Source organism: Python bivittatus, unplaced genomic scaffold (assembly GCF_059951505.1).
Source record: "Python bivittatus isolate LINGU-HERP-01145 unplaced genomic scaffold, Pbiv_v1 ctg000330_np1212, whole genome shotgun sequence".
Lineage (NCBI taxonomy): Eukaryota > Metazoa > Chordata > Lepidosauria > Squamata > Pythonidae > Python > Python bivittatus.
Window position 1 is genome coordinate 21,578,067 of NW_028277058.1, and position 136,412 is coordinate 21,714,478.

Genomic DNA, 136,412 nt, shown 5'->3' on the forward strand with positions numbered 1-136,412 from the left:
GTAGATTTGGAATGAAAGTTTCCGTTTGTGAAGTCCCTGATCCTGAATTTTGCATAATCCGGGATAGCATTTTTACATTTTCACACTTTTCTTATACATACATACTTATACATTCATATGTATGACTATTAAAGGATAAATCTATTTTTGACTAAACAGCTTTGGTTGCTAATTCAGGCAATTTTGTCCAGATTTTAATACACAGTTTAAGCCTAACTATTTTTGAAAATCATTTTTCTAAATGATAAATGTCTGAATATATTCTCCACTTAATATTCTTAGCAAGGGTTTCTTGCTCATTTAACTAATAATGTTTATCTTTGCTGAATAGTAGTATAACTGTTTAATAGTAATCAACCTAAATTGCATTTATATTAGACTAAACTTTTAAAAAACAGATAAAAATAAATATGAAATTTTAATTTCCTTCATTTGGTTCTGCCTAAGCTCCCTTTGGTGGCACATCTAGAACTGGAGTTTCCTAAGGTGGACTGATACATGCATATGAGAAAAATATAAGATTATACTATGTGATTATTCGACATTTTTAGTAATGTGGAATATGATAATTTCATGTATTTGTTTCTATTTGAAGACTATTGTATATATTATGAAATAAAATGCAAAGTTTACTTAAAGGTTTTTAATTAAGATATACTTAGGGAAAACCAAGTACGGAGTTCCTAGATTTCAAATGTTTAATGAGATGCACTCAGTTCTTTTATGGCATAACACTTTAGTTATAAAATATAGGAAGTTGATAAATGGGCTAAGTGATGGAGGAAATTAAATTCCTTGTCCTATAGGTACCAGTGGGGTTGTACTCATAAATAAGCTGTTGAATTTTGGTTCTCTGGTGATAAGCTTGAAAACACAAAATGTGATCCTCGTGACATTGTCAGTGTCTAGAAATCCCTTTTTCATAGTGACATTCTAATCCATATTCTGGCAGTAAAAAAGCTGGCATGCTTCTTCCAATATGGTTAAAGGTAGGAGGGTAGCTGTAGGGGCAAGAGGAGAAGGAAATATTAAATCATTCCCAACTACTTAGCAAATGCAATCTATCTCCAAGGGACTTTTTGGAGTACTTCTAGAGAGTGAAGAAATATGCCTGTGGTTTTAGTTGCTCACAAGATAAAGCAAACTCTTGCCTTAATATGAGAGAACTGATGAAATGGCAAGTTATTAACACATATATCAGAAGGTGAGATCTCTCCAATCCTTGGCTTTAATTTGGTTGGGTTACTTATCTTTTATCAGTTAATAACAAAATACCCCATACTGCAAATGGCAAGAATGCAGGACCCAGCATCACTAGGCTTTCATTTCCTGCTTACAGGAAATAATTTTTAGGTTATCTTGCCCTTTTTGTTCTGTCACAGAACTTTGGCTTTTGTATTATCATGTTAATACAACCATGGGGGGGGGGGGTTGTACTCCAGTCTATTGGCATGATTCCAAAATGAACAAAAGAAGAGGCTTACATGGAATAGTTCTCCCTCCCCCCCCTCTCTCTCTCTCTCTCTCTCTCACACACACACACACACACACACAGACACTACCTTTTAAGATTTTTTTAAATACTTGCAACATTGAATTTAGCTGGAAAGCATATTTAGGATATTATATATGCACATAGACTTCTGATTTTTCTGTTTTATTTATTTTACATGACAACTTCATTCAATGCTGAATATATCTTCATAAAAATAGTTGAACTGATTTAGTACTGAAACAAGCTGAACAATTGCAGCACATATCCCGGTGATATTACTTATTGAAAAAATCTGACATGCATAAAGCCTATCTAATTTAAGTCAGACAGAGATGGAGACAGAGATTTTTAAGGACCATTTACAGTAGATGCAACCACAGACAATGCACCTCTGTGCAACCAAATTTGCTTTGCAACAGATATGGGAGGGGGACTTTATAAAAACTTGAAGCATTGGGCATCATAGTACTTGTCATGTACGAAAGTGCTGTAGAATCCTAGAAACCTACATCTAAGTCTACTGAAATGAAGTGCCAGAGTTCTTTTGTTTATTGAAGCAAAGTTCATCTGTATGTGGCTAAAGAGTGCATCCTGGGCACTAAGCAGAATTGTCTTATTTGGATTCTTATTTCCTGGAATACACTTGTTTAACATATTGGATAATACAATTATAATTAATAAATATTCTGTACAGTCTCCACACTTTGGAACTTGCGCACTAAGTGAAATTTATTTTTATATATGGTACTTCATTGTATACCAATAAGTAATAGAAGGATGCCTTTGGTCTAATGTCAGGTGCTAACCTCAATCTTTCCCACAATCTTATTTCATTTATTTATTCAAAGTATGCACATGAAGAATGGTAAGAAAACGACTTTATAATCCTTTTAATCCTGTGATCACACTCAATGGATTAAAGATGATAGAGTGAAAGCTACTGAGAATATTAAGAACACTACTGGGAAAAGTATAAAATCCTCTTCATTCCTTTTTAAAATGTAATCTTTACTCAGTGACATGAAAAGTGCATTTCTTGTTAACTGAAACATAGAGCTGCCAAGCTTGCTCTGAGTATCAATGCCATGCAAATGTTCAAATGGCTCTCTGTAAAGAAACCACTAAACTAAAGTAGTCTGAAGACTACTGATAAAAGTATAGTACTTTTAAAAAATAGTACAAGTCAGAAGACGCAAACAGGAACTGCTGGTTAGTGTATGCGGTGGAAAGACAGAAGAAGAATCACGAAAGAAGTGTGTTTCTCTGCCACTTTCATGTGACAATCCACATCAGTCTTTCATCAGTTCTTCAGGAGGCGTATATAAACCTTTGCTGTGGGGAGGTGAGAGGCACTTGAATTGTTTCTTGTTCAGTACCAGACTGCTGGACAGCTCCCTGCAGACAGCATTGCCAGCCTGTTTCCTTCTGTTCTGAACAGAGAAAATACAGTACAATTGCCACCATGCAGCCAGCAATGATGATGTTCTCCAGCAAATACTGGGCACGACGGGGCCTTTCACTGGACTCAGCTGTGCCCCAAGAATACCCATCACCCAGGAATGTAACTGTAAGTATACAGAATTTAAAGATACCAAATCATCATTATCTTGTCAGATTGTTTCAGAAATTTTCAAGCATTTCCATATGACTGTTCTTTGGGGCCCTTTTACTGAACAAATTTGCTTGCTTGTTTGTTCAGAAAAAGGTTAGGCATCTCCCTTTCTCTCTGCAACACAGCTGTCTGAGTACAAATAGTTAAAGATTTTACAGAAGACATACATTTTTGAGATAAATCTTTAACTCATTTGACTGTATCCTTCACTTTTGTGATAGATGTCCTTAATGGTGGAATTTAACCCAGTGTTTGTGTTGAAAACTCACTTTCTCTGTTTTGCAGTATTTTAAAATGTATGTTTTCTAGCCTCTTACAGCAACTTAGAAATATAAATTCATTTGGATTTGTGAGATTTTCTTCCATGGAAAGCTAATTGAATTTAGATGTGGGATTTTTTAAAAACTATTGAATGCTTCGTTGAAATCATACAACATAATGGTTGGCTATCACTGCTGCTACCATTTAAAACCAAAGAAGAAGGATACAATACCTCAAACTATGTGAATATGCTGTATACTACTATTATTATAACAACGATTAATAATTAGATGTAAAGAAAGTTTATGATCTGGCCCTATATTGACAGGATAATCAAACTTTTCTTGAAAATTTAATTATACTACTTTGGGCTTATTTTTATACATAAAAAGTAGACATACAGGAAAAACAAAATCATCTACTTTACCATGATACACAGCTTTTGCTATAGTATGTTAAAATGCTTAACCTAAATAAAGGTTGAAATTCTACATGTTATACATTGTTTTCTCAAATAATTTAAGATTAAGAAAGCTGGTATTTGCTCTCTGACTTTTGAGATATTCATGTCTCAGTGTTATTTCTCTGTATGTGTTTATACCTATACGTATACCTATATCTATTTCATGGATGATGATGATGATGATGATTCCTGGAGCAGCTCCATCTGTGGCTGTTTTCAACTTAACAATGCACAACTATACTGAGATGCTCATTAAGTTTCCTCCCCAAACTGGCTGGATGTATTTTTTATAGAATGGGCTTCTGCATATAAGGCCTCATATTGTACACAACTGTAGGCGTCTTATCACATGCAATTCTTGATTACAAGTGGTTTGAGATATCGAACTTTTAGCTTTTCCCAGAAAATACTTCATTTTCATAAAAACTAAAAGTGCCACATAATTTTTCAGTTGGGTTAAGGCATGCAAGGTTTGAAAGGCTGTTATTGGGTATATTAAAACAATTCACCAAAATATATATTTATAGCATTTTAGTAGGTTTTTAAAATATCTTATCGCTTTATAATCACTCAGTTTCAGTAAGTTCTTTTTTAAAGCCAAGTGTGCTTTTGTACAATTACACAGTCTAGCACAAATTGGTCATTTAACAGCAGCTATTCTGTATAATAAACCTGTAAATTTGATTAGCAATACAGGTTCTTGTGAGCAAAAATCACACCTAAATAGCATGTTTTACTAGTTAAGATCTCTACTCCTAATTTCTATGCTGCCTTTCTTGATCTTCATGTTTTCAGGTGATGCAGTAACAAAAGAGATAATCACAATTCTAAATGTTGTTTGGAATGTGGTAGGAAAAAAAGCAGGAATTAATATTTAGGAATAACCAAAATATGAAAATTAATTTTTCATTTAACAAAACCTGCCCTCACTGAACTTGTCTGACCAACCAACTAACTGCAGGCAGGAAGTGAAGACTTGTTGACTAAAACTTACTATTGTCAGTCTTTTTAAATATAAGCATATTAATATATGATTTAAGTCACATTCCTTTTATTGAGCAGTATTTAATTATTAGATTTATATCCTGCCTTTCTTCCAAGAGCTCAAAGTGACATACATAGCACTTATTCCAATTTTTCCCTACAGCAACTCTGTGAGGTGGACTGGTCTGACAGAAAGTGAGTGGTGCAAGATCACCCACTGAGCTTCTAAATCTAAGAGTGGACTTGAACCTGGGTTTCCCTGGTGCCAGTGCAGTACCTTAATCAATACTTCACACTGTGCCTGTATGCTCTATTGAAAGATGGGCAACTGGACCACACACAGCCTTGGAGCTCTTCTATGTACCCCTTTTAGTATCCTTTGACTTCTACCACTGAAAAAGTTTGTCATAACTTCTCACCATTTTGAATCAGGAAACATCTTAACAGTGTAATGCAAGCCCTACCATAGGCTTAACAGAATTTTAGCAACATACCTCACAGCAAAGAAAACTTAGCCCCACCCACTTTGCATAAATATTCTATCCACTCTGGCACTTAAGCTAAAAAAAATATTATTTGTGGCCCTTGGCCACTTGAGGATTTCTAGGATTTTATCGTACCTTTAAGAAGAACAATGGGCGCTATTAAAAAACAAAAAAAGAGAAGGTGTCCAATACTTTCAGATGATATCAGTTACACAATTGCAGTAACATCTGTCATTTGGCTAAGTACAATAGTTTACAATTGTCTGCTCTTCATGTTAGTTTACTGCAGAACTAACTGTAATGTTCTGAAGATGACTGATATGCTGAATCAGTTTATTATTCAACAATATGCCTGATAATTTCTAGCACTCTAAATATATTATCTTGAACTGCAGTTAAGGAACAGCAACTATTTAAAAAAGTCAGGTGGAAGCTCCAGAAACTTCCACACCCTTCTCTTGTAGTTATGTGTGCTTCATGCTTGCATTTGCAAATGCAAAATGATATGCAAATCCATAGATACATTTCTGCATCTTTAACACATAGGCACACGGAAATACATGCACTTTTCCCCCTTCCTTTCCCCCTTCCTTTCTTAGCGATGTTGCACTCATAACTTTTCAAACCATAACAAACCATAATCAAAACTAAAAGCACAGACACTGAAATCCACAAATAAAAATGATGAAAAAATCAACAATTAAACTATTTTACAAGGTATGTTTTTAGGACTTTTTAAACAGTAAACAAAGAGCTTGGGCTCTGAACAAAACTCAGAATCTCCAAAGAGTTGTGGTAGCTACAGAGAAGTTCAGCCTTAAGCTGCCAAGACAGAAGCTTGCAGTAAATGAAGGTGGACCTCCTTACACACCTTCAGTGAGTGTGTGGTTGTATCCATGGGTGGAATCATCTAGAAACAGGCATTCTCACAAGCCCTGTAAGGTTTTAAAAATAATAACCACTTCTTCGAATTTCATTCAGGGAAAAAATGGCAGCCACTTTTAAGCTTTCAGCACAGAAATAATATGATTTCTTTGCTTATTTTAAATAATATATTTCTTTGATTATTTTGACTGCTGATTTATGCACAAACAGAAGTGCCACAGTCAAGGTACAACTGAGTCTCATCACTATATCACACAAGCATCCACCCCCTATTAATTTGTCTATTTATCTGGCATCAGCAGGAGAATATGATCATGAGAATAGTGTTGTGAGAAGAAGGTTGAATTTCCCCTCTCTGTGATCCTGTTCTAGCTGCTTTTTTTTTTTTAATATATTAAAGTTATAGAAATGGGATAAGAACTTTAAAGTTTGGGCAAATCTGACCCTTATTTGGGGGCTACTACTGCTGCTGGTTGTCTTTTGGAAAAGTATCAACAATGTAGATTGTTTTGCTCCTGAAACAAAATAGCATAGTAGTTAGTTTTTATTTAATTGTAGCAGAAATGGATAAACCTAGGGTAAATTGATGGAAGTTGGCCTGTTCAGGTAGAAATCCTTCAAATGACTTGAATGTCTGTCTTCCATTTGGAGGATTACATGCAAGCCATATGACAATTGGAAACATTTCTGTTTAGCTTAATGCATAATGCAGCATCTGTTTGGGAGGCACAATTGGACATAATTTCTCAACTTGTATACCTTTTATGTACATACAAAAATATGTATGGCTGTCATGACAACTTGCAAATCTTTTGCAGGTTATGTGTTCCAAACAAATATATTTTCTGGGATTATTTGTTATATTTTCAGTGAATAGATTTTTTTATTATGGTCAATGACCACAAAATCTCAGTAAAAGAGTCTTTGTTTGTATTGTTTTACTAATAATAAAAGAGATCTGTTTAATCTTTAAATAAACATTAAAATGGTAGTAAAATACTAAAACCAAGATAAAAGAGTTCATTTTGACAAATTCTACATGCAGTAAAACAGAATTTTGCAACACAGGGAGAGATTATATCATTCTGGTCAAATGACAGTAAATACCAAAGGTAAAATTAATCTGTGCAGCCTGTAACAATTGCAATCTATTCAAGGTAATTGTCAGAGCTTATGTGTCCCTAAGAACCCTACAATTTCTCTATCCTTCATGCTAACCATACTTGAGCAACAATAAGTAACGGCTTTCAGCAGGTTTTTAAAAATCCTTCATATATTAGCTGTCTTATATGATTAAGGGAATTCATTGATGTTAATGGAAATAGCCCTAATGAGTATCCTCAAGTTAAAGGATACTAAATTCTTATCAACCAGGACTGAAGAGTCCTAATTCAGACATATTGCCTCTTCACGTTGTTGATGCAGATTGAAAAATGTGGAGATTTATGGCTTGCCTCTTGTAAATTCACTGAGAAGTGATAAGAAAAGAAACAGAGATATGAATGAGAAAGGAGATTATATTGAAGAAACCAAGAGCGGAATGGTAGAAGGGAAGGTAAAGGAGAAGACTGACATGCACTTTACAAAGCAGCAAATCCAGCTTCACTACTCAGCATTCTCTTGACAAGGAGCCTCATAATTACAGCCCCCTAACAAGGTTATCTGTATAATCATGCTTTTTAGTGGAAAGATAGATCTACAGATTTTTAAATTGAAAGTAACTCTAATCCTTGGAAAAGATATTCAAATGACGTGTCTGTACCTACAAAGATCATAATTGTGCAGGCCATGGTATTCCTTGTGACACTGTATGAAAACTGGACTTTAAAGAAGCAGGATAGGAAGAGTATTGATGCCTATGAACTTTGGTGTTGGAGAAGACTCCTGAGAATACCATGGACAGCCAAGAAAACAAACCAAAGGATCATTGAACAAATCAACCCAGAGTTCTCACTCAAGGCACAAATGACTAGGCTCAGATTATCCTACTTTGGACACATTATGCGAGGACCCAGCTCTCTGGGAAAGGTGGAAGGAAAGGAAAGAAGAGGATGACTAGCAGTGAGATGGATGGACTCAGTTACAGTAGTGATGAGCGCACATTGAGAGACTTGAAAGAACGAGTTAGGGATAGATCATCATGGTCACTAGGAGCTGAAAACAACTTGATGGCACATAATCAATCAACTCTAATCCACTTAGTTTTTAATCTATCCCATTTCAAATGAATGTATATCCATGGTTCAAAGTCAAGCTTCCCAGGAAAAAGGCAGACACGGTATGGCCTTGAGAGTTCTCAAAATACTTTAGAAGCTTTTGTACCCTTATAGAAGAAGCGTGCAAGCTTTGTTTAGCCAAGGGCCATACTTAGAATTCTAAGTATTAGAATACTTAGAATGGAAGGAGCATTCTCCAAAGTGAAAGGAGGCAGAATAAAAACTTTGATTTAAAGTAAATTACATTTAAATTACACTAATTAAGTTAATGTTTACTTTCCATGTATTTAATTTAAAAATTATATCATTCTGTCCCAGTAGAAAAATCAATTTGTGGTAAATGTTGAGGAGTTCTGGGGGCTTCATCCAATGCTTTGTGGGTGGTACAAGTTTTGGATAACCAAGTTATATATCCTAAATTAACTGTGGGATTGGAAGTAAATAGCACTGCTTTTTGTTAAATTTGCTTTTTTTTTTGTTGGGACAGTCCCAAAAAAGATTGAAATCTTTCTATGTTGGAATTATCCAGAGGCTATTAGATCTTTGCAGTCACAAATAATGACTGATATGAGGGACTGAAACAGGATAAGAGTTACCATTGGTCCACAATACAAGATCCAGCTAGTAGATGTATAATACTAATGTTCTGTAAGTTTCGCTGATTCTTCATTTGGTTCCAGATTAAAATAAGTATTCTTGTCTGTATTTTTAATAGCTTTGTATGCAATGGTTCTGTTATGCAGAAAAGAATAGCTGCTGCCATGTTTATTCACTGAAATCTAACATCATAACATTGTTAGCTTCTGTGGTTCTAGTCTGTACATTTAATTTCCTGTAGAGTGCCTACTGATTAGGTAATTCTAAATATAATAAACACTATCTACTCTTATTATGATCACTTTTGTCAGAAGTGAGGTTAATTTCATCTTCCTTCTTCTCCATCTAATAATTGATATTCTTTGGGTGAATTATAATCTTACGTAAGATCATTATAAATAGAAGAACTATAAAACAAGAGAAACAGTAAACATTTTCATAAAATCTTATGAAATGTATAAAAACATCACACTAGTACAGTATGGATATTTTAAATAACAAACAAATTCTAAAAGCACAATCCTTTTTAATTATTTTTTTTTTTTCAGAATGGGATATTTTGGCCATTTCAGTAAGCGCCACGTTACCAACCTCGTTTCAATTCTTTTTTTTTCCCCAGCTAATAAAGGTTGAATAAGCTCTTAAGATCCCATTTTGTTTATCCTTTATTTATATCTGAGTATTCGAAGTTCCTGCTATAGGTGGAACTAACCCATTCAGCCATGTGATTAAATTACTTAAAGAAAGTTAATTTTCTTTTAATTAGAGTAGGTCAGTACATACGGGCATTCAATGTTGATGACAATTATAGTCAACAATTTTTCATCATTTTGACATAGGTGATGTGTTGATTTTTCTGAGGAATTACGTTTCTATGGGAAATTTCACTTTGAAGAGTTATTCTTCCAAGTTCTCTTCCTATATAGAAAGATGCTTCAAACTAGTAACAGATTCTGCACTAAGCCTGCAAGTATGAACTGATACTTGCATACAAAAATATGTACCAAGGTTAATGATGGATAAAGACATGGATGAGACAAAATTGAACATGTTCATGCTTGCAAAGGAAAATAAAAGTAAAACTGAATGTCTACTAACAATTTTGGTTTTTAACTACTCACAATTCCATCTTCTCATAATTACAGCCCCCTAACAAGGTTATCTGTATAATCATGCTTTTTAGTGGAAAGATAGATCTACAGATTTTTAAATTGAAAGTAACTCTAATCCTTGGAAAAGATATTCAAATGATGTGTCTGTACCTACAAAGATCATAATTGTGCAGGCCATGGTATTCCTTGTGACACTGTATGAAAATCAGACTTTGAAGAAGCAGGATAGGAAGAGTATTGATGCCTTTGAACTTTGGTGCTGGAGAAGACTCCTGAGAATACCATGGACAGCCAAGAAAACAAACGAAAGGATCATTGACACTTCACATAGATAGCAGGGTGGCTCCATACACAAACTTCTCATTGTATAATCATTCATTAATCTTAAAGAATAATTCCCACTTCTAGGAAGCAAATTTCTTCCCACATTGAAGAAATCACCATAACTAAGGACAATATTTTAAAAACAGTCCTTCCATTTATCAAAGCTTATGAGGCTTTCTTTGTTGTTTCTAGCAACCAATAAATGGTTTAAATTGTTGCTCAGCAGAACTAAAAATTTCAGCCTCCACCCAACCCCATTGTAAACCCACTGGAATGAGAAATTCAGTTGCAAGCAAAAATGAATAAATGTTTCCAAGACAATAAAGAGAAAGTCCAAGTTATATTTTCTTTCAACTGCTTCTTTTATAATTTGAACATTATACATGGCTCTTTGACTCTTTCCCTGGTATACAAAGGTACCTGTGATGAAAAATAGGAATGTGATATTTTGCATGTGATTCATGTTTGAATTATAATGTAGACCTCAGAATGCATAATTGTTTCCCCAAAACTCAGGAAGTTTTATTTTCAATCAGCACTGGAACATTAGTTTTATAAATATATAAAAACCAAAATTGTAACAGCTTTCATTCCATAATGCTGTTTTGTAGATTTCTTTTAGAATAATCTTTCATGTATGTTAGCAACCTGTAATTGTTAACAACCTGTAAAGGCCCTGAATGTGCCTTTTAAGAAAGAAAGAGAGAGAGAAAGAGGAGGGGGAAAAAAAACCCAAAACAAAACTTCAATTTTTATAAGGCTATATACATACTAAAATCAAATAAAAGGAAAGGTTAATTATTGTTGCGGAGTACATGGAAATCCTTGTGATCTGTATTTTCTTTCAGCTAAACAGAACAAATTCTGGTAGAAGTGATGATAAAAAAGCTAAGAATGACTCAACATCAGAAGGTGGCAAGACTGCTGTGGTGTTTTCTTTAAAAAATGAAGTTGGTGGCTTGGTAAAAGCTCTCAGACTTTTCCAGGTAAAACATTCTTCTACTACTTCTTTTAATAATAATATATTGATTGGAAGACGTGCACAATGTTGTACAAAAAGTAATATGTGTGTGTTTCCATTAAATCACAAGACACTAGATTCACTTACCATACCAAACCATTGTTTAATGAGTAAACCAGCTGGGTTCACACATCATGCTTAACCATAACCATGATCTATCATCCAAAATGGCTTGGTTTGCACAACATGCACAAAGCCACACAAACCACATTACAGCTTAAAGTGAAGCTAATTGCTTTATGGTATGCTAACTGTTAATCAGAATCTTGCTTCTGACATGATAGAAGTAGTTGGTTAGTGTGAGGTGGCTAAGCCTGTTCTGTATAGGACTGCAGTCTCCTGAAAGAACATATGTCAATCTTAGTGATAGTAAGAATTATTATCTAAAAATAATTTGGAATTATTAGTATCCTTGGATACCCAGATTGGTAGCAATAACAGACCCACTTAGACCAACCAGTCCTTTCTTTCTCCATTCCTGCTTTAGTTATGCTTGATTAGACTACTGCAATTTGCTTTATATCACATGAATATAAATTTCAAATGCTGGAATATTTTAACTGAGATTCACAGATCAGATCTTACACTATTTCCCTTTATTGCCTCATGATTTGTTTCTACACTCATTTTAAAATACTGGCTTAATCATTTAAAACAATCATTAGCACCCTGAAGACTATACCAAATGCCATACCTAAATCTAAATTTGTCTGGAATAAGTTCAAGGAATTCACAATTGCAATTTAGGACTGCCAGTTCTGCTATTTGATTTGCAAAGGCTGTTTTAAAAAATTAGGCCTTGACCAAGTTATATATCTGGCCAATGTTATGCATTTGAGCTATTCAGCTGATATATTGTAATGTTTTCCTAGAGTAAAACACAGTATTTCAGTACTTGGATAATGGAAAATGGTAAGTCTTGTGTTGATAGGGATTTCTGTGTTTGCGTTGGAACTGTGTGGAATTGTTTATCATGCATTTGCCCTTCTGCTTTGGGAAGGTTATAGGCAACAGAACAGTACTAGTGAATTACCAAACTATTTCATTAATTTCATTTTCATTAAATTACCTTCTCATAAATTTGGTATTGAATTAGTAGCATCTCTAGTATATATGAATGACTGTTTTATAAGAAATTGCCATGGTAAATCAATTTTAAATTATTTTAATTATCCTAAGGTATTTATGGTTTTCGCCATGGAGGTTTAATGAAACAAAGGAATGGGCACAATCATAATTTTATAGTAGTTTATTAGTAGGCTAGCACACAAATAATTAATGCAGTTCAGGTTTCCTTTTAACACAAATGCCTGGATATCTATTCTAAACTACCACTTGTTAAGACCCAGGCACTGAATCACTGCTTTTCCAGTTGCCTTGGGCTAACTGTTTTTTCATCTGTTTTCAGGAGAAGCATGTGAGTATGGTTCATATTGAATCCAGAAAATCCAAGCGAAGGAGTTCAGAGGTAGAAATTTTTGTGGATTGTGACTGTACCAGGAAAGAATTCAATGAGCTCATTCAGCTATTAAAGTATGAAACAAACATTGTGACTCTGAATCCTCCAGAAAACATCTGGACTGATGAGGAAGGCAAGACTATTGTTTCTTTTCCCCATTTTATTATGAAATCAGTCAAATTGTATGAAGAAGCAGAGAGAAAGTCTGATTGCCTCCCATCCTTCTGTTTTCTCCAGAACTGGACTGTGTGCCTTGGTTTCCCCGGAAGATTGCTGAATTAGATAAATGTTCCCAGAGAGTTCTCATGTATGGCTCCGAACTGGATGCAGATCACCCTGTAAGTGTGTAGTAGGGAATATCCAGAGAGGTTGACCAAATAGCCTATTGATAATATAGCAAGTAATTTAAATGAATGGATATTTATTGATACCGATAACGAAAGGTATTGCTTATTGTTTACATTTATTACTTATTTTAATATCCTGCCTTTGCACCCAGATGATAATTTTACTGTAATGTTGTAAAATACAAAATCCCAATAAAATTATTTATACATTAAATTTTCTTAGGCTTTAGAGCAAAAACAAAAACAAAAGCAAAAAAACTTGTCATGAACAAGCCAGCATTCCAGAACAAAACCATGAAATGCAGAGTATAGCTAGCAGGGTTATTGTTCATAGCCTGGAATGTACTTCAGCCCATCTCTTGGGACCATTTGACAACCATAATTTTAATTTGCTTATTTCAAATATCTGGTCTGAAGGCAAGCAATGCTATGAAATCTGTTGTAAGATGTCATGTGTCACTCTTGGAGAGGGTGGGTTTCCTTGTAATGACAATTCAGTGCATGTGCCACTTTCATAGAAGCAGAGACCTGAAGCAAACCCTGAACAGGTAGCTGTCAAGATTAGCTCAGAGGTATCTGGTGGGGAGACTCTACTGCCACCAATGTTTAATTGATTGAACTATTCTTCAAAGAACCTAAGAAGCTGGTTTGTAAAAGGTCAGATATCGATTCACCTAGCACAGTTTTGCTTACATTGACCAGCAGTTGTCCTCCAGGATTTCAGATAAAATTCTTTCCTACTTTTATCTGGAGAAAATTTGGGATGAACCTGGAACCTTCTGTATAATTAAAGTAGAGTCCTTCTCCTGCTCTTTCTTGCAATGTTCAGTCATTACATTACATTACATTACATATCTTAAGCCCACCACTTTTTTTTTTTTTTTTGCTCCATTCTGTTTCTTGAGTTACAGATCCCACATTTTTATTGGTTTTCATATGTGTTTCTGTCTTGGCAGCTCCCTCACCTGTGGGTTTTCTGTGTTTGCTTTCAGCTTTGAAATGACAATGTTCATAAGTATTTAAAACTTGGATGATTTATTTAACCCTGCTTTGATGAAACTCTGCTTTCTGCTGGTTTGGTATAATTAATTATTTTTATTTGCTTTAGGGATTTAAAGACAATGTCTACCGACAGAGAAGAAAATATTTTGTAGATGTTGCCATGAGTTATAAATAGTGAGTACTCAATATTTTTTACACTTTCAATTCTAAAGTCTTTCTCCTCAGATACAAGAAGAATATGCAGTCTACTTTTTCTTGAATATAAAATTTGCAATAGGCAGATGGTGATCATTAAGCTGTGACTATTAACATTACCAAACTGGCATGGGAACATGAAAGTTGAGTTTATTTGGATTGAATTTTGGAACACATAAGTATTGATCCATCCAGCTTTGTTTTGCTTCCATAAATTGGCAGTCTTTTCTAGTGCAACCCGGATTGAAATTAGGACTTCTGAATGCAAACCATAAGTTCTGTCTCTGAGTTCTGGAACTATGGGGTTTTTTTTTTCCATTGTGCTTCTGGCTATGACAATATGCATTTACTGCAAGGCTGTAGAAACTTTGGACATCTGGGTTGGATTGAACTGAAATAGGTACTTGAATATCAGTAATACTAGACCAGTTGACTTGATCATTATATCTAAGGACTAAAAGAGATGTAGGTATCTGGAACAAATGCATGTTTCATCAAAATGATGATACAGGTAGTCCTTGTTTAGCAACTGCCTCATTCAGCAACCATTCGCAGTTACGATGGTGATGAAAAAGTAACTTTGTGACCAACGCTGCATTTACAACCTTCGCAGGTCTGCAAAGCAAAGGAAAGCTGAAATAAGATCAGAAGCACAGTCACTGTTTCACTTAGTAACCTGTTTGCTTAATGACCAAGTTGCCGGTCACTAAATGAGGACTACCTCTCCATGTGTTATGATGTCATAATGCAAGCTTTATCACAAGGAGCCAATTTTGTATTATGATATTGTGATGCATGCTCTGTCACTTTCCCCCTCTGTCCCCTCACAGATGCCTATAAAAGAGGACCCTGGTTCTTTGTTCAACAGAGGGTAAGGTGGCTTGGCATTCTCCAGGGAGAGTGTAGTTGCATGTGAAGGTTCTTGTCTGCTAGTCATCCCTTTTCTGCACAGAGCAGAACTGTAGCTATTAAGACAGGGTGGACTGTTTAGCCAATTAAATTTAGTCATGCAGCTGTCATGGCCACTGCCTTTTCTTTCTCACATCCCTTTTCCTTATATGAGTAGGCCATTCATTCATTCATTTATCTCAATTATATAGCTGCCCATCTCATGCATGTGACTCTTTTGCTTGGTGGAGAGGGACTTTCCCCCTCCCTTGGATGCTTGAGTCCCAGGACAGAAATATTGATAGTTCTGCCTTCCAGTGTGGATGTCCTGCAGATCTGCAGACTTCAACTATCAAAGTTCCCCAACTACTATGGCAACTGCTGAACATTCTGGAAGTTGAAGTATAGTCTTCTAGAGAGGTCCAGGTTGGGGAGAATGGCTATGTGTTTTAAGAAGACAGGGCTTTGTCAAGTGCTTCCTTACATTTATGGCCAAGTCAGGAAACCTGTGCCAAAGGCTTTTTCTTCATGCCATATGCTCTGCCATCAGATTGATGGGCTTCTAGGAAAGGATTTATGTAAGATGTGCTTGCTTGCTTATTCGTTTACACATATTTGCTACAATAATTTCCCCACTAGCAACTTACAGCATTTTCTAGAGTCATCCAACCATTCTTGTGCCAAAATAGCAGTAATGAAGACAGGCACTATATCACATCAATAATGGCTAGGCGATGGTATGAAAATACTATAAGTCATCTGTGAGGAAATGGTATGCAGTTACATACATTGCCCAGTAGCAATAAATGACTGGAAAAAAACAAAACAAAAACAAAATAGAATATTAAAATAGAATGATCATAAAACTGTAAATGGCAGCATAGAATTGCAGTTAAGAGAGAAAAATAAAACTCAGGAACACATAAACACTGGGAATGCTTCCAAAGGGTTTATCTAAGCTGTAGATACGTTGTGACTGGTTACACAGTTATCAGCACCTTCCACCCATTACACTGCTATGAGTGGAACAGACAGATTGGGAGCGCTGTTTCTAATGGGTATATTTTAATATGTGTCATGTGCAAATTAAGCTGTCAGGGATGGCTCTGAGGAAATGTAGGATGGAGACCAGGAATTGCCAAACTTCTGATTGTTTAGACACCCTCATATCTCACAACCCAAATGTTTGCCATTTTGTGCACACTTAAAAGTGTGTGTTGGATCTCTCTGCAATGATTTAGCACTGATCTTCCCATCAGCCCACCCGATTCTGATCTTCCTGTCACATACTGATGACACTGCACATGCATTGATCTTCATAGCGCCTTCCCTCCCTCCTTCCCATTACCCCACCCCTTGAACTTTCTACCACTTATCTGTCAACTTTTGCAGGGGTTTTTTTCCATCGCTCTCATCAGGCTGCCAACCCACCACCAATATCCCCAATCTGTTATGTTACGCTACATAGATTTATATGCTGCCACATCAAAAGACTTCAGGTGTTGTACAAAGTTAAAACAGCATATAAAATATGATATACAACCAAATACCCAAATACACTACATTGACCAAATAAATAAATAAATAAATAAATAAATAAATAAATAATCAGCCACCTCTGATCCAACACACACACACACACACATGTGCACACTTGTTTTGGAAGCCTGGTTTATGTTATCAGCTCTTTCCTGCCCCTGTTGCCAATACAGCCTGGTTTGGGATCCAAATGGGGAAATGCTAGCCTTCTATTTCAGTGAGGCATTCCCAATGATATGCCTAAGTTAGGTGAGCAGAACCACCTGAGGTATGAGTTGACATAGTGGTCTTACCCCAGTCTCCACTTTCAATATGTGCTGAGCTTCAGCTCCAGTTATTTTCAGGCATTGAAGTTCAGGCCAAATTTTAAAGAGCTCCAATAAGATTAAACTCAGTATAGGATTACATATTTGCAGTGTCATATATGTATATTTAATCCCAAGCCAATCAATCTGAGTTCAGTGGGGCTTCTCTCACAAAAGAATGTATGCAAGGATAGGCTTCCCAACTTACTTTGTCTGTAATAATATCAATTCCTTATCTTCTTTATTTACATATGGAGCTTTTTTTTCAAAAATATGTGTGGATATGTGTGTGTGTGTGTATGTGTATATACGTATATATGTGTGTGTGTGTGTGCGTGTGCATTCATTCATTCATTCATTCATACATTCTTTGCAGATCAACCCCACGGGTTGAATTCATTATTATCCTCAGGAGTTGGTAAATTTTCAGCACTATCTACAAATACCTGCTGTTTTGCAATTTTCTTGTCACATAAGTTTCCAAGTCAATTCCAATTGTGTTCTCATTTTACTTGTAACGGGCCAAACTTCACACTTCAAAGCAGGCATGCTTTAATTCAATGTACTCTTCAATTTGATGGTTCCTTTTTCAATTCTGAATCCTTTCTTTCCTTCTCTTCCAACCCCTTTGTGGATTCAGTCTACTCCTGAATATTGTAAGCAAAAAAATGGAAAGGGGGAAATATTTCTTTTTTTGTTGCAGAAGAGAAAACTTGAGAGGAAAAGAGCTCATAAAAGTCTTTATATTATGAATATATATTTAATGAGTAAAGAGTAGCAAAAGAAGAAGGAGGAAATTTGTATTCTGCCAACAGAGCAGTTCTTCCTCTATATAACTACCACTGCCTTATTAGCATTTAATAAGGATCTCCTAAATATAGTACTTTAGTGCACAAGCTCCTGGATTTGGTTTAGGTTAGAATTAACCAGTTTCTGACCAGCCTGACCTATTTTTTCCTGATTCCCTGCTGTGACAATTTTTCTACATTTACTGTAAGAAATTAGGAAATGTTTAAATGTGGGTGCAATTTGGCTTAATTAACACATGCTAATGAGCAATGACTCCCCCAGTCCCTGGATGGATGAAAAACATGTTAGTGGTAGTCATTATTTCCCATACTGTGTTTTTTTTAAAGCTAACTTTGACCCTTTCCACCAGAAAGGCATTAATTTTTCTGAGTGGTCACTCTTACAACATTGTGCATTGCTCTGATTTGGCTCTGTGTGTGTTTTTGCACTGTTCTATTGTCCCTGCATCTGTGATGTTGTGAAGCATTTGTTTTAATGAAGAATCTATAAATGCAGAGTTAGTTAGCTTTATAAGAGAACTAAAACAGAATGTGACTGAACATATATGGCAAGCTATTGCTGAATATAGTTGAATATGTCTCTTGGAACTAAAAATTGATTTTAATAAACTCAGAGGAATAGCATGATTCCATAAAAGGAGAAGCTAATGGGAAAAGAAGCTAAAGAAGGCAGGAGTTCATAATAACGGAAATATAATTACAAACAATTCCAAGGAGGAAGAAAAATTCAGGTAGCAGAAGAAGCCAATATGTCTGCACGAAACGTTTAGTGAAGATCTGAAACCCAAAGAGAACAGAAATGGTCAGAGGGACAAGTCACTAAAGAAGAGTACAAACAGGAATCAGGAAAGTGAGATCTCAGAATGAACTTAGATTGGCAAAGCATGTGAAGAAAAAGGGCTTCTTTAGGTATGTTCAAATAGCAAAAATGACAACAAAGACGAGCTACTCATCCCTTCTTTTGGCTTAGTATACTCCAGTGTTTCTCAACCTCAGCAACTTTAAGATGTGTGGACTTCCAACTGCCAGAATTCCCCAGCCAGCCATCTTAAAGTTGCTGAAGTTGAGAAACACTGGTATATCCCAACACAAGTTGTTCAACTGGCTAATTGGGGAGAGAAGGATGAAGGAGCAGATTAAAGCTTGAGATTGATAGAAAGATGGTCAAGGAATATCTGTTGAGTGCAGAGCCAGATGAATTGCATCTTAGGGTATTGAAGGAAGTTGCCTGGCTGAAATTTAATGTCTTCAATCTGAGAAATTGTGGAGAGCTGGCAAAGTACTAGATGATTGTCAAATGTTGTCCCTATCTTCTTTTTCTGCACTGGATCTTACTATATTTTTCTCTTATTCATGAGATAGCAAGCCTCTTTTCTAGAGAAAAATAATTGTAAAATTATTGCAAGGAACTAATTGCCACATGTCTTCTGGAAGAGTAGAAATTATTTGCTTAGCTTTTAAACTGTTATGTTTTTTATTATGCTGATTGTATATTAATAGTTTTCTGTAAGTTTTAACATGTGCATATATGGAGCTCCCTTTTTACTATGTTTACTATAATGTGTAAACTTTTATATATTATGTTGATTATATTTTAATACTTCCTTCTGCAACTTTAATAAGAGCTAGATAGCTAACTTTCCATACAGGATTTCCCCTGACATGACCAAAGATCCAAATTCAAACATAAAATGGGATCTCAGATACAAAATTCAAACACAAAATATGAAATATGACATTTCTCCCAAATTCCTCACAAAATATATACTGTATGGGGAAGAGAAAAAAAAAAGCTCAGCTTTTAACAATTCCTAGCTATTGGTAGAAATGACATCATATTTCCAGAATAATAAATCTTTTGATTTATTTAGCAGACAATGTTTATGAACATTATAACACTATACATACATTTTATATATTATGGCTCTCTTTCTGCTAATCATAATGGGGTAATTTTGGAGGTGACCTAGAGAAGATAGAAGTAGCATAATCACAATTAGAACAGCTTTTGGCATTAAACAATATAATATGTAGGGGTAGGAATGCTTTGCTATCTTAGTTTTGCCCCCAAGGCTGTCTGCCTGCCATTCAACATTCTGCCATGATTTGCTAGCAACATTCCCCCCACCCCCACCTCTCTCTAGCAAGGCTTTGCTAAGGACACTGTAGTCCTTATCAAAAGAAATATATGAAAGGCAGGGCGAGGTGGGGGAGAGAAATAAAAAGATGCTACTTGTATTTAATGAAAATTTCCAGAATTTTGTGGAACTGGAAGAAGTCAGTGAATAGGTATGTAAAAATGTAATATTAGATTTTGTTAGAGTTGACGAAAAGCATGGATTGGACTGACAAGTACTAACTCCTTTTGAAATAACTGGGGGATTGGTATGGATATTGACAGTTTAGAAAATGTAATTCGACAAGCTACTGTTTTCTCAATGTTTACTTCTTTTTGGTTTTTTGTTTTAGTGGCCAGCCAATTCCTAGAGTAGACTATACACCTGAAGAAATAAAAACTTGGGGCGTGGTGTTCAGAGAGCTTTCAAAACTGTATCCTACTCATGCTTGTCGAGAATATTTGAAAAATTTCCCATTGCTGACAAAATACTGTGGCTACAGAGATGATAATGTCCCACAGTTGGAGGATGTCGCTATGTTTCTCAAAGGTAAGCATCAAGCTTGACTCCCAACTAAGGAAAGTACTGTAAAATCATTTACACAAAGTGTGTTAAAATCTGATATTTTTCTCTCTCTTGATGAGTCTGTTTGGTAACTTTGTCTTAGAATACTTCCATTGCACCCCTGCAATGTTTCTACCCATCCAAATCCCTTACAAATAGTTTGAAACAAACTTTTTATTAGCTTCCTCTTTGCTGGTCAAAACATTCTAAGTATTGTCCTATCTATGTTTATGAATCTAGTGAGGACAGAGAATACCATGAACCAATCTGTCTTCCTACTTTGTCCCTCAGGTGTCCAATAGGAGAATGCGAAAACATTATCTAATCAGATCCTTCCTGCCCTCTGAGGGAGCTCCATTTGTGGAACTACAAAATAAAAAGAGATAAAATAAATGGCTAATATCCTAGCCTCTGTATTTGTATTTGTGTATATTTATCAGATGACTTGTATAAACACACTCATATATACAATGGAGATTGTTATGAGTGGAAAATACATGGGAAAGGTTATAAAAAATGTGAACACATTTCTTGAACCCTTTCTGCAAATGTCCCACTCATTGTGAGACCAGTTCACCTTTGTATTTGAAATCCCCTACAACTTGTGAAGCTGAAATGAGACCCATACCAGAAATGTTGTGAGCAGGAGTTTTAACCAATAACCATGGTTATTGGTTAACCACGGTGGTGGTTAACCATGGTGACATGTTGCTGAATTTGAGGAGTGGTGGAGGAAAAGAAGATAAGTTCTAAGCCAAGTATAAACAAAGAAAAAGGCACCAGGGATGGGACACTGAACTGCAGTGGGCTGGAGAAGAGAAGCTTAATTGAGCTGCTGTGCAGTGGTGGACTCGCACCTGGGATTTGGGAGGCACAGTAAAGCAGTTATTCCCTCCCATAGGAAAATGAAGCACCCGTATGAGTTGCACAAGCATTCATGCACTATAAAAATGTATTGCTTTGTATTGCAAAGCTGGAAAAAACTTAACAGTTCCCCAAAGCAGATGATGATGTGGGAACAGTCAGGTCCAACATGGAAGGGGCTCAAACAAAAGTGCTCTGAATATGATTAAATCAGTCATCCACCCATGGATGGGGATTTCAGCTTTGGCCTTTCTATCCATTACCTAATGCTCTAATCCAGGATGGGCAACCTGGTGTACTCTGAATATTTTGGATTTTGTCCTGAATCAGTCTCACTGTGTATGGCCAACACAGGATGATGGAACCTATGGTCCAGAATGTCTAGAGAGTACTAGGTTCTACTTTTCCCCCTAATCACTGCATTCATCTGGTGATCAAATATCTCTATTTTGCATGATTTTTCAAAGACATAATTTAGACATTTTAATATTTTCCTTATCTCTCTGCATCCTCCTTTCCTTTTATGTTGCCTTTTAGATTGTAATATGGAGGGGAGGGACCATATGGCTATTCTGGAAGCATTTTTTGACTGATGCTTCATGTGCTGAAATCAGCAGGAGTTGTTGAAGCTCAGATGAAAACTAGCTTTAGACAAAGCAGACAAGCTTTCGACCTTCCCCTTATAGTTCTGATCAGTCTGACATTTAGTGAATGCTTTTTGCCCCATACATTCGATAACTTTGTTTTCCTTTCTAGAGAGAATAAAGTTATCTGTGGTATTTCTGATGACATATTAAATTTAATGGTGAGGTTAGGTAGGAAATGAACTCCCTGTTGACATTAAAAATGGAGGAAAACTACAGTAAAGTATACTAATAATTAAAAAAATCAGAACAATACTATTTCAATTGAAAATATATAGTGCTTAGTCTGAAAATCTAACTCTGCCTTCTTCCATTATTATACCTCTATGGCTGCCAGCATTTAACATTAACTGGCTTGCTGTCCTTTCAGTCTTGTGCGTCATACCTTTCAATGGTGCCTCTTGTCTGATTCTCTCTGTCCCTGAGAGATTCCTTTTTTTCCATTTGCTCAAAGCTGTAAAAATGTTGGAAGGCTCCAAAATATTCACTCTGCCAAAGACATCAGTAAAAAAAATGCAGGGGAGGTGGGGTGGGGAAACTAAAGCTTGGTGTCCTTTTTTAAAAGAATTAACCAATGAAATAGTAAAATACCTGAAAAGAACCAGCTTCAAAGTCACAGGAAGTTTAGAGTGACCCAAGAAAGAGAGTTGTCATAAAGACAATGGCAGTTAAAAGGGGGGAAATGAGACTCTATATTTGATGCATTTGTACAGAAAAAGGTTACTTAGAACTTTCTGATAAGAGGAATACAACTAACAGGACCACTTTTAGGCTTTTAGTGTAAGATGGCAGCCACTTCAGATGGTACATCTAGGAGACAGTAGCAATGTCTTGTAATAGACAAATAGGTGCCATATGGTTTTTCTTCACCCACCAGGCTTTCCAGCTGCCTTCAGAGATGGTGGAAATTTACTGGCAATTTTCTTCTGAAAAAACATTCAACCTTCAGCCCAGTCAGCTCTTCTTCATGGAATAGGAAGAAATCAAATTGTTCTTTGGGTTCAGGCAGCAAAACATCTTAGCCATTTCAGACAGCTATACCTTTAACTTAAATATAGTTTTTGGATTGTTAACCACAGTTATAAAAGATTGTACATACCCCATTATATCTTCAGTAAAGATTTTTAAAAATAATTTCAAAGAAAAATCTAGTAGTGGCTACTCCACATCTAGAAGATTCTTCATATATCTGTATTTTACACGCAGGTAGTGTGTGTATTTGCTGGAAACAGTAGAAAAAAAATAGAACAATAGAAATTGTGGATGATTTCATAGGATGTGCAGAGGATCGCTCTTTCCTGAAGTAATAATGATACGATTACCTACTTCTGGGATTAGGTGTTAAAATCTGCCTGATCAAAGGATTTAACTCCAGCCCCTTAAAAATGTGTTCAGAACAGATTTCGTAAGGCAAACAGCATCTCCCGGGATTCTCGCTAACACAGCCATTGTTGAGAATTCTGTGAGTTAGTCTACATATCTAGTGATTGCTCATGCTGGATACATTTTGCTTAGAATGAACAGCCCTAGATGAAGATTTGTAGAATTATATAATTATGGAGTTAGAATGGGCCATTTAGTCAATTAAACTGATTCCCCTGCTCAGCACAGGAATTCAATTTAAGACATTTACAAAAGATGGTTTCCAGTCTCTACTTGGACGTATCCAGTGAAGGGGAGCCCGATTCTTGGTAATTGATTCTATTGTTAAATTCTCTTATTGTTGGGAAATTTTTCTAACATTCAGTGAGAATCTGCCTTCCTTTAACTGAAATCCATTATTCTATGTCCTGCACAAATAATAGAGAACAGGTGTTGACCTTCTGTATGACAATCTTACAAATTGCTATCATATCCCATTAAGTTTTCTCTTCTCAAGGCTAAATACTTCCAATTCCTTTAATCTTTCATCTTAGTTCATAGCTCCTGATCATCTCCATTGCCATTCTGTTCCAACTCATCTTAAAATGTAGATTCTAAAACCAGACATAATTCTTAAGATGTGGTCTGAGCAATACAGATTAAGGTGGAATAATGATTTCCCATGATTTGGAAACAGTATTTCTGCTGATACAGCTTAAAACTGAATTTGACTTTTTGGCAGCCCTATCACACTGCTGAATCATATTCATTTTGTAATTAACTAGTATTCCAAGATACTTTTCACAAGTATTATTACCATCCTCTACCTGCGCATTGGATTTCTGTTTTCTAAGTGAAAACCTGTCATTTCTGCCTTTTAAATTTCATTCTGTTGCTTTGAAACCATTTTAATCCCCTATCAAGATAATCTCCTAGGGTATTAACTATCCAATCAAATTTTGACATCTGCACATTTGATAAGCATTGCTAATGCTTGCTGATTACCATATCATGGGGTGCTTTTTAAAATGCTTTGCAGAAATCATTCTCATAATCAATTAAATAAGTTAGTCAAAAGAATGAGATAAGGTTATGGCAAGGTTTATTCTTGACAAACCTGTACTGACGTCTGCTAATTGTTTTCAAGGTGTTTATAAATTTTCTTTAAGGTACTTACAGATTGATCTCTTTATGAACTGCCCTAGAATTTTCTCAGTATTGATGTCAGGCTGATTGGTCTGTAGTGTGCTGGATCTTTTCTTTTCCTTCTTTTGAAGATAGGGGACAGCATTTATTCTTTTACACAGAGCATCCACAGCAACCTGAAGTTTTATCTAAATGATGAAATGTGCATCATGATAACATTCTGTGAGATCTCTCCATTTATGTTGTTGTTGTTGTTGTTGTTTAGTCGTTAAGTCGTGTCCGACTCTTCGTGACCCCATGAACCATATTGCGCCAGGCCTTCCTGTCCTTCACTGCCTCCCTGAGTTTGCTCAGTTTCATGCTCATTGCTTCAGTGATGCTATCTAACCATCTCATCCTCTGCCGTCCTCTTCTCCTTTTGCCTTCAATCTTTCCCAGCATCAGGGTCTTCTCCAAAGAGATCTCTCTTTGCATTAGGTGGCCAAAATATCTGAGCTTGAGCTTCATTATCGATCCTTCCAATGAGCAATCAGGGTTGATTTCCTTTAAGATTGACTGGTTTGACCTCCTAGCAGTCCAGGGGACTCTCAAGAGTCTTCTCCAGCACCACAGTTCAAAGGCATCAATTCTTCGGCGCTCAGCCTTTTTATGGTCCAGCTCTCACAGCCATACATTACTACTGGAAAAACCATAGCTTTGACTATGCGGATCTTTGTCGGCAAGGTGACATCTCTGCTTTTTAATATGCTATCTAGGCTTGCCATAGCTTTCCTCCCAAGGAGCAAGCGTCTTTTAATTTCATGGCTGCAGTCTCCATCTGCGGTGATCTTGGAGCCCAAATAAATGAAGTCTGTTACTGCTTCCATTTCTACCCCTTCTATTTGCCAGGAATTGATGGGTCCAGATGCCATGATCTTAGTTTTTTTAATGTTGAGTTTCAAGCCAGCTTTTGCACTCTCCTCTTTCACCCTCATCAAGAGGCTCTTTAGTTCTTCTTCACTTTCTGCCATTAGGGTGGTATCGTCCGCATATCTGAGGTTGTTGATGATTCTCCCTGCAATCTTAATTCCGGCTTGTGATTCTTCCAGCCTGGCATTTCTCATGATGTACTCTGCATATAGGTTAAATAAGCAGGGTGACAGTATACAGCCTTGTCGTACACCTTTTCCTATTCTGAACCAATCGGTTGTTCCATGACCGGTTCTAACTGTTGCTTCTTGGCCCGCATACAGATTTCTCAGGAGACAGGTAAGGTGGTCTGGTATTCCCATCTCTTTAAGAATTTGCCACAGTTTGTTGTGATCCACACAATCAAAGGCTTTTGCATAGTCAATGAAGCAGAAGTAGATATTTTTCTGGAACTCTCGTGCTTTCTCCATGATCCAGCGAATGTTGGCGATTTGATCTCTAGTTCCTCTGCCTCTTCGAAACCCAGCTTGTACATCCGGTAGTTCTCGGTTCATGTATTGCTGAAGCCTAGCTTGTAGGATTTTGAGCATAACCTTGCTAGCATGTGAAATGAGTGCAATTGTGCGATAGTTTGAGCATTCTTTGGCGTTGCCCTTCTTTGGAATTGGAACGTAAACTGACCTTTTCCAATCCCGTGGCCACTGTTGCGTTTTCCAAACTTGCTGGCATATTGAGTGCAGCACTTTAACACCATCATCTTTTAGTATTTTAAATAACTCAGCTGGAATACTGTCATCTCCACTAGCTTTGTTGTTAGCAATGCTTCCTAAGGCCCACTTGACTTCACTCTCTAGGATGTCTGGCTCAAGGTCAGTGATCACACCAGTGTGGACATCAGGGACATTAAGATCTTTCTTGTATAGTTCTTCTGTGTATTCTTGCCACCTCTTCTTAATCTCTTCTGCTTCTGTTAGGTCCCTGCCTTTTTTGTCCTTTATCATGCCCATCTTTGCACTAAACGTTCCTTTCATATCTCCAATTTTCTTGTAGAGATCTCTAGTCTTCCCCATTCTATTGTTTTCCTCAATTTCTTTGCATTGTTCATTTAAGAAGGCCTTCTTATCTCTCCTGGCTATTCTCTGGAAATCTGCATTCAGTTGCTTATATCTTTCCCTTTCACCCTTGCTTTTCGCATTCCTTCTTTCCACAGCTATTTGTAAAGCCTCATCAGACAGCCATTTTGCTTTCTTGCATTTCTTTTTCTTTGGGATGGTTTTAGTTGCTGCCTCCTGTACAATGTTACGGACCTCCGTCCATAGTTCTTCAGGCACTCTGTCTACCAAATCTAATCCTCTAAATCTATTCATCACCTTCCCTGTGTACTCACAAGGAATATGATCTAAGTCATACCTGAGTGGTCTAGTGGTTTTCCCTACATTCTTCAATTTAAGCCTAAATTTTGCAGTAAGAAGCTCATGATCTGAGCCACAGTCAGCTCCTGGTCTTGTTTTTGTTGTCTGTATAGAGCTTCTCCATCTTTGGCTGCAAAGTATATAATCAATCTGGTTTCGGTATTGACCATCTGGTGATGTCCATGTGTAGAGTCGTCTCTTGTGTTGTTGGAAAAGAGTGTTTGCTATGAGTAGCTTGTTCTCTTGACAGAACTCTATTAGCCTTTGCCCTGCTTCATTTTGTACTCCAAGGCCAAATTTGCCTGTTATTCCGATTACTCCTTGACTTCCTACTTTAGCATTCCAATCCCCTATGATGAAAAGGACATCTTTTTTTGGTGCCAGTTCTAGAAGGTGTTGTAGGTCTTCATAGAAGTGGTCAACTTCAGCTTCTTCAGCATCAGTGGTTGGGGCATAGACTTGGATGACTGTGATATTGAATGGTTTGCCTTGGATACGCACTGAGATCATTCTGTCATTTTTGAAGTTGTACCCCATTACTGCATTTCCCACTCTCTTATTCACTATGAGTGCAACTCCATTTCTTCTAAGGGTTTCTTGCCCACAGTAGTAGATATAATGGTCACCCGAATTAAATTCACCCATTCCCGTCCATTTCAGTTCGCTGATTCCCAAGATGTCGACGTTCAATCTTGTCATCTCATGTTTGACCACATCCAGCTTGCCTTGGTTCATAGATCTTACATTCCAGGTACCTATACAATATTGTTCTTTACAGCATCGGACCTTCTTTTCGCTTCCAGATACATCCACAGCTGAACGTCCTTTCGGCTTTGGCCCAGCCGCTTCACTCTTTCTGGAGCTACTTGGAAATGCCCTCCGCTCTTCCCCAGTAGCATATTGGACACCTTCCGACCTGAGGGGCTCATCTTCCGGCATCATATCTTTTAGCCTTTTAACATTGTCCATGGGGTTTTCTTGGCAAGGATACTGGAGTGGGTTGCCATTTCCTTCTCCAGTGGACCACATTTTGTCAGAACTCTCTGTCATGACCTGTCCGTCTTGGGTGGCCCTGCACGGTATAGCTCATGGCTTCACTGAGTTACGCAAGCCCCTTCGCCACGACAAGGCAGTGATCCATGAAGGGGTCCATTTATGTACTTGTATGCAATGTCATGATGCAAGTACAAAAGGATCAGAATTTGCACTACAACACTAAAACATATATTTCATCATTTCATGGCACTTTATATATTTATCTTTTCTCCAGAATTTCTCAGTGATTATACACAAGGGTTTAGACAGGCTTTCAGCAAGTTCTTATGATGCAATTCATCTGGACTTGGTTATCTAAGCCCATTCAATGTAAAGTGGTATTAACTGGCTGTTTCTATTGGTCTCAAGCTCCAGCCCTGCTCATTCATTGCTCTTCACAATTTTTTGGTGTGACTTAGTTTTTTTTTTTGTTGGAGAAGTTAGAACTAAAATTGGAATTAAATGGTTTTGCTATTTCCTTCTTACTTGTTTTTAGACCAGTTTGCCATCATATTGAGCAGCTGGCATACTAATTCCTTTTTGTTTTGAACATAGCTAAAGGAAGCGTGTTGCTGTTGTTCTTAATATCCTTCACTAATCTCAGTTATTCTAAGCTTTCATTTTCCTGATTCTAACTGTACAGTTTTTGCCTATCATCTGTCCTTACTCTTCCTTTGTAACTTGGCTTTATTTCTATTTTCAGGATTTCCACTTTTTTGTTTCCAGATCTTCATCAACTTTTTTGTATAGCTGTATTGGCTTCTGCTATCTTCCATTTTTTTCCTAACTGGAATTATTTGCAATTATGCTTCTAATATTTCCTCTCTTATGAGTTCCATCTTGAACTTCTTTCCTCATTAGTTTCTCCTCCCATGGACTCCTACTTATCACTCCTCTGAGTTTATTAAATCCTCATGTTTGAGGCCCAAGTTTTAATTAACTCAGTTTCAGTCTCCCTATCAGTCAAAGCATAGCTCATCCTCTTATGCCTTCCTTTACTCTCCACCTGATAAGGACACAGCTGGCAGCAAGGCAACACAGGAATGTCTTAAAAGATCTATGCTTATAAAATTTGCTTCCCAATAGATGTTGGTATAATCAAAGTTTCCCAAACTTCATGTGTCTTTGAAAAATTTGTAGATTCCCTTTGGAAGGCATTATCCACATCCTCTCCTTAGTTGGGTGGGCAATAATAGACATCAGCAACATGTTTACTTTTATTTCTTCATCCACTTATCAAAATTCATTTATCTGGATTTCTGAGCAGAGATTGATATGTTTAACATACTCTCTTTCGATTTCTTGTGTTCCTTTGGAACAAATGGTGTCCTTCAGTTGCTATGTTCATATCCTGGGAGTCATCCCCCCATGTCTCTGTTAGTGTGTTTTTTCCCTTCTGTACCAAGAGTCATTTTGTTTCTTTACTCTACTCTGGCATAGTGACCCTCATGGTTTCTCTAGCTACTGAATGAGCTTCCTGAGTTAAATGAGCTCTGTTTTGTAAACGCTGTCATCTTATTCTTTACTGCTCAAAGGTAAATCCCATCTCTCTATCAGACAGCAGCCTATGTAGTATATCATGACGCTAATAATGAACAATTCTTTAAAAAGAAATCTGGCAAGAATTACTTGTATCAATCAATTGAAATATGCAAACATACATAATGAAATAATGTTGATTTGTCTTCCACTTCAGAAAGGTCTGGTTTCACAGTCAGACCTGTGGCTGGATATTTGTCACCTCGTGATTTCTTAGCTGGCCTGGCCTACCGGGTTTTCCACTGTACCCAGTACATCCGCCATGGTTCGGATCCTCTTTATACTCCTGAACCGTGAGTATCATTTGTTGTTATAAGCTATTACTCCACTTAGGGCTTACCTTTCCTCTTACAAGCCTGAGGTGGCACAGATGGCCACAACATTTTCTATACCATTTATTTAACCTTCATAATAGTTTGGCAAAAATAGATTCAATGGAGAAAGAGTGACCGGCCTAATGTTTTAGCAGGGGTTTCATTCTGGGTCTTTTCAGTCCTACTTCAGTATTCTCACTTCGTTTTTCCAGAGTCACTGAGAGTCATAACAACAACAACAATTTCCAAACCTAGCATTGTTTTGCATGTATGCTTGGACTACAGTTCAATTAAACACAGTTGCTACAAATAATGCAAGTTGTAGACCAACATATTTGGGGAATGATACTTTGGGAATGCTGCGCTAACCATTATCTGCTAAAACTACCCTAGTGCTTTTTCCAAGGATAAAATGGATAAGCATGCTAAACAACCATGTATATCATTCCTGAACGCTTAGAACAAAGGAGTGGGGGGAGAAAATGGCAAGATTAAAAAATAAACACAACTATCTTTAGTTTACTTATCTAAAGATAAGGTACAGGAACTTGCAATTTAATTTACATTTAATCTGGTTCTATTCTTTAGATTATTCAATGACTCTGGCTAAGGCTAAGAACATGCTAAGAACATGCTAAAATCCCTATGTCTCTGCACTATACCTTCTTTATTTGTCTAAGGTCCTACAGTTGCTCCCTACTCCCTGCCCAATGGTTTGTATGGGAGTGTCCTTAAGAGCCCAACATGACAGCCTGGATTTCCTGTCTCATAACTGGCCTCCAAAAATTTGAATAAGCACTAAGTGGCAGCGTTGGAGTCTTCTTTATTTCTCTGCTGCTAACTAGAGGCCATATCGATTTTTTCAGCAATAGATTTAGTTCAGCCTTTAGCATTTAAGATTACTGTGTTCCATACACAAGTTCTGATTTGCATATACACATTTGATAGTTTTCCACAGCAGTATCTACCTGGAAATTGGTGGTATATCTAGGACTGAAATGCAGAGCCAAAGTTCTGGATTCCACAGCCAAATGAATTTTAAAAGAGTGACAGCTGGGGATAGTGACAAAAGAAGACCTTGATGTAAATATACATTAAATAAGGTACACCAAGCCTAATACTTTCAGCATAGTATTTCTTCCACAGGCCTGCACTGGCATTTGAGCCAAGTGAATATCTGATTATAGGTCCTCTTTCTTTTCTTTTCTTTTTTAACTTTTTCAAATAAAACTATACTAATTCTCAAACAGATCTTATAGTTCAGGATTACAGAGACAATTTTTCCTTTTATCCCTATAGTCATGACAGTGTCATGATTTATGTGCATTTAAAATATGAAACTCCATCTACTCAAAGAATCTTTCTTCATCTCTCAGGTGACTAAAATGAAATAGCTGCAATGCTGCTGGGGATTAGTAATCAGATTGTTTCTGCTTACTAAGGAGTCAATTGCATTAATTCATTTCTGACCAATCTGGAAACAAGTTGGATCATCAGCAATGATGGATCCGGCCACATCCAGAAATAAGTTGCATCATTAGGAATGATGGATGGGATTCAGAAATAGCAGGACCAAAATGCATTTATCAGAGCAAGCAAATAAAGCTCTCACTAGGGAACATAATAATTAAACAATAACTAGTGAAACCTGTGAAAAAAATGTTGAACTCAATAGTTGTCATTCAGGACGCTGTACTCCATTTAACTCCCCTGTAACCCAGATTTTTGGACTTCTTGCCTATAGCCATTTATCTTGGCTTTTTTGCTGAGGTTTCACATGACATTTCATTTTCGGTAGCAGGGCTTCTATTTCACTTTTTGCTTGGCAATGCTAGAACCGAACCCACTGCAAAGCCCCTGAGGGTCATGGGTTCTGCTGCTCAGGTCAGAACTCTGCTCCTGGAAAGAAAAAATATCAGGATATCAAGTCCTGAAATCAATGAAGGCAATTCCATTTCTATTCAAGAATGTTCATTCACCCATGTCCTTTAGGATGGGTGTGGTCCCAATATGTTGAACATACTAACTGGGAATCCTAATTGTAAGCCACCTAGAGTCATGCATTTAAGATGGGCAGCTATATAAATAGAAATCAATCAATCAATCAATCAATCAATCAATCAATCAATCAATCCACTTGGAGGGGAAGGCTGATTTAGAGGAAGACTTAATAGAGAAAAGAAAGAAACATTGTAAAGCTGAACTAGATACAGGTACTCAATTCTTGAAATTATGTTCATCTAGTAACAAGACAAGCCTATTCCCAAAAGTGGAGGCTTTTATAAAAAGCACAAGGTGGCAGTTCAGAACCAGAAATGAATGCTGAGTCTTTAAGATCTCAGCTTTATTCATAATCCCCCTGACATTGGTTCTATATTGTAAAAGAAAAGAAAAAGAAAAAAGGAAATAAACCATTTGGGGAAACTTGTGTCTTAACTCCTCTGTTTTCTTATTTACACACAGCTACTTAACTGTCCTAATCCTTACATACACATCTGTGATCTGTGAACAAAAATGGATAGGTTGGTATGAATAGCTCATTGTCTTGATTGGGGGGGGGGCATCAGAAATATAATGGGGAACTGAATATAATAGTAAAAAAAAAAAAATTACAATGGAATCTGATGTAGAAATGAATACATCCACACCGACATTCCCATACATAAACACACATTTATAAAACACAAGTACTATTTTTGCTTGAGCAAAGAAACAGTGGGAAGGTTTTTAAAAGCTATGAAGAGTAAGAGAGATTTTAAAAAATTAAATAGAAGCATTTCTTTCCTTGAAAATTGGTTGGCATTTTATGTGTTTTAGACTCATATTTTTATTGTCAAAGATAAAACAGTATAAGGTTGGGTGAGAAGCAAAAATAAATAAACAAATGAATAAAAATTGCTGTTTTACTATTGCAAATCAAAGATCATTGAAAGCAATCTTTATGATAGTCCTCTTTCATTTTTAAAAAAGAACATCTGAACATACTATTTGGGGATTATTGCAGTACTCTATGTGAGTTTATATCACAATACTTTCAGACATATACTAACATTGTATTTTTATTCTTTGGCAGGGATACATGCCATGAACTTCTGGGACACGTGCCTCTGCTTGCTGACCCCAAATTTGCCCAGTTTTCTCAAGAGATCGGTTTGGCCTCTCTGGGAGCATCTGATGAAGATGTCCAAAAACTTGCTACTGTAAGTCACTAACTTTTAAAGTGTGAGATTTATTCCCTGTTTGTTAAGAATTTGCCAGTTCTTCTAAATTTACTAAATGTAAGGGTGGAGGCAAGCTAGCCATTTCCCTCATCCCTAAATAATGGTTCACACTTTGCATTAAATGGGCTGTATGACCTAATTCAGGCACCGTACTTTGCTTTAAGTATCATCTGATGAATAAATACTGAACATGTCTATTTGTTTATGAATTCAGCTAATGTTACTTTATTTAACAAACCATGGTCAGGCAGGCTATTGCTTAGTACGGTGCCTGAATTAGGTCATACAGCCCATTCTTACAACCCAACCGGTTTCTTTGATTTAAGTATCATCTGATGAATAAATACTGAACATGTCTATTTGTTTATGAATTCAGCTAATGTTACTTTATTTAACAAACTATGGTCAGGCAGGCTATTGCTTAGTATGGTGCCTGAATTAGGTCATACAGCCCATTCCTCCCTGACAATATGATAGTATGTCCATGCTACCTTTAATGTATGGTCAGAACCAACCTTCCTTCCTTCCTTCCTTCCTTCCTTCCTTCCTTCCTTCCTTCCTTCCTTCCTTCCTTCCTTCCTTCCTTCCTTCCTTCCTTAACATCTCCAAAATACCTTGAAACCATCCAGGAGTGCCTTTACTAATCTAGTGCTTTCCAGATGTGATGAGACTACTGGTCCCAGAATTCCTAGCCAGACATTGTCCATGATCCCTAAGAATACAGGGAATTATAGGAATTGTAGATGCAACATGTCTGGAACATGCCCAATTGATGGAAAACCATTTTTTGATGCAAATTTGAATGGATGAGATTCAGACTCATTGTATTTCTGCAGTTAAGCTTTTGCAAACCGTATTGTAAAGGAAATGCACATATTTTTACATTAGCCCAGAGGGAAAATGGAGATGAAAAATAAGGTATACAGTAAGAGAGTATTGATTTCTTAAAATATTGCAACGCTGTAGGCAACAGTACATATTCAGTGGACAGGGATGCAGTACAGTTCTGCCTGATGTACAGAAAGTAAGAAAGGACTTACGGGAGTGGGAAAACTTTGTATCCAGATTCTATATGTGCATCCAAGCTTCCTTGAATACAAAGAAAATCTGGATCTGGAGTAGGTATATGAGAAACAGCTTTCACAGTTTTTTTCTCCTGAAAGTTATATAAAGAAAAAACCTTAGTATTGCCTTAGTTTTTTGCACTGAAAATAATGTTCCCTAATTTAGGGAAAGCCTGGCTCCTTCAATATAGAATTTAAGTTTATGGTTATGCATTAGCCGACTGAAGTTATGGAGCTTTGGCTAATTCCCCAGATTTTATCATTCTGGGAAAATTAGTATCAAAAGCCATTATATGTATGTTTGGACCTATTATTAGTGTAACTGGCAATGTCACTGTTTGCTTCATCCTTATTATCTATTTTTTCAGTATGGATAAAACAAATCTATTATTTCAAAAATGATCTTATATATCAGTCTTCACTAATTACTTCTTTTAAAGTACTATTTAAAAATCTGTCCAATTAAAGAAATTGCTGTCAGGTACGAATTAACCTTATTTTTTTCCCCAGGTTTTTTTCCCTTCTATTCTGAAATTGTTTTCAGTCTCAGGCACTTACGTATTAAAAACATAATTCTTTCTTTTATTGCTATTTCTTGTGCTATTTTAAGCTAGGCCTGAAGAATGGAAACTAAACAATTGAGCTGTATATACAAGACTTCAGGAATGAACCCAGGAGTTAGTCAGAAAAGTCAAGATGGTGGCCATGACTGTGGAATCAAACCTCATCCCTTTTTTACATGCCTCCTGTGCTGTGTGTAAAAAGGGAAGGGACTTTGATTGTGCCAAAGTAGGGAAGGTCAGAACAAAGAATGTAGGATGAGGTCATAAGGTATACTACATTTCTGAGCGTGGAGAAAGGATGTGCCTCTGTTGAAGTGCACAGGTCATATATGTGCTATTAGTTTATACACTAGATCTACTCAGGAATATTGTAATAAAGCTGTCAGTGGAGTCTATGTTTTAATCTTTAATCCAGTAAACCAGAGGCATCCACAGGATCTGATGCTTTCATCAAATGGGTACAAAGGGAGCAGAGCTTGCATCGTGACAGCTCTTTTTGTCATTTGCCCACCCTTGTCCCCATCCTGTAGATGCTACTGCTAGAAAGGAATGCAGTGTTGCTTTTAAGCGAATAGCGGAATAGAGCAATGTTTGATAAATTATATATTCTTCAGCAGTAGGTCAGGGCATGATGAGAGAGGTTTTACAAAAGGGGCATCCTCTTTTCATCTGTGAAATGCTAGGAAGAACGGTTCTTAAAAGTTTAAAGAATTATTATCACAGGGTTACACAAACAAATATCAACGTTGGGATTTTTTGAAAGATAATCATTTGCAAGCCAAATGTAATTACCATAACTGATAATTGTTGAACAATTAAAATTGGAAAGCCTATCAGTTACTGTCCTGAAGTAATGATAATATTGTCTTCAATATAGCTCATTGTCCTAGCATCAATATCATTGGCTTGGAGATAACTTCAGCATTTAAGTTGAGAAGAATACATGTGCAGGGAAGCCCAGTATCATTTAGAGAGTCAGTGTGGAAATTCTGGAATTGAGACCCAAGGATATAGTGTGTTCCTGATGCTATACATGTTTTAATTTATATTCTCAAGGTTATAGATAGCTGAGAGAAGAAAGCAATACCTCACCCCCTACAACATTTCAGAGAAAACAAATGGCTACAGATGCACAGCAAAGTTAACCAGAATAATAAACAGATACTTAGCATTTATATAGTGCTTTAAAGTGCATAAAATGTTTTGCAGATGTGATCATTAATTTTTACATTAGACAATATAAGCATGCCAATTCTTAACATAGGCTGAGAAAATATTGATTTGTTTAAAGCAAGCAAATGTGCCTATGATGGATGAAGGGTTTAAATGACAATCTTTGTTAGCCTGTTCAGTTGACACCTTGATAGGTGGACCACCAAACAGCCCTTCCATCTTCACATTCATGCTGGTGACTTCAGTGAACAGGTAGTCATCTATGACACAGAGTGATTGTCTGCAGCAAAAAGCTTTCACATATATGCAAAGGCTGCTATGCAATCTGAAATCCTGCAATATCAAGGTTCCAGCTCCTATGTAAAGGGTTCCTGAAGGATTGTTACTAAAGACAATCACACCGTATCACAGATTTTTAAAAAATTATTTTACAAATTTTATATCCACCCCAATTATAGACTCTGGGTAGCTCATACTCATCAAACATAAAACAAAGCATAAAGGCATAAAATTCAGACAGAAAGCCAGAACAGAAAAAATGCAGTAACTAGATGTCGTACATAGGAGCCAACACAACCAGTGCTCTGTACTCCAAAGACCTGCTGCAAGAGGATAGTTTTCATTTTTCCTAAATGGTAACAAGGAAAGGACTCTTTTAACCTTGGAAAAGGAACAAATATTCCAATATGTCACAGAGCTAATATGGCCACTAAAAAGCTTGCTTCTGTTCTCTACGCTGCTAACTCCCTTGAGAGAGGGAATCGGAAGCATGCCTTCCTGTATAGACTGCACAGGGTAGGCAGACTCTATTTGGAATATATGGTCCTGCAGATAATTAGCCATAAAGGGCTTAATAGGTCACAACCAAATTCTATCTGGACATCTACTGGCAACCTACGTGGCTGTTACAATATTGATGTTATTCTGCTAAACCAGCCCTGACCTGTCATCAGGCAGCCAACTACCTTTTGAAGCAACTGCAGTTTCTGAATAGTCTTCAGAAGCAACCCTAAGTAAAGCACATTACAGTTATCCAAAGGCAAGGTGATGAGGGCATGAATTACTGATTCTAAAGCAACTTGTTCTAAGAATAGTCACATTTGATGCATCAGCTGACATTGGGCAAATGTTCTCCTGGCCCTCACTTCCACCTGCTGATCAAGGAGTCCAGAATAACCCCCATATGGCCTCCGACTGCTCTTTCTAAAGAGTGCAACCCCAGTCAGGAGCCAAAACAAATTTGGATTCATGTGTTTTCTTGATATTCCATCTTCCATCTTCCTGGGATTTAATATTAATCTGTTTGATCCCATTCATCACCCACAGTCTACGGACTCTGGTTAGGACCTCTGCCATATCTCCTCTTGGGATAAAGGTGTAAAAATGGGTATAGTGCATACCACCTCTGTCAAGGTGGTGAATCATTCCCTTCCATCAAATAAGCATTTATCACTCTTCAAGTTCAGCCCTCTGTTCCCTCCCTGGCAATTTAAACAAGCCATGAGGGGCAGGGATCTAGCCTGCAGATGGCTGAATTCATACTACAGAGAAACCTATCCACTTTTTCAGATTCCACGGGTTCAAAAGAATCCTAGATATCTCTACAACTCACTCAGTCATCTCATTCCATTTTGCCACTGGACAGCAGGGTGTGAAGAACATCAGCAGCATGCAAAACTTTTATTCATATCCAGTCACCTGAGAGCAGGACATCTAGTCACTATTAAGGTCTCTCAGAAGATTATTACCACTCATTCATCACCCCTTCCCCTTTTTGGGGAGTGGCATCTGCTGCAGCACCCAAAACCTAATCAGGCAAATTTCCAACAAGCAATCCATTCATCCTAGCCTGATCAAGTTTCAGAAATACATGCCAGATCCACCCTCTCCTCCATGATTTCATTGTTAAGGGGGATGGTCTTACAACAACTTAGGAGCAGCAGCAATTTGTCATCCAGGACCTTGAAATGAGATACTTGGGCTAGAAGTGGGAACAGGAACTAAGTTGCTGATCCCTCTTCCCAGGAAATGGCCAGCCTAACAACTCATGTTGTATTTCTCTTTGTTAGACACTATGGAAATTCTCCCTTACCTTACTAGTCTCTCTTCCCCTCCCAACCTGAGCCTTCTGGAGCACCTTTGGCCACTGGACTCGAACAGTCACCTCACTTTAAAACCCTGATCTTCCATTTCCCTTTCCCACCAAGTTCTGCTAGCTTAGCTGATTGAGGGCAATAACCCTATAGACATTAACCCCATACGCTCACTCCTGGAAAAAGTAGTCTTTAGTCATTCCCCATCCATGCAAGGAATAAAGACCTTATTGTCCAACCATGGTGTGTTATGCTGTGGGTCTAGTGGATGGACAACCAGTCCTACTTCTATGCCTGTAATGCAGTTTAGTGAGGGGAAGTGCTTCTCATCACTCCTCACATGTTGAGATCTATGCTTAAAGTTATTGCCTGAACAGGCTATTGAAAACTTTGATTTAAATTATTTCTTATGCACTTGAAAGTGCACAGAGGATCACTAAGATTATTCATAGTTATCTGGAAGCAAGGTCCTTTAAACTCAATGGACCACAGTTCTAAATAAACATGTGAGGCCTGCAGCATATTTCATCTGATGAACAAGTTGACTCACAGTCATAGCTAAAGAAAAATGTAATGAATGTCTGTTTTCACATGTAGAAGAAAAAGGCAGTATAGAGACATTTGAAACCACAGATTGCGTCACATTTGCTAGATATATTATTGCCATGTGAAATACCAAGGATTGTCATCATGTGCTGGGTTAAGTCAAAATTTTATCTTGTGTCCTTTTATTTCTGGGACCAGCATTTTCTACTTTTCCTCTTAGCTTAACAGAGGATGGAGAGGATGTCCCTCCTTCTGCTGAATGTACATAATGCTACAAAAATATCAGAAAATATATTCCCTCTATGGCAAGTATTTATTACTGCTTTATTACTGCAATTTAATTTCATGCCTTCTATCTGAGCGCTTTTAAGACGGCCAACAGTATTGCCAGAATAGTTAGTTATAAATAAAATCAATGAACAGTAACATAGAGCTGAAAATAAAACACAATCAGTTGACAAATATGTGGAGAAGGGAAAGCTAAAGCTGTATAGTGGCTTTAAGGGTTTTAAACACTTGTGGGGAATTGTGGAGAAATTCCTTTGTGACTTTATAGATTAATTCTGTGTGAAGATCTTGTAATTTTGCTTCACCATTGGTACTTCAGATGGCTATGAAAATAACCGTGCAGCTGTTCGTTTGCTTAAACAGTTTGCACATACGCAAGGGTATCTTGCATTTCTGACTGCTTGTGATCAAAGCTTTTGTTTTGTTTTGTTTTGTTTTTTGCTGCAGCTGTAGACTTAGTTAAAAAAAATAGTTTCATTGCTGAGGGCCAAAAGCACAAGATACTCACGCGGCTGCAAACTCTGTTCAGCCAAGCTGGCCCTACTGTTAGGCAGAGTGAAGTTGCTCTCTAGACAGCTGATTTTGTGTCTCATGATTGGGCAGCAAATTGTCCTTTATATCTATATTTTTATACTCAATCAATTGTGCAGTCAAGGCTGGACATCAGAACTGAAGCCCCAGATGATGCAGCCCAGATGGCACCTTAATGACCTTGTGGTGGTGGGGACCAGATGATGGTACGGCGTTAGCCAGGGCTGATTCTGGTTGGTCTAGTATCCTTTCTCTCTTCTCATTTAAAAACTATTTGATAGTCAGCGTAAGGCTAGTCTGGCATGCTCAGAGTTATAAATGTTGTTTTGTTTTGAAAAATGCATTATCTACTTTTAGCAAATTGGTGCTCATTTCCAATGTGTTTGTCTATTTTAATTGGTTGGATTGTAGTAATGCAGAAGCAGTTGTAAAGCATGGGAGATGGGAAATATTAGTCAAGGACATCTCTTCAGGGCACTCAGTCCATGGCTTAAGGCAGAGGTTTGCAGCCTAGAGTCCCAAAGTCATATGGGACTCCCCAAAAGAGTGTAGCTCTCAAAGACCTTCAGAATTTATTACAAAATTGTAAATTTAAATCTCTCAAAAGAGGGAAATGGTCAGATGAATGACTGTATATTAACCATAATTCTAATTAAGTTTTGTTTTTCATTCTGTCCTCATCCTTTGTTGTTTGGGGCATGTCCCGCAGCATGCCATTCAAAGGCCAAAGGCAGAACTTGGCAGAGAAAAACTTGAACACCTCTGGCCTAAAATTACTTAACTATACGATTGTTCCTGGGCTAAAGACTCATGGGATTTTCTGCCTCAGATGCTGAAATAACCTAGTCAACCTTGCATATTCAGTATCAAGACCAGAAGCTGAAGTGAGTTCAGGGATTTTTGTCTCAGGAAAACAGGAAGCCTAAAGATTCCTTTCTTGTTTCCTCTTTCAAATTAAATATTCTATATTAATAAAATCAAGTACTATTAACACTCTGGGTTGTAATCTTATACAGGCATCCCTTGGTGTAAATTTCACTGAACACAGTAGGATTTACTTTTGAGAAAACACATGTAGCAAAGCTCTATTTGGGCATCTGTCTTAAGAACCCTTGTGATGAGATAGGACCCCACAATGAAGGCACTGATTTGCAGTTATAAATTAGAGAATGACCTTGTGCATCATCTTTAACCTTTTATACTGCAGGAGCCAATGTGACATAATTCTAATCAAGACCCATATTGAAATAATGCCCAATGGGTTAATGGAACGCTTACAAAGTATCAGTGGATCAGCTCTGAATTTCCATCAGCTCTGTGTTAGAAGTTTTAAATGCCAGGCAAGACTTTATAAACCTTCAGTTGGCCTAAATTAATAAGGATTTTGAAAAGTAGTATGTATGGGTAATAGTCAACAGAACTGTTTTTTTTTTGTAATGTAATGAAAATGGTATTCAGATCTGAAAAAAATGTGCAGAAATGCAGATAAAATGATTTGATTTTACAGCTGTTAAAATCTTTGGAGTATATTCCTTGTCTTTATCTAGATATATCATATTCATCCCCAACTGAACAAACAGGGTGCTGTTTTCATTAATTTTCAAACCAGGGAGATATGTAGAGAAAAAACCACCCAACTGCAGAAATTTAGAAATGTATAATGTGCACATTCTGGGTGTTTTTTGGTGATATTTTTAAAAGGCTTTTATAATGAGCATTAACCAGCATGTCAACTTTCAGGCGCAAAAATGTAATCGATTTTGATAGTCAGGCTAATAAGAGAATAATGTGAGCCTGACAAAGCATTTGAATGCTCATTATATCTGCTATGTTCTGGGAAAAACATCATCATCATTAAGAAATTGCAGAATCTGCAATCAAAGTCTTCAGTTCATGTTCAATCACTCATACTGAGAATGTGTGATCTTCCAGAGTGAGAAAAAGAAAGGGGAAAAGAATACTCTTAGAAATAGCTTGGCAAGTCCTGTAATCTTCAAGACTAACAGATGTAATTAAGAAAGTAAGATCTGTCCCCAAGCATTTGCTTTAATGTGTGTGTATGTGTGTGTCTAATTTTCTTCCTTAATGGTATACACAGCGTATTGAAATTAGACTAAAAAATAAATATGTGTGGGTGAAATCCTGACTCTCTTAATACAGCAGGAATGAGATTCAGCTGTAAGCTGTTTTAAAAGACCTGTTGGGCTCTCAACTGATAAAAAAAGCTTTTCCTGAAAAAAGTGTTTTTAACCCACAATGCTGAACATTCCAGGCAGCCAACAAATAAAATGTTGAAGATTGCAAACTCTTTGAAATGCTGTTTACCACTAAAGGGTAGACTCCTTTAGAGTCAGTGCAGCATAGTGGTTAAGGATTTGGATTAGAAGCTGAGCATGCCCAGGTTCAAGTAAACCCTTAGCTATGGAAACGAATGGATGACTTTGGGCTGGACACTTCTCAGCCCAACCCACAGGGTTACTGTTGTAGAGAAAGGTTAGAAGAGTGACTATTATGTATACTGTTTTGACCTTCTGGAGGAATGGCAGTATATAAATCTAACCAATAAATAAATAAAATACAAACTGCTAGTAAATTATAGCATTGTCCCATTTCCAAAAGCTGCCATGGGAAGGTGAGTTTTATGGAATCTGACAAATGTTAGTAAGGTTGTGGATGTGGGCAAGTGAGTTGCTGATGGGTGTCTTCAATGATTTTGAATGATGCACTTATTTTTCATCACAGACCTAAGGGAAAAGAGGAGTGGGAGAAGAACATCAAAGTGTTCAAGGCTGCAAATTCATAAGTAGTCTCAAAAAATGTGTTTAAGTAAAAAAGTTAATGAAGCCTGGGAGATGAGTTTCAAAGTTCATATACAATGTCAGAATTATAGTCACTGGATAGCAAGACAAAGATGTCCAGGAGTTCAAAGCAAATTCATGGTTCCTGGACAGAGGTCACCTATGTTGTTTCCTTCAGTCCTAGCTGAGCCTGATAGGCTATCTATACTTTTACATATATGATAGTTGAGACCCTTCTGAATTTAGGCAGCTTGAATTAGTTTGCAGCTAATGCTAATGGATTACATGTAGTTAATGGTCCATGTACTTCAGTCTTGTCTTCCCTAGCTTTCTCCAATTTGGGCAGCCTCAAAAAACTTGATTGTTGAGATTGGTTGAGAATTTTTGGAGTTAAAGCTCACACATTTAGCATAAATTCCATAGAAAAAAATTCTGTAGCAATAGTCAAGTCTTTTCATGCCCTATTTAGAGTTACCAGGGGTTGGAGCTAATGCCTTTCATATGCAAAGCACACACTCTTCACTGATGTACAACTCGTTCCATAATGAATAAATGTGAGAGACTGAAAGCTTATAAAATCAGAACACATAGGGCCAAAGAAATAATTTTGCCTCTTGTGTATATTTCTCTTTTTCTCTTGAGCAATGTGACTAAAAGCATTTAGATCTTTTATCCATGTGCATCAGAGTAATTTCTCTTCCCAAAGAAAATAGACTTCTCTTAGAGTTCATATTATTATGTATTAAAGAAGACTCTTTTAATCACTGCCTTCTGTGCATGGCCAGATAAAATTTGACTAGCAATCTGATCTTTTATCTCTTTGCTTTGATGCTGGATATCTGGATAGCTGAACAAGCGAATGAAAATTGGGCTAAAATGCTTAAATGTCTAGGTTAGGCTTAATAAATTACTTGATGATACTGTTTGGGAGAACTGTCATTACAGAATTAAAAGGTATCTAAGATAATCATAGCATTTTTTCTAATATGCATGTGATACGATCTCTTTCCCAGAACATCTGGGAATTATGTCATTGTTTTTCATTTAAATTTAGCAGCCTTATAATGTTAATCAACATACATATCAATGAATCTGGAACATAGTTCTGTATTATTTATTCTTACATTTCCATAATGGTATTCATATATTTTTAGAAGTGAAAAAGAAAATCTGCATTATTAGCTTCCTTACTAAAATATTCTATCTGCACATAGCAAAGGATGCCTAATAAAATCATTAACAAGCTGCTGGGCTGAAACATTTGCATGGTTTGCACAGTACAGTGCAGTGCTTAGAAATGATCTAGAATGGGAATGAACAGACTTCTAGTATATTTTTTAGAAACTCAGAACTTTGGAGCTAAGTGTTTACTTAGAGATTTCAGTCAGATGTAACGTGAAACAGAAATTGCCAACATTTTTATGATCTCTCTTGGAAATGACATAGGTGCCTCCCAATTATTTTTTAAAGAATATCCAAAATCCTGAGAAACCAGTCTTGCAAGATTTTAGCAATTTCCTGTGTAAGATTTTGCATGAAAATGCTAACATCTCATATAAGAGCAAGCACATTAAGACATTAGTACTCTTGAAATTGTTAGGGTTTTTCAGCTAAGACAATTTAGGAATTTTCTGGAATACTAGAATCTGCTAGAAAATTCAGAGCTACCTTTTGTCAACTCCTTTTGACCGCCAGAGCAAATATCTCTATATGAGCCTATAGCGTGAGAGAATAGAGCCTTAAATCATCTTTCCCAGAAGTCCTCTGGTTTTATACACCTTGGTTCTGCTCTCCTGCCTTAGGATAGTGACTTGTTGATTCATGTGGCTGTCTGCCTATCCTCCAGAGGTGCCTCATCTGGCATCCTCACCTAAGTCTGGTGCATGAGAGAGAAAGGGCTCTCATCCCCCCCCCCCATGTTGTCTTAACGGAGGTAAAAAGGAAAAATAAAATGGAAAATGATAGTTTATATAATGTAACTTCCTGACCACTTATCTTAAGAGCCATATGGCTAGAGATTTCAGCCTTTCCTCCCTGCCCATCCCTCTTTTTGCAGATAAATCAATCTCACAAGAGGCAACCAAAAGAAAACTTAATAATAATAAAAAAAGAAACTATAAAATAGTAAAAGGTACATGAAATCCAATTTACAAGAAATAATACAGCGGTTTTTGACAGATTCACGATGGTTATGGTCCACCATAATCAGTGAGCAGGGGCAGAAGTTTTTGTCACAAAAATTTAATACAGATAAAACAAATCTTACAGAAAACAGTCTGAAATTACACAGAATGTCATACTTATGCAGATAAACATGAACAAGAGACAATAAGACTTAATTAACATACACAGAATAAAATAATCAAAGCTCTAATGTCTGGCTAAAAGTTTACTAATTTCTGCAGAAATTAAAAAAAAAACCCTATTAAAGCAGGTGTTCCTGCTTTCTTTTCCTGAGGCTGCAGGGAGATGTTACATCCCACTACTTTCCCACCTGTATCCAGCATGTTCAGCCTCTAATTTTAAAATAATACATTTTTTTCCCCTTCCAGAACAGAAAGGAGTTGGATGGGATCTCTGTGTGTTTATGTGCCAAAACCCAGGTCTTATCTGTGTGAATGTGTATTCAGACTCAGATGCTGGCTAGCTGGAAATGTGTGCTAGCTGGGAAGTTGGCTCACAACATTCTCATATCAGATCTTCTTACAACCATGCTGGGACCTTAATGTGTCACTGGAACACAGTTATGAGAGAATGCCATGTCCTATCTACTTAGATGGGAAAAAACAGAACATCTTCAGAGAAAGAATGGAATTGAAAAACAAAATTCCTCTCTTGGAATTTCCCCATGACTAACTGTAACATCTAAAGCTCAGGTAAATAGCTGATTCCCTACCACTCCATTTCTCTATCATCTTAATTGAATTTTTCTCATTATGATATAAGATCAATTCTTGTCCAGCTGGGGATTTACTTCTTTGTTTTCAAAAGTTTAAAGTATCTTTCATTAACCTGCCAATCTAATGCATGGAAACAGCACTTATGTGAAGCTTCAATATAGAGACTTGCACTGACTGTAAAGAAAAAATTGATCCAACTAATAATATCGTCTTAACATGTTTAGTATCTCAGGGAACTTCTATGACTTCTTTTTTACATATTTAAGGAAGTTGTGGAATCTTCAGAAATGGCTAGCACAAAACCTCTGGCTAGAAATAGGTTTGGATAGAAAGTTTTGCATAGAAAGACTTCTTATCTTGCAACTTGCTTTTATTTTATGCTTTGTATCCTTAGCTCCTTAATGATAAATTTACAGACTTTTGACTGTTAAAGCAATTTGTATTTATAGCACTTTTTTCATGCATGCAAAACAACAATAATGACACTCCAGCAGATGCTGAGAGCTATTATGCAGGTTCAGATGAGCAAGCTCTTGTCTTGATAATAGAAGCTTCCAGGTTTTATAGAGTAGGTTATGACATAATCTTAACCACCCCCCACCCCAAGTTGATGGCTAGAATATGTAATAGGTGTTGATGCACCAGCTGTGGTTTCTGTTATTTGAGAAGATTATACACATGGGCAGGCTGAAAATAGGCTATAGCCAGAAGAAAAGTAAAAAGGAGACTGCATTGAAAGCACTTGGAGCTACACATGTGGCTTTTGTTATCTGTAATCTCACATATATGCAGATGATAGAGACCAAATTTCATATTTACATAACATTTTTTGTGCAGCCAGCTTTGACCTTGTTCCTTTATTATTTTATGCATGTGCAAAACACTGGATGGGCTTTTGCATACTGTATGTGTAAAGGTTAGGACTAGGTCATTTGTGTGAAGCATTTACTCCTACAGGTAGTCCTTGACTTTCGATGGCAATTGCACCAGAATTTCCGTTGCTAAGTGATGCAGTTGTAAAGTGCGATCATATTGCTTAGTGATGGCAATTCTTGAAGAGCCAGTTGCTGTTGTTAACTGAATTCCATGGTCATTAGATGAGCCCACTTCCTGCCGGCTTCCCACAGCCAAAGTCAGTGGGGAAGTCGGCAGGAAGTTGCAAGTCCCAGGCAAGTAGGCAGGTAAGTGGTTGCTGCTGGGTGGGGGAGGGAGCAAGAGGGTGCACGGGGATGTGGCGGAGGGTCAGGGAGGGTGTGAGAGGGTCATGAGGGTGCAAGGAAGGGTCAGGGAAGGTAAGTGAGGTTGCGAGGGGATGCATGAGAGGCACAGCGCAGGTCGGGGAGGGTGTGTGAGGATGTGAGGGAGGGTTGAGGAGGGTGTGCGGAGATGTGAGGGAGGCACGGTGAGGCTCAGGGAGAGTGCGTGTGGGTGTGTGAGTGGCCAGCACAGCACAAGTGCAGAGGGGGTGGGGAGGGTGCGTGGGTGGGGGAAATTTATCCCAGCGACTTGTGACCTTCCCTGCCAGTTTCCCCATTGACTTTCTGGGGAAGCTGGCAGGGAAGGTTGCAAATGGTGGTCACATGATTGTGGGACACTGCAATTGGTCATAAATGCAACCTGGTTGCTAAGTGCCCAGATATGACCACAGGGGTGCTAGATGGCCAGAACTCTGTGGACTGGCTATAACCACCATTTGTTCAATGCCATCATAACTTTGAACTTTTGCTGAACAGAATGGTCGTAGATCAAGGACTACTTGTATTTCTTCTCACTCAGTTATAGATCTCACTAAGTCAGCCCAGTCCTGCAACTCCACCTGATTTTCTTAGAGTGATTGGCTCACCTGGTGATGGAATGAGCAATCTCTACTTCACATTTCTGTTTCACAATCTTAATCACAACTCTGGACATTAGTCCTTCCCACAGATCATTTGCAGCTCATTCTGAAGACTGCATGGTGTTTATGATTGAGGTAGTTCCCTTTTCTTTGAAGCCTCTGACAACAGCACTGGCGACTGCAAAGGGCGCTCCTCCTGAGAGTGGGAAATGGATGACCTCTATGGGTGGAAAAGGACAACCTTAAACTCTGGAATCTAATCCTTCAATTTCCATAGAGTGAAGGTGTCATCATTCATGGTTTCCTTATCTGCAGTTTTGTGAAGAACTGAACCTCTACCAATAATGAAGGGCACCTGTAGTCATTTGACATAGTTAACTCTCTCCACCATTCACTGCCAAAGAGATGGGATTTTGAAAGCAAAAGTATACTTGCTGAAAAGCCCAGCTGCTCTTCCCTTTATTGTTGGCTTTGGGGCTGCTTGCCAGTGAAGTGGTTAAACTGCCTTATGTTCTCCACCAGTCTCACTCAAGAGGATTCTATTAGTCACAAAAGATTTTTTAAAATGAATTCCCACAGTTTGTTCATCTATTTGTTTATGTCATTTAAAATGCTTCTATGATGTCTTTCAGGTATTGTTAGCCCTGCAAGGTAGTCCAGAAAAGAAGCACAACCAGAAGCACTAGCTCTATCTTTATTGATATATTTATATATAAAGCAATTGAACAACAGCTCCCAGAATTCTCAGCCAGTTTTCCCTAAATAGCATGGAAATCAGCCAATATGGCCACAGACAAAAGGATGCTGTAAAAAATGAATGTGGGATAACCTGAAGGGATCCAGATCTAAAAGCCGCTTCCTATTAGAGGGGTGGGAATTGTACAGGCTTCCAAGGCAACTGCTGAAGTGGAAGAGAAAATTGAAATACTGTGTTTCTTTTTCCTCTAGAGGCCATTAAAAAATGTATTATATCCCACACTTCAGTTAACATTAGCAACTTATCTATTTATTGTTGCTATAGCAGGTGTGACTAGAATTAGAGCCACGAGAACCAGCTGTAACTAGGTGCTTTCTCCTTGTTAACTACTAAATTAGGTCTCTTGAGACCTAACAAATGAACTCACCTTAGGTGATGAAGGCAGCAATTCTCTTGTCACTGTTTCCATGGCTGTAACTACTGAAGCAAGGCCATTGTATTTTATATTTATATCTATATCTATATCTATATCTATATCTATATCTATATCTATATCTATATCTATATCTATATCTATATCTATATCGGCAGGCAAGCAGGCAGGAACAGCATACATTGAATGGCACAACCAAGTAGCTGGCATTGTGTACAGGAACATCTGCACAGTTTATGGGCTAGACCATCCCAAGACCAGATGGGAGATTCCAAAGAAGGTCATGGAGAATAACAAGGCTAAGATCCTGTGGGACTTCCAGATCCAAACAGACAGGCAGGTACTGGCCAATTAACCAGACATCATGGTAGTAGACAAGGACCAGAAGACAGTGGTGGTGATAGATGTAGCCATTCCAAGTGACAGCAACATCAGGAAGGAGTATGAGAAGTTGGAGAAGTACCAGGGCATGAAGGAAGAACTAGAGAGGATGCAGGAAATAAAGGCCAAAGTGGTTCCAGTGGTGGTAGGAGCACTCGGGGCTGTGACTGCTAAGCTGGAAGAGTGGCTCCAATAGATCCCAGGAACAACATCCGAGCTCTCTGTCCAGAAGAGTGCAGTGCTAGGAACAGCTAAAATACTATGCAGAACCTACAAACTCCCAGGCCTCTGGTAGAGGACCCAAGATTGAGGAAGACACATACCACCCATAGAGGTGAGAAGGGATTTTTTTAAAAAAAATTACAGTCACTGACTAGAATTGCAAACAAAAACAATAAAAATAAAAATAAAGTAAAAACAGAACAAGATAAAATTTTATAATTAGTGGTGGGTTCTTCAGTGGATAATCAAAATCTGCCTAATTTTATAGGCAGTATAACAAAATTTAGCTATGTTCAAGGAGACCGAATCATAACAACTGTACATAAAAAAGATCAGAATTTCCCAGGTGTTTTACCAGGCAAGGAGTCATAAGGCAGGTCCTTGAGTCCTTATAGAGGGTAAGTATAGCAGGACATGAGTTGTAGTTTCAACAGCCCCTTTTCCACAGGGGCACAGTCTCAGCTCATAGGGGACTTTTTTGTATCAGCCCTCCAAAACTGCTATCAGCCCTCCAAAATTATATCAGTTATAATTCTACTATGAAAATACCAAAATTAATTCTGGCTAGAAATCCATTTTAAAGGCAGTCTGCTCGATAACTGTATTACTTCTGAATTCTGAGGTCGGAAATGTGACATTCGAAGGCAACACAATTATTAGGAGAACACTCCTACCATCTGGGTAGAATGGAAGAGGTCTAAATATAGGAGAAGGTTTTTTAATCCCCCCCCCCCCCCCCATAAGTATGGTCTATTGGGCAGGCACAGCTAAAGAGAAGGCATGCCTCCAAGGACTCAAAGTTGGCAATGCTTTACAGCTGGAACCTGGAACATCCCAATTCTCCCAGATTTTACTAGAAGGTAACAGGAGAAACCAGGTGCTAAGCCATGCAGGGATTATAGGAGATAACTGACACCTTGAATTGCACATATTATATATTGTAACTAGTACAGCTTACAGACCAGGGATATTACTAGAGCAAAGTGCTCACGTGGCTGCACTCTGGACCACTTACATTTTCTAAGTAGTCTTCAAAGCCCCACGTAGAGCCCGTTGCAGTAGACCAAATAGGAGGTCTTGGATAAAAGTGATTATGAGGAGGATCTCCTGAGACAGAAAAGGATATACTTGGTGCACAGCACAGAGTTCTGCAAAGGCCTGCCCAGGGCTGTCACTTGCTTATTGAGCAGGAGCTGAGGGCCCGGAAGAACTCCAAATTATGTACTAGTTCTATTTCAGGAAATGTAACCTCACCAAGAATTAAAGTTGGTAAATCTCTGTGATCAGAAGGTCCTTGAAATCAAAGCCTCTTGGTCTTGCTTAGGTTGAGGTTCAGCCTGTTCCTCTCCATCCAGACACTTACAACCTTTAGGCACCAGGGCAGGAAGGACTTCTACCTTACAGCTTGCCTGGGCTGGAGTGTCATTCTCATACTGATGATACCTCATTCAGTGGCTTCCTATAGATGGAGGAGTTGGGAGAGTTCAAGCCCCATGAAGTGCCAGTAGTAAGGGCCTTGGGGGCTAGATCTCTCCCCACCTACCAATACTGACTGGAACTGTTTCTGGAGGAAGGAGGTAAACCACTGGAGAAAGGAAACACAAGATAGAAATACAACCCCTTTGGGTTTATTACACAAGTCAAAGTGTATCTAGATTATGTTGGAGGACTTGAAATCAAATTGCTATTTCTAATATCCATTTAGTTATCTGTTTGGGTTGAAAATTTTTGAGGAAATTAAAAATGACACATTGGTGGTTAATTATTAATGCTACTCTAATTTTACTGTCCATTTTTCCTTGACATGTAAAGTGACACAACAGAAGAAATTAATTCGGTTTTTGTTGCTAGTTGCCAGATATACTCTAGCAAAACAGTGGAAGACTAAAGTACATCTTTCTTTGGATCAATGATAATTAAACGTGTGGGAAATACAATTGGTCTAAAAATTAACAGCAATGCTTCTTAAAGAAGCTTTTTAATTAAATATCAAATTATTCATCTTTGTTCTCCATCTTTTGGCTGTATCAAGAGAGAATTCCTAATAAATTAGCTCTTTCTATGCAAATGTATTATTGGATTGAAATACTAAATATGGATGGGTGTCTCAAATTTTGTATTTTCCTTTAAATTACCAATATTTTTATGTAAACACTCCAACTATATGAAGTGTTTGCTTTGTTTTGTAGTTTATGTAGTTTGTCTTGTTTTTTGTTCTTTTGTTTTAAACTTTGGAAGTTTTGTTTATTATTATATGAAAAGCAATCTTTTTTGTCCTCCACCCTCAGACTTCTGCTGTTCAGAAGCACTGATGACAGATGTTTCTTCGGCCTCAGGCAGAATGTTAGATCTCTGCTGTGGGGGACAAATAATATTTTAGCCTTACATATACAGTATGATTTTCAAGTGCGTATTAGGCAGAGCAGGCAAACTGAAACTCTGGAGGGGAAGGAGGCAGATAACAAAAATTAAGTTGTTGTCTTTTCTGTGATGTGAAGGACGTCAATATATGGGTACAATAAGGAACATTTTTACTGTATGTTACAAAGTGCTGCTATCAGTAGAAAAGGCAGGTTGGAGCTTGCTTAGAAGAGCAGAATGTAGAGATACTGGATCAGCCCATAGTAAGGTCAACCCATGTTATTATCAGACTCTACATTCCTGCTGTAAAGGTCATGTTATAATTTACACTGCTTTTGTAAGTTCTATGTATCGTTTCAGAGGTGTATCACCTGTAACCTTGTGGGCTCTCCTGTGTTCCTTTGGCAAGGAGCCCAGTGATCACTGTAGTTGTGCATGCCAATAAAAGATACTTAGTTGGATCCATATTCATATGCTTTGGTGAAGTGGGTATTAAGTAATTACATTACATTCCTTATAGACATTTTTGACACCCTTCTAGGAACCACAGAATTACAGTGTTAAGCTATCATTCTAAGCACACTTATCTGGATATAAAACCCAGTGGGGCTTAATTCTCAATAGAAGAGCATAGGATTGCACTACAGGCAATCCTTGTTTAGTGACTGTAATTGGGACAAGTAACTAGGTCATTAAGTGAAGTGGTCACTAAGTGAAACCACAACTGTGCTTACAATCTTACTTCACTTTCCTTTGCTTTACATACTTGCAAAAGTCATAAATGTGGCCATTGGTCACAAAGTTACTTTTTCATCACTATTGTAACTGTGAATGGTTACTGTCCAAGGCAGTCGCTAAATGAGGACTACCTGTATTAGTGACTTGGATTATATTAGTGATAGTAGGTATTTTATATTGGTATGTACTTACATCTAATATAGGAAGTGGGACTATATTTGATCACCGACAAATCCCTATGATTTATGATTATGAAAGTGAATATAGGAGTCCCCAGTTTAAGAACAAATTCCATTCCCAAGGTCTATTCTTAAGTCGAATTTGTATGTAACCCAGAATAATATTATTGTATAATACTGTACAAGTAGCATTGTGTAATTAACTCAAACCATTGTGTATTTAACTTGAATTTTGCTGCAATAGGCTCTATTCTTAATTATGGGTCATCTGTAACCGGGCGTTCTTAACCCAGGGACTACCTGTATAACCTGAAAACCCATTCTATTTGACTCACTCATCCTTAAGTAAAAATTATAATCCCAATTTCACTCATAAGGAATGAAAAAAAATAAAATCACATATCTATATATGTAAGAGATTCCACATATCAGTATTATTGTTTTTCCCTCTTTGGAATGTGTATGTATGTTCTAGTTGTATCTGTCCTAATCTGCTTTCTGTCAAACCTTTACTTCTCAGTGGCATCACCTGTATCATGGAAATGAAATACATGGAGCACTTTTGCTGGGTGGCCAAAGACATTGCAGGTCTTTTTGAAAAGTGTTTTCCTCCTTGTGGCCGAGCACTCTTTTTTGATCTACCCTACAGAAATGCAATAGTGGCTGTCCTACTTAAGATTTGTATGTTTGACATCCATATATGTTTTATTCTTTTGCACATCTTTTCCCATTGGAGAGTTTCTGTGGTTCAGTTTTGAAAAGAGGGGCATATGCCTGTCTTTGAACCTTTATCTATAGCCCAAAGACAGTGATACTCAGACATTAATAGGTCTGTCACAGATACTGGTCAAAGTCTGATGGAATTCTAGCTCAATGGAGGGATGTTGCTGGGTGGGAGTGGTAGGCAAACATATTCTAGGCACAAACTATTTCTGTCAAGGGAAGCGAGGGGAAAAGCAATCAAGCCCATGTTCAGGGTCTAGTAAGGCTCTCTGCCAAGCAAAGCTGTGGTCTGGTCCTGATAAGGCAATCAAAGAAGTAAGGGAGCATTCTGGTAGTGATGACTCCAAAAACTGGGGAGAGGGAGCAGGTGCTCCCCACAAAATACTTTAAAGAATGTATTGTTGAAGGCTTTCATGGCCAGAATACGATGGCTGATGTGGGCCTTCTGGGCTGTGTGGCCGTGTTCTGGAAGTTTTGGTTCCTAACGTTTTGCCAGCATCTGTGACTGGCAACTTCAGAGGACAGGAGCACTCTGAGGACTCTGAGCCCTGGGCACAGAGAGAACCGCTCTTGTCTGTGCTCCTGTCCTCTGAAGATGCCAGTCACAGATGCTGGCAAAACGTTAGGAACCAAAACTTCCAGAACACAGCCACATGGCCCGGAAGACCCACAACAACCATTTTTAAAAATGGTCAGTCTCTTCAACTGAAGAAAATACTAAACAGATTTGCTCATTACCACAACTTGGACCAACTCCCACAAGTCTTTATACACACAAGAAACTTCTATTTTCAAGCAGCCAGTATTGTTACAGAAGTAGTGCAATGCATGTTGTTTTTACAGGGCATCTCAACTTTACATTCCTGGAAAGGCAGCAAAACACCAGATAGGACTCAAAATTAGAAACAGCATGCCAGGAATATGTCACCACAGTGAGCAGTCCAGAGACTTGCACTTTGCTATCTTTTGCTATTTATTTAATTGTTTGTTTGTTTATGGCGTGGAGTAGCGGAAAGACATTTCCTTTTGGGTATAGAACTCAGCGAGTAGGATGAGGTATTTGGTTATTATGAGGTATTTGGTCAACAATTAAACACATATTAGCTGACACATTTCTACTTATTAGACAGAAAGAGCACATCTTGATTGGATGTCAGTGCTACACTGCTACAGACTTGCAGCACAGATATGCCAAAAGCATCCAGATAATTTTAACAGTAAGATCAGCTCTCCCAACCCTGGGGTGATGTCACTGGGAAGCACCCTAACACAGATTAATTTGTGGAGCAAAAGGCCTGTGTATAGGTATCAAAGGAAACCCAGAGACCCTAATAATAAAATAATAAAAAAATATAAATGTATAAAGCTTTCTGTCAGGAACTTCTGGAAAAGAACAGGCCTTGGTTTGGAGAAGACCTTAACCTTATTCAGTTGCTCTTGCATGGGAAGCTGGGGTAAATGAATATATTACTAGTTCTATTCTGTTTCATGTTCTCATCTTCCCTTATGCACAGAATATGACTGCTTGCAAACATGACTCTAATTTTTCCATAAAACCTCTCTTGAATGTTTACAATTTCTGTAGATTGAGAAGGCTTTCTTCCAAAGACAGTGATGATGTCCAAGTACAGAAGATGATAGGAACAGAAAAAAAGTCATGGTTCTTGTCCATATTATGATTTGATAGAGCTAAAGTCTTCTCAGTAAGTACTATTTTGAATGCCTTAGGATGTTTAGCACAATGGTTGCAGTGAAAAGGAGAGATACTGTACATATCTTTCTTCTGTCTGAATCTGGACCTGAGTGTTGTCTTCCATGTTATCTATTTTTTCTTTAGGAGATCTGTGGGCACTCTTTTCACTGTGCCTGACTAAGGTCAGCTACATGTAACAGTACAGTAGAGTTACAGAAAAACACACAAAGAGTCCTGCTCGATCAGGCCAAATATCTATCCCACAGTGGTAAAGCTGGGAAGCTTATAATCAGGAGATGAAGGCAACAGAATCTTCCTCAGTTGTGTTTCTCAACAAGTGTCAAGATATCTACTCCCTCTGTTACTAGAAGTAATGTATAACTATCATGACTTGTTGCCATTGACAATGGTGATGATTTTCTCCTCTTCCTCCTCCTCCATCTGTTTTTAAATGGCACAAAATGCATGGTAATAAATGATTATATCTTTCGGTAATAAATCCCAGATTAACTGTATTTTGTGTAAAGTAGTACTTGCTTTATCTCTCTTAAACCTCTTATCTTTGGCTTCATTGGACTGTGGAGATAAGCTATGCTCCCTATGTGCACATATGTTCTTGTCTATAATGCATAATAATCACATTCACTATTCTGACTCTTTGAGCCATGCCAATGACACTGCTAGGTAGGACATATGATGAAGTTTACATGTTCCATGACAACACTGAATGTTATATTTCCACCTTGTCACTAGCAAGGTAAGACAGCTTTCTTCAATCTGGGAATACTGCAGATGTCTGAATTCCCAGAATATTCCAAGCACCGTGGCCATTGCTGAGAATTTTGGGAGTTGAAAGGCACCTAAATTAGAGAAGTATAAAAAAGCCACAGAAGAATGTGTTGTTAATCATACAGTTAATCATGTATGTCATGCAAACTGAGCAGTACAGTAGGAATTCATATAGCAGCTGGCAAAAAAAAAAAAAAAAAGTATGTTACCTAGTCACAAAAGAATTACCCACCTTGGATAGGACACAATCTCTAGCTATTGTAATATATTCATTTAAGCTCAGATTGTTTGCAATATTTTTGTTATGCCCATACAAGATAGCTGCTCCTATTTGTCAAAATCCCACATTAGTGGGATGAATTCAGCCCCTGCATCGTGAAAGGAAATTATGTTTCAATGATCTTGTGGAAGGTAACTTCACTAGTGAAGAATGGCAAAGGATAAGGAGGATATGTGTTTACCCTCCTTGTATTTTTACAGCTTGGCACTCAGAAGATCTTTTTCCCAGGCAAACTGGAAAGGATGTCAAAAGGCTGATTCTGTTTCCTTTGAGATAAGTGTGAACTACTTTAGACAGCCCAAACTAGAGCAACAGCTTGAAAAGGAAATGAACAAATGTTCACTTAAGCCACTCCAGAGAACTCTGAATATAAATGAATGTGACACACTTTTGAATGTCAATTGGAAGGGGAGTTGCTTTCATTTCGTATTGTTCTTTCTTTAGAATGCCAGGATAAATTAATAACATTAACTGCCATCTCTTTGAGCCTGCCAGAGATAAGAAAGGAATGGCGAAGGCATAAAAGCAAAAGATTCCAAATGTCAGCTTCAGGGTGGCCTGTTCCTTTGGCCCAGGAGAGCTAAGTATGTAGTTCTATGATCATTTTACCACCTGTAATGTTTTATTTTAATGCAAAGCAGCCGTGGGGAATTGCAGGTTGAGCAAAGCAGCTCTTTAACTCTTTCTTCACCAGCTGCCTGATTACTCCAAGTCATTTTCCACATGTTTTCTTTCCAACTGGGAGGACATTTTCCTTTAAATTTAGGTGGACAAATTTTTCCTCAGACGTCTTCCTCCTCTCCAAGCAGATGTTGCCTCACTGGACCACCAGTCAGCCTGAAACCATCCATGTATGTTTTGCGCTTCAAAAACAGTGGTGGAAAACAATTTATTTGACATGATTTTTTATTTACTTAAAATGTGGGAACATCCATTTATTTACATTCACATCTTCTCCTGCCTTGCCTCACTTTCAAAGAAGTCAAGGCAAAAGGCTGATTGCTTCTGTCCTTCATTTTGTCTTTAAAGAGATCCTATGAAACAGGCAAGGCTGACAGTTGCAGATTAGTCCATCATTACTCACTACGTGACTTTCATAATGTAGTAAGGATTTGAACATGGATTTTCCAATCTTCAGGAGTATATAACACCACACTACTTATAGGTTATTTGTAAATTAATAGAAACAGATATTTTAAATATTCTTACAGTTTATTGTGTAGAAACAAGAAGCTTTTAGCTTTTTGATGTTCTTTACAAATGAAGTTCATCTGTCTGGTTCAAGATGATCTTAATAGTGTTCGTTGGAATGCCCATCTGGTCTCAGGTTCTTTGTGTTCATTTGAGCCAGGAGTGAATCATTTGATTCATGCATCATACTTGCTTGTTATATAGTTTTGACTTATGAATTCAGCTAGTTTATGAATTATGACATTGTATAGTTTCTTCAATAAACCTTGGTTAAACCAGCCATGACTTAACACAATATGTAAACCCAATCTATGAATTCCAGGGATCATTATTTTAGGTCAAAGCAGGGCATCCTTGGCACCAGATCACATGCAGCTCCTAATGATCAATTTTGCAACAAGGGGTGTCTGCAGCATGCTGTGATTTTATCAAAATGATGAAATAGTCAGTGACACCCCAGTGCAAGCTCTGCCCTTTCTCTACTTGCATGCAGGGGTAGAATTTGCATCTGTATAATGTGACCCACATTTTGTCATTTGCCTTTGCCCCCCTTACCTCTCTTCACCATGAATGCCCATGGTGCATTAGCAGCTCACAGATCAATTCAGAATTGCGTTGCCACATTTCAGCTACAAATCAAGGTGAACTGATTTCTTCCTCATTCCTTTTGGGGAAGAAATAAAGCAAATAAAATAAAATAAAATAAAACTGGTGTGTTAAGTATTGGATAGGCTTAAATTATCTAGAAAATAATTTTCAAAACCATCTTTGGCAACATCAGTATGGCATCACCTTGCCACCAAAACATTACAAAAAGTATATCAACTGTAAAAAAAGGAGAAAAAAATGGGGTGTCTACCTCTCTTTTTAGCCAAATGGCAGGATTGATTGGCAAGAGACTCACCACTGAACAATGGCAGTAGATGAATAGAGGGATCATTTTGTTATACAGGGTTTTCAGCATATGTTCATGTGTACCAAATATGGATGCTTTTATCATGGTTAAGTATTTATCAAAATCACACAGTGACCCAAAATTGTAATTATTCCTAGAAAGTACTGCTCAGTCATACAATTATTCTTTATTTAGAAAAAAGATATGAAACATATAATAAGATAGAACAGATCGCACTTTATTGGGAAAAAAAAATAAAATTGATCTTTAGTCATGGCATTTCCAGACCATTATTAATACATTATAGTAAAGATGGACAATATGTGGCTATATAGAATTTGATGAACTCCAATTCCCATCAGCCTTTGCCAGCATGGCCAATGTTGAAGGATGATGGAAGTTGCATTCTCATAACATCTGGAACATTAGCCATTGCCCCCTCCTGGACTATTAAGTTATATTCTATTAGCTGCAAATGCAGAAATCATTGAGTTTATTTATTTGAGTTATACTCTAGCTTTCTTCTCTAGCAAGCACTCAGATCAGCTAAGAAAAATGTCAAAACAAATATTCTGAATGTAAGCAATTAAAGACATAGTTTAAGTGCAATACTAAAATTAATTAGCAATTATACTCGGGTGCAAGATGCAATTCTCTGGATTTTCAAACCCAAAAGCAGTGAGGCTAAACGCAGCTCCTGAAGGATAGCATTCCATGGCTTAGGAACATGCAGGAGAAGTCCTTCTTTCATATGACAGAAAGGAGGGCATATTCAAAAGGGACTCCCTGTAATTGGTAATGGCTGGACAGATGCATAACAGGAGAGGCTGTGCTTTAGAGCTTTAATATTTAGTACAGGTTATAAATTGCATCTCTATCAATAACTTGGAGATTAGTCCTGCCTCTCTTTGGTGATAAAGAGACAGACTCCAAATTATTCAATCACATGAATAAATAAAAATAATCACAAACAGGCTTTGGATATTGTTTATAATAAAAGTAGAGAGGGAGGGATTGTTTGAGAAATACTAATAGGTTCTGAATTGCTCTTTAGCTGTGCTGCTACCAAATATTGTTTTAATCCAATGAGTTTATGCCAATCCATAAGTTTTAGCACAATTCCCACTTGAGGATATTCTAGTTTTAACGCTGATGGAAAATTTGATAAGAACAACAAAATTAGTCCCACAAAAGTAAGTATTATAATGATGTAGTCTCAGTAAATTTATAAGAGTCAATTCAAGCTCATGTAGAGAAAGAAAACTCAGCAGAAGTAGATTTTATTATTAGGAGAAATAATGACATGAAATGATCCAGTCTGGAACAGAACTTCATTTAACTTCAGCAAGATTGGACACTAATATTTTATTTATTTATATTTCAAGTTCGTCACCTCCCATCTCACTGTGAATATAGTGCAGTTCCAACAGGTAACTACCTGGCTAAGGAGAACAAATTATCATTATTCATTCATCTAAACACATATTAATCAGATGATCTAAACTCAAAGTTACTAGAGGAGAATCATAATCATAAAAGATGTTATGGAAGAGGAACAAGTTCTACCTGACATGATTGAGTCTGAGTTGAAAGTGGATTTAAAATGATAGGCTACAAGAAAGACATGGAAAAAGATGTTACACTGGACATAAAATGGCTGCTGCCTTAATAATTAAAAGGGATATGCAAACAACAGCCCAAGAGAATGATAATTTTCCTATATTGAATTTACAAGAGTCTTGTTAAAGTTTTGAAGAATGTTGTGAGAAGGGACAAAGAAGAAATGAAAAGAATCCAAGTCCTAGGACATTATTTGAAGGGACTAAAGATCAAGATTGTTAGAAGTAAAAGGAATGAATATAAAGTTGGTTTATTTGATCAAGGCTAAAATAGATGTCGTTATCTCTGGTAACGCTTAACAGACTTTTGCTAACATCAGAACTGAAATGATGAGGTTTTATGGATTTGTTTATAGATAAGAGACGGAATATGGGAAGAAGAGATCATTTGTTGTATTTTAAGAGAAGGTATAAGTTACTAAAATCATTCACACTTGTGTTAAAGGTGGGAAGTCGCTTCTTTACATATTTCTTTTCTTTCTTTTCTATTTCTATTTATTTATTTCTTTTCTACATCTTCTACTTTTTATTCTTTTAGTTTTTTTTCAGTTTGTATTAGTTTTTACTGTTACAGTTATAATTCTTAATAAAAGTAGTATTAAAAAATGTTGTACAACCATTGCTAAGCTAGATACTTTGGACTCTGTGACAATAGCTTTGTTGCTAAAATGTTCGTCTGTTCCCCTTGTTTAGTCAGTGTGTATTACCCTCCCCAATCGCTGAATATACCAGCAAGAGAAAAGTGGGAAGACTGAGAGTCATAGCCAGTTTGTGCTGTCTTACTCCTCCCCCTGCCACCTCCACAGTACCTCTTGTTTTGGGCAATGACCAAAATTTTGTACCTAAAAAAATTATTTTATAGATATTGTTTTCTTCTTTTCCTTCAAATATAAATATCTTATGCTGAGGTAAGGATCAAATTTCCAACTCTTTTGGTTATTGTATGATGCAGATGATTATTCGATTTGCACATTTTAAATGGGGCAGTGAATGGTTACAGGGGAGGATTTACATTTTGTGGTAGTTGTAATTTATCTGCCATATATTATATTGGCATTCCTCAAAGCCTCATAGAAGCAATAGAGGATTTTACAACTGACCTGTCCCCAAGAACAAGCACTTCCCTTTGGCTTTGTCATTTATAATTTATAATAGTTGCAGCACTAGGCTTTTGCCACTCCCCTGAATCAAAGTCAAATGCTTCTCTCACTCAGGGCAGATGGGTTGCCCAAGTGCAATAAACTTTGGTGAAGTTAATCTATCTAATCAGATCCTTTTATAAATGTATAGTCTTTTGTTTTCATCAGTTTAAATATTCACCAGGCTTCCAGAACGTAACAAGTTATTAATAAATAAATTATAACTTGTGTGACAAGGCTGAAAGATGGCAAAGTCAACCCCAAAATTCCATTTTCTAGTTCCTGATTTGATAAATGTGGTAGAAATGCAAAAAATACCATGTTGCTCTTATAGCAAATTATTATGGTCTAAACCAGTAAAAGGTTGCTTAGGAGAGCAAGCTATATTCCACCCAAAATCTGGACCAAGCATTTTCATAAACTGTATTTAGGTAGCCTTGTGATATCCAGCCAACAATTTTAATTGAGCTTTTACCTGATTGCACTCTTAGGTTCTCCTACAAAAATAGAGATCCTGGGTTTAAATAAAATCCTAAATGAAGATTACCAATCTTAGCTTCTCTTTTTACCTATATTAATCAAACAGCACAGCAGTATAGTATTGGTGATGGTGGCTTTTCTTGTACCACATGTATAACAAAGGTAATAAGTTACCTTTTAATAGCCATTCTATTGACCTCTTAAATATTGTTAGCAAACTGTGTGCAAAGCAGTGAAAGGAATTTTGCTAAAGAAGCATAAAGCATCCTTGTATTTATTGATTTAAAAAGATATTTAAAACTACATCAAAATAAGCAGGAATAATAATTCAGTAACAGCCTCACCCCACTTTAGCCACAAAGCAATCTATTTCTAGCAAGTCCAAGTCTATTGGCAGTGTCCATATAGCCAGGCCAGAAAAAGAAGATCAGAGGATATTGGTGAGGCAATTATTGTTGGAGTTTATATAGTTAAGTGAAAATAATCAGCCTTGGAGCAACTAGTCTTACAACTTCAGAGGAGTTGTAAGTTAAATGATGAGGCAAATTAGGCAGCAACAATTCTGTCCATTCATTTTGCAAGTACTGCACCCCCCCCCCCCCCATCTTTAGCTAATGGAAGAACAGTCAGAGCTTTGATTGACATTCATGCTGCCTGCAGAAACAGCTCCTGGTTAATTTTTCACTCCAGGGAAAACTGTTTTTTCAATCTTACCCAGTATGAAGTTATTATGCTACCCATAAAAACATTTAAGAAAGATTTTAGTATAGTTGTAATTGGGCTGTGGTATATGTAGTTCCCATCTTAGCTAAAAAGCTGAAAAGTGTACTGATATTTTTAATTGTATTGTTGATTAACTAATAAATATTGATTGCTGTGTGCTTATAGTGTTAGGCTGCTAGTTTTAACTTCTCTTTCCTCCTAGATGAGGCCTCTCTGCTTTTGTATCATCAGAGCTGGGACAATGTGGCATGCAGTTGCTAGTAATTACTTTTTCTCATGTTGTGTAGTAATAGAATTTTACCTAAGTCTGTGGTTTGTTATGTGTAGAGCATAGCCTGGGGTTGGCTGCAAGCTGAGCCCAAAAGCTATTACCAAATTGATGGCAGTCCAGGGAAAATGTTGATGGTAAACCAGGGAAAATATTTGTTTATATACCCTCTTTCCCTCTTATAGTCAGGGTCAAGATGTCTTACATATATTAGAAAAAAAAATGGTAAAAACAGAATTGTAATTAACCATAAAACAGATTTTGAAGATCTGTAACAAGAAACACACCTAATTTTATGGAAAACTACATTTATTTCCACTACATTTACCCAAAGATTTCCTTTGTGTTTAATCAAGGAGGACTAGGATTAGGAGTTGTTACACTGTGTGTTAAAAGTAGTTGCTTAGAAATCCAAATGAATGCACATGATCATACCATAGAGAATATATGGGTTAAAATGAGCAAAGGGATATATTATTTTTACCATACTTTATTTTGGCTAGTGACTAAAGCTGAGTACGATATCAAGACAACTGGACAACCCTGCCTTAAGTTCCCATTAATTTCTAAACAGGAGATATTAGACTAGGCTAGACTACACTACTGTCTTACAGTGAATAGCAATGGTGACTGAACATAATTTAGCTACTTTCCGAAAAATCATCTCTGACATGTCTGTTAAGAGAGAAAATATAAAATTGGCATCTGTTTTGCAGTACCTGGTAGCTAAAAGAGGTGCAGTTAAATCTTTATGCCAATGTAATAACAGGTGCAGCAACAATGTACATGTAATATTGATCCAATTACTTCCAGAATACATGGGCCTAAATGTTCTTGTACAGATATGTCACTGAATATCCTTCCAGAAAAGGGAAGGTAGTAGATCAAAACTGGTGAATGTAAAAACTTTTGTGCGTGAGGGCACAGAATATTGGTGAGATAATTGAATACTGTGAATTGTCTCCTTAGCATACCTAAACTGTAGATTTTTGGAGCACGGCTTAGGTCCTTTTGTAAGTCTAAGTCGAGAATCTGCTGCTTTATTTTTGACAGAGCTTTTGCAGAGCCAATGTAAAATAGATATTGTGTGGAGAATCCATATAGATGGTTACATTAGACTTTATTTCAATTAGCCACAATAGGATAAAGTTATCTTGCAAACTGAAAGAAATCAGAGAGCTTTAAAAGAAGACTAATTTGAGCCAGTATCTCAGATGTGAAAGCCACATTTGGGCCCTTAATGAAGTCAGGCCTGTTTCTAGCCTTCATAAAGATTTAGAACCATATCTAGATGTACAGAGTAGAGCCCTTAGAAGTTTTGATTGGACAACTTCTATAGGGGCCTCACAAAGAAATACAGAACAGAAATAATGCTCTTAGTATCTAGTATTCCTGCTCAATCAAGTTTTCCCAAAGCAAACTGAAGGACTTTCAGAAAGGAATGAGGTGGTAGTGATGAGAGGAGACTTGTAATATCAACCTCACTCGGGAAGCAGACTCTGCCGAGCATGGTCATTCCAGAAATTCCTAACCTATGTTACTGAAAAGTTTCTTCTTCAGACAGTGGAAGAACAAGAGGATCGACCATCTTGACTTGATGCTACCCACAAGAAAGACAAAATCTAGGAAATGGAATTACTATGAACAATGAGGAAAGTTACTATGGTATGAAAAATCATGGTATCATGCAATCCTCGCCACTATATCTGGGTATTTATAAGCAGGAAGGATGACAAGGAACTATTCTTTGTTCCAATAGTTCAGGTTTTGGGGAAACAGCCAGACACAGACAGTATGCATTAAAAACAGGAGGGAGTGGGGTAGCAGTATATATTTTTTCCTTTTCACTGTGGAACAGGGTAACTACAAGCTGCTATAGATCAGGTCTTGACAGGATGCTAAGCATTACATTCTACCATTGGTAGCTGAAAGGGGTATTGATTGGCTCGATAGCTTACAGAAACGGGCTGAAAATAACAAAATGAAAGTTAACAGAAATAAATGCAAAATTCTTTACTTAGAAACAAATAAATCAAATGTACAAGCAGAGGTTGGAGGCTCCGAGGCTTGATAATAAGAGTTATGAAAAAGATTTTGGAATAGTAATTGGTTGCATAATGAATATATTTCAGCAGCATTATATGGATTAAAAAAAGACAAATGTAATTTTAGGTTGCATCAGTAGAAATACAGTTTTCACATCACAGGAAGAAATGGTTCAACTTTATTCTGTGTTCATCAACCCCAGCATTTAATACCGTGCCCAGTTCTGAGCACCACACTTTAAGCAACGCTCAGATAAACTGGCAGATTCAGAAAAGGGTAACAAGGATGATCAGGGGATTGGAAATGAAATCCTGTGAAGAGAAATGGAAACACCTGAGAATATTTAGCTTTGAGAACCGAAGATTGATGGCACTGTTCAAAACTCGAAAAGATGTGACACAAATTTAAATGAGAGAAAGTAGATTTCCATTGACTGTTAGAAATACTTCCTGACAGTAAGAGCAGTTTGAGAGTGGAACCCATCAGTTAGAGGGGTAAGACACTCCCCTTCATTGTACCCGGGCAGGTGAAGGCTTAACAACCATCAGCCTGGAGCACTTTGATGCTGGTTCTTCCACTGAGTAGGAAGTTGCATTTGATACCTTAAAAGGCTCCTTCTGACTCTATGAAAATGAATAAATATTTAGACATTAAATTATTATATCTATAATTAATTATTTAATAAGGTCAGCAGATCTGTCTTACAGTGTAATTGTATGTTTGGTCATAAAATGAATTGGGCTTATTCTCAGTTACAGCCTTAAGCGCTAACACAGAAATAGAGCATCTGTACTCCTACAGAAATGGCTGCAATATTAGCTATGCTGGCTGTAGATGCTGGGAACTGTAGTTTGCTATTCCCTGGAAGTCTGTAAGCTCTCCATTGGCAGTAGAGACAAGCACAAGCTGTAATGGTAAGAATATGGTGATGCTGTACTTATTCTGATGCCAGGTTTAATGAAGAGTGGAGTCATACATCTGAGAGCAATCTTCCACTATTTTAGGAGAAAATTGAGTACAAGCAACTTCATTTGCTTGATGCCTCTGGGGTCTGTTTTGTTTTTAGCTTATTTTCACATGGCTTGCACTAACAGTGTTTAAAAATAGTCCTATATCAGATGAATTCACTCAGCAGGACTTTCTATATTTATTGGTTTGTTCTTAGTTTCCTGTTTGTTTGGTTAGCATATTCAAATTTAAATGTGAAACCATTTTTTTTATCACACTGTTCTGTAAAAAAGGACAGATCTTAATGCATAAGATTTCAGGAAATACCTTTTGCCATCCTAACAAAACAGGTTCCTTGTGCCCACTGGTATTGGTGGGCCTCAGTCTGCACATTTCAGTATCTGCTAAACAGGTTCTTTCATAAAGAGGTCAAGTCTAAGTTTTTTTCCTCAACCGAGCTCAGGGTCCAGACTCTAAAAAGCCAAACCACAATGCCATCAAAAAATATTGTAGGGAGGCAAGACACAGTCTGTTACAAACAGAATTGCTTCTTTGCATTCACAGCTGAAACAGCTGGACAACCTTACAGAATATTTCAGTTTTATTTCTGCTCAAATGTGTTTACTCTCTTTGTTTTGTTGCATAGAAACAAAGATTTGGAAGGGGCCATTTCGATCATTGAATTCCAACTTCCATTCAGTGCAGAAATCCAAATTAAAGCATCCTTACTAGATTGCTTCCTGTCTCTGACCACATCCAGTGAAATAGAGTTCAGCACCTCCCTTGGTAATTTCTTCCACTACTGAAATCATCTTACTCTTTGAAAGAGTTTCATAACTGGATCTGACTATTACTTAAGGATTATTCTGTCCTTCACTTTGGGCAGATAGAGAGCAGATCTCATCCCTCTTTATGACAACCCTTCCTGGTACTTGAAGGGATAACATATTCCCCATCCATTCCCCCGTCTGTTGGCTTTTCTCAAGCTTAACTTCTTCAGTCTTTCTTGCAGGACCTTGATGAACCTGCACCATTTTTGCTGAATCTTTCTTAAAACACATCCAGCATGGGACACATTATTTAAGAGAAGGCTAATCCATGCAGAATGAAACAGAACTAATTTCCTGCAATTTGGAACCTATATTTCTGCTTAATCAGCCTAAATTGCATTTGACTTTTTAGCCCTATCGAACTGCTCATTCTTATTTAGCTTATAATTAAGCAGAATTCCAAAATTCTTTTCAGTGGTAGTAATTCCAAACCAGGTGTTCCCCATCCTCTATTCATGCATTTATTTTCCTTTTCCTACACAAAGAAATATACATTTGTTTCTGTTAAATTTAATTCTGTTATTTTCATCCCATTTCTCTAATCTGTTAAAAACTGAATTTTGTTTTTGTCTTTTTTTATTTTTAGGGCTTTAGCTATCCTTCCCAGTTTTGTGTTATCTGTAGATTTGATAAACATTTCTTTCACTTCTTCATCATTAATGTATATGTTAACAAGTGGAAGGCTAATGATTGAATGTTATAACCCCTACTTAATATCATGCTCCAATTTCAGGAGGAAGCACCGATGCACGTTCTTTGAGTAAGGGTTCCAAACCAGCTTTGGAATCACCTAACAGGCATGCTGTTCAGGCCATACTAACAAGCTTGCTAGTCCAAATGTTACCGGATACTTTGTCATCTGCTTTGTGGAGTAAAGATATATTATGTCCACAGCATTCCCACAATGTATTAAGGAACTTATCTAATCAAAATGAAATAAGATTAGTCTGTCAAGATGTCTTCTAAGTAAATCCATGTTTACTTCTGGTAATCACAACAATACATGGTTTTCAAGAAGTTTATAGAACAATTGCTTTATGAAACACTGTGGAATCTTCCCAGGTATTGATGTCAGATCTGAATGTACAATTTGCTTCAACTAAATCTGTCCATTCTGAAATGAAAATGTAAGAATTACTGCCAGCCATGTCATTTTTATCTCTGTTTTAGCTATATTTTTAAACCATTGTTGTCATGACTTTCTTTTGCTGATTTGTAGTCAAAAAAGGTGCTTCTGACAATAGGTCATGGCTTCATCATATAAATCCATAGGCAAAGTTAGAAACTTTTGTTTCTACTTATCAGCTGCATTTCTGCTGGCTCTGCAGATTGCATTGATCATTTCCACAGCAGGCTCCAGTTTAATAGCCCAATAGAATAAACTCCCTGCTGGTTATTCCTTTCTAGGACTTCCTCTGGCTCCTCTTGCCATTAATGGAATAGTTTCTATTGGCCCAAATTCAAGATGCCTTTGCACATGAGTAAGCATCATTTGAAGTGGGGAGTATGCTCATGCTTAGATACATTTAATGAAAGTAATGGGAGTGTGCAAAACACTTTTTAGTATAAAAAAGTATCAAAGTATTGTAATACTAAATACAACAGGTATGAGCATTTTATGAGCTCATGAGCCTTAACACGCCTATCTACACCAACTTTTTGATGCATAGAGGCAAACATTTTCCAAATGGATAAAGAGAAAGCTCTTTATATATAGAAAGAATTACAATTGATTTCTGCTATTAGATTGTCTTAATAGTTGTAGAAGGAAACAATGACATATATAATCAAAGAAAATAGAATCCCCAAAGGCATGTTTGCTTAATAATGCAATTTGTTTGAGAAATGCTTTTAATTACTTGCTTTTAACTTAAGAATAGTTTAAAAAAAACTTAAAAGGCTTTAACATTTAGGTAAAGAAATTAAAAAGAATAGAAGAATATTATATTTCTGGTTTAACTTTTCATAATCAGCATGCTGTATTGTTGGAATAGCTTTCCAAAACATCCTCCAAATGGATATCAGCAGATAGAACTTGCTTGAATATTTGGAAAGATTAAAATAATTGTATTAAAGACTAATGATATGACTATGGCAGTGTTGGGTGAGATACTTCATTTAATGGTCTAACAAGTCTTTGTGAACTAGACAGAATCTGTTATAGTCTGTATTCAGTAAATGTATTTTAGTAGCTTTTTCATAGGAAGGAGTTTAATAAGACACAACACTGATGAAAATTGGAATTTGGCAGATACAAATTATATAGAACCACCTGGACATTTTGTGTTTGTTTATATATATGATTTTTTTTCAGAGAACACAGGCTTTTTATAGACTGTGTGCGCTATCATGTGTGAATAATGAGTTATTGAAGTATATATATATATATGATGGAATGAATTAATTTTAGTGCACTAATTCCAACAGCTTTTTATTCTTATTAATCTTATATATAAACATATGTGAATTAAATTCCATAATATCTTTGATAGCAATAAATAATTTATCATTTCTACCAAAGAATGCATGTAACAAGAAACCAATATATTAGCATGTACTATTTCCACATAATATCTGGGATCACACATTACATTAAGCCACAGTGAGAATTGTTCAATTCTGGCTTAGTATATCATAATGAATCCAGGCACTGTGGTTTATTAGTCATGGTTTATGGATGATAATGGTGTACTAATCCAACTGGTTTGTTTATTCAATTAAGCATAGTTCAGTCAAACAATGAACTAGCATGATGTATGAACTACGCATAATGCAGGATTTAGTTCCTATATTGTCCTGGGAGTGAAAGATTGTGGGAAGGCTAGAAAGGAAAATAGCATTGCAGTTGCTCAAAGATACTCTGCCTTAATTCACTGAAAATGAAGATGGGAAATTCCTATTTCTAAGACTCTGAATTTACTGCTGACTAGCATTAAAGAAACCTTACTGAGATATGTGTAGTTCTTGCTTCCTTGATCTTGCCCAGCTGTGTGGAGCCTGACACTGAGGAAGAGAGAATCCAAAGTACCTCATTAAGGAGAAACCTTCAGTGTTATCTCTTGTGGCCTCCCAGCCTGAGGACTGCCCTTCCACTTTTCTTGGATTCAGAAAATATTTTCCCACTACTCTCTCTCTTCCCTCTGCATTATAGAAGCAGAAACACATAATGACTGCATTTCTACAAGTCAACTGGTTACTAAATTAACCAATTTTCTGGTTTGTGCAATACATGGAATCATAAACTGACCAAATGGGCTGGATTCATGCAACGTACTAAGACACACAAAAATAAAACAAGATCAAAATCTACCAACTACATTGTGGAAATGCAGCAGGTCTTTAATTAACTTTGCTAATCATGTTGTGCAAACATAGCCACTTTAAAAAGCTCCCCTAAGAAAGTGGAGGCAATTTTGAAGCATTCAGAAATCTTTTAGCTTAGCCAGCAGGGCTCTTTGAGAGCTGTCTATGGTCCTGATTTCTGCCTAATGACCCAAAAAGGTTTATTTAGTTAAGCCATTTCCTGCCTAAGATTCCAGTTAGAATTGAAGTTGATTTCAATATTTTTATGGGGATCTTTTAATATCTTAGAAGGTGTGGTTTTTACCTTGATTTTTTTCCTTTCCTTTCCTTTCTTTTCTTATAATTACAGAATCTTGGGAGTATGCTTGTCCTTAAAATCCTATTTTAAATAGAATAAATAACCAGAGATGCAGTAACCTAACTGACTGATTGTGTCTCCAGATTCACTCTTCTAGAAAGTCTAGCCTACAGAGAAACAAGATTTTGCATCTGTTGTATTAACAACAGAGTGAATTGAAATAGACAATATATTATATATTCAGCTAGTACTGTATATCCTCTTTTGAAGCTGTCCATGTTAAATTATTTGCCCATATTAATTTGTCTGGGTTTATAAACTGTGCAGACTAACAACTGTAAAAAATTCACAATTAAATCCATAACAAAGCACATAAATGAACCATTGGATGATTATATTTAAATAAATAAAGGCATGTGTCTTGGTAAAAAAGGCATTGACAGTATACTGGAGATAAAGGCCAAGATCCAAGGAAAACCATGAAACTACTGGGCTAGTTTGGATTTGTCTCAGTGAAGGGCTTCACAACATGAAACAATGCAATTTTATTCATCAAGATGAAATGGCAATGAGATTTTTGCTCAACAAGGCCCTTTGTGTTGCCTAAGTCTTTAGGTTTTAATAGTGTTTTGCTGATGTAAACTGGAGTCTATGTGATTGGATTGTACACAAGTCTCATAAACAATACTTCCAATATTCAGAAGAGATTTCTGCACATATAGAAGATGGCTGGACATGTTGGAAGAGGCTTCTGCTTCTGGCTATTGCAAGTGCCAGATGAGGCAGTAAGAATAGGCAAAGATAGAAACTAGAGGGCCTTAATGTATTGTGAAGCTGATTTAAGGAGGTATTTCACTTAAGGTTCATTGAAACAGAGCAGCCGTTCAGAGATCATCAGGTTAGCAACTATTAATAGTATATGATAAATTGTTTTTGAAATTAGGGTGAGGGTGATAAGCCCTTGCTGAAGTCATCTGTGGGGGAAAAAAGAGCAAAGTCTGTTTGTCTGGTGCAAATCCCTTGTGGTGGGATGAACACCCTCTTGGATCCCTGAATCTCCATCTGTATATGAAGATGTTTAAAGCTTATGTAAACAAAGCAGCTTTAGAACTATGGCAATCATAGTATATTGTAAGCAGTTTGATGTAGCGGTCAAGGTATCAGGCTAGAAACTGGGAGATTGGAGTTCTAGTTCCTTTTCAGGCACAAAGCCAGCTGGGTGACCTTGGGCCAATCACACCCTCTCAGGCCTAGGAAGGAGGCAAAGGTAAACCACTTCTGAAAACTTGCCAAGAAAACTGCAGGGACTAGTCCAGGCAGTTGCCAGGAGTCAAGACTGATTTGAAGACACCAAAAAGAAAAGAAATGAGAAACAAAACCAAAACTAAAACCATTCTGATCGCACAGTTCTGCTCCACTCAACTGTTTGTTCAGTTCAATCATGCTAATTCAAATAATTGCAGGATTAATTTCACAGGGATACCATATTTGGATTACAAAAATCCAATGACCACTAGATGGCAACAAAGACATAGCATTTTCTGTATCTTTGCAGCCCTCTATTGGCCATCCCAACTGTTGCTTCTCAGATAAGGTAAGCTAGGTTTTCAAGAATTATGTAATTGTTATATGCAGTATCGCCCTTTAATAAAGTTCAAATTCTGCTTGTGGATTTCTTTTCAGGGCTCTCCTTCAGATAATATTTTTGAATCTGGTATTAGGACTCATCCAGCATTTGCTTTCTGAAAACCTGGGCAGCAGGTTGGCAGATGTGCTCACTTATTTATTTTACAATGCATCTGTTCATGATTAATGATGTTTTTATTAGGGTTGTGCAGTTCTTCAGATTTAATTCCTAAAAGGTGCATTGGATAGCACAAGGTGCAAGTACACCACCTGCTTGCAACACTTTAGTGCAGTGTTTCTCAATCTTGGCAACTTGAATTCCCCAACATGCTGGCTGGGGAATTCTGGGAGTTGAAGTCCACATGTCTTCAAGTTGCCAAGGTTGAGAAACACTGCTTTAGAGTAACTGTGACTTTTCCAGGGATCATCTGTTGGCAGCAGTGGGTAGCCTCGTGATTCAAAATAAAAATGCAAGTACTTTAAAAATGGAAGACGGGTGTGACTTTTACATTGTGCATACCCTGCAGCAGCCTGTTAGAACTGAATCTGAAGCACTGCACAGTCCTAATGCTTATAGTGATTTACCCTAAAGAGATTTATGATAGCTCCTGGTATTCATGGTGTTACTCTTCGGTAGTTTTCTTTCACATAATTTGCTTAAAAGCAAAAAGTAGTATAAGGAAGGGATTGGCCTGGTGACTTGCTTGATTTGATTTCTGAGTGTATCTAGATTTATACTAATATGTATATGTATGTATATATATTTATTTCATTTTACAGTGTTATTTTTTCACCATTGAATTTGGCCTTTGTAAGCAAGATGGACAACTGAGGGCTTATGGAGCAGGCCTTCTGTCTTCTATTGGAGAGCTCAAGGTACTGATGTAAACAAAACTCTATTATTTATCATTAGAAGCCAGCTCTGTGCTTTCTACATATTTCTTGTGTGATTTTATACTTATCTCATTGTTACTTTAACTTTACTTTCAAACATTCTGGGAACCGTTTGGCTGAAGGGCAGTATATAAATGTATGTAAAAAATACGTTTGGAAAAGCTATATGATTTGAAATAAATCCTGTAAAAGAAGAAGGATGATAAAAATCAGACCATAGTGCTAATCTGGGATGGAAATAATTATTTTGAATGCCAATCCAAAGCATTTACACTGGCATATCTATTAAGGCATGTGTGATACTTCAGTCTGAAGCTTGGATCTGAATGTGATTCAAGCAAATTGCTCTTTTGAATTAGATGAGGTGCTTCTGAATTGATTCAAAGATTTGATGGACTTTGTGCATATGCATACATACTCTTATCAAATCAAATATTTGATTTGGCTTGATTCTTCAAATAAACTCTTCACACTGAATTGCAAATTGAAATTGAATGGGCTCATGAAGTCTGAAATTCAAATTAGAACTTGATTCATTTACATCCCCTCCCAGTATCTATATTCAGTAAATGTGATTTCCCAACTACATTTAAATTGTGCTATATTTTATGACTTGTTCCAGTGCAACAATCAGAATTCTTGTCTGTTTTTTTGCAGCAGGAACACTGGAATTTAACAATGCTCAGATGATTAAACAAGAAGTCTATAGTCCTAAATATGATATCTAGGTAACAATCCTAAACCCAACTGGTAGAGATGTCAGGTCCTACATAGTAGCAGTTATTATTGACAACATTGTGGGGCTAATATTATGCTTCTGCCCATCAATAGACAGCCCAACATATAAAGTTCTAGTGTTGTTGGAAGTCATAAATCTATTTAAGTGCCACCACTACCAAAAAACCCTTTAAACTTCTTGACACTGCTATTCCAGGTCATACATTAGTTTCAGTCTAGCAATCATTTTGCCAATGAGGTAAAAAAAGAAATGTGCTTGTGCTTTCAAGAAAATCCAAACTTGCTGTACAGTCACTTCAAGATTTATTTATTTATTGAAGGCATTTATATTCTGTCTTTCATAATATATATCCCAAGGCAGCTTGGAACACAAATTAAAGTAATAAATACAGCTAGACAGAAGCAGTTGCAAATACCAAAACCACTAAAAATGACAAAGTGAGTATATGATAACACAGTTGGTGTTTAAAAAGTTACCTATGCTTTAGTGATATCCAGGTTAGATTGAGACAGTAATGAACTCTACCTGGAGTAATTCTGAAGCTAGTTAAGAACATTTAAACTAGGGCAGAATATGGCTGTCTAGATATTAATGATGTAGGGTTATTGAAATGTGTGATATCACTATTCTACCAATTAGATAGATCATCAGTGCATTTCTAAAGTACACACAAAGTATTGGTTTTGACTTTTAAAACTCTAAATAGTTTGGAACCATTTTTGTTTGCCCATTCTTAAAAACCTTGACTTGGAGGCATTGCTCATACCCCACTCATTGGAAAAACATACAGTTAATGGATATGGGGTAAAGGGCCTTTTTGGTATTGCTTCCACTTTTATAGAATTCCAATTTAAAAGAGGTTCATATAAGCCTGGTGGTATAAACCTTCAGATGGCTGTTAAATTTATTTTTTCCATGTTGGCTAGGATTTGATGCTGCTCTAATTTGATCTGATACTTAATTTTTTATCTCTTTAATAATACTGTGTTGAGTTGGCTGTTGCTGTTTATTGCCCTCGCTATGTTGCTATTGGGCTTTTACTTATGTTTGCTGATGTTTCTGTAGGCTGTTCTTTATACAAGAGCTTTTAAATTGTCTGATGGGCTTTACAAAACAAAAATGGTTTTCTGCGTATTTGACTTGCCTTGAAAGGGCCTAGCTCACGTACACAAAGACAAAAGAGCAGGGGCTGGATGATAGACTCTCTTAGTTGGAGAGTGAGTTTAAAAAGGGGGATCCCACAGCCAAGGACGGGAATTAGAAAGAAGGTTCTTAAAAGACTGATGGGGGAGTAAGTGTTTTTTAAGCAGTCCCTAAAAGGCATTTCTTCACTGCCAAGATCACAAGAACTCAAAGAGTGGCACATGTGAATGCAGAAAGTGGGTTTATTTCCTGTCTAAAGCATCCTGAGCTGATTTAGCTCCCCCTTGATTTTGTATGTTTTTCTTTAACTCCTAGAACAGCTGCAAGTTCTCAAGTGCAATTCAGAACGATCCCTATTTTATCTGAGACATTTCTATTGGTGGATAAAACAGAGCATAGCTTCTCTTTGATTTTTTAAAATTATTATATTCTTTTTTGAAGAGGCAACTCCTGTTCTGTGAGGAATAACAGGAAGGTCAAGCTCATGATAGGCCTCCTGAATCCAGTTAAATTCAGTGTTGGAGAAGCAATCTCCAAAGGTCTTGCTAGCAGAATTTTGCTTTGAAATTGCTTATCAATTTTTCTGCTGTTTAGATTAGGAGTGCATCTCCATTTTGAAATTTCTCTTGTAGGATACATGCTCAGGCAGTACACAGATATCTGAAGAGTTGTCCTATAAATGAGAATAAAATTGCTTTTCTGGAGATGTAATTTGCTTGAGAACCAACAAACAGGCACCTGCTGTGAGTGACTGATGCTTATAGCTTTGGGATATGCTGCCTTATCTAAATTTGATTTCAAACAAATGTTTAGTTATAGAAATATTTTTGGCATTTGGATATCTTTTTTTCTTGTCTTGTCTTAAAAAAAATTATAACAGACTTTTTGTTGTTAAGTCTCATATTTTACAAGCATTTTGTTCTTGTAAAGTGCCAGGATAGAAACCAGCATTAAGTCTGGCTAGAGATATAGCACAAGCTGTAAAGTGCCTGAGTATTGTCTAGAATTATTGTTTCTGTTTAAGCGCTTAGGCTAATTAATTTAATCTATTTTATTATTCTTTTTATGAGATCATCTTAATCCTGGATTAATTGTAGATGCCCGCATGCATAGTTATGTGTGGGGCAATGAAAGAGAAGTCATCAATTCACATCCCCAAATTTATTTTTCAAGACAATTCTTGTGTTGCAACAGATGCAATACTTTCATGAAGTCCAGAATTTTCATTGGCATTTATTTCAATTCTGAATATTACTCATGGTTTGAGTTTAAACATATTTGTCTACAAAGAACCTTGCTCTCAGGGTTTAGATTCAATTCTTGAAAGATCCTTGTAGCATATAGGAGCATACACATAACACATATCTGCAACTGTTTTGAAGGCATGTCTCTTCCCAGGATCAAGTGCCTGCCCTCTGCAAGGCTGCCATGTGATTCTAGGAAGAGATACAGCTTTTCAAAAGAGTTGCAGACAGGTGCGAAATTTATGTTCCCACACATGCTGAAGTATCTTTTTGGAACTAAACCTGAAGCATACTGCAGCTTTAATTTTTGTTCCTTGAACCTGGCAAGAATGCCTCTTAAAACATTTCGTCCCTCATATCTCTAACATCTTTTTTAGGTGTTTCCCTGTTCTATTAAAGTGGGAGTGGGTATTCTGTTATTTGTAATCTCATGGTGCACCTATCACTGATGCACACTGTGTACTCCTCCAAATGTCAACAGTCAAAAGGTAGGTCAAAGATTTTTGAAAGGAAAGACAGAAAACTTGGTTTTTGATATTTTTGATATTTCTATACTGCTGACTTCATGCAGACTTCTGGTGGTTTACAATAATATAAAATCCACCAAAACAAACTAAAAATAAAACCTGGCATCAGGAGTGACTTCTTTCTTCATCAACAATCAAAATTGTCTACAGAAGAGCCCCAACTTGACTGCCCTCTGAAAAGCTATGAGGATGCCATTTCTGAAGGAAAAGGATTCCGTTAAATAAGGGGATAACATGAAATACAATGTACTCTGAACCATCTCACTTGAAGGTCACTCTCAACATGCTCTTTTCTTCTGGAAGATTGCAAGGTATAAAGCCATGAAGGTTAAAACCCACTAAAGGCTTATAGGTTAAAACCCACAGTTTGAATTGCATTCAGAGGGCTCCTGGAAGCCAATACAGTGCCATTTAAACCATTGGTATATGGCACTGCTAGCTTGCACCTGACAATAGGTGGCCTGCTGCATTCTGCCCCTTCTGCAGCTTCAGGTGAATCTTCAAAGGCAGCACCATGTAAAGTGTATTGCTGTAGTTGACCTTATAGATGATGATGGGCAGCCTTTCCTAAGGCATCATGCTTCAGGAAGGACTGCAACTGATAAGTCAGCCATGGATTTCTTCTGCCTAACAGTAGCTCCCCAACTAGCAGAGGATCCTCACAGACCTAATTATTTCTTCCCATCTGGACCCCAGCAGCCTCCAACTTTGGGTCAGAACTTCTACCTCTTCTCCTGCTCAGCCTATAGTGGTGTTTTGCAAACAAAAGGATAACCTTCCCCAGCAGCTATGTAGATATTAAATATATTATTTAAATATAACAACAACAACTCTGGCAGTTTACAAATTATTAAAAACATTTAAAAACAAGGAGCAATACAAAAACACAAAAACAACACAAAAGAACTGAGGTGGCAGAGAAAACAAACCCATATGGGTACAAGAAAAAGGAATAAAGGGGTGTCAAAAGTCCTTGCCAAAGTTCTGGTGAATAACTTTGGCAAGGACGACTGCCAAATAACATCAGTATGGCTATTCACCATACTGTCACACACAAATACCAGTATAGTGGGGGCCGTTGGAATCTCAGGAGGATCCTCATTTCTAATGTATTAGGGAGGGGGAGAGGTGAATCAATTGGTAGTATACTAGGGTGTAACTGCTTGGAGAACCTCTCCTTCCCCAAAACCATTCACTGTTGCTGTACAGTATCATCCTTAGCCACAAAATTAATAAGCATAGAAATAAAGAAGAAAAAATATATTGTAAACAGATTAATGCCAAAACCTTTTACCAGGTTGGGCTAAGAACTTCTTCTATGTCTCTCTATTAAAAGAAGGAGAAGGAGGAGAAGAGATAGATAACTTTTCTATACTGGATTTACAAAAGAGACCATTAAAGTTTTGAAGGATTTTCTGAGAAGGGACAAAGAAAAAATGAGAAGAAATCAAGTTCTAGGACATTATTTGAAGGGATTAAAAACCAGGATTGTTAAAAGTACAGGAAAGGAATATAAAGTTGGTTTATTGGTCAAGGCTGACATATTTATTTATTTGTTTATTCATTTTAAGGGGGAAGCACTCACTTTTCAGAAAGAAAAAGAAAAAGAAAAATCTTCCAAGCATGCGTGGGCCAATTGCTGTTTTCATTACTCACATATTGGCTAAAACACTGAAAATGACATTTTCTTAGAAAATGCATAGAAGAATGGCTACATATTTCACTTTTATAAATCAAGTTCTAGAGCGGCTAGTGACTAGTTGTTTTTTAAGAAAATAAATCTGGAATCTAAGAATTATGGAACATATAGAAAGGGGTAAATGTCCTATCTGTCACTCTCATGGACATCTATGTCCTCATGCATAATATATATGTGCATATGGAGAGAATAACATATATGGTATCTGTGCAGTTCAAGACACTGCACTCATTACCACATACAGCCTTTGCAAATAAAAACCTTATATATTTCTGTCTTAAAAGATATAGAAGAAAAGAAATATCTGATTCGTACTTTCTTCATGAACCAAGATAGAACAATTCCTGTACCACAAGTTGGTAACTGGACTGATTTTAGCAGAGTACAGATTTCATTCCACAGATGTCCAAAACCTCCCATTCACCCCCAGTTCTTACCTTACTCTAAAAAAAAGATGCATATTCATAAGAATCCATGGCTTCCTCTAAGTGCCAGCTCAGTTTGGTTTTAAACAAGTGGGTATACAGCTAATGCTCTTGATGAACTGTTAACATCCTGTCAGTCTATCTTTTTTTTTTTTAAAGCAATGAAAGTGTACATTATTTATTTAGATATTTGCAAGGCCAAAACAGACTGGCATTATGTGATACTGGAGGTGAAATATAAATGTTATGAATGTGTGATATGGGCAAAGGTGTGTTGCTTCTGCTTTGGAAGAATTCCTAATATTAGCCACAGTGTGGGAATACTTGAAATATTTATTAATAAAATGTTCATTGTTTCAGGTGTGATGATTTAAGTTATGTCCATATATAAGGCAAAATTCTTGCTTTCTTGATGATGCAACTGTTTGAAAGGAAGGGGAAATCTTAAAGCAAACATAGATTGATAAATTTAAGATGAACATCACATCCATGATGAATGTGGTGTGGTGAGGTGGAGAGCATGCTGTGCTATGAAGCCTGGGTGCATAGAAACCCTTCTGTAATGTAATTTAACAGATGATGTGATGTATTTTGCAGCATGCTCTGTCTGATAAAGCCAACGTGAAAACATTTGATCCAAAGACAACCTGCTTGCAAGAATGCCTTATCACAACTTTCCAAGAAGCCTACTTTGTCTCAGAAAGTTTTGAAGAAGCCAAAGAAAAGATGAGGCAAGTTGTTTCCATGGCCCTTAAAAACAAGCCCCAGATTGAATTTGCTCTTAGTAATTCTGTTACTAGTACTATTTGTAAGTGCATAAATAGGAGTTAATTATTTTTATTATTATTATTTCAGGGACTTTGCAAAATCAATCAACCGCCCCTTTTCTGTTTATTTCAATCCATACACCCAAAGTGTTGAGATTCTGAAAGACACCAGAAGCATTGAAAATGTTGTCCAGGATCTCCGAAGTGACCTGAACACGGTGTGTGATGCTTTAAGCAAAATGAATAGATATTTGGGTATCTGACTTCTTAATGATGTGGCTTTGGAGAAGAGCTAGATGCTGTACCACCATTATGAGCTACAATGGCCTATTCCCTCTCTAATGCATGGCTACCACATGTGCTCAGTGTGCTGTTCTATTTAACCGCAACTTCAAATACACCAACACTAACCTACAAGTATTTAAGGAAGAGGATTACATTGTCTTTATTTAATTTTTTTTATCAGCTTGCATCAATTTCAAAAAGCTTCTTCTCCATATCGACAACCTACAAACACAGAAAGACACACACAACGGAGCATTTGTTGATATATTACAAAAAGAACAATTAAAGGCAAAATACCATTATCATCCATCAATCACACATGGGAAGTTAATCTTTAATAAGTATTATTTTTTAAAAAATCCTCATGCTTTCCAAAATAAAACCACTAATTTCCTGAAGACAGTAATAAATAAAGCCAAATATTCTTGAAGAGCCCAAGATGATGCTCTTAGGAAATGGGCATGTCTGTGTAGGGATATGTGTTTCTATCAATACCCTGAGACTATAGATCAGTCTTGAAACATAGTTTGTCCTGAAGCACATCTTTCTATGCAGATGTCCTGTGCTCCTTGTTGCTAAGTAGACTTTGTAGGAGGACAGCCATGTTAGCTTATGGTGGAGTATGGTAGCACATTTTCTAACAAATGTTACAAACAATACCATTTCAGCCACTGTAGATGTTGAGACTACACTAACATTCCCCCCAAACATGAACTTCAAGCCATAGAGAATATTATCATTGATGCTAAAAAGCGCAGCCTGCCATCAGGCTGTGTGACTTTTACTAATCCATTTTCATAATCTGGACTCATGGAAATGAATCTCTCGTCAAATTCCATCATGCCTAACAACTTCCACCCTGCCATCAACCTCAGCTTGGAGCCATATACAGAACAAATCTACTTCCTTGATGTCACAGTAAAACTTCACAATGGACACATAAACACTATCTTAGACAGAAAGATTACAGTTTGCCCTGCATATCTACATGATTTCAGCTTGCATCTGGAACATATCACCACATCTATAATCTATACCGAAGCTCTATGCTACATCCACATTGACAATGACGTGTATTTTCTCAGACCCTGAGTAGCAGATCCATACTTGCACACATATAACCACCTAACCTGAAGTAGATTCTCACAAGCAACAAGAAACAATGATGCCAAATCCAGATGTCTACTTTGCCCAACAACACCATCATGGACCCCAAAAAGTAAGCACACAAGATTAGAGGTGCCTTCATTTACTCTTCCTCCAATGTGATCTATACCATCATCTGCCAGCAATGCCCCTCTGGATTCTACATAAGACAAATGGGACAGACTTTGCACACAAAAATTAATGGACTCAAATTTGACATCTGGACTCAAAGCAAAGAGAAAGTATTATCAAAGCGTTTCAGCCTCCCAGGATACTCAATAGCAGACCAAATGAATGTTTTGGAAAAATTGTACTTTATCTCCACCATTATCTCCATCATTGAATGAAAAATTGCTGAACTCACATACATTATACAGTTTCAGGCAATCTCAGAAGATTGCCTGAAATCTCAGAAGGTTGCCTTACCCACAAACACAATGGGTTTTTAACACATACAATTGTTACTTGATAAGATAATCTGTCTCACATGTAATCTGTATCTGCATGTCTTCCCTTCCTTTCTATACCACCTCACCCCAAATTAAATCCTAGATTAGTCTAGGCATTCAGATGATGAAGTGAGCTGCAGCTCATGAAAGCTTATGCCTTTTAATAAAATTAGTTGGGAACAGTGCTACCCCTTCTGACTGTTGCTAAGTAGATTGCCAAATTCTGAACCAGATTGTGATTTCTGGGTGACCTTTAAAGACAATTTAATTAGAGCACAGTGCAGCAGATCCAATCATGAAACTGTCAAAGCATGTATGACTGAGACAGGCTTCTCCAGAGCTATCTGGAACTAACTGAAGCTGTACAAGACACTTGTGACAATGGATGCCATTGGAACTTCAGGCCCAGAGCTGGATCCTGGAGCAGTTCTAAAATTAAGAAGAAGGGAGGAAGAAACATAACTTTACCTAGAAATAAACAAACTAGCAACTCCTCTATATAGCCAGCAATTCACACAGGATAATAGGCTGGTTCAGGCATAGTTACTTAGCACTTGATGACTGTAGCATCAAGTGATAATTTACATGAAAATGACCTTCCCATCAGCTCAACCAATGCTTTGCAATGAAGTCAGTTAGCAAGAACTGAGTAGTCAGGATAGGTGGGACTCTATCTTGACCTAATGTCATCTATAAATATGACACTAAAATGTCTTCCCTGGCATGGATTCTGTTTTAAGTTGCTGCTTTTCTTCTCCAAAAAGCAATAGAGTATATATTTTCATTTTCCACAATGAACCCAGATTTGTTCTCTATATCTGTAGGGGTCCACCAAAACTTGGGAATAGAAAATGATATAGTTATTTCTTATTACCCTCCCACCCTCTTTCTGAGTTTTGTCATTTCCTATAACTCAGCTGATTGGTAGTTTATTCAGCAGTGTAAACAGCAATAAAACTGAGGCTGCATAGGGTAACATAGATAATGATCATAAGGTAAAATCATACAAATTTTCTGTATCTATAATTTTTAATAGTATTTTATAGGTTTTAATAAGTCATACAAAGATATGTGGACTTATTCTTCATACCTTGAAGGATGCCTGGGAAGAGTCTACCAGGGGTTTAAGTTGCAATCAACTCAGTTCTTTAGCACAGGCTTCTGAGTAAATACTTTCAATCAATTATTTATCTCATACTCTGCTGACTAATAGATTAAAAGAAATATTAAAAATGTGTCAATAGAAGTGATGCTTTACTGGAATGTTTAATCAGACATAATTTCTCTTCACTAAATAGCAGATACATAATGTATTGTTTGGAATTTCCTCTTCACTGTATCCCATAATCAAGAGATATAATTGCTGATAGTTGTGTGGGTTATGTGTGATTAGCTCTAAACAGAGACAAGCTCTTTTTCATTGAGGGAAGCTCTGATTACAAACAGCTTTTAAAAATTCAAATCTTAATTTGCAGTTGAATGTGACAAATTAATCACCAACTGCATTCATCTCTGGAGCAAAATGGTAATTCTAAATTAGCTATGGAAATCATGACATCATTTCTTCTTGCTTGCAAAACTTTGGGGTCATTGTGTATTCCTTGCTATATTAGCTGGATCTTTTTACATGGAAGTTTTCTAGATGTCTTTCTGCTATGCATATAGGGTTCAGATTTTCCTTGACCAATGGAAACTTGCATTCTGATTCTTCACAAATAATCTGCAAAGTATGGAAATCTTACTTCTGCCACAGCAACTGTCCATGAGATGAAAGCAAATCTGAGCAAGCCATGTTTATGGGAAGGAAGTCCCAATAACTAATACTTTCAAGGCATAATTTAGAATAACTTGGAGTAACCTGGAATAACTGAGGTTTTATGGAACTATTCATACAAAAATGAGTCTTTGTGCAATGTGCTAAATGTAAACCTCATAACAAAAAATGAGACAACAGTAGTATTATCATAAGCATAACAGCTGGGAGGACTGCCAGTATTCAAATTCTATGCCCATTGGCTATTTGAAATGCAAATATTTTGTTTAAAATATTTTTAGGCTGCCTTGGGTACAAAACACTCCAAAGATAAAAATTCTTCAATAGTAGATACAGGCTGAATAAAATAGTGACTAATGAAACAAATGTCACTGTAACACTACTAAAACCAAAAGTAATTGCCATTGATACCACCAGCATAAAACTTTCAAGAACCTTGGGGAGCCCTTTGAAAAATAGCCATTGATTGAAGATGATGCAAATTATTTTAGCATATTTTCAGAAGGAGAAGCTGACAAAATAAAGGGGAATAATATTAAACATTTTAATTACATTTGATTATACCTATATTTGAATGATGTTTGGATCTGCCTACTTTATGAGATGTAGCTCTCACTATGCTGCTCAAAGATCAGGTGTGATCCTTAACTTTAAAAAAATTGTTAGCCATCAACTGAGACTATGTTCCAAAGAAATGGGACCATTACAGATAATACCTTTTCCTTTGAAGGCATCAGCTTGATTGCAGTCATAGTTCTCCATTGCTTTGCATAAAGCAGTTCTCCATTTGCAGCCTCCAGAATTTGGGCGTTTTTTGGTATTTGTGTTGTGTTTGTGGGTTATATACATTTAAGATCCAAAAAGGGTATTTTAAAACTTGGACAGGGTTAAAACCTGGACATTTTTCTTCTGCAGACTTAAGAGGGCTGATCAGATGGCTAATTTATTCATCTAGCTTTGGCCCCTATGAAGTTACATGGAATTCCTTTTCAGCCACACCTCTCTAATTATTCACCCTTATGGTAGAACTCTGTCAGTGCATATGAAATGTTCCTTTACCCAACAAAATAAACTTATTGCAACAATAACCTTTGCTCCTATTCTCACTATAATTCTACAATCAGGAAAAAAAAAGATGCTCTTAGTATTTAGAAATGTTTACTCTGTTTCTTCCCTCAAAGATCAAGCTACATCTGCTTCTTTAATTTCAAATAATTAAAACTGCAAAACATATATCTAGATGTATCATTGTTCTCATTACACTAATTCATGGCCTGATGGCTGTTGTGACCTACACATTTCTCTGGATTTGGGAGTCTCAGAGGAAGGGAATTTCTTGCTTGGTATTACCCCAATGACCAGTAGAACCACAAGGAAATTTCATATAGCAAAGCACTGTAGATATATCTGTGCTTCTGGGGGAAAATCCTGAACCAACAGTATGGCCATTTGAAAAAAATGCTTAACATATGTTATTTCTTGCACTCTGTTTGGGATTTATGTACCCACCAAGGTGGTCTCATACCTGAGGGCGTGCTTAACTGAACCCCCAGCTTCAAGAATCAGATAGAATCAAGTAGCACATCTGCTCCCTAGCCCCACAGTTTCAGTTTGTACTAGTTTTAGAAACAGCAGATAAAAGACACTACATAGGGCTGGAAAGGCTTCAAACTAGTCTGTTGCCACTCATAGTAGAGCATTGCCAACTAAATTGAACAACAGCTTCAACTGGCATAAGGCAGCTTCCATTGTTTTCAAGAAGGCAGTCGAATCAATATGGACAATAAAGTCTGCATAGAAAGTCATCCTAATATCCTTTGGATACCTGAGACCTAAGAGGGGTATTCCTCTGCAAAAGATCCTGTTGCCATAATGTCCTAGATCATATGCTGCTTTCTTAGTACTTTAATAAACTGCATTGCCAAGCAGAGAGATCCAGCATAGTTTAGTAGTTAAGGTGCTGGACTAGGAGCAGGGAGACCCAGATTCTAGTCATCCCTAACACAGAGCAACCAGCTGTGTGACCTTGGACCAGTCATTCTTTCTTTGCTGAAATCAGCATCAGGCTGTGTCATAAACTGGCTGAAAGTGAAACCCTTTTTTATATCATGCACTGATAAGCTTTATTATAAGAAGTAGGCAAGCACAGTACAAAACAAGTGGATCCCACAACTAAGCAGGACAACTCTGAGAAAATGATGTTGCCAAGCAGGGTATCTGATTATGTTAACCATTCAGTTGTTGTGTTGTTATTGTTGCAGCTATTACTAGTGAGTTCATATCCTGACTTTTCCATGAGAATTCAAGGACATTTTATCCCCCAAACAATTCTGTTGGGCTAACAGAAACAGTAACTGGTCAAAATAATTGAGTGAACTCTGTGGAGACTTGAAGCTGGATCTCCTTCTTGAAAAGTATCCTTTGAACCATTGGGTACACTGGCTGTCAGCTGGGCCAGGCTTCTCCATGTAACCAAGGTCCTGTTTTTGATACATAAAAAGCTGTGTGGCAAAGCAGTTCCCATTCCTGGGATTATCTCCTGCACTCTGGTTGTACACCCATGTGACTACATGGGGAATGATTTGAACTACATTATTATCCTATGTTCACTTACTTGTTTCTGAGGAACAAGAAGGGGAGGAAGCAGCAGTAGCAGCAATAGGTTAACACAATAAAATGAGCAGGCTAAAGAAATTCTGTAGTCCTCAGCTGTGTATCTATTGATAATCAGTCCATTAGCAGCCACTTAAGAGTAGCAAGTGAGCCTCAGCCAGAGGTTTTGTGAATTCCTGCTTAAAAAGAATGTTATAACTGTTTTGTGGCATTTCATCCAGAAATTGTAGCCCAGCAAAACTTACTTCACTGGAACTCAAAAAATACTGTAAGAGAAATACTGTAGCAAAGCTACCTGAATTTGTCAGGTAATCAAACATCAAAGGATTTCAGAGATGAAGCATCCAGCAACCAGTATCAAGAACAATTGGAACAAGCTCATTTTCCTTATAATTTCCTCCTCTTTGTTAGCATTATGTGCTAACAATTATGTCAGGATTTATTCTAAAAGTGTCCACACCTTGCATCTGTGTTTATTGAAGGAATCAACTTCTCTTAAAGGAGTCCAAAAGTCATTCTTTGTATGGGTTTAAGGACCAGCTGCTGAATATCTTTAGGCAGTTTCAGACCTCAAACTGTCTTCTGTAAAAGTATAACACTGTGCCTGAAATAGCAACCTACGTGAAAAGGATGAAGATTTCTTGCTACTAAAACTTACTTTAGACAGTTTGATTGTATTAGAAAACACAGTTACAATAAAAATATTATGTGATATGTGTCAGATGACTGCTTTTACTTTAGTTGTGTCTTGTCACGTGAAAAATTCATCCAGATAGCAGATTGTCATTTAATTAGGGGCAAACTGGATGCCATTTTGGGTAATGCATGCTCCAAGCCATGATACAATGGGAATATGACTTAGGGAAAGGAGGTTGGAGCAAGAAAAGTTTGGAATTAGAAATGTGCTTAACATTGGCCAATTCTCCCTTGCAAATGTTATCTCCCCAGCCTGCCTCCCACAACTATTTACCTCCTAGTTGGACTCATTTCTACTTTGAACTTAACAAAAGAGACAGAGAGAGGAAAAAAAGAAGAAGAAAAGAAATCTCCTTATTTATGAGAGGAATCAAGCAGTGGAAGGATTAAGAATATCTTCTTGCATTACTCAGATGTCCAGAACTTAACATTATGATATGAAGAAACTATGTGCTTGGCACCCTGTCCTTCTCTGATGATATCTAGTTAGATTCTTTGAGACTGACCATTATAAAATGGAACTGGGGCAGCAACCATAACTAAAACTGGCTATTCATTAGGAGAAACTTCCTATTGGTAATAGCTTTCTCAAAAGGAGACAGCTTGCTTCAGTACATGGTGGCCTCTCTTTCACTGAAAAAAATTAATACAGGAGCTGGGCAAATATCTATCAAAGATGTTATAGTTCAGGAGTGGGAAATCTGTGTGCCATCCACAGTTTCATTTTTGTGGACCCCAGACCCATAAAGGATTTACTATTGAAAGTTAGTGGCAAATGGTAATTTTCAGTGGCAAGGTTTTATATCTTCTTTTTTGGTCAAGCAGTAAAATTGGTGGATCGAGCTTCCCAGAATTTTATCACAACTAAAAATCCTCATTCAAAAGTGCTGAAAATGTTGCCCCCTCTTATCTGATGTTATCAACTCACCATCTCTTGTGGCTTTCAGAAGATAAAAAAAGAAAACAAGAAAAATGTTGCATCCCAGCTGTACCATTTGTCCATCTCTACCTCAGTTGCTTGAACCTTGCACTAGAGAGTATACATGGAGTAGGGTTGGACAAGCTCAGCTGAAGTTTCAATCCAACATAAAGAAAACTAGATGTTCCTTTTTGCAGAACACTCACTGTAAGAATCGAGGATAATAGATAAATCACCACTCACTCACCTGCACAATTGATTGCTCAGCCTTTTAGTTGCGTCATACTCCATCCAGATGGAATTGGAGATCCAAGACATTGCTATAGAGCTTCCCATAAAAAACAGCCAAACTTTATCCATATTTTCAGAGGAAGGAAGGAAGGAAGGAAGAAAAAGCAAGCAAGCAAATTTAGGTGGCCGGCACATAATCTCACAGAAACCTCAGTATAAAAAATTGTGCAGCACCATGGGGACTAACAGATAACCTGACCTACACTATCTCTTTACAGTTTTTATTAACACATTAAAATCAACCATTTAGTGGTCTTCTTGGCTGACAAATTCATTTGGTATAATGAGGGGATTATCAACAGTTGTCAAATTGCAGTATCATTCCACTGGAAATAAGCTACTTTATCTAAGGTGTTTCACTTAGCTTTCGTGATCTAGTCTTCAGAAATTGGGTTTCTGGCTCAGACTAATTTATTTAGTGCGTAACTCAGAATGGATGCTTTACAAGTATGAGATATGGGCAGGCATTTGTTTTGCCTGCAAATAGTCAATGGTCTTAAGTTTAATGACTATAAAGGATTACAAAGTTTACAGCTGTATGAAGTCTAAAACAGTAGTATTTTGATACATATTATCAAAGGATGCACTCTTTATTTTCAGACCAAGAGGATGATGTGCACTCCTTTCATTGCCTTTATTTATCTAGTAACATAAAACATTGGTTGGCTCCAGTTAATTTCCATGCCTGATCTAAGGAAAATAAATGAACAAATAAACAAATTCCATATCCTGGATATGTTCAGTTTTAACCAAATTATTCCCCTGTAATTTTTTAAAGTAGCTAAGGTGACAATCAGAATGTGTGTGTGTATGTGTGTGTGTGTATGGAGCTTACTTTCTCCTTTGACCTCACCCTCTCCCCAATTTGAGCATAACTTAATTTTGACCCAGATCAAAAGCAAATAGTTGCCAACAGATCTACTTTTTTTATCCTCGTTAAAGTAAGTTTGTTGGCTTGTTATTTGTACAATCACTCACCTTGTAGTGATATAGGATAGTATGACAGCAACTCCAGAGGCAACAGTGAAATCATCTTCATTAAAATGCTTCTTCCTTTTACAAAATGTTGGTTCAAATGTCTATGGTTGGCTACTACTTTTTCTTAGGATTGGACAAAACCTCTATCCATTATCTAGCAAGCTTGGAAACACCAGCTTGAATTAGTATTAACTCCAGCTTCCTGACACAGAAGTTGTGCATTTCCTTATTATGCAAACTGGGACGTCGATGAAGCATCCCTGAGTATGTGAAAGCTGGGGGTGGGGGGTATGTGTGAGAGTTTTCCAGGACAGAGACTTAGATGTCAATTGCTGGAGACTATAGGATGTTGAAGTGATGCAGGCAGGAAACACTGCTCAACTGGCTAGTCTGGCCCCTGTTATTTAGGTCATAGTTAATGCAGTATGCAGAGATTTAATATTCCAAATGTTGGCCAGAACTTCTCTTCGTTGCTAGAAGAGCATGCTAGAGTTTAAGCATAGAGGTTCTTACCTCAAATCAAAAGGTTTTCCTAACTCTAGGGTCATATACCTTCAAAAAAATGTTTTTCCCACATTCTTTGTATCTGAAACATCCAGGATTTCACTTGTAATGCAGAGAAGGCAATTTTCTTTAAGATAAAGTTTTCCCCAAGCCAACTTTGATTCCTGGCAAACAGAAATGGTTTCCTACTGCATTCTTCCACGAAGATATTTCTTAATAGATTGAACATCTAAAATAAATCCTATGATCCTTCAGAAGTTGTTAATAGTTGTGCAGTCAGGGTAGTGAGGGGGCTGGAAAAATGCCCTCTGCCATCCCACCAGGCACTATGAACACTGTACTCTCCAGGTATTTCTCTCTCTCTCTCTTTCCTTTCTTCTTTTAGGGGGAAAGATAAGAACCAGCCAGAGGACTTGACCTCACCTACATTTTATAAATAAAAAGTGTGATGCTGAATGCAGACTGTGTGGTTTTGGACCACTGTGAGCAGAACTGTCACCATTGGCCATATTGACAGAGGCTGCAAGAGTTGTAATTCAGTAATGTCTGGATAACGAGCAGTTTCCCACTACTGAATTATCTCTTTCAGTCCTGCTTAAGTAAACTTTTTACAGCAGGACTTAATTTATCCCTCTTTGGGTATGAAAATGTATATGTCACCAAGTAGTTGGACATGTCTGGCAATTATTCCTCTAGAGGCACTGTTGTGGTCACTTTATCCTATTAACTCTGGTTAATTAACTGGACCCTAGAAGCATCCATCCTTAAGATTTGCAAACTAGTGAAGACTTCTTTTGTATACAAATTCCCTGCTTCCAATGAATGGCTAATGAGGCCAATTATTGGTAAATCTGCCCACAGCTAAAAACAGGTTGAATATGCTTGTAGAGCAGAATTTATTCTTAGGATCAATTCAGATGAATTCTTTTCTTATGATTAAATCTGACTGATCATTATCTATGGCACTAGGAAAGAATAAGCTTCCCAAATTAGACATGTACTTTGGAAGAAAAAGTTTAGCCAGGCAAGGCGAGTGCATATTCTACTCAGCATTTTATTGCAAAGACCGATCAGGTGTGTTAAAATTGCCTTGAAATAGTTCATTTCGATTCTGCTGTAGCAGTTTGGGTTGTAACTTATTTGCCAGTTTCTGGACCTGGAAACATGTTACTTGTCCTGAAATACTGAGTTACTTTCTTTAAAATAATAATTGGTTCTGCTATGAAGAAGACATTTCAGACCTAAACCGAAACTGGAGATACGAGGAAGCCAAGTATCTACAGCCCTTGCAAAATTTATTCAGGATTTTCAACCTCTCTTTCATCAAAAAAGAAACATTTTGGTTCTTTTCTGGTCAAAGTTTCTTTGTACCAATACAGTACATGAAAAAAGTGCAAGTTTTTTTTAAAAATTACATTACATTAGGAAATATTATCCTTGACTTTATCCTCAGCCAATAATTCCAAGGTTGCTTGCAGATGTTGGGCCTTTCCCCACTTAGGTCTAACTATAGTATGAATATGACAATGCCCTGGCAACCTCTTTATTTTGCTGTGTCCCCATGATGTTGCATCTTGTCCTCAATCCAAGAATGAGTCAAGCTCAAGTTGTCCTTATTTGTTCCACTTTTAAAATAGTGCTTTCCCCTTTAAACGAATCCACAATCGTTTCAAGATGTAGTAATCAGGAGATCTTATGGTGTGGGGACAGCACAACACCTACTGGCTACTTCAGTCTGGTGTGTGCATTCCTTCTCCTCTGATTCTGGGTACTCTTCTCTGACTTTTCTTTTTTCTTTTCTTTTCATACTGCAGGAAAGGACAGTGCACAGCTGCCCTGTACCTGTAGCTCCCTGCAGCTTATGGAACACCTGACTGGTGGTGGAGGAGCAGCATAATAAAGCAGAAACACAGCTCTCTCAAAACCTCACAGGACTAGGTCTGGAGACCATCCAGCCAGTGATCTCCCAGTGGCTAGGAGATAACCCCGAGCCACACTGCCATGCAAACCAAGAACATGAAAGAACAAGCTTGTGATTTCTCCCTTTTGTTGTCTCCCTCGAACAGGGCAGATGCCCAAGCCCTTGTTGCCACCTTGCAAGGGTCAAGAGGCTGAGTTCTTCTCTCCCCACACAAGATGGAGTGGACTCTTCCATGAAGGGGTAAACCTCCATTCCCAGAGAATACCACAGAAATCTGCTTGCACCAAATCCAGTGACCATGTGGGTCCAGCAACATTGCATGGAGGTGGAACCTGGTGTCAACCTTAGCAGGTAGACCAGACAGGAAACGTGACCAGATAAACTAATTCTACTTTATTGGAAAGCTACATTAACCGAATCTTGCAAGTCTGAAAGTACAATTCTCCTGCCTTCATCTTTACAGCCCAATAGAGAAGGCCCCTTCTAAGCTTCTGCTCCACCCTCTATGCAGCTGTGGACTATGCTGTCTCTTATCTGACCATTTCCTAGGAAGCATTTCTTTGCCCATCTCCCAAGGTCTTTTCACATACCATTACACCCGGACATCTCAGTAGACAACACAGGACTTCTTTCTTTTTTTCCATTCCCACAGCACTCTTGTGATCAGTGGATATCTTCTGCTGGCTGGTGACATTTGGGAGAGTGGGATAGGAAAGCAGAGCTGAGGAATCAAATGCTTTGCTTAACAAGCCCCATATAGGTAGATAATCAAGACATGGCAATTTGGTTGTGAGTTAAAATAGACACCTTGGAAGAAGGATAGTGATCACCAATGGAAGCAGCCAATTTTATACCCGAACAGTTTTTTGCCAGCTCAAGGATGGCAGGTTCAACTCAGCAGTGGGTTTTGTTTTAAAACCACAGTATGAATGAATAAAGCAACAGGGTCAGTTTAAAAATGCATAAACACTGCAGGAAATTAGAACAGATTAAGGACATGGCAGAATAAAATCTTTTATGTTTAAAAAAGTTAATTCAAATACCATCAATCGGGATGCGGTAGCGCAGGGGCTTAATGACCCTGGAGCTTGCCGGCCAGAAATGGTTGGCACTCCAGTGGTTCCAGCCTGCTCTGCATGACGCGGTGAGTCACTCGTCCCTAGTTCCTGCCCACCCAGCAGTTTGAAAGCATACCATCTGTGAGTAGATAAATAGGTACTCCCATTTTGGTGGGGGGAACCGGCGGCACTTTGCATGGGGAAGCTGGAACCGGTTCTGGACCTGATTGGCAGAAAAATGCCAGATGTTGGATGCAACTGATGCGATGGGTGGAAAGATCATTGGTGGAAGAAAGCCTGGATGAGCTGACTCCCTTGCGGCCGCTGCTGGCCATAATAGAATAGGGCTGCACTGTAATTGTAATTAGAATAGGTTGTAATTGTAATTGTTAAAGCTGTACTTTGTGAGCTGCCCAGAGTTCCCCACTGGGGGAGATGGGTGGAGATAAATTCAATGTAATGTAATGTAATCTTGATATATATGGCACATACATCACATCTGCTCTTTGATGCCATTCTAAAAACTTATAGTCAAAGCCAGTGGAGGGAATCTCCCGATTTTATATTTTTGTTTCAGTAAATGAAACATAGTAGCGATCACACTGTCTTTACATTCTGGGATTTCATTCATACATGTAGTACTCAGTGACTTGCTCATTTACAGCTGAAGAGGTGTGAACTGCTGCTTTTGTTGAAACTGTGATGGAGGTAATGTGAGATGTTATGAACACTCTGCCTGTAGCATCTGTGATGGCTGTTTCACGTAATCAGGTTGTTACAAGTACATTTGCATGCATTCATCTCTCATTACTCTTGCTTCTCTCATCCCACCCCTGCATCTTCTCTCTCCCTACTTCAGGGTTAGGTGTTACATTTTTTATGTAACATCTCCTCCCCACGTATTATTCATTATCATGAAAATAATACACATTTGGCATTGTGTGCAATGAATAGGGGTATGCAGGATTGTCCCTGCTCCATTAAATTACTTCAGGAATTTTAAATGTTATTAAAAATGGCATTGCATCATTCTTTGCTTTCCACAAGGGATTCAGAACCATTTCACTTGCCTTCCTGGTTGTTTTTAATAGGAGGCCCAGATAGTCGTCTACTGCCTCTTGGTATTTTCAACCAAAATAGGGAGGATATTTCAAGCATCTTGTTTCAGACTTGCCAAATGTGACCTGTATTTTTTTTTAAAAAGAGAATTTTGAAAGGATAACTGTCTCCTTGCTCCTCTGTTACATCCCTTTTATGGAGCTGTATAGGTTGTTCTGTACATGCAACCCACTAAATCATACACTAGTTTGCTTGATTGTGGTTTGGCATGATGTGTGTATTCAACCAAGTACAGCTTATTATGATTAAACAATTCAGGGTTTACTGCAGTGTACACCCAGACACTACTGAAATTATTCAATTCAATGAGGGGGGAAAAAAGAGAAAAATGAAAGTTTTTTTTTTTTTTTAAAGTCATGTTTGTTTTAGGAATAAATTGAGATTTTTAACTTCAGGGTTTTTTTAAAATGATAGATTTATATCACTAATATAAGCAACTCTGAACTGGCCCAATTTATTGCATAGTGACAGAGCACATCCTTTGCATTAAAGTATGGCCAGTTTTACTCTCGAACATATTTGATAGGGATGGAAATGCTCTTTTCTCCATCTGAGGAATTGCTTCTGACTAGCATAATGGAACCAATGGTTTGACTCAAGATAAAGGAGCTTTCCATGTCTCTGCACAGAATGAGGGCTTAATTACGTAGTCAGTGATACCTATCCTCAGGTGGTAGGCTAAGCATATGATTAAGCACATGGAAAGGGGAACTCATAGGTAAAGATGAAGGACACTAACGGTCTTGCAGCTTTTTGACATTCTCAAGAGGTCCCAGTCTGAAAAACCTTCCTTCCTATCCAGAGCATACCTCAACCACAATTTCTTGGTTTGGATAAGTAAGTGATTGTTATAATTTCTGCTTACAAGACCTTGCAAAATGGCTTTATGCAGCAGATTTACAATGGGAACCATGGAAATATGAACAGTATCAACAAACCAACATGACTAACCAGCAGTTTCATCCCAGCTGGCAGATTTGATGGCTTTTAAACTTTTGGCTGACATTTTAATCCATTTGTATGGTAAGGTCGCTGTATTTTCATTCTTAATGTCAGCTTTGTAAAGCTGGAAAGAGTCCCAACAGATGATATTTTTAAGCATTCTAGTTAGGAAATATTGTATGAAGCCTTTTCTCTGTAGTCTCTCTTTAGTTACACACACACGGAATGTAGAGGAATAGAAAATTTCATATTCACAGTATGACTTAAACACTGTTATATCATAATGTTCCATTTCACAAAGGAACATCCATTTTCTCTTTCTCCTCCTGTCTGTTCTCTCTTCCCATTAAAAATGAAAACCTGGTCCAAAAGGAGTCCATTAACTCTGTAATGTAAATGTCTCCATGTTTGCAGGAAGGGAAATGCTAAATGAGTATTGGGAGATACTAAGTGTTGGGAGAGCAATGTTTTTTAGCTATAGAGTTAATGGACTGAGCAAAAGTAAAGAAATTTGTTTCATATGATGATTCACTAGCATTTTGACAAGGTTTCAATTTCTGACTCCTGTTTGAGACTGAGCTCCTTGTTCTATAGTGCAATAATAGGATTAAACTATCTGATAAAATACCCTCCCCCCTTACTTCATTATTTTGGATTTCCCCACATACTCCCACTTACCAGGCCATTGCCTTTAATAGACAGGAATAACTGAAAGAAAATACAGTATCTTGTTGCTATGGGATGAAGTTAGAAGGAAATGTGAGAAAGAGAAAGTACTAAAATGAATATTCTACCTCAGGGCTTCTTAAAGACTTATAAAGATCTCGGTAATAGTTCAGCAATTAATATTGAAAACAGAAATGTCAATACTGGCTAGCTGACACAAATGAGACTTGCCTTGGCTCCAGCAATATCAGTCCTAAGGGCATAGAGAGTGTCCTTTTTGTTAAATCTTTTTAATGTTTTCCTTCTTAGCCAAAATTGTCAACAAAACTCACCAAGTGCTTGCTATTTGAGGTCGCTTGGACAGCTGCCAAATGGGTACCCAGGGCCCTATTACAGAGGTAGCTTGACAATGCAAAGCTTTTAGGGGATGGAACAGTTACTCTCCAGAGGCTCCTATGTACCAGAAGACTTCCATGCTGCCTTGAAAAGCCACCTCCGTAGCCTGAGCTTCACAACTAGCTTTTTCTGGCATTTGGAAATCAGTTAGTTTTATCCAAGTCCCAGGTTTTGCTCAAGCTTTGTCATGAGGTGCTGTAGCAGAACACATTCTTGGAAGCATCCAGGTGGCCTTTGGATTTTGGCAGTATAGCAATGTAAAAAGTAAATAAATGAACGTTTCATTCCCTCCAACAGGGGAGATAACCTTTTGATAGTCAAGAATGGGTTATAGTGTTTAGGGGGTATCAAAGGCTGCATTGTGGCTGTGGCTGTATCATTTTCAATGTCTAATTTTCATTTGTTTCCTGTCTGAAAGTGACAATAAATGGAACTGCTGATTTTTGACACTTATGCACAGACACTACACAAAAAGTAGCCCAGATGCCACATGCATCTCAGGGCCAAAGATTGCCCAGCTTTAATGGTGAGCTTTTTTTTCCTCAAAGGTACGTAGCTATTTAGACTTGGGCAACCTTACAAGTAGGGGTAGTTTGATTGCCTTGGGTGAACTTCCCAATTTCCAGCCAATTCAATTTGTTTAGACACTTAGTAAAAATTAATACATAACTTTGCTGCCCAGATCTTAAGTTCCAATCTATGTCCCTGTCTGTGTAGACAAAAATTATAACCAAATATTCATAGTCTGCTAGCCTAGTTTGCTTGATTTAAGAATTTAGTTTAATTATATTAATTAAATGCGTTGTAAAGCATTCATCATTAGAAATGTTGAGCTCTACTGAATAAAATCTAGCATAGGTCTATGTCTTATAATCTGGGAGATAGGTAGATTCCCAAATTATTTTTTCACCCATTCTATTTTCATTCATTTGGTTTGTGGAAACTGAAACTGAAATGTGGACATCAATTTTATCATAAATAATCATTTCAAAAAGGGGTTGTTCCCCTTATACCTAGCTGCCAGTAAATAATTGTTTAGGCTGAACGTATGCCTTTCCATGTTGTGGATGAATATGAATTCTGCAATGCATATGACATGGCTCAAAATGCACAGCCAGGCTGTTGACATATACCAGTTATGGAAAACATATAACTCTTGTTAAGTAACTCTACTAGCTACTAGCCTGTTTCCAAGCACAACCCAAAATGTTACTTAAGAATTATGAATCTCCTCATGAAATTGGAAGCAAGAACTGAATGTAGCAAAAAGCATTCTTCAAGTCCAACTTAACGTCTGATGGGTTCATGGACACGTTTATGTAGTTTTCTTGTCAACAACAGTAATGAAGTGATTTGCTGTAGCTGTAGCTCCTTTCTGGATTTTTTTTTTCCAATTTCCCATTGATCCTACAGGCCTAGTATTCCCAACACTTAACCAAGCTTAGCTTCTCAGGCCAAAGAAGACCAGACAGATATTGCTTCTGACTAGAGTTAGTGCAGATAGAATAAAATCTCTTCTAGGCAATAAACATGTAACCAGAAGTTTAGGTATAAAACAGAGTTAAAATTAAGCCAAGACACAAGAAAATAGGAAATCAAAATATGAACAGAGTCCATAAAGTCAAGATAACTGTTCACAAAAACAATAACAAGCATAGAAGCTATTACATTCATTGGATTATCCCCAAATGGAAAACTGCATAAAAAAGCCTCCAGCCTCCAGTCTAAGGTAGCTTGACTCCAAGATATGGAAGACATATAACTCACTTAGAAACATCAGTGAGTTTTGACTATTCCTAGGGACAGTCTCCTAGAAATGTTGTGTTTATACCTCTATCGGCCCAGTCATCTAATGGTCTACCCAGCAATGCTTGGAGTTATTCAAGGAATCTAGATCAAGGACTAGAGTTGGAGCTTCCGTTCTCATTTCCACAGGAACCATATCTATCCTTCTTATTGTGCTGGGTCATAAATTTTTGGTTCCAAGATGTCATCTAGCTCTTCATTATCTCCACAGTTTTCCAGGAGACTGGCTTTTGAAAAGCAGTATGTCTCCTTAGAAAAAGAGGATGCTTTATGACTGACTATTATGCATGCATAAGAAACAAAAACATAATAAATAAACTTAAATGATATGCTTTAATATGTGCAAAGGAACACTTTGGGGCATTGTGAGAGGGGCTGGAGAAAGCAGTGGGGATCACCTTTATCTGTCTGCCTTTTAGTAAATGAGCATTTTTGACTAACTATGTCTATTCAGTTTCTCAGCAGGGGGCAGCAACTTCCTGGGCTTGGAAGCTAAGCAGGTTTGGACTTAGTATTGTATGAGAATGCTCCAGGGTATATCAAGGCTGTAGGCTAAGTTGGGAAGAAAGCAATAGCAAACCACTTCTGTATTGCTGATAAGAAACTACATGGATGTTTCCATAATAACACCAGGAATCAAGACATACTCAAAGACATTACTTTTCTGTCCATCGTAGCAGTTATTTTGTGAATGGGCCTTCCCTTGACTACTATTCTGGTGAAATATCCATAACATATTCTCAAAATCCCAAATAAATTTGGTGTTGCACAAAGTTGGGATTAGAATCTCTGCTCTATATTATAATGTAGAAGCTAGTTGTGTGTTTAAGACAAGAGCTTGAAGGTATCCTGGTGTTAGAAATCTCTGTAAACTTTTATGGGTTCCAGTAATCACACTGACTCTTCTAGGCTTAATAAACTTTACAGCACCGTCAAGTGGCAGAAAGTGGGATATAAATTCCATAATGTATTAACAAATAAGAAATGATCAATCTCATTTAAAGAAAGTGGAAAATGAGAGAAATCTCAATCCTTTTGGACTAGAGGGAATATTTCACATTTGAAATGATCTCAATCACTTCAGAAAATATCAGTGTAAAATAACTTTTGATTTGAATACACATGGTTGAGTATGCTTTCTGCTGTGACTTTTATTCATCTCTTATCTCTGGGCTTTTTTTGAGCATATCTTCAAACAAGCATTGGGCTTTAGCTGCTCCAACATTTTTATTTTTTATAAAAGATGTTCTTAGAAACAAAAATGGTTTTAAAGGCTGGCACTTTATAGCATACCAAGCTTCCATTTGTAACAAGAAAACATTTAAAGAAATCTGGTAGTACAGAGAGACTGGCAGATTCAGTATCTGTTCTGAATAATGTAGTAGAAAGCAATATTGGTGCTAAAGTACATAACAGGATGAGTCTCGCAGAAGAAGGATCAACATGGTTTCTGCAAAGATAAGTCCTGTTTCACTAACCTTTTAGAATTTGGGGAGAATTTCAACAAACATATATCTGAGTATGATCAGGGTGGTATATTTTATCTGGATTTTCAAACTTTTTTTTTTTTTAACCCAAAGATGTTCATCAGAGCAAAACAAGCAGTTATGGAATACATGAAAAGAGGTTATGGATTTTGAAAGAATAGGAATGAACAGCCATTTATTACCCTGGAAGGATATAAATTATATACCTTGTTTATAAATAATCTGGTGTTATGGATGAACATGAAGTGATCACATTTACTGACAAGACCACTAATTTAAAATGGTAAAAACAAACCAAGATAGTAAGGATAGAAAGGAACTCTGCAATGAGCACTGAAATAACAAATATAGTTCTGTTTAAACAAATGCAAAGTGACACACATTAGGACAAAAATGTGAAAATCACACCACTGCATCCTGGAGGGAGTTCTGATGAGTGACTGGCCAGGAAAGTTATACCATAGTAAACAGCTTTATGAAAACACTGACCCACTGTTCAACTAATGCGAACAAGACAAACTCTGTGTTAAAGATAATTAACAAAACAAATTAAAAATAGAGTTATAAATGCCTTTATTTAAATTTATGGTGCAGTTGGACTTGGAATAGGTCAACAATCTCATAAGAAGATTGCGTATTGTTGAAGAGGTAAAGACAAGCAAGTGGCTAAAGAATTTGCTGGGTTAAATAAGATTACAAATTGGGGCCAGAAAGTTTAGAATACAGTTAAGAGAGTACATAGTAGCGACTACAAAGTATGCACATGAGGAGGCAATGAACATACATTTTCCCTCTCTTTTTCATAATATTAGAGAATGTGACTCTCTAATTTAGATGAATAGTGGGAAATTCAAGCTAGATAAAAGGAGATAATCCTTCACACAGCATTTTGTTAAACTTGGAAACTTGGCACTGCAAGATTAATTTTTTTAAAAAATATTTTTTAAGATTGGTGCTTATTGTCACACCATCAATTTCAATAGCTTTATAAGACCATTAGATTAATTCATAAATATTAAGGGTATCATTGGCTATATATTATTCCACTATTAGACTACTTAAAGATTTCAGGTGTGAAAATATTGATCTTCTGAAAATATAAGTGCAGTTGAATGATAGTATGCAACTAAAACAGAAATAAAAACAAAAAACCAACCCATCAGTTCTCTGTTTTGAGGCAGGAAAATTGCAATGTAAGCCCTAAAACAGGTATATAACAATTTAAAAATCAAAGAACAAACCCCCAAACCTTCAAAAACCTGGAAACTCCCAATCCTGCTTACAAATATCATGCAGCCTGATACACTTGCATCTTTGCCCCTAAAATGTTATGAATGGCTCCTGGCTATGGAAACATTGCCTACACTTGTCTTAAATCTTCATTCTTCATGACAGCAAGTTGCCTTGCTATAAAGCCAAAATGCTGATCTGATTGCCTTGAGAGAAAAGCAAGATACAGATCAATATATTGTTTAACAGCTAGTATGGCCTGGGTAGAAAGAGCATGAACTAGGTCAAGGAAAAAAAAAACCCAGAATATATATTGTATTGTTTGGTCCTCAGATTTACTATATATGGTACTAGAATTAAAACAGTTGTGTACCAGATCTGTTGTAAAGATAATACTTTGAGATGCTTTGAATTTCTTTTAAAAGTCTATAAATAAAAAATGCCAATCTGTGTATTTTTCAATTAGTTTGTCTTATCTCTTTACCTATCACTTCCTGGGATCTTTTTCCTGGACCCAGTACAACTAGGACTACCAGATCCAGGCTGCAAGAATCCATCTGACACTAAATGACAGCAAGAGATGCAGAAGGCACCAGTTCTTTGCTATCATCTCGTGGCCATCTGGATATCTGCAGCCCAGATCTAATAGCATTAGTATAATGCATGTGACAAAGGAATGTAATTTTCCTGAAGTTTTGGTTGGATAGGTAATTTTGAATGTAAGTTTCCTGAAGTTTTGGTTGGATAGGTTCTTGGTGTTTTTTGCTATGGAAAAAAATAAATGTGCTGAATTCAGAGAAATGAAACTTGAGATACTCCTGCCAAGAGGGACCAATACTAGAAAGCCCTGCTTTTGGATGACTGCCCCTCCCATCTGCCCTAGCAGAAGACCTTTTCTTGATTATGAACCTCACTTTGCGTTTCTAAATATAGTGAAGCTACTGATAGCTAGTTTGATTTTCAGGGCCCTATATTATAACTGCAGCTCAAAGTCTGGGAAAATATATTATGGGATTGTCAAGCAGAAAGCAAAGTTGACTTTTTCAAATAACCCACATTGACTGCTTTATGGCTTGATGCATCCGGCAAGGGGAGTTACGAGCAGTGGCTATTTGGGACAGTGGGTTTCTCCTCATCTTTCTAAGTTCAGCTGCTTTTTCTGGGCTTGATATGTGCTGTGACCTTGCTGCAGATCAAAGGATTCTACCCAGCCTTTTCATTGAAAGGGGAACAATGGCGTTGGTGTGGCATCATTGTGTGTTCTACATTATATCCTTTTGCTCATCATTCATCAAAAGAATGGTAATGACTGAGCTAGAGTCAATACATTTGAACAAAGGCTTATTAGAGCTTCACAAAATATAATTATTTTTAGCAATATCCAAAACATTAAAACATTCGTACCAGTTGAGTGAATTTATTCCTTATTGGTACCAATTTCTTACATAATTTAATTTCTTTCTTTTTCTCACATTTGTTCACCTGTGCTGCTATTGGGTCTAACACACCAATTAAACTGGTTTACTTCCATCTTAAGAGACTGCACGGTCCAAATTCACAGTGGATAGGAAAAAACAAAAAAACAGAAAGATACACTGACTGCCACCCAAGCACAGCATTATGGTAATTAGTGGTTTTGTCATAAATTTTATGAGCCTCAAACTTGCTGTTAAGATAGAAGGGGCACAAAAGATATACCATCATACATTTTGTACTACTTTAAGAAATTAAAGAATCACCAACTCCTTTTGAAATTTTAAACAATTTAGTAGAAGAGTATAACACAAGATTTCCCAAACTGTGAGGTGTACCTCCCCAAGGTGGTACACCCAAGAGACCAGGGAAGGTGTGAAGAACTTTTTAGTTACATTGTTACAATAAATCCAAAGTTTCATTGTGTTGTTTTCATTTTCTTTTGTGTTCATTTTGGTATTTGGATTGTTAGGGGAGGGGTGTACATTAATATTACACTAAAGGGAGGTGTGATAGCAAAAAGTTTAGGAACCCTTGGTATAACATGAGAAACATTAAATTTAAATATTCAATCTATTTCCTATAGACGTAACAATTGTTTTAAACCCTACAGGTGTAAAGCTAAGGAGGCAATGTAGCTCAGGGACAAAGCATGCATTTAGCTTCTGTATGTTTGGGGTTCAGTGGTGTATCAAGGTGTATCTGGATTGAAAAAAAATGGCTTAACTTCTGGCAGAATTCCTGCAAATTGAAACTGGTGTGACCAAGGGCAGCTTTGTGGGTCTGTGCATATGTGTGTTGTGTAGGTGTATCACATACATGTATTACACAAATACATGCAGACAAAGATTCTTTGATGCTTACCTGTTTTAAAAATAGGTGTCCTGTCAATAGTTTGAATAATACAAGAAGCAAAGCAGTTGTGGTGTGTACTTTTTCATTCATTCATTCATTCATTCATTCATTCATTCATTCATTCATTCATTCATTCAATTTATATAGCTGCCTATCTCAAACCAGTGACTCTGGGAGGTTAACAACAATAAAAACAATCAACATTAAAAACAGTACAAAAAATAAATATAATATACTGTAGATGCAGCCAAGAGATCTTAAAAAACCATTGATGTCAATACAACCATGAAATGGGGCCCTTCACACACTCAGGGCTCCAGGTTTGGGCACAAAGCCAGGTTCTTCAAGGCCTTCCAAAAAGCCAAAAGGGTTGGGGCTATACTAATCTCAGGAGGTAGGATGTTCCAGAGGGCAGGCACCACAGCAGAAAAGGTATGTCTCCTGGTCCCTGCCAGCCAACATTCCTTGGCTGACGGGACCCGGAGCACGCCCAACCTGATGGATTGGACTGGATGGGTGGAAACAACTGGGAAAAGATGGTCCCTAAGGTAACCTGGTCCCAAGCCATGAAGGGCTTTATTGGTGACAACCAGCACCTTGAATTGCACCCAGAAACACACCAGCAACCAGTGCAGCTCCCAAAGCAGTGGTGTTACATGTGCTGAATAGCTGACACTATTTACAACCCGGGCAGCTGCATTCTGTACCAACTGAAGCTTCTGAATGCTCTTCAAGGGCAGCCCCATGTAGAGTGCGTTGCAATAGTCCAGTGAAAGTAGTTTGATCAAATCTTCGAATCAAATCATTTTTCCCACATCAAATTACTGAATTCAGTGACATTGATGCTGTTGTCAGCTTGGAGACTATGCCTTTGGATCAAGATCCTAATCTCAGGTCAGAGAGTTGAGGCAGTAGAATAAGGTTTTGCCAAGATCACAGTGCTAGACTTCAACAATATTTGCCAGGTTCCTTATCTGGTTCTTGCTCTTTCCATTCCTTCTCAGATGAAGACTTGCCTGAGGACACCATAGCACCGTGCCACAACAATAACTTTATAGGAGTTGGGGGCTTATCTCTGACACTCTCATAATGACTGGACCTTGTTTCATAGTGCCCAAATAAAATTACTGTGTGGCCAGTTAGTTGCCCAGTCATACTGTATATTCTAGTTCCCTACACAAGGGAAGACTCATCTGAGTAACAAGTTTTGGCCTACTGCACTGTGCTCTAAAGGTCACAAATACAGAGTGACCGTGAGTTGGATGGCATATAAATTTAATAAGTTATTGTTGGTTGCATAGTCAGCCAGATGTTTAGACTGAATTTGGCATTTTATCCACCTGTTGAGTCCTTCCCAAGGATCTGGGATAGGCAGATGTTGTTGTTTGATGGTGTTAAAGGTATCGTCACAGGAAGTAAGCTGTTCCAAGCAAAGTTGCTTTTTACAATTGACTGATGGTGATTTTGTCAATGCCAATGGTTTTCAAGTGGTACTCCAGATGTTTATTATTATTATTAAATACAGAGAAATATTCTACTGGTAACTATCCATAGAGTATCCTGCTTGCATGTAGTATGAGTTCATTTTCTTACCACATGTCATCAGTGGGCCACACTATTTGAGCATTCCTTAGCCCAATTCCTATATTCGTAGTTGACCATATCTGATAACTCAACATAAGGAAAAATCATTCAAGCCTTGAAGTGAAATCTCCTCCTATAAAATAATTCTTACTCCTACTGGCAAAATTCATAGTTATGGCAAAACACTCATTTATTTATTTTATGGTATTTGCTTGCTGTTCTGCACACCTTTTTCAGATCAACTGTGATTTTTTTGGTCCTCATATCACAGATTGATGTAACAATTTCTTAGAGGCACCAACAACACATTTAAGATCATTATGTTATTCCTTTGCTAGACATGTCCTTAAATTACACGATCCACATTTTAAAAGAAAAGCTAGGGAAAAAATAAAAGGTGCTTTTGAATGTGAGCAACCTCCCTCCCCCCAAGCCTATGATTTTTGGATACTGCTAAAAAGATACTTGTAGCATACTTTTCAAGCATTTTTATTAATAACTAGATTCTACTGATTTATTCTGGACATATTAAAATGTAAATATGCTGCCTTAAACAACACACCACAGAACAATAGTTGTGTTTGAAAAAACAGTTATTTTGAGTTCATTGTATGTCGATTTTAAAAATGTTTGCATTTCTCCCCAAAATCTCTTATGAATTCACTCCCTGTTCTTCTTTTTCTTCTTTAGTTGTTTTTCTTCTTTTAGTTGTTGCATTAGAAAAAATCTGTATTTTTAGTTTCTGAATGTTTGTTTTGTTAAAACAGTAGTACTTCTTAAAAATGGGATGATGGCTAAAATTAGCATTTATTTTTGTATATTAAAATTTTCCCATTTCAGTTTGTTTTAACATGCGTATCTTCAAGCAGTTTCTTCATACTTCAAAAATGAAGTATTCGGGCAATTTGTTAACATCTACAGTAACATACAAGCAAGGAACAATGGAGCTTCAAAAATAGTAGAGGACCTGTTTTTTATGTAATATTTTATATGTATATATGTCTAAACACACATTTTTATCTGTGAGTTTCATTTTCTCAGGCTCACTTTAAAGAATAACTGAAAGGTCTTTATGCTTGTATGAGGTCTGAAGCACTTGCAAATCATTTTTGAAAGATGTAGAGCCTTGATATTGTATGTGTATGTATACATTTGCAGATATACCTATATCAGTGTTGTCCAAACTTGGCCACTTTAAGATGAATAGCTTCAACTCCGAGAATTCCCCAGCCAGCCATGCTGTCTGGGGAATTCTGGGAGTTGGAGTCCACTCATCTTAAAGTGGCCAGGTTTGGACAACACTGACCTAAATCCAAGGTTGTGTTGTTTGCCAGGTCAGTTCTAGGAGTTGTATTTCCAGTACATCTGAAAAACACCAGGTTATGGAAGGCTAGTTTAGGTATTAACTCAGTTTTGTTCTCAGATTTTCTTTTATACATGCTGATTAGAAGCAACATTACATTCATTTTCATGTTAATCCATGTCATGCTGAAATGCTAAAGACAAAGTGGAATGGTGGACTTGAGCCTTGGGAACATCATGGACACCATAGTAGATTCCACCTTCCCAGATTGGAACAGATGAAGCATCATCCCAACATATCAAAAAGGAAACAAGGAAAAGCCAGCTAGCTTTCACCCCACTGACTCGTTGGGTATAATTAGCAAGCTGTATCCTAGGCGTTCCATAGAAAACTTCTAGATTGGATAGTGCAGGATACCATCTTGACAAGAACAAGCCAGATTCAGGGAAAGACATTTCATACTTGATCAGTGCTTCACCATTCACCATTTAGGATAGAAATACATAAATCATCCACGCAGGATGCATTAGGTGGCCTTTATTGACCTAAAGGCAGCCTTTAATTCAATCCCTGGAGCCAGGCTCTGGGAGGAATTGGCTGCCTCTTTCATTGATTGATGCTGCAGTTGCTTTTCAAGAAATCACATGAAAACAGTGCAATGTGTCTCTGCTATGGAGCTTCAGAGCACTTGTCACCTATAGTTTATGTTCAAATGTTAAGTGATAGACCTATCTTCATCCTTCTGTATGCTGACAATGCTGCAGTCCTTTCTTTAATACACAGGCCTGAAATGGAGCCTTTGTGCCCTGGCCCAATATTACAGTGAGGAGCAACTAGCTATTAACCGAGAGAACATTAAAGTAGTTACCTTTTCTGAAAGGCCTGTTGTTCATAACTACTTGTAGAATATTAATGGCTTTGACATCAATCAAATTTAGGTTTTTAAATATGGGTTTATATTTCTAACCATCAGTCAACCGTAAGGTCACAGATTTGCCAAGGTAGGTCACAGATAGGACTCAAAAACTGACACACACAGTTTTCCTGATCATAACGGCAATCGTCACTTCCTTGCTTTTACAAAAAAGTTCAGAGCCATGGTCATCATATACTTCCTTTATAGCAGTGATTCTCAACCTTTTTGAAGCTGCCGCCCCCCTAAGGAGTGGAAAATTTTTTAATGCCACCCTTTGGGGGGGGGAGTTACTGAATTATAAAAGGCAAAAATTTTAAGTAATTTTTTTCAGTAGACTTACACAACAAATTTGTTTGATTTAACTCGATACTTTTGCCCTGGAAGGTAATTGCATTCCTTTTATTAAAATTAAAATGACTAATGCAAAAAAAATGAAGCGAACGAAAAGCAACTCAAGAAACATGGGTCAAATCAAACATTCGTATTGAAAGGACGCTCAACGCACGCACTGCGATTAATCGCGCGGGAAAACAGCTGACGCATGCGCCGTGCTGGTTGGGATCGGAGAAGAATCGTAGTGTCGAGTTCTTCAAGGTCATCCTACCTAGAATACAAATTCGCCTCACCATTCTTAGAAGTGCGTGAGGGCAGCCGTCGCGTAAGTTCATTTTATTGCTGGTACAAATGGTGTAAACCGGATAATCGATTTAATAAATTTTTTGGGGAGTTTTAAAATTAAGTTCGAATGCCAAAACATGGTCATCGCCCCTCTACCGCCCAAAACATGCCCACCGCCCCCCTACCACCCAAAACAAGTTCACCACCTCTCAGCATCCTCCCACCGCCCCCGTTGAGAACCAATGCTTTATAGTCACAGATTTGCTACTATAGTGACTTAACTCCAAAGGAGGCAGTATTATCTAAATTTCTGAGAGCTGTATTCCAAATGTCCTACTGTGTATCATCCCCCTTATTGAGACTAAAATCTGGTCTAATTTCCAGAAACCTATGCGCAGTTTTGATGTCTGAAATGCTGGTTTAAACTCCTGTTTATTTAGGAACACTTTAGCCTCCCTGATCCTGCAGGACAATGTTTTGCCTTCATGGTAGATTAGCATCCTCATAGGTTTACAATACTATTGGCTATTAGCCCGCTATTTGGCTTGGGGTAGGACCACCAGATAGTCCAGACCTGGAAGTCAACTCCACAGGAAGGTTAAAACTAAATTTATTGAGATCAGCTATAATGACAGAATCTTGCAGTCTGATTATGTTGTACTTCCGCCTCCCCCTTGTGGTTCAGTGAACTAGGGAAATGTTTGTCTAAGTTGTTTCTGAATGCTATCTCATAGTTCTGAACTTACAAAATGCTTCAGCCCCTTTTGCCTAGGTAATGCTTCCTGTGTATCTCCATCAAGGTCATATTTCTCTCTCTCTTGGCTTGGCCCTGAAGAACCTTGTATGAATTAAAACAAAAGTCCCTTAGTATCCAGAACAATGAACCAGCATGCCACCTATGTTTGTAGCAGGCCTCTTTGGAGGCCATTCTCCTATGCTAAGCCTGAAGCAAATATTGTCTGCCAGTCTTATAGAAGAAGATTTACTTGCTATAGCATAATATTTTGCCATCTACTTTATTAGAAGGTAGATTTAATAACATTCCTGCAGAAGAAGGACTCTGGCTGTGCTTGTGGAAGAAATAGAAGCAGTTTCTCATGTGCTTTTCTACATGGCATGACATGTTGATTTAATAACTCCTCTTCTATCCAGGTCTCATGCCAGCTCAGAGAGAAAGGTATTCTTTTGCTGTCATCTGACACCAAATTCATTGCAATTGCTTTTTCTATTGAATGCTCAATTGTTTAACAAATTTGTGTAACGTTTGTGGTATTTATAATGGGTTTAATTGTATATTTGACTTAATCTTTGATCATTAAATTAAATTAAATTAAATTATTAAATTAAATCTGTCTTTTTCTACAGCCAAGACAAGGTAGCCCCTTAAATAAGAACCAAACTATTCTGTTTATTAAACAGAAATGTATTTTCTTTTCCCAGGACTGAGTATCTAAGAATATATTTAAATTAAATGTAAGTGTGAAATACCATGATAAATCTTAGTGATTAATTCTTGCTCTAAGAATACACTTGCCATTCTATGAGACAATAAAATGCAGGGAGAGAGAAGCAGAATAAAACTGTCTTGAATGGTATTGTTGAAGCAATTTCACTGTCCCATTCTTCTAGGTTCAAGGCAATAACCATAGATTTGATATTCAGTGAGATAAAGGTTGTGTTTGGAGTTACAGAAAAAGCTTTTCTCTTTCTCTAAAGGAATGAAGTCACCCAAAATAACTTCTTGTACTTCTAAACTCGGTATCATGCAGCTGAACAGCTGTAATGATCTCTGAAGGACTTTTAATTGAAAAAACAAAAACAAAGGTAGATGTAAACTGAAAGCAAATGTGTGGTGCAAAGAAAAAAGGCAACATAAAGCTAGAATTTGGGGGAAAAAAAATCCCTTAGTGATTTGTGGATTTGTTTTGTATGTTATAAGAAGATTTAATATATATTTGACCACTAAATATTGTATAAGACAATTATTACAAGCAAGGCTGGCCAAAATAATATCAAAGATGATTATACTTTTTGATTTTTCTTTTTCTATGCAGAAATATACAGTAAGTGCATTAAAAACATCCCAAAGAATCAATAAATTCATAGAATGTCTATTTATAGGAAAAATTCTTCAAATACTTGTCGCATTGGCTTTATAAAAAATGGGTTCTTTAATATTGATATGTTTAAATACTAAATACTAAAGGATCAAGATACCGAATGAAATTGGAATGAATGAATGAATGAATGAATGAATATATATATATATATATATATATATATATATATATATATATTACACAGACATATACATATATATGTACACACACACTTCTGACAAGGATTTAAAAGTAACTATATATCCACCAAATTGAACTCTATCATATAACCTTGTACTACTTTCTACATTCAAGAATTAGATTTAGGTGAGGAGGTATTGTGATCTAATAAGGTATATAAAATATCAGCCATACTTACCTGATACACAGCCAAAATGTTCAAAACACTAACTTTGCATGCAGAAGTTTAAGCACATCTGGTCAAACTGTATGCTTCAACAAATCCCTAAATAAACAGGAGATGACATAACTTATACATAAAATATTTCTGTACATTTGAATGGATACTTATTACTTCTCTATAGTCGTTTACAAATTCAAAATAAGAAAACACTGAATGTGGCATGTGCAAATGCTTGGTCATCCATTTAGTTCATATTTGTAAGACCTCATTTGGCAGAAATACCAGCTTGCGTGCGCTTTTTGTAGCCAGCTAAGAGTCTGTTTCTTGAGGAAGTCTTCTAGTGCATTCTTGGATTACCTTGCATACACTGTGTGTTTGAGATTTTCAATAATATTCAAATCTGGAGGCTGTGGAAGCTGTACCAAAAGTGTTATCATTCTATCCTGTAATTACTTCATGTTTGATTTGGAGGTTCAGACTGTTGTCTTGCTGAAATATCCATTCTCTCTCTGATTTTATTTTATTTTTTCATTTACTGTGGGATGCTAGCTTCTAGGATATGTTGATATTTAATTAAATTCATTATTCTTTTTACCCACACAATATTTCTTATGCAACAACTGCAGTGCATAATAGAGCTACCTCAAAGGCTTAACAAGATTTTTTCCTTCAAATTCTTCATTCTTTTTTCCTCCAAATGAATCTTGTGTGGTTGTGGCCAAACAGTCCAACTTTTGTTTCATCAGTCAAGGGTTATCCAAGGTTTCTGTTAAATATTTTAGGTGACGATTTCTGTGATGAAGTTAAGAGAAAGGTTTCCTTTGGACACCTCTTCCATGCAGATCATTTTATAAGCACTACTGTACTGAAAATAGTGTCAGCTAAACTTTTCAGCATACCATTTGTGGTGACCCATTTTTTTGTGTGTTTGCAGATCTGATCAGATTTCAGGCAGTTCTAGTAGAGATTTTCCTTTTCCTTCAGTCAGTGAAGTTAATGTCTAATATTATTAGATTACTAATTGGCATTCTGGATGTACATTCAGAAATGCTAAAATCAGTATCTAGAGCCTTGTTGAATGTGGAAACGGCTTTTGATCTGTTCTAGTAATTTTTTTTTCTAAATATGGATTTCCTTCTTTTAGTAATCAGAACCATATTGTTAGCCCTGTGAGGTAGTTCAGACAAGAAACATAACCATGAATACTAGCTCTATCTTTATTGGAAGATGACAGGAACTGAACCTTGCAAGACATAAGTATTTCTCCTTCCCTTTCCTTTTACTGTCTCAAAAACTAGGGTTGGTCCCTTCTGAAACATTTCCCATGCCCGCCCTCCTTCCGTGGTCTGAGATATCTTTTACTTGCTGGTTGTCCAGTCTGTGGCTCTCCCTCTTGTTTCCCAAGGTCATTCTCACATATCATTACATATCCCCTGTCAGCCTCAGCTCCCCCCCCCCCCAAATTCCCAAGGGAATCCGAATGTGGGCTAGAATGAAGTGCAGCTATATTGCAGGACATCTTATGTAATATTGAGGAGTTACCAGAAAAAGAGGGGGTTCATGCCCTGGTCACCTCCCAAATGGACTATTATAACATGCTGTACATGGGTGTCTCCTTGAAGAACATCCAGAAGCTTCAACTAGTGCAAAATGCAGTGATGTGGGCAGTTATGTGCGCTCCTAGGACAGCACACATTAAACTTCTGCTCTGTGAGTAACAATGGTCACCAGTTTGCTTATGGGTTCAATTCACAGTGCTGGTTTTAACCTTTAAAGCCCTACATGGCATGGGACCAAGTTATTTGAGGGCCTGCTTCTCCCCATTTACATCTACCTGTCCCATCAGATCCAGCAGGAGGGACATGTCTTGGGTCATGTCTGTTAAAGAGTTCCATCTGATGGGACCCAGGAAGTGGGCCTTTTCTGCTGTGGCACCTGCCCTCTGGAACATCATCCCCCCGAGGTGAGATTAGCCCCAATCCTATTGGCATTTAGTAAATCTCTCAAAACATGGTCCTTCCAACAGGCTGGGGATCCCAGGGAAATGGGGAGTCCATGAGATGGTTACACTGTGTGTAGAATGCTGGTCCATTTTCTCATGGTCTTATTTATATTTGTGTTTAAATTGTTTTTAGTTGTTGTTTTATAATTGTTTTAACTGGTTGTTTTATTGTACATCACCCAGAATGTCTGTGAGGTGGGTGGCTATATAAATTTGGTAAATACATACATAAATAATATGCCTTGTGGTATTCATAAAGAAAGAGATTTATCTCCTCTTATTTTTAATTAGATATTGGAACCATAGGTCATCCTAATCAGACAAATAGAAGACATTTTGGGTATATCTGTAGCTAGAGTTCAACACAAGGTATTATATGCCCAGGAGACAATCACGTTTTATTTCTGTGCTTGAAAATACATCCACTGAGTCACTGAATAATATCATGAAAACAGTGTTTATGCAGAGGTATCTGTGGCAAATAGCAGTGATGCCAAAATTATAACATAGACATAAATTATATCATTGTGCCCAATTTATCATTAGTTGTCATTTTGGACTCATTGCTGTTTTTGGCAGATGCCTGTCCTTGCATACTCTTCAACAAAAGAAAACAGGCACACTTACTTTATATTAAATAAATGAAGTTCATAATGCAGAATGAAGCTATTTACTTCCTTAAACTGTTGGAAATATTAATCTCAGAGTATACTTTTTCTGACATTCAGTTTTTAGATTACTGCAATGTTTAACAGTCCTGATCCATAAGGGTAGTACTTTAAGTCTCACCTTTCTTACCCTGATCAATCTGGAATAACTCACTGAAGGTCTCTGAGTGAAACTGATGCCATCTTTATTTCTATGACATACTTTTTATGCCTTTAATGAAAAAATGACAGAAATTCAATAGCCACAGATTCAATTTTTGCCTCTTCTTTCGCTACATCTTTTGAATTCTGCCTGCTGGATGACAACAGCAGTTCACATAAAGGGGGGGAAAGCCTCCATAAGGAAGAAAATGTGACAACTCACCATAGATGTGGACTGTTTTGTAACACTTTGTAAAACAGCATTCAGTTGTAATAAGTCATTTGTGTTAAACTGAAGAATCCAGGAGAGCAACTACAGCAGAAACCTGGACTAGTTGATGTGGTAGAAAAGTGAAAGAAAGTGGGCCTAATTTTTCCTCTTTCTTACATGGAATGAATGAATGAACGAACAAACAAACAAACAAAACCCATTATGTGAGTGGATTTTTTATGGCAGTGGTGCAATTGTGAGTTGTTGATTATGATGACTTTGCTGTTGCATTTAGCTCAGCTAGCTTCAGAAGAGGAGTTCTTTCATGCTTGTAGATTTTTCACATACAACTCAAGGACATTGAGTCAGTTAATGGTACTCTGCCATGCACCAGAAAAAAAGTCAATTAACCAAAGAACGTTATTGAAGAGCTAATCATTCCTATGTAAGACAAAGAGCACATTTAAGACCCTTCTTTGTGGCTGGTTGAACTAGTCAAGGAGAGAGCTACAAAGATAGAATAAGGTAGAATAAACTTCAGAGAAGAATTCCAGGAAAACAAATAGCAAGTGTTGAAAGGGTTTGGGAGAATGAGAAAATTACTGAAAAGGGGAAAATACTCAACCTGCAATTTCAAGGCAAGGGAGCTCTAAATTGTTTCTGCATCTTCTTCCACCTTTCCTTTAGTTATCACTTGCTTGTGAAAGAAGCAGCCAACACTTATTTATGGTGCTTAGAAATTTCTATGCCATCTTCTCCATTAAAAAAAAAAAAAAGATGTTTTCCTGGATTTAGTCATTTGTTGTTTAAAGCACTCCATTACCAGACTTTATTTTGTTAATTCTGGTGCTGACATTTTAAATATAGAGTGTATGCCATTTAACAAAGGAATTGATAATGGCTAGCCATCTCACACAATTATTAATTATAGCTACAAAAAGCACTGAAATACATGTCTTTTGCTTGTCACTATGTCAGCACCAACTTCTGTAGCAAACATTACATCACCTTCTTCTAAAGGTACCATGCAAACAGCCATTGCTTAATGCCAAAGGTTGGAACTTAGGGTTAAACAGGGCTGCCAAATAATTTTGAAGGAGGCCAGTGGAACAGTTCAGGTGCTTGCCTGTCACTGAGTCCATCTGGACAGAGCAACTAGTGGTGGTACTACTAGCGGCCACTGAAAAGACAGGCAGAATCTGCATCCTGTCCATGTGATTTGAGCAAGGAGGCCCACCCTTGTGGGCAGCTAGCTTGTCTAGGGCAGTGTTTCTCAACCTCAGCAACTTTAGGAGGTGTGGACCTCTTGTAACTTTAATGTGTGGACATGTTGACTGGGGAATTCTGGGAGCTGAAGTCCACACTTCTTAAAGTTGCCAAGTTTGAAAAACACTACTTTAGATTATATCTTACTTTTATTAAACAATATTTATAAAAATATGGTGGCACAACCATGCTAATCATAAGGTATGGGAAGACATTCAAAGGTGATTAGGAGATTCTGCATCTAATGCAGCCAGTTTCACTTGAATGCATTTAGGCCTTCAATGATTCGGACTATACCACACTAACATTGTCCAGTTGTCTAGTTTATTTGAAACTAGAGGTGCTACAGGAGGAGGCAACACTCATACTTCTGACTTTTCACCCCACTCTCTCTCTTATGCCCAGTTTCCCAATTTACTTCTTCTACCTTCCCACGAGATATTTGTTGGAAATTACAGAATTTGTACAATTTTCCCCATTTTTTGCAGAGGGGAGGAGGAGACATAACCCTGTTTGTTTCTCAGCAAACATATGAATCTTACATGTGTCTGTTTAGCTGCCCATTTAAGGTATTTAGTGGACTGCACAATAAAAGTGTAAGATTGTACAGAGATTTGCTCTAAAATATTAAATGACTAAAGCTGTCTTCATTTCTTCTGGGCATTAAAAAGCAAATTAAAAGGTCACAAATTCATGCATATATGCAAACGCACACACGCACACACACACACACACACAATGTTACATTTAAATCTGGGCATCCACTTTATACAAATACCCCTGGTATAGTAGCCGTTAACCTGATCATAGTGCAAGCTAGGTACTACTGGACCGGTCTGCATATACTTGCTTTATGTATTTTCCCTGCTGAAAAGTACAAACAGAGTAGCTTATACAACATGCTTACAATTTTTTTAAAATTCAGAATTAAACATCACACTTAGTGTATTTATTCCTGGATATCCACATCAGCAGAGGAAACAACAGCAAATTAGAAACCCAAGTTTATTGGAAGACAACCCACACTAATCAAGTACTCCATTACCAAAGTAAACCCAACCTCCCAGAAGAGGAGTTGTGTCAGAACATTATTCAAACCAGCACAAATGCATTGCAGCAACCCAGAACAGCAGAAAAAGGAAACAGACCACCTATACAACATCTTCCAACAAAATGGATACCCACGCAACTTTATCAAAAAGCGCCTGACCACTCAACCTACTACAACACAACCAGCACAAACTATGAAAAGGATAACACTGCCATACGTCAGAAACGTCTCAGAAACTACCAACAGACTATTACAACCACATGGCATCTCCATAGCACACAAACCAACTAAAGGCCTCCAAAACATCTTAAGCAAACCAAAAGACCCAGTAGCCCAAGAAGAAAAAACAGGAGTCATCTACAACATACAGTGTAAGGACTGTAACAACCACTATGTAGGACAGACAGAAGACTAGCAGAGTGCATCCATGAACACCAACTAGCAGTCAGAAGACATGATGAAAACTCCTTAATCTCATAACACATGGACAGAGGTAACCATAGTTTCAAATGGGAAACTGTCAGCATCTTAGACCAAGCTAAATCCAAAAATGCAAGGGAATTCCTGGAAGCTTGGTATTCAGACAAGGCAGCCATCAACAGGCACATAGAGATAAACAACATCTACACACTATTCAAAAGAGACAATAGAAAGGAAAACAAAAGACCAGAACATCTCCTCACCAGCAATCATCACCCAGATAAGCAGAGATTAACACCAAGATTACCACCAGACATACAAGCAGTAAACAATACCTTAATCAAGGAACTACCAGAGGAAAGAATAGAACAAAACAAAACCCACACCCCCATCAATATTAGCAGGACATGCCACAATATATAAACAGAGAACAAACCCCATTCCAATCCAGCACTGAAGACGTTACCCAGCCTGGTAATGAAACGTTTGCAAGAAAACAACCAAGCTCAGAGGACCCCAAGGACTCCACAGTTCAACCCTGAGCTACACATATTCAGTTCTATTGGTATATTTATTCATTTCTGAGCAGCCAACAGCTATTGCAATGCCTGTGCACTGCATATTTACAGTATATTTAGATATTACTAAGTTTGATTTTCACCATTATTTTATAAAAGAAAAATGAAGCATGAGTTATGGTGCTTTCTCGTATTTTCTATTCAACCATATTCTCTCTCTTCTGGATATGGCTCTATCAGATTGTATTTTAAAAGCCTATCTGTATATAGTCCAAAAGGCTTTTGCAGATAAGCATAATAAGCCCATTCTGTAAATCCTGTATCTTGATGGCATTCTCGGAAGACTTTTTCTTAAGCAATCAACTTGAACAAAAACTATTAAGCTATGCTGATTTGATACATACCCGAAATAAAGCAAGAGCATGTGAGCAGTTTAAAAGAGCTTAAATTTTGGAATTATTAGCTCAGATTCCAAACTCGGTCTAACTGTAATTATAATACACAGAGATAATTATTTGCTCTGCTGCTTGTCAAACTCACTGCCCATAGTCAATGATAGTACTACAAGTGAAAGCAACTTACAAGTTCTTCTCTCTGATTCAGTATGAAGAAATTGTACAGAAACTAAATGTAAAATATAGTCCAGATATGTTGGACCACAACTCCCATTATTCCCATGAAGCATACTGACTGAGATATTAGAAGCTGAGTTTAACATAAGGGAAGTCTGCTGAGGCCTGGGCAGCCATATACAGACCTACTTTCTCTTCTATCTATGCCTTTTTTTTAAAAAAAAAAATCTATATTGCTTCCTTATGGGATCAAGTGTTTTTATTTTTAAAGATTTGGAAATGTCAATAGCAATTAAAAAAAATCCATTTTTAAGGATGACAGTTGATGGCCTTTTTTTCTCCTTTGCTATCTGTCAACAGATGGTTGTTTGGATGGAGAAGGAAGCTAGATGGTTCTTCAGGATAAAATCCTAAACAGACTTTTAGAGTGTGAAGGAAAATTCTGCTTTCTTAATTACATCTTAATGACAGAAAGACTTTTAAAGAGATGTTTTGGAGTTATTTTCTCCTGAAAAACTGAACAGAACATTTGTTTAACATGAGTTTTGAAAGGACAATAATCCTTCACGCTTAGATATATAATTATATCAAATGCTTTCTACTAAATTTAGAACTTTAGCACCTGAGTTCTCTAAACTAAAATGCCATTATTCAAAATCCAGGAATTCATCCTTAAATCAGTCTCTCTAACCATGAGGTCAGTTAGTAGTATTTCCAAAAGAATCCTTCATAAGTAGCAGTGTACTGAAATCATTTAAACAAAGCAATACAACTAAAGTAAATCAAAACCTGCACCTGTAAATCATCTTCCACAAGTTATGTAAAGACCAAAGCAGATATGATGTGAAATAAGTCCTAGCATCTAATGTGCATTTTTTTTTTTAAAAAAAAAAAGTGGATTCTGGAATAGTTTAACTTTAAATTAAGCCTTCAGTCCAGAGGTAACTGATCTATGCCTGTGAAAGAATCCAGCACTGTCTTCGCTGCCTCCTCCTCCTTTTATTGCAACCACTTCTTCTCCCCACCCTTTCTGCGGGCTGTTTCTTTTCACTTGGTGATGAAAAGCAGCTATTGCTCCAAACAAAGCAGCAGTTGTCAGAAAACAGCTGGTTATTGCTTTGTTGTATCTTTCTATTTTTCACCTGCTATCTATTTCCAGTGTGCTTTCTATTTCTCTCCTCAGCATGAATACATCACATAGTTGGACAGAGATTTTTTTTCCCAAGAAGAACATCCACTTGCACAAATTACAGAGCAAGTTTGGATGCCAGGAAAACACTAGCATATGGTTTGGAACCGCAAGTGATGACATGTGCTGGCCAGTAATTTTTAGGGAGAGAGTTACAATTTGGTCAGAATCAGTATAACTTCAGCTATGTTAGCTGTAAATCAGGAGTGACTAGACATCACATTTTAACCTGCACTTTTATTTGAATTCAGCATTAAAAGCATAAACTTGGTGTGTTACTATGTTTCTGCACCATTTCATGGAATCAACAGCCAGTTAGAAAAAAAAAAAGATGATTTCTATTCCGGTTTTTATCCCATTATCTATACAAAAGGACTTTCAAAGGCCACACAATCTATTAAAACAAATAATAATTATAGCTTTTTAAAAAGCAGATGATTGAGTTACAATAACATGACAGAGAAAAATGGGACACAAGTATATTTCAATGCATAGTCCTAAGCATACAAAGAAAAAATTGCAACCAAGTGCAGTCTCTGCATTCCTTTAAAACATGATGACAAATATTTGAAAATGTCACTAGTTAACTAGAGAAAAGTTAGAAGGAGCCTGACAAGAACAAGCAACAGAATAAACTCTACCTCCTGGAGTCTGAAGTGATGGAAAAGAGGAAAGGTAGATATAAATAGAAGCTTGGAACAATCACTTGGTATCATGAAAACTCACTGGGCGACTCTTAGCCCAAGCTATCTCTCTGAGAATGAAGGGCAATCCTTACATTAGCCATGATGAATTCCTAGAGGAACTGTGGGATATACATCTGAACAACAATGGATTCTTTCCATAACAGATAAGTTTTGACATCTTCACTTTTCCAAGCTCCATTATCTATGGAGGGCTATGAGGCAATCAGCTGTCTCCTTTGTTTACTTAGCCTTGAATAGACTCCCTTATTTGTCAACTGTATATACATTGAGAATGCTTTTCATGCCATTTCATCTTGGCACTGCCACTTCTGACCATTGATCTTCTCTTGATGCTGCCATATTTTACCTTTGATCTTCTCTTGGCTGAAAACTGGCAGTGCCAGCTTTTTTCTGCTTGAGGCTGAGTAGAGAAAAGGAGGTTGTGGTGCCAATTGTTTTGCTGGAATTGGCTGGTTGTAATGCAGAAATTTATCTGGTCTAGACACCACCAAAATGGTTAAGATTTTAACTTTCAATGCATGGAATGTTGTACCCTTTAAGATGTGCCACGTTGTTTTTGTAATACATCAAGGAAATTAAATGCTATCTCAGTTCTACTTTAATCATGGTGTTGCCGTGGTGTCGACAGACTCAAGTGGTCTTTATTTCTTTGTGAGTAATTAAAGGGCTGATCATAGTCCTTATGCTTTTTAGCAGCATAACGAATGATTTCCCCTTATCAATGCCTTACATGCCCCTTGAACTGTGCTGGATTGGAAAACAGTTGTTTCATTTAATTCAGAAAATTCAATGATAGTTGTACACAGAATTAATCCTTATATTGAGGAATGAAGCCCATGCTATCTACATGTTGCCATGCTTTTAAAGCTGCAGAAGCAAGCACAAAATGGGGGGGGGGCACTATATATTGGAGAAATCAGAAATGTTTCTACATTTACAGCATTCACCACTATTTTTTTAGTTCAAGAATTCAAGGTCTTCAAATATACTTATTTTAAAAAAATAAGGAGTTGTGAATGATGCTAGAGTACATGCATGGAAAACAGAAATTGTTGCTATGCAAGCTTCCTCATGTGAGTCTTTAATGCAATGTACATTTAAAGCTTTCATGTGATTTTAGTGAAATCAAGGGAACTGAACTATATACTAAGTGGATTGCTGTCCTGATGCCAAAGCTGACCCACTAACTTCCTTTCTGTCCATGAGGCACATCTTTGAGTTCAAGGAACCAGTGTAGTTATAGCTATTGGATCTTTTTGTCCGGTGCTGTAAATGCCAATTGATGCCCACTGAGATAATGATAAACAGCTTCTTGCACAAAAGCTGAATGGAGACCATCACTTTGGGTGGCTCCATGTGGTGACAATAATGTTGTGGGCAAGATTTTGAACTAATTACCTAGAAACAAAAGGCCTTATTAAAAGGTAACTAAGGCAGAGGGTCTACACTTTTGTAATGGCAATCTCCCTTAAATCATGGGGAGGAAAACACCTGTATGAGCTTTCCTTTTATTAAAATGAAACATGCAGAACAATTGCTTGTCATTCTACAAGAGGATGTTTTTTTAATCTTCAGACTCTTATCCTTCTAACTGATCCATAAGCAAATTGTGTTTTTTAAATCCCAGTCAATTTGGGATAGGCGTTGATATAAACATACTTCTTAAACTCAGTGCAAGGAAATGCATTAGAGCATCCCAATAAATAGGTGTAGATGAGTAGCCCTTTTGATTTTTTCCAAAGGGAATATCCAAGCTTCTTGTTTTTTTCCTAGTTATTGGCTTGAATAAACCTCAAGGCAACCTTCGGAGCTGCAGGCAAATCATGAGTCCCTTTATAGTGGCCCTTGGGACCGCTTGTGGCCATGATTGCTGAAAATTGGGGGCACAATTTTCTGCCATTTTGAAATGGAGAATGGCCTAGAACTGCAGTATAAAATAAGAATATCACTATTTAAAAAACAAATTCTTCAATCTACTCTTTTTTGTCCCCATGTGTGATGTGGACCTCCAGTGTAGGTCCACCTCTGAAACATCTTAAATGCAGATCTTGGCCACCAAAAGATTGCTCGCCCCTTTCTTATAGAAATCGTTTGCAATGTTCCCATTCCTGCAGTCAGAAAAAATTAAATGTATTATATTTGTTGTCTCCTTAATGGTATGTACATACTTGCCCACACTGATCAGTGTGCATGGGAAAGCATGTATAGCGTGCATCATATACCATATAATGTGTTATTTAGTTCTTGCTTCTCTGGGAATTAAAGGTAATCTTCACTTGGGACCAGAATTTCTGTTGCTAAGTGATATGGTTGAAAAGTGTAATGTCATGTGACCATGCTGCTTAGCAATGGCAATCCCAGCAGTCCCCATTGGTATTGTTAAGTGAGGATTGCGGGTCATTAACCAAAGACCTCACATGATCACAGCTTGTGACTTCCTGCTGGCTTGCCATGAGAAAAGTCAATGGGACAGCTGGCAGGAAATTACAAGTCCCGGCTGGCTTGTGAGTGTGGCTGGGTACAGGAGAGGGTGCTGCAGTGCTGCACAAGTGCAGCAGGTGGAGGAGGGGGCACTGCAGCATTGCGTGCATGCAGACAAGTAGGGAGAGGATGCTGTGGTGCTTCTCCATAGAAAAAGTAGTGGGAGCAATTTATAGGAGCAACTTGCAACCTTCCCTGCCTGCTTCCCCATTAACTTTGCTTGTGGGAAGCCAGCAGGGAAGGACACAAATGGCAATCACGTGACTGTGGGATGCTGCATTGGTCATAAGTGCGAACCAGTTGCCAAGTGCCCAAATTGCAATCTTGTGACTGCAGGAGTGCTGTGATGGCTGGAAGTTTGAGGACCGTTCATATGTACCACTCATTCAGTGCCACTGCAACTTCAAACAGTCACTGAACAAGTGGTCATTAAACGAGGACTACTTTAGTATGAATAGCCTAGAAAAGAGATGACGAAAGACAAGTATGTTAGCATTGCTCAAATATCTGAAAAGCCATCTCAAAGAAGAGGGAAAATTCTTGCTCATTACATTATGATAAGGATAATAGCTTTCAGTTTAATAACAGAAGAAACATCTTAGAAGATGTTAACTTGAGGATGGTGAAATCTTGCTGGAGATGATAGGTATAGGTATAGGTATAGATATAGGTACAGATACAGATACAGGTAGATTATAACCATTATTTGGGGATAGACTGCAGTTGCCACATGGGGTAATGGGTTGAAATTTATCACAAAGAAAGTTATGTTTTATACAAGCAACACATCTGAGAAACAATGTGGTCTGCAAGGACATTACATCCAGAAAGACATTTGATTTTTGACAGCCCTGATTGCCAATGGAGTTACTTTATGCTCCTTATTAATCATCCTGGATTCTTGTTGACAGGCTAGCCTTCCTTGAGGTTTAACTTAGCTTGTCTCTTTTATTTATTTCTATAGAGCTGGCTCATTTGATACATTTCTGCTTAATTCCAGAAAAATCAATTGAGCAATGCTGATGTACAGCAGCTGAAAGTATGGTTCTTTTGTTTTTGGTTTTTATTACTCTGATGAAGATTGAATCTGAATGGAAGTTCAGATGCTGAAAACATCTAAGAATGGGGGAGGAGAGAACTGATTAAAGTTTTATTTGCTGATGCTCCTCACCAATTTATGTCCAAGTGTTAGCCTGCTAATTAATGGCTGCTCATGAAATGCCATGTGTCAGCAATGAATCACTTACCTTTGTTGCACCTCAGTGGTATATAGCTAATGAACTAGGACAAAGCATATAATTAAAAACTAAAATAGCTTCATTGTAACATTCAGTTATGCCTATACCCAATTGGTAGCATAAATGAAACAACTTTCTTTCTTGGTATTTTAATTGAAAAGTAGGAGGAAAATTAAGGATTGCTAAAAAATAAAATGGATTGTTTTATATGATGAAGGAAAAACCTGCTAAAAGTGGAAATAAACAATTCACTCTGTTACTTAAAAAAAAAAGCATGCAAAAGGGAGTCTTTTGTGAGGTTTGTATTAAATTAATATACATTGTTATAAAAATTGAGATGTTAAACTAAGTACGGAGATAGGATCTTGATGTAGGCATTTTTATCAGTTTTGACAAATACTGATTATTCACAATAATGTACTAATTTTAACGTATATCTATCTCAGCTACACCTGTGTATAAGAGTAGTGTCCCTTCTTTTGGATTTAAGATGTTGCCCTAAGTCCCTGGGTATAGAATTGAATCTGGTCATAATTAGTATGAGCATTTGTCCTGCTTTACAGAGGACAGTTTTCCACAAGGAGACCACAGTTCTCTATTTGAAAGCAAACTATAAGAGACACCTGGACAGCAGACTGAAATGAAACACAGAATGTCTTGCCCTAGATATATTGTCAGTATGACTGAATGATTGAGGCATCAAGTCACTGGCGATTCTTAGGGACTACAGAATTTTCTCCAGGAAGAACTGTCCCCACCCTCGCCTTTCAGGTCTTCCAAAGGTGCATCTATCACTGCTGTAACTGAGTTCATCCACCCTGCTGCTGGTCATCCTCTTTTTCTCTTTCCTTCACTTTTACCACCATTAGAGGCTTTTCAAAAGAGGTAGGTCTTCACAAAAATGTGTTCAAAATAGGATAATTTGAACCTGGTCATTTGTGTCTTGAATGAGACCTCTGAATAGATTAGTTCTATGATCCAATTGTTTTCTTAGTGTTCTATAGTATTCTTAGGAGTCTTCTTCAATACCAAAAGGCATCAATACTCTTTCTATCCAGTTTTTTTAAAGTCCAACTTCTGCTTCCATAGAATACGTGATTCTGGTCTTTGTAGGTATAGACACATCTACATCTGAACAACCTTTTCGAGGCCTTCATTGCTATGCTACCAAGTGCTAGTCTGCAGCATATTTCTTCAGTAAGTACTATGCTAATATCCAATTATTTCTAGATTTTTTGTATACATATCACCTGTATCCATATAAATTACCATCAACTGTACTAAATTCTAGTTACAGCTCAGAGTAAACAGCTTCTTTTAGATTGGGGAGTCCTGCTGATGTAATCAATGCTAGGCTTTGTTTAGACTGCATATGACAAGAATAACATGTAGGTTATTTGACATTTTGATATTTTTATTAAAAGCAACTGTCCAGCAATATATGGTGGGATGGTAAAGGACGATCTTAACCTTTGCCTTTCTGCTTGTTTTCTACTACTTAGCAGCACCCACAATCTAACAATTTAATTATCCCTGTCTGATAATCCAGATTCTAGTCTACCTAATATCTGAAGTGGGAAATTATCCAGTAATTTACACAGGATATCCTGAAACATTTGTTTGGATAATGAATTGAATCTGTTACAAACTTTACATAAGCTAACCTGCTGGTCATTGACTGGAATCTGCATTTTGAGTCATAAAACATCACTGTGCAACCAAGCACAGGTAAGAGTTTTTATTAGCACTTGTGATGGTAAGGATGGAGAAGCAATCTCACTTCTCCACCCTATCTGCATCTGCAGATAGCCAGCCAGTGGCCATGTTTCAGGTTGCCAGGACTCTCCTGGGGAAGATGGAGCCAGGGGACCCTTGCAGGGTTGCTAGGAAGAATATTCTTAGCATCTGTCAGATGAAGTTGCTTGACTTCACTTGGAAATGACCAGACATGTCTGAGTTCGGTTATCTGGGAGGAGTTTGAGCCAGTTGATCCTGAGGAAGTGGACAGGGTCCTCACAGCTGTGAGCTTGGCCACCTGTGTCCTGGTTCCATTCTCCTCCTGGCTGGTTAAGGCCTCCCATGATGTGACATGTGGTTGGGTCCAAGTGGTGGTTAATGGAGGGGATAGTTCTACCAGCCTTGAAGAAGGTGGAGGTATGCCCCCTTTTCAAGAGGCTATCCTTGGATCTGACCATGTTGGATAACTTTTGCCCAGTCTCCAACCTTCCTTTTTGGGGAACTTTGTTGACAAGGTGGTTGGCTTTCAGCTGCAGAGGGTCCTGGATGAAGCAGATTGTCTGGACTCTTTTCAGGCCAGGTTCAGGCTGGAATATAGTATTGAAATGGCATTGGTCATACTTATGGATAACCTTTGGAGGGTTTGGGATGGAGGTGGTGCACTGTCCTGGCCCTCCTGGATCTCTTGGTAGCTTTCGCTACCATCAACCATGGTATTCTTCTAGACTGGCTGTAGGGATTGGGAGTGGGAGGCACTGTTTTGCAGTGGTTCTCCTCCTTCCTCTGTGGCTGGTACCAGTTAGTGCTAGTGGGAGGGGAGACGTCCAGCCTTAGGCTCCTACAATGTGGGATGCCTCAGGGTTCAGATCTCTCATCACTCCTTTTTAACATCTACATGAAACTGCTGGTTGAAGTTATCCAGTGGCACAGGGTGCAGTATCATCAGTATGCAAATGATAGCCAATTATACATCTCCACTCCTAGCCAATCGGGTGACACCATTTCAGTGCTGATGCAGCGCCTGGAGGCTGTGAGGATCTGGGTGGGGAGAAACCGGCTATGGCTCAACCCTAGCATAATGGAGTGTCTTTGGGTTTTTGCACCCCCGGGTCCAGTGATGTATTATCTTTGATTCGCAGTGGGGTAGCACTTACCCTGAAAGAGCTGGTGCTGAATTTGGAGGTCCTCCTGGACTTACATCTCCTGCTTGAGGAGCAGCTGGGTAGCTGTGGCTAGGGAGCCTTTGCGCAGATATGTACTGTGTGCCAGTTGCACCCATTCCTGAACCAGAAGGCCCTGCTCACAGTCACACATGCCCTGGTCACTTCCCAGTTGGACTATTGCAATGTACTCTACATGAAGCTGCACTTGAAGACCTCCCAGAAATTACAGCTGGTCCAGAATACAGCAGCTTGCATGGTAATGAATGCCTCTCAGTTTACCCATGGTACACCACTGCTATGCGAGCTGCACTGTCTCTCAGTTTCTTTCTGAGTACAATACAAGGTCCGGTTATCACTTTAAATCCTTACATGGTACAGGATCAGGTTATCTGAGGGACCATCTCTCCCTGAGGGCATATGCCCATCCCACTAGATCAGATAGACTGGGCATGCTCCAGGTCCGTTCCTTCAAATGTTGCCATCTAGTGGAACCTAGGAAACATGCCTTCTCTGTAGTAGCCTCTGCCCTGTGGGACACCCTTCCCCTTGAGATCTGGCAGGCCCCCACCCTCTTAACCTCCTGGAAAGCTGTCTACAGCTGGCTTTTTGCCCCGGCACTGCAAGGATAGAGCCTGGGGGAATGTATAGCTGGATGGATGTAGTTGTTGGACTGGATGCCTGACTTTTCTTGTTTTTCTTGTATTGTTTTTCTTGTTCTGGCTTCATTAACTGCTGTTAACCACCTAGAGTTGTGTCTCACAAGATGGGTGGTCATATAGATCTTTTTAAATAAGTAAAAAATAAAAATAAACATGCATTACATTTGCTGCTATATAACCTTTAGTGAAAGGCAAAATATTTATGGGAAGAGAAAGTACAGGATTGCTAAAGCCAGCATTTGCCACTGGTTAAAAACTTCCTAGCCTTAATGACGATGGGATTAAATATGAAAAAACAAATGTACACTAGTTCCCATTAATTGCAACAGGGAGACTTTATCCATGTTTGCAATTCATATGATTAGACAAATATTCAGATATTCTGTTCTGTTCCCCACTGTCTGTCCCTCCATTTTCTCACCAATTATTTTGCTTTTGCATAATCTCTTATACTTCTGCTCCAAATCTTTGCTATGCTGTGAAGTCTGAAATTTCCAAAGTGATTACAAATAATTCTTGGCTCAACATTAAGCAACCATGCAAATAATGTCACAAACGCTTCTATTAACCACTTTTGCAGCCCACCTGCCTATTTTTTCCATCAGCAGCCTGGGTAGGAAAGAAAAAGAGAAAACAAAATTATCCTCGCATTATCCAGAGCTAATTTGAAGTTTCCACATACAAGCAGGCAAATGAAGTATACCCAAAGACAAGTTCATATGGCATCAGTTTTAATACATTTTTGAGATGTTTTAACAACATTTTTCCTTTCAAAGGAAGGATTTAATCTTCTCAGAGCATAGTTTGTGCATTTTGAATACAAGGTCAAGGAACTCTGGGATACAGAGGACACACTGGGCATTTACTATGCATCGCCTGGATTTTCCTACCTGTTATCAACAGGCCTAATTTGAGCTGGTTACGTTCCATGGAGCATAACCTCTCATTTTTGAATGCAAAATACAAGGAACCCTGGTAAAGATATTCTAGCTGAGGTTTCAAATAAATGAGATTTGTTTTCTCCCATGTTGCTTCAGGCTTTTTATCTTCTTTTCTCAAAAAGCTTTTCAATCAATTGGGGAACTATGCAAAGGCTACATGTCCCCAACCGTGGCTATAGTGCTTTCTACCTGCTTACCCTGTTGAAGTTAAGCTTCCATAGCGACATGCTGACTGCAACTTCTTGTTTTTATAATCCTTCTGTGTGATCTCTAATTACATTATGAGACTGGATGGTTCACTAATGACAAACCAGAGAATAATTTCTCTTGTTGACATCTGCTATTCTACGGCTTTGTTATGTTTTGCTGAGTTTATGCCATTAGCTTGTATCAGTGGGGCCATGGATACCCATCTTTCATCTAAGCAATGAGATGGTAACCCCTTATATTCAATAAATTCCTCTTTCAGTCACTCAAAATCTGTTTTTGCTGCCTAGACATCCAGATTTAATAGAATACAAGAAGCAAGATGCAAGTTTAATACAGTAAGGGAGTAAAGATGGCAAGAAACAAACTTGATGCTTTGAATTAAGTATGGTGTTGTAGAACAAATTCTCAAATTGCAAATCTAAAAATATTCACTTAAAAAAAACCACTGTTATGAACTCTAGAGATGCTTGTCAAGATATTACGGTTTTTATTTTTTGCAAATCAAGTAATTCAGTTTGTCCTAAAAACACTACAGTAATATTTTAGCTATATGATGAGAATTCAGCAGCCCCAAGTTTTGGCCGTAACCAGTTTCTAATCTTTTAATCTTATATTTTCTTTCATCTGCCACCTTTTATTTTTGTTGACATTAAGTTAAATTATTTACATCAATACTTTTGAATTAATGGTACATATACGTAGCACCTAGCATGCCCTGACAGGTGACAAGACCTAGTCAACCATGGCTGATCTTAAAAAGTTAAGCAAGAGAAATTTGGTTGGGAGACCTCTAGGATTAGCAGGACAGTAGGCTGGATTGGGAAGTTGAAAAAACATTCCAGAAGAAGAAAATGGCAAGCCACTTGCATGGTTTTCCTAAGAAACATATCCACGAAGTCACAAGAATTGAGTTTAATTTGGAGACCTGATGTTATCATCTAGTATATGATAAAGTAATACTGAAAAGCACTTTATAAATAATGTCCAAATGAAGTTCATAAGAAGTCAACCATATTCCATTGTACATTGTCCTTAACTTTTGGGGATGCTTTATAGTATATAGCTGATATACTATATATATGGGTATGTCCCCTGATATGGGACATTGTTCACCCTCAGTATTGTGAGAGTGTTGCATTAGTGTGTTGTATGAATTCAACCGTTGCAATTTATAAAATAAAATGCGTTATAGCTTATCATGCTGTCCGTATACAGTATTTTGTGGTTTATTCAAAGTACTACAGTTAAGAAACCATGGAACCATCCATTGACAAATACAGAATGGGTTTCATCTCTGAATAAACTGAATCATTTTGCCTACAGAATGGTTGATTATTTGAAGATGGGAAGGAGTGGGAGTCAAGATATATAACATATCCAGAATTATTAAAATATGCAGCAGGGAGAACAAATAATAATTGTTTAATTCTCCAAGTATGAACAGAAATATTTATGTAAAGGATTTTCTAGGAAGGAACAAGACCACATTTAAATGACTGCACTTATTGGTGAATGCTTGATAGCTTGTTGATATTCTCCTCTATGAATTAGGTACAAATCAAGAAGCCTATGTAAACAAGACTAGAAATATTACATCTTGATACAGCATATGCCTCTCTGTGAACATATGCCACACACCCTAGTTTATGCCTCCCAGGTAGAAGAAAGATAACAGCAGCTGATGTCTTGAGTCTTTAATCTTAATTCTTTGTGACATTTGCTCTTCTGGTTGCTCAGAACCTCTCTTAGATTTTGCATATTTGGAGATGACCTTCAATTATTGTTTGACTAGAATTATTAAAATAGCTTTACTCTGACTCCAGAGTTTCTTGATTCTTAAGGTCTGATCCTCTAAAAAATGAAAATGTAATATAAGATACAAGACATTATATAACTTAATGATAAATTACTGAAATTACTGTTTAAGGCAGTGGTTACTCATCTTTTTTAGCAGGGTTCCATTCCAGTGATACTGTTTTTCTACTGTCTTTGAAAGTTTTTAACGCTGAGTATGAATAGTGATGGCATCCTTCATATGGGTAAATCATGCCTCATTGTACACTATAAATAAAATCTAGACTCTCATATTGTCCCCTTGAACTTCAGAATTTCTCCCCTTGAACTTCAAAAATGTCCCCCCAAATTACTTCCCTACTGCCTCCATTGGGAAGCACTGGTTTAAGGAATAACCCTAACCTTAAATCTATTAATTACTGTATGTATGTATTTAATCAATTTATATGGCCACCCATCCTACATACATGATTCTTACAATTGTAGTTAGTTGGTTCCCTAAAAAGGACAGTTTTAATTCCAAATCAGCTATTTAGTCAAAGAGAATGTGTAGCCTGTACAAGGCTAAACCCAGTATCAGGCTTCCCAGTCAGTATTCTCTGAACAAGGGTGTGAATGCTTAAATAAGAACACGCCCCAAATATCTCCATATTTATTTTCCCTTGAAATAAATAATTTCATATTCTTATATAATGCAGATGGATGGAATAGTACTGAGGCTATGCATAATATTGTATGGCCTTATGGGTACAACATTCACAATAAGAACTGGTTGAAGCTTTTCCAAATGTTTTCAGCTCTACTCTGCTAATTTCGAATTGTGAAAGAAAAAGTTTTTCTGGAACCATTCCTTTATATATAAAATGTATATAAAAATAAATTATAGCATACAGTGTGACAATCACAACTTTCATCATTATGTGTTCTCTCTTTAGAATGGGATCTTACATCTGAATTTACCCCTAATAAAATAGTAAAGACATAAAAGCCAATAGAGATATAAATAATTGTAAAGCAGTAGGTATACTGGTGACTATTCATTCCCCAAAGACTCTTGGGAACAGTTCTGTCCTTAATAATTTACAGAAGGTCAACACTGAGGCTGCCAATATCAACCTGGGGAAGGGGGACAGGATTCTATAATATGTGGTTGCATTTCTATAATATGTGAAGCATTTCTTGCGAATCCCAGCTCACTTTACTTACCCTACATGAGGACTATTAAAAGACGGTGGGAGGTCTGCACTGGAAGAGTTGGGAGGCTCATCTCTATACAAGATTGTGGCGGAATAAAATTGTATTTATTTTGTTTGTTTGTTTTAATTTCAAGTCTACCTATCTCCACATAGATTCTGGGCAGCTTAGAGAAAAAATATAATAAAACAAAATATATCAAGAAGAAAAAGAAGACAGCTGACCAGAAACCAAAAATCCAAAAGACAAGTGCCAATAACCAACCAAAGGGTGCCAACCCCCATTCTAACCCAAGGCCTAGGAGAATAACCAGGTCTTAAGCATTTTATAAATGGTCAGAAGGGTGGGAATAGAAAGAATCTCCAGGGGATATCATTCCACAAGGCAGGAGACATCACTGAGAAGGCGCGCTTCATAGGTTCCATAAGATGACACTGCTTAATAGGTGGGATCTAGAGTGTCCCCCACTTTAGTTGACCTGATTGGAGGGTTGAAACATGGAGGCAGGTGGTCCCTCAAGTAACCAGGGCCTATGCTAAGCAGGGCTTTTTACGTGATAATCTATAATAAATAAATAAATAAATAAATAAAATAAATGTCCATGACTTTGTCTAGTCCTACTTTAAAACTTTCTAAACTGGTGGCCACCATTGCGCCTAGTGAAGCAAATCCTGTCATTTCAGAATTTGTTTTGTAAAAAAATACTTCATTTAATCAGTTGTGGATTTCCTCACTTTTGACTTCAGCTGGCAATTCTGGGCTCTCTTTTACTCCCAAATTTCTGTGTCTGAAATAAAGGGCACTGAAGGGCATAATACTAATAGCACCTGATTCACTTACTTTTATTTATTTGATATATCAATAAATTGTCTCACTAATCACTGGATACATGAGTCGATAATACAATCAAAAACAGTAGCAAAAGAGAATACAATGAATGCATCATAGCGGTACAGTAAAAAAGGGGCCAGATCATTCATCAACATAAAAACAGAAGGCAACATTAAAAAAACTTCCAAAAAGCCATTAAATGAACCATAGAGTCTTCACTGTCTTCAATTCACTATAGAAGAGGACTAGATTGATATTTCAAGAGAAGGAATTTCAAGCCCAGTTTTCCTAGGATTGTGTCATTTCTTGACACTCAACAGGGAAGCTGCCAACACTTAACTGCAATGGAAGATGTGTATTATTCAATTAAAGTATAAGAAAGTACAAGAAGGTTCCAAGTCGCTGGTAGAAAATTGATGTGAAATACCATCTGACAAAGCTGTAGCAACATTTAATTAGTTAATCAATTTAATAACTGAACATTTAGACCAGCACCCAAAAGAAGTCACTAAGCATAACCAGCTAAGTGCATAAATCAGACATTCTGGTCTTCAATTTTTATTCCCTAATTATATTCTGTGAGCTAATTGACAACACTTGATAAAAACTGTAGACACAATAAAGCAGGTGAAACAATCTTCTTTTCACTAGCAAATTAATTTCTATTCTCTTTCTGTTCACCTTTCCTTGGCTCCCTCCCACCCTACACTGCTTCATGGCTCTCTGCAATCCCTCCTTAATCATAGAGACAATGGAGATTTTGGCATCGCACGACACATTGTGCACCATGAGTTGTATCTTTCTCAGTGTGTGTGTATGTTGGTATTATATATAATTACATTCTGAATCTTATTCTGGAATTATTTCTAGAAATATTATTTGATTGCTTTGTATTGATGAATAAATAAACACATTAAGCACAGTCCATATGTTTCTCCTCTCCAAAATCATACCCAGCTGACGATGATCCCTGAATTGCATCCCCTGTATATTGTATGTCAAAATGATTTATGGTGACTCTTATGAGATAGATTGGTATGATTGAGGAACGGAAAAGAAAGAATTTTAGTTTTTTTTCAAGGAGCACTCAACTTTGGATACTGTTTTCATAAGTCTTTGTCTTTTCCTTTCAAGGTAAATGAGTTGTTTCAGAAACGTTCCATCAGCTACTTATTGGGAAATTACTGGGCAATTTCCAATTTAGTTTGCATCCAGCCCACTCACAATCATTCCCTAAATCCAGATCCAAGCAAACACAAATGCCATTCAGTTCAGCTAGAAAAAAATAGAGCTTGAAGTTTATTTATTAAACATCAGCAAGATCAAAAATAGTTAACTAACAGTGAAATAAAAAATTTAGAAGGAATAGCAATATTTTGGATTTATGGAAAATAACACATTAAGTACTACCTTGAAGGGGAAAAAATGGTGGCAGAAGTATTTGAGCACCAAGTAAATACTTCCAGTAAAATTGCTGTGACTTGTAAAAGTATTGAAAAACCCTAATAGATCTTGGTGACAAGTAAAAGGTGTTAACTGTAAACCATATTCTTGGAATGGATATCACCATAATTGAAGTGGCTTTTTTCCAAGTCCTAATTCCTGAGTCTTAAAAATGATATGTGTCTAAACCTTATTACTGAATCTTTTTATTTTAAAGTGGAAATTGCTATAACTAAGAACACAAACGATGGGATTTCAGAAGAATACTTATTCTTAAATGATAAGTATTTAGGTATTCAAAACAGGGAGCTGGTATTTACAGTTCCTTAAGGGATATCAAACATAGGATATCTCAGGAAGACTGCAGTGGTGTTCATTAGCTGAAAAAAAATATGGGTGAATAACTTCTAGGAGGCATATTTTCATTTTCTGTTGTAAATAGGCTTTGGCAATTTTATGGGGAAAAATCCATATATTTCCATGCTTTCTGTGTTCTTGTCACTAGGATGCTTTAATGTACAGTATATCGTATAAAAATCATTTAAAAAAATACACAATTAAAAAAAAATCACTCTCTTTGGCTGTCTTATATTTGTACATCACATCATGAAACCTTACTTATAAAACTATAATAAATATGGATAAACTTTAATGTATACTGCATGTTTACCAGTGTTTGATGGAAAATAAGCAAATACTTGAAGCATTTTCCTCTTCCACAGAATAATTTAGGCTCCTGTGGCCTGTTTACTTTGAAAGCATGGTTATTTCCTTTTAACAAAACATCCATATTAAGGTTTACTTTTCCAAGAGACAGCTTATTCTGTCTGTTTAGAAAGATATAAGTTATCTAATGTACTGTTTTCTAAATCAATATATTTGTATCTGCTCATAATTTCAATCTGACCATATGAAGAAAAATATAATGACCTGGAAAATGACTTTCTTTGTACTGTTTACTGAATTCATCCAGACTCCTTTTTTTTGTTGTTAAAATAACCTTCCAGATATGAACTCTGTTGTACAACAGAAATCAGTCTAATATTTTTTGTAGAGGGGAAATAAAAACTATTTGGATAGATAAGTCTGAGAATTGTAATTACAAACTCTATAAATGAAACACTTGGCTAGCTCTTTTCAATATATTTTCTAATATGTATTTGAGAAATTGAGCAATTGGGATCATGTTGAGTGCCATTAATTGAAACCTTTATATCTTCAGCTTTGCTGCATTTTATTCTTGAACTTTTTCATGATATGTGTTTTGCACGTTATAGAGATCAGTAATAGCAGAAAATGTAATTTCTTAACTTATATTTTAGGTTGCAAAAGCAAGACAACATGAGATTAACTATGCATTTTTTTAAAAAGTAAATGGAAGCCAAGGAGAAGTTTTAGTAGCCTTGCAAACCAACAGCTTTGAAGCTGTTGTACTTCAAATATGTTCTTATAAGCTCTCATGTTTGGATTTCAATTCTCTTTTCATATGAAAGCTGTTTCTACAATGTCTTATATGTGATAAATGTTTCAAAGATAGTGATGATAGGGGAATGCTGCGAGTTTCAAAACTTCTTTTATCTTAGTAATACTGAAATTATTTGTAGTTTTGAATGGGTGTTTGGCAGATTTCCCTCTTTACTGATAGGGCCTGGGGGGAGTGACAAACTGCAAGAGTAGCAGTTCTTTTGTGGTCAGAAATGGGCAGCAAGATCTTAACTACTTTCTATATTTTCCACAATACTATAGAGCAGGAGAGAAAAATCTATCCTATGTAGCTATGCAGATCCAAGTCCCATGTTTTGCAATCCCAAGCATCTTCCATAAATGTACTTGTGAATTTAGGGGCAAATTGTCTATTTTTAAAAAACAAAAACAAAACAAGAACCTCTCAGAAGGTTAATATTTTCACCTAAAATGAACTAAAAGAAACTTCTGTGAAAGAAGTTTCCCATTCAGGGATGAATGGTAGAAAGAAGAGACTATTGTAACTAATAGATGCAATCAGTGGTCTTTCATTTTTCTTTCCTTCCTTCTTGTCCACAAGATTGCTTACAGTGGTCAACCTTTTTTTTCAAAAAATAAAAAAGCTACTCCTCTGTTGTATGATCATATTGTGTGGTCAGATGAACATTCTTTCAAAGAGAAACGGAAAAGAGTTCCCTATGACGAGCCTACAGATACTCAGCTTTGGTGCTGTTTAGTCATGTATCTTCAAATCTGTGAGCTCTAGGAAGAGGAAGAGTAATATAAATAAAAGTCTCTTTTCAACTTTCTGCTCTACACTTTGCTTGGCTGATAACATATGAGAATGGGGTTTGGTTAGCTTTTCATAGGAAGAGGATGGACAGATATGAATATGGCATATACAGAGGATTCTGGAGAGAAAAAGCTGGAGATTCTGGTTGATAACGAAAGGGGCTATAATAGCTAAAACATATTAGACAGTTCCAGTGGCTATTGGTGATGGACTATTCTACCCAGAGTAAGGCTGGCCGATAAACTTAAAATGCGCTGAGAAGTTTGCATCAATTAGGGTAAAACTGGGAGAAAATTCACTGAAGCAGAACAAGACACACCATAGGACATGCAGCTAGATGACCTGAAGGCAGGGGTTGAAGATAAACAGAAGAAGATCAAAGGTTTACTTGCCAGAGAATTATGAGCCCTTCAGTTTGAAAGTGGATGGTTTAATGTCAATTAATTTCCTAAACCCTCTCCTTCGACCAAGTAGAGGTAGGACTAATCAGGTGCACTTCATATGGTATTAAGATTTTCTTACTTAGAACGCTTTTAAAAACAAATGCAAATCTAAAAGAAAAAATGGGAAAGTGCAAAAGGCTTTGCTCTGCTCCACTTGGCTAGAGAACAAGGGAACTGTTCACTGAAGAATGCAAAACACTTAGCAAGGAAAACTAAACTGCTTGACTCTTCTGATAATGTTTGGCTGAAATTGCTTCTTTCTGTCTTGTGTCAGAATAAAAGGGGGGAAAACACATGGAACGTCTCTGGCTTTACCTGTTCAATCACATCTTGTAACCTGTGTCCGCTTATGATACTTCCCTTTGCCACTGCAAGGAAGTGAGCCAGCTCTTGGATATCTCCTTTCCCCCCACCTTTTTTCTATTTAAAGGCATTAGAAACAGAGATAGCAAACAAAAGACTTCTTCGTTCTTTTTTTATGTCTTTGCTTTCTTTCCCCTGATTAGAACTCTGTTGCTCTTAGCTCCCCACTTTGGCCTGCTTATGAGAAAAAAAGAAAGAAGAAAAGAAAAGAAATATTTCCTTTTCTCTTTTCCCTCATTATAAGGACAGAAACTTTAGAAAGTCAAATTTTCTATGACAGAGTTCATCTTCCTTAAAATATTCACTACACTTTGGGGCCTTAAGGATCTATCTTTACTACATTCATATATGTATACTCACCTAAATATGGCCTTCAGATCTGGTAACCCTAAAAATAGCACCTCAGGGAGCCCTGCTGGAGAATGGATCCCTGTCAGCTGCTTAAAGATGCTGCCTGCTGGAGTCAAGCTAGAGTTGGTGATGTTAATGTGGGACAAACTGGACACAACTGCATTGTTTGTGATATAAATGAGGAAAGCTGAGCATCTCCAAATTTGAGATTGTTATATACTTTCCCAGGGGAATTCCTACTGTATCCATGTGATAAGTTCTAGTTCAAACCTCTTCTCATAATTGTTTTGTGAAACAATGAGAGGATGTGAGTTATGCTTCTGCTGTGCTTGACCACTGTTGATACATGCTTTGAAATTCAGGACCTTGCTTGATTTTGTGATGGAGAATGTAGTTTGGAAGTTGAAGTTACAACAATTAGTCAAGAATTTTAATGTTGGTTCAAACAACAGTTGATATTTTGTGAGAACTCTGTCTCACAAAAGGGCATGGAATTTTGGATGAGATTTTCACTAAGAGAGAAAATGTTATTTTCAGTGTGCTTGCCAACCATTCCTGGGCATCAGTAAAAATTTTTCTCTCATCAAATTTGTGGTGTTCTTGTGGTTAATGTTAATTTGTTTCATGAAGACAGCTGTGAAGTAGTGGCTAAGAGCTTTTCTTCCTGCCTCCCCTGTCTATACCTATCCACATAATGGGAAGTGATAAAATGGGAATTCCATAATGGGAATAATCTATAATGGGAAGTGATAAAAAAAAAGATTTATTTTTGTAAAGGTATTTAGGAGAGCCATTTTGGTTTGGTGGTTAAGGCGCCAGGCTAGACCGGACGTTTTAGTCCCACCTTAGGGACGAAGCCAGATAGATGATCTTGGGCCAGTCATTCTCTCTCAGCCTTAGGAAGGAGGCAATGGCAAACTACTTTTGAAATCTTGCCAAGAAAAATGTAAGGACTTGTCCAGGCAGTCGCCAGGAGTCAACACTGACTTGAAGGCCCACATACAATACAAACGTTTTTAGACTGATTTTTCAACAACACAATTTTCTCAAAGTGCTTATAGGTTAGAATAATGTTAAGAACAATGATAAAATATGAATAAAAGCCAATCTCAATAATAAAAGAGGCAACTCACCTCCTAGAAAATCACACTATAAAAAAATAGCTAAAGAGAAGGCTGCTGAAACTGAGTGACTCTCAAGAACTCTCCTAAAAGCCTACAATTAGGAATCTTGACAAACTTCAGTGATTAACGTTTTTCAGAGATATGCAGCCACACTAAAAAATGCCCTGAACTACCAGGTCTAATGAAAGAAGTTTCCTTGCAGATTTTAAAGTCTGAGCAGGCTGTTGGGCAAGTAACTTGCTTTCAAACTTTTTTTAAAAAATGTCATTTTACATTGAACACATCGGTAATCACTACAGCTGCACAATATTGACATCACATGAATCAGCTGCCTTGCTCCCAGTAATATTGGGCTGCTGGGCTCTGCATCAGTTGACATTTCTGAACCATTTAAAAAATCAGTATATATTAGTTATTCCATGTAAAAAGTCATATGTTATGCAATATTCTATTTTATTGATTAATTTAGTTATTAAAGTGTTATTTATTGTTAATAGACTTTAACAACTCAGTCTTCAATGGTCAAGGATGATCAAGTGGGCTTTATTATGGATCAGATAATATTTGGCTGGAATTAGATTTGATTGATTTGAACATAAACAGAAAAGTTGACACTGCAATTATATTGCTTGATGCAGAAAAAGCTGTTAATAAAGTTTACATGTATCTCACCTTGACCAAATGTGGATTTTCCAAAAGATTTATAAAATAGGTCCAGATACCGTATACAGGATCCAAATATAAGGTGAAGGTCAATGGTCTTTTTTCATTTACTTTTTTCATTCTACAAAGGTACTAGAAAAGATATCCACTTTCCCCTTTATGTTTTGATATTTATTGAAAAGCCTTTATTATTTTTGCATAATTGTTAAAAATTTTTTATTATATACTGAAGATATTTTATTATTTATTTCTGAGCCTGATACTTTGATTTTGGCTCTGGTACCCTTGATCATACCCGTGTTTGGGTGAATTGTGGGATTCTTTGTTATGTGGTCTAAGTTGAAACTGATACCAATAGGCAAAGATTTGTTTATGCATTTATTAATAAATTATAATTTTATAAGTATTAATTTATTAATTATTTAGGTATTTAGGTATTCTTATCCCATGTGGCATTTCTCAAATAATTACATTAAATATGAGTTCGATATTTAAAGAGGCTTCCTTGAATATTGATAGATAGGAGTTTTTAAGCCTCACCTTTGGTGCAGGGTAAACAATTTCAAAACAAATGTAATTCTCAGGATACTTTGTATTTTGTGTGGAATTTCTACATACATACCTAGAAAATATTTTCAAAAACTCAGTACATTGTTCTGTAAAGTTCTTCAGTTCTGTAAAGTTCTTCAGTTCTGAAGATATCTTTGAAAAATATGCAATTGTCATGCAGGGGTTTCAGTTTCCTGAACCTTGAATTACACCATTATGCATGCCTTTTGATTAATACCAAATTTTGGATGCCTTCACTACGTGTGAATTCTCCTTCCTGGGACCTGTTGGAATACTCATATAGAACACTCTAAGTTAATTGGCTGTTTGGGATTCAAAATATGATAGATGGAATATATTTCTTGCCATGACTGTATCATTTAAAAAACTATAGTATACTGTTTCTGGAAAATTGCATTTTGATCCTTCTTCTCATGCACGATTGACACTATGAGGTAATCCAGATCCTAAAACTCATTTAAAAACTTTTATATGGAATATTTGGAAGGATGTTG

At 37.2% G+C, this 136,412-nt stretch overlaps 1 protein-coding gene across 3 annotated transcripts; it reads left to right on the forward strand.

Annotated features, from left to right (window-relative positions):
• The first annotated feature begins 2,917 nt into the window (after positions 1 to 2,917).
• Positions 2,918 to 78,482, forward strand: TPH2 (tryptophan hydroxylase 2). Of its 3 annotated transcripts, XM_088141533.1 has the most exons (12): positions 2,918 to 3,062; positions 3,206 to 3,223; positions 11,283 to 11,420; positions 12,864 to 13,047; positions 13,152 to 13,252; positions 14,370 to 14,437; positions 20,469 to 20,665; positions 29,749 to 29,884; positions 32,979 to 33,105; positions 71,562 to 71,657; positions 78,050 to 78,183; positions 78,308 to 78,482. In XM_088141533.1, exons 1-12 carry the CDS (start codon positions 2,958 to 2,960, stop codon positions 78,480 to 78,482), a joined length of 1,479 nt encoding a protein of 492 aa, XP_087997659.1. In that variant the 5' UTR covers positions 2,918 to 2,957. The 3 variants fall into 3 exon arrangements, with proteins under 3 accessions (XP_087997659.1, XP_087997660.1, XP_087997661.1); XM_088141534.1 differs by lacking the exon at positions 3,206 to 3,223; XM_088141535.1 differs by lacking the exon at positions 3,206 to 3,223 and having other exon boundaries at positions 2,918 to 3,056.
• The last annotated feature ends 57,930 nt before the right edge of the window (positions 78,483 to 136,412 follow it).

What these genes read in the sequence shown, in the direction of transcription:
- TPH2 (XM_088141533.1), top strand. Translation starts at nt 2,958, where the DNA reads ATGCAGCCAGCAATGATGATGTTCTCCAGCAAATACTGGGCACGACGG. An exon ending in CATCTGGACTGATGAGGAAG is followed by an intron (nt 13,048 to 13,151) that starts GCAAGACTATTG and finishes TGTTTTCTCCAG; the next exon opens with AACTGGACTGTGTGCCTTGG. An exon ending in CTTCTATTGGAGAGCTCAAG is followed by an intron (nt 71,658 to 78,049) that starts GTACTGATGTAA and finishes TGTATTTTGCAG; the next exon opens with CATGCTCTGTCTGATAAAGC.